This window comes from Chanodichthys erythropterus, chromosome 11 (genome assembly GCF_024489055.1).
Source record: "Chanodichthys erythropterus isolate Z2021 chromosome 11, ASM2448905v1, whole genome shotgun sequence".
Lineage (NCBI taxonomy): Eukaryota > Metazoa > Chordata > Actinopteri > Cypriniformes > Xenocyprididae > Chanodichthys > Chanodichthys erythropterus.
The window spans coordinates 22,778,521-22,922,699 of NC_090231.1; the positions used below are offsets into that span (position 1 = coordinate 22,778,521).

General features: G+C 37.5%; 4 protein-coding genes across 8 annotated transcripts; 3 read left to right on the top strand and 1 right to left on the bottom strand.

Annotated features, from left to right (window-relative positions):
- Nucleotides 1-32,313: 32,313 nt before the first annotated feature.
- ciao2b (cytosolic iron-sulfur assembly component 2B) lies at nucleotides 32,314-36,010 on the top strand. The gene is made up of 5 exons (XM_067400591.1): nucleotides 32,314-32,547; nucleotides 32,848-32,927; nucleotides 33,034-33,159; nucleotides 33,248-33,293; nucleotides 35,761-36,010. The coding sequence occupies exons 1-5, from the start codon at nucleotides 32,421-32,423 to the stop codon at nucleotides 35,859-35,861; spliced, it is 480 nt and encodes a 159-aa protein (XP_067256692.1). The 5' UTR covers nucleotides 32,314-32,420; the 3' UTR covers nucleotides 35,862-36,010.
- Nucleotides 36,011-39,601: 3,591 nt separating this feature from the next.
- rrad (Ras-related associated with diabetes) lies at nucleotides 39,602-42,086 on the top strand. 4 transcript variants are annotated; one of them, XM_067400597.1, is made up of 5 exons: nucleotides 39,602-39,739; nucleotides 39,887-40,255; nucleotides 40,451-40,524; nucleotides 40,666-40,870; nucleotides 41,083-42,085. In XM_067400597.1, the coding sequence occupies exons 2-5, from the start codon at nucleotides 39,901-39,903 to the stop codon at nucleotides 41,358-41,360; spliced, it is 912 nt and encodes a 303-aa protein (XP_067256698.1). In that variant the 5' UTR covers nucleotides 39,602-39,739; nucleotides 39,887-39,900; the 3' UTR covers nucleotides 41,361-42,085. The 4 variants fall into 4 exon arrangements, with proteins under 4 accessions (XP_067256698.1, XP_067256696.1, XP_067256700.1 ...); XM_067400595.1 differs by having other exon boundaries at nucleotides 39,603-39,739; nucleotides 39,891-40,255; XM_067400599.1 differs by having other exon boundaries at nucleotides 39,623-39,739; nucleotides 39,979-40,255; nucleotides 41,083-42,086.
- Nucleotides 40,882-95,120, top strand: cdh16 (cadherin 16, KSP-cadherin). 2 transcript variants are annotated; one of them, XM_067400594.1, is made up of 18 exons: nucleotides 40,882-41,034; nucleotides 43,570-43,628; nucleotides 43,719-43,814; nucleotides 49,002-49,136; nucleotides 49,583-49,712; nucleotides 50,683-50,841; nucleotides 55,916-56,112; nucleotides 62,615-62,740; nucleotides 64,627-64,777; nucleotides 64,873-65,085; nucleotides 65,519-65,595; nucleotides 67,820-68,011; nucleotides 72,617-72,858; nucleotides 73,455-73,585; nucleotides 84,757-84,996; nucleotides 93,385-93,501; nucleotides 94,407-94,523; nucleotides 94,631-95,120. In XM_067400594.1, the coding sequence occupies exons 2-18, from the start codon at nucleotides 43,572-43,574 to the stop codon at nucleotides 94,729-94,731; spliced, it is 2,481 nt and encodes an 826-aa protein (XP_067256695.1). In that variant the 5' UTR covers nucleotides 40,882-41,034; nucleotides 43,570-43,571; the 3' UTR covers nucleotides 94,732-95,120. The 2 variants fall into 2 exon arrangements, with proteins under 2 accessions (XP_067256695.1, XP_067256694.1); XM_067400593.1 differs by lacking the exon at nucleotides 40,882-41,034 and adding an exon at nucleotides 42,358-42,372.
- Nucleotides 95,121-122,942: 27,822 nt separating this feature from the next.
- ca7 (carbonic anhydrase VII) lies at nucleotides 122,943-134,070 on the bottom strand. Its single transcript, XM_067400600.1, has 7 exons — nucleotides 134,009-134,070; nucleotides 131,724-131,921; nucleotides 129,125-129,243; nucleotides 128,929-129,024; nucleotides 126,291-126,353; nucleotides 125,513-125,668; nucleotides 122,943-124,128 (listed from the first exon to the last, which is right to left on the bottom strand). Exons 1-7 carry the CDS (start codon nucleotides 134,043-134,045, stop codon nucleotides 124,006-124,008), a joined length of 792 nt encoding a protein of 263 aa, XP_067256701.1. The 5' UTR covers nucleotides 134,046-134,070; the 3' UTR covers nucleotides 122,943-124,005.
- Between the last annotated feature and the right edge of the window lie 10,109 nt (nucleotides 134,071-144,179).

Genomic DNA, 144,179 nt, shown 5'->3' on the forward strand with positions numbered 1-144,179 from the left:
AGTCGAACATCATTTGTGCCGACAAATTCTTACTATCCTCGATTAAAGTTTGGATGCGTGTCTCTAATTCTGAGATTCTCTCTGTCAGCCTGACTATTTCCCTACATTTATGACATGTAAATCCCTCGTCGCTGACAGAGAGAGCTACACTGAACATGTGACAAACTGAACAGGAGATAACAGTGGGAAAGGATGACATGACTCACCATGTTTGTAGACTGATCCGAGTTACCACTGTAGACTGATCCGAGTTACCACAGCTGTTTGATGAACGCGTTGAAAAGGAGCGCGCAACGTCAGATTAATGTGGTAGGCAATAATAATAATAATATAAGCAACAATGAATAAAAGTAAGAGATTCAATAAAAGTAAGAGAAAATGAAGCTATACGGAGACGCAAACACCAGCAGCGAGGCAGAGGCAGCGAGGCAGACAGTTTTATACTATTGCGACAGTTAGAGATCCGTGTTAGATATAGATCCAGGTTGCAAAAGACCCGAATATGTTATAACGATTGGCGAAACATTCATGCCTTAAAGAGTTGAATGGAATTGTTACATGTGCACTGGGTCTGTGTTCATCAACTTGGTTATATGGACTCCATTTCCCACAATTACTAGGAACTAATCACACACTCACATCTGTTTCCCATCAGTGAAACTTTATAAGCTGCACTCTAACACACACACATTGCTTAGTATTGTTTAGCGTTTTGTTTGCATTCTGTCTGTTCCTTGTCCTGCCTAGCCTTTCCTGTGTTTTTGACCCTGGACTGATTCCTTGTTTGATCGTTTGCTGCCTGCCTTGACCGTTGCCTGTGTATTGGACTTCTCCTTTGCCTTGCCTTTCGGTTTTCTGGTTTGACCTACTGCCTGTACTATATGCTCTCCTGTAAATAAAGCCTGCATGTGGATCTCCAACTCCGTTGCCCTGCTCCCTTCCGTTACGTGAATATAGCTAGCACCTAGAAATGGTAATTTTGTTCAGTTTCTCTTCCATCTAAATACAATTAATTTTGTCATTGCAACAAATAGGCCTACATAGTGTATTTGCTGCTGTATGAATAAACATGCAAAACAATGTTTTAATGAATGTAAAAATGCAGAAAGGTTTGTGTGAGGATTAGGTTTTGGCAATAGAAAATTTTATTTAGTCACAGGGATTGTCTCTTCCATCTGGACATTGTACACTTCTCTGAAACACTTTAGAATACTGTTCTGTCATATGAATAATGAACAAAAGAGTAAAGCTCTGTTAACATACTACTTTTACAGTTTTTTTGCGATTTCTTACACACTAAAAGTAACACACAGTTACTGAAACATTACACTCCAGGAGCAAAACCTTAGCCCAGAACTGCACAACTATAAGCACATTCTCAGCCTCACACTTTTTGCAAAAAACTACACACATTGTTTTGCACAACACTAAACACACTTCTCTACATTAGACACAGAAATCTAACATAATGTCACTTTTTTGCCATTTCAAGACACTGCTTTCCAAAATACCACCCCTATAAACCAATTGATCAAACATGTCCGTCAGGTGTGTAGACACTTAGGTGCTTAACTGTAAACTCAACAATCGATTGCAAGTATAAAAAGGCAAAAGGTGAGTTTATGTGTCCTCAACAAAAATGAAAGGCAATGTTGCAGTAAGAGGGAGAGGGAGAAACATCATTTTGAATGTCCTGGGCCAACGTGGTGTTAACATCACAATATATGTTGCAATCATGCAGAAGTGGTCCTCCAGCACTTAGGCCCTTACAACACGGCTCACATATTCACATTTTAGACAGACTACACAAACTCATCACAGCAGAAGACCAAATGGATGCAGAGCAGATGAGATACATTGTCATATGAGACAATGTAAATTTCCAACTATCTGCTCTGTTCCAAAACTACAGTTTTTTATGATTACTTACAGTTTTTTCCAATTGCTAACACACTAAAATGACATTCACAGCACAATTATTTAAACTGACACACAGAGAGCAAAACTTCTTCTCAAGTTTCCAAAAGTCTAAACACCTTTTCTGTTTTACACACATTTTGCATTTCAAAATAGCACTTTTTAAATTCACTAAATACAGTTCTCTGCATAAGACACAACAATCTGACATAAAGTCACATGTTTGCCATTTCAAAACACTGCCATTCAAAATGACACTACATGAGCTAATTGGCCAATTACATGTGCCACCTGGCCAAACACCTCAGTGGTTAATTGTTAACACTTCAATCAGGATGTAAGCACTATGAAAAGACCACAGGTGAGAACCTTCAACAATGGAAGACATTGCAGAGAGAGGAAGAGGAAGAGGAAGAGGGAGAGGGAGGTTGAGAATAAGAGGGGGAGGAAGAGTAAGAGGTAGGGGTAGAGCAGGTAGAGGAGTTCATGGCCAAAGAAGACAAACACTTTCAAATGAAATCAGAGCAACCTTAGTAGATCATGTCATCAACCATGGGTTGACAATGCGTGAGGCTGGACAGAGAGTGCAGCCAAACTTGAGCCATTTTACTGTCGCCTCTGTCATCCGGACCTTTAGACTGGAGAACAGGTATGTAACCAAAATTTCATGTAGTACACATGTAGTATACCCCATGTCATAGTGTATCAGTTGGGTGACACCTGTTTACTTAGTGTATGACATCAGCCATTCATGAACTGTACAAGTTTCCTGTACAATGTACTCTACTGTGGGGGAAAATATTTAGGCTGCATTGTCCAAGCCCTATATATATTTTTATTTTATTTTTTCCAAAGGACTGAGAGACGACACCATGGTGGAGGAAGGGGCCAAATGTTCACCAGGGTACAGGAAGCTGCCATTGTAAACTTGGTTTTGGAAAATAATGAAATCAGATTACGAGAAATTCAAAGCCACATCATCCAAGACAACACCTTATTCAACAACATTCAACGAGTTAGTCTGTCCACATTGGCTCGCATTCTCAAGCGAAACCAAATCAGAATGAAACAACTTTATAAGGTGCCGTTTGAGAGAAACTCTCAAAGAAACAAAGAGTTCAGACGAGCATATGTGGATGTAAGTACTATATTGACTGCAGTACACTACACACAACATTGTTTCCCAGTGTACTGGATAACACCATATTGAGTGATTTTTGTTCTTTGTTTTCAGGGAGTACTGGAAATGGATGCTCATGCAATCCCACATGAGTTCATCTTTATAGATGAGGCTGGGTTCAACCTAGCAAAGACCAGAAGAACAGGGAGAAACCTCATTGGCCACAGAGCCATTATAGATGTTCCTGGCCAACGTGGTGGGAACATCACAATGTGCGCTGCCATCTCCAATATGCATGGTGTCCTCCACCGTCATGCCAAACTTGGACCATACAACACAGCCCATATTCTCACATTTCTGGACAGACTTCACAACATTCTCATACCACCAGAGCGTATGAATGATGCAGACCATCAAAGAAACCGGTACGTTGTAGTATGGGACAACGTGAGCTTTCATCGTGCAGCCCCAGTCCAAAACTGGTTTGCTGACCACCCAACATTTCTCGTGCAATACCTCCCACCATACTCACCATTTCTGAACCCCATAGAAGAATTCTTTTCGGCATGGCGGTGGAAGGTATACGACCGGCAGCCCTTTGTGCGCATGCCTCTTGTGCAGGCCATGGAAGAGGCATGTGATGAGATTGATGTGGGTGCAATTCAGGGATGGATAAGGCACTCAAGGCGCTTCTTCCCTCGATGTCTGGCAAGGGAAGATATTGCCTGTGATGTTGACGAGGCGTTGTGGCCAGACCCAGCTGTGCGGCAAGATGCTGCCTAATTTATTTTTCTTGCCTTTTTTTTGTTTTTGTTTTTTTTACTGTAATATATTTTTTTCAGAAATTTTCTTTTTCAGTTTACTTTTTTTGTAAGAATATTTTTGTTCAGTCCCATGTAAATATATCTGCTGTGCTTATGTTGTACTGACTTGTTTACTGTAGTGAAGGAAAAAAAATAAAAATGTTGCAACAGCATGTGTGTGTATCTGCAAATATTTCTGTGCATGTGAACAATCTGATACATATTTTAGTATTATGGCAAAGCATACTAAAGATGGGGGTGCTTTTCATTATGCCCAACAGTGTGTAGGTGGTTAGGCAAAAATCTGGTAATATGAATGAAGTGTGTGCCATTTCATGCAAAAGTTTGATTTTGATAATGCTCTGTGTAGTTTCGGTTGCAGTGCTTCATTTTGCAGGATATATGAGGTATTTTGCAGTTTGGGTGTGTGGTTTTGTGAATTGTGTTAAGTGTTTTGATAAAACCAGACTAGTTTGAAAAAGTGTGTGTTAGCAATTGGAAAAAACTGTAAGCACAATTTTAAAAACAATTTTAAATACACACAATTCAACATCTCTGAAATAAAAATAAAAACCAGACTATATCATTTGAAAAGTATAAAAGTTACAAGTGTTTAAGATTGAGCACAGCAGTGTGTAAATGAATCAAACAGAATCAGAATGTTTGAACCATGTGTGTTCATTACGGTGTCAAAGTTGGGTTTTGTTAAATGAATGTAAAGTTTTGAATTAAGTGTTTCATTTTGCAAAATAACTGAGGTGTTCTGCTACTTGTGTGTGTGGATCTGTGAATTGTGTGTAGTGTTTTGACAAAATGAGCCTTGTTTTTAAAATTGTGCTTAAGCAATCGTAAAAAACTGTAACTAACAAGAAACTCTAATTAATGTGGTTCACTATTAGCTAATCAGTAACTAAGAACTACTATATACAGATTCATAATTAATTTGAATAATGCATAATGTATAATTAATTCTAGAGTAAAAGCCTAGGTAACCCACTAGTAATGACTGAAGTATTACTAAATCCATCAGAAGGAATTACTATCCAAAACCTCACAAGGTTACAATGACTTATCGTGCTGTTCACTTTAGAATACTGATCCAAATAATTAGTAGTTCCTTCTGAAAGATTCAGTAACACATGAGTCATATCCAATACTTTTCAGTCATTAGAGAGTTATCATGTTTTTCGTTTCAGAATACAGATTCAAATAATTTGTAATTCCTTCTGAAGGATTTGTTAACACTTAAATCATTGCTAGTAGGTTGCATGATCTTAACTTTAGAATTCATTTTACATTATTAATTATTCACATTAATTATGAACCTGTATATAGTAGTTCTCTGAGAGGTATGAAAAAATAGTAGTTATTGATTACAGCTAATAGTGAACTACCACATTCAACTGAGCACTTACTTATTAATTCATTAATCAGAGTTTCTTGTTAGTTAGTTTTTTTTTTTCATGTTGTTTTCACACAAAATGCAGTCAATTACAGTTTTTTTCAATTGCTAACAAGCGTTTACCAATACTTAAAGTACTTTTTCTAAACTCTTAACACAGCAACACACCTACATCACATAATTAGCCAAATAGTTAATTTTCTGCCCAAACCCACATTTTGTTAAAGGAACACTCCACTTTTTTTGAAAATAGGCTCATTTTCCAACTCCCCTACAGTTAAACAGTTGAGTTTTAACGTTTTCGAATCCATTCAGCTGATCTCCAGTTCTGGCGGTACCACTTTTAGCATAGCTTAGCATAGTTCATTGAATCTGATTAGACCGTTAGCATCGCACTTAAAAATGACCAAAGAGTTTTGATATTTTTCCTATTTAAAACTTGACTCTTCTGTAGTTAAATCGTGTACTAAGACCGACGGAAAATAAAAAGTTGTGATTTTCTAGGCTGATATGGCTAGGAACTATACTCTCATTCCGGCGTAATAATCAAGGAACTTTGCTGCCGTACCATGGGTGCAGCAGGCGCAATGATATTACGCAGCATCTCTCACAAACGTCTCCATGGTTGCAAGGCATGTTCCCTGTGCAAGCAGGGGCTCACGGGCGCTGCGTAATATCATTGCACTGCTGCAGCCATGGAACGGCAGCAAAGTTCCTTGATTATTACGCCTGAATGAGAGTATAGTTCCTAGCCATATCAGCCTAGAAAATCACAACTTTTTATTTTCCGTCGGTCTTAGTACACGATTTAACTACAGAAGAGTCAAGTTTTAAATAGGAAAAATATCAAAACTCTTTGGTCATTTTTAAGCGCGATGCTAACGGTCTAATCAGATTCAATGAACTATGCTAAGCTATGCTAAAAGTGGTACCGCCAGACCCGGAGATCGGCTGAATGGATTCGAAAACGTTAAAACTCAACTGTTTAACTCTAGGGGAGTTGGAAAATGAGCCTATTTTCAAAAAAAGTGGAGTGTTCCTTTAAATAAACACAAACTCTACATTTCAAAATGCTAAAAACCTTTTTCAACACATACTAACTCTATCAAAACACAGCAAACCTGATTCAAAATCGAGTCGTTCTGTCAAACACCAACACTAGTTTTCTATCCAACATAAACATAAAGTCAAAGCGCAATGAGTGTCAAAATACTAACAGTTGATGGCATTATGAAAACTGCATTACTTGTCATGTTTCGGTTCTAACTGGGAAAAATATGAAATCCATAGTTTTTAAAATTCAGTTTCATTTTACTGCAGTAATAGTATAATGCATGTAAGCCATTCTACTGGTTGAGTGTTGAATGTGTGTATTCTTGGCAACAGAAGAGAGTCATTATTTTATAGAATGTACAGTAGAAAAAGAGAAGCAGAAGAAGAAGAAGAAGAAGAAGAAGAAGAAGAAGAAGAAAGTAACAGAATTGCTCAGGGCAGCTACTGGTCAGATGAGTCCCATATGCAGAACTTCAGTGTCCCTGTCATGAATGGGAAGCTCAGGCTGGAGATCCAAGTGCAGCGTTTTATTTACAGTGAGAATGGTCGTACAGGCAGAGTCAATCAGGAACAAACAGGAGCAGCAAAGGACAGGCAGGGTCGTAGTCAGGGTACAGGCGGTAGGTCAAAAGGCAGGCAGATATTACTCACAGAACAGTATACAAGGCAAGGATCAGGACAGGCAGCAACGGATCAATAAACAGGAACAGACAAGGTCGAGAACAGACAGGCAAACAGGGAATAAACGCTCGGAAATTGCAACAGGATGTTAACAATACTTTGCGGTGAGGTGGTGTGAGTGGAAGTCCTTTATAGTCCTGTTAATGAGCAGCAGCTGGGTGTGGTGATCAGTGTGGTGTGCTAGGGTGGATGTGGCAACAGGTGATTGGTGTGATGTGAACATGTGACTGACGGAGGATTGTGGGAAGTGTAGTCCGGGAACTGAAAGGAGCAGACGGTGATCATGACATAATGCCCCCCTCCCGGAAGGCGCGTCCTCGCGGCGTAAACAGAACAGCTAGGGAGAGGGGGTGGGTGCATTGGAGATCTAATGGTAGCCGGGAACGGATCTCCAATGCAGGTTCCAGGAACTTGGGCAACCACGGAGGGTCAGGAGCCTCGGGCAGCCACGGCGGGTCAGGAGCCTCGGGCAGCCACGGCGGGTCAGGAGCCTCGGGCAGCCACGGCGGGTCCAGTGGCTTGGGCTGCCACGACAGGTCATATGGCTCGGGCAGCCACAGCAGGTCAGGGGTGTCAGGGAGCCACGGTGGGTCCGGTGGCTCAGGCGGCCATGGTGGGTCCGGTGGCTCAGGCGGCCACGGCGGGTCCGGTGGCTCAGGCGGCCACGGCAGGTCAGGTGGCTCAGGTATACCCCTAGGTATACTGCCCCCCCCAAAAAAAGTTCTTGGGGAAATCAACAGAGGCATTGGCGGGTTCATGGGCAAGGAGCTCGGGTGGCGCCAGCAAGACAGATGGCCTGAGTGGCAGCAGCAGGACAAATGGCCTGGGCGGTGGTGGCAGGGCCGACCAGGGGTGCTCTGTGGCTGTATCAGGGAGAGCGGGCAGCTCGGTGACGGCCTCCGTGGCCGTATCAGGGAGAGCGGGCAGCTCGGTGACGGCCTCCGTGGCCGTGTCAGGGAGAGTGGACAGCTCCGGGACGGCCTCCGTGGCCGTGTCAGGGAGAGTGGACAGCTCCGGAACGGCAGCGGGCTGGGGCTGCTCCGGGACGGCAGCGGGCTGGGGCTGCTCCGGGACGGCAGCGGGCTGGGGCTGCTCCGGGACGGCAGCGGGCTCGAGCTGCTCCGGGACGGCAGCGGGCTCGAGCTGCTCCGAGACGGCAGCGAGCTGGCAGACTGGTCCATGGTCAAAGGAGCCTGAGTGCATTCTCCAGGCCCGCAAAACAGCCAGAACATAGAACGCGAACACAGTCCTTCTGGCCATGACAGGACTGACAGGAAGCGCATGCGGGACTGGAGCAGACTCACTGACTGGAGCGGATTCTGGAGCGGACTTACTGGCTGGAGCGGGTTCTGAATTTACAGACACCGAAGGGGCGACCATCACTGGCAAAGCAGCCATTTCGTCCATCGCGTCGAGGGCGCTTAAGTCCATTGCAATCGGCGAACAAGAGTCCATAGCAATCGGCGAGCTTGAGAGCGTTGCAACCGGCGAGCTTGAGAGCGTTGCAACCGGCGAGCTTGAGAGCGTTGCAACCGGCGAGCTTGAGAGCGTTGCAACCGGCGAGCTTGAGAGCGAAGCGGCCGGCAGACTTGAGAGCGAAGCGGCCACCGGGCTTGAGTGCGAAGCGGCCACCGGGCTTGAGAGCGTAGCGGTCGGTGGGCTGGAGAGCGAAGCGGCCACCGGGCTTGAGTGCGAAGCGACCGCCGGGCTTGAGTGCGAATCGACCGCCGGGCTTGAGAGCGTAGCGGTCGGTGGGCTGGAGAGCGAAGCGGCCACCGGGCTTGAGTGCGAAGCGACCGCCGGGCTTGAGTGCGAATCGACCGCCGGGCTTGAGTGCGAATCGACCGCCGGGCTTGAGTGCGAATCGACCGCCGGGCTTGAGTGCGAATCGACTGCCGGGCTTGAGAGCGAAGCGACCGCCAGGCTTGAGAGCGAAGCGACCGCCGGGCTTGAGTGCGAAGCGACCTGCGGAGGCTTAGGAATGCCAGCCGCTCGTGCTGAAATCAGCGGTGGATCAGTCACACTGGAACGTAGTCCTCTGCACCCTTGGACAGATCCAGAGATGTGACGTGGCTCTGGGCGATCGGCGGAGATGTGACGTGACTCTGGGCGATCAGCGGAGACGTGACGTGACTCTGGGCGATCATCGGAGACGTGACGTGACTCTGGGCGATCAGCGGAGACGTGACGTGACTCTGGGCGATCAGCGGAGACGTGACGTGACTCTGGGCGATCAGCGGAGACGTGACGTGACTCTGGGCGATCAGCGGAGACGTGACGTTACTCTGGGCGATCAGCGGAGACGTGACGTGACTCTGGGCGATCAGCGGAGACGTGACGTTACTCTGGGCGATCAGCGGAGACGTGACGTGACTCTGGGCGATCAGCGGAGACGTGAGGTGACTCTGGGCAACTCAACGGAGACGTGAGGTGACTCTGGGCAACTCAACGGAGACGTGAGGTGACTCTGGGCAACTCAACGGAGACGTGAGGTGACTCTGGGCAATTCAGCGGAGATGTGAGGTGACTCTGGGCGATCAGCGGAGACGTGACGTTACTCTGGGCGATCAGCGGAGACGTGACGTGACTCTGGGCGATCAGCGGAGACGTGACGTGACTCTGGGCAATTCAGCGGAGACGTGACGTGACTCTGGGCGATCAGCGGAGACGTGACGTGACTCTGGGCGATCAGCGGAGACGTTGCCGCATCCGCCATTTTATGTGCGCAGTCTGTAGTGGCCGCCATTATGTGATTCAGCGTGGTGTCGCGTTCCTCCGCGACCCCCACAGTAAAAGCTGAACCAACTGTGAGCAGGGCAAAGTCCAAGAACTCCACGAACGACCCTCGTGGACCATTGGTGAGTAAATAGTCCTTAAGTGGTTCGTTTAATCCATAAGTGAAAAAGTCAATGAGGGCACAGTCAGGTAGATCAGATAGGTGGGCAATATCCAGAAACTTCTGAATATGTGCCTCCAGGGTACAGTTACCTTGACGAAGGCTGACCAGACATATTGCTGGGTCCATGCTGAGGCTGGACACACTCGTAGAAGCTGCTGGATCGTAGTTGGCGAAGTATTCTGTCATGAATGGGAAGCTCAGGCTGGAGATCTAAGTGCAGCGTTTTATTTACAGTGAGAATGGTCGTACAGGCAGAGTCAATCAGGAACAAACAGGAGCAGCAAAGGACAGGCAGGGTCGTAGTCAGGGTACAGGCGGTAGGTCAAAAGGCAGGCAGATATTACTCACAGAACAGTATACAAGGCAAGGATCAGGACAGGCAGTAACGGATCAATAAACAGGAACAGACAAGGTCGAGAACAGACAGGCAAACAGGGAATAAATGCTCGGAAATTGCAACAGGATGTTAACAATACTTTGCGGTGAGGTGGTGTGAGTGGAAGTCCTTTATAGTCCTGTTAATGAGCAGCAGCTGGGTGTGGTGATCAGTGTGGTGTGCTAGGGTGGATGTGGCAACAGGTGATTGGTGTGATGTGAACATGTGACTGACGGAGGATTGTGGGAAGTGTAGTCCGGGAACTGAAAGGAGCAGACAGTGATCATGACAGTCCCCATGGTTGAAATCTCTTTCTGGGGGTGGGTGGGTGGTGTTGATGATGGTGCCCTCATAGAGGGTGGGATGGTGTCCCCTTGGTAGCTAGTGCCCTACGCAGACCACATATTCTGCATATATGGAACAGTGGTAGTGGAATCGTTGTAGTAAAAGATTTACATGAAGCTTTTATTGAAATGAAAACATGAAATTGCTGCCAATGTGATCAACAACAAATCCAACATACATGGCCTTTGGTTACTTTTTTTTTGGTAAAAAAAAAAAAAAGAAAAAAAAAAGTATATAAGGTAATTGTGACTTTTTATCAAACAATTCTATTTTTTATTTATTTATTTATTTATTTATTTTGTAATTGTGAGTTTACATCTCATTCTGATTTTCCTCAGAATTGTGACAAATAAATAGGAATTGAGTTTAAAAAGTCAGAATTGTGAGATAAAAAGACATAATTACCTTTTTTATTTTCTATTCATGGCAGAAATAAGCTTTCATTAGTTCCACATGTCAGTGAAAAAACAGAGATGCACAGTCCAGCACACATTCTTCCTTCTCTCCCATACCTCTTTTTCTCCCTTGTCCTGATATAACTTCTCCTCTCCTCCTTCATCTATTCCTCTCCCTCTCCCAGATGTTATTTTCTCTCTGCTCCTCTGTGTTGTTCTTCATCCACTGAACAAATCCGATTCAAAGATCCTATTTTACTGTGTGTGTCCATGTAATGGAAAGAAGTTCAACCCCTGACTGTGCCTCCAACTGAGATTGGAATCTGCTATTTCTCAATATTTCTGTGATCTGCTAATTAAAAATGCTCATCAATTGTTTCAGTATTTGTTTTATATATTTTTTTTTCAATACTTTTGAGCTGCTGCAAAAGTAGAGGTTTTATACTATATTTAATGATTGGAACATTAGGTCTTCATTTCTGACTTGCTGTGTTTAAGCATTTGTGTTAATGTGTTAATTGACTGCATTTTGTGTGAAAACAACATGAATTAAAGCTTTGAAAGGGCCCTCGCACCCGGGCTAACCGACACCTGTTGGCCTCAGGAAAACAGTGAAAAGTGGGAGACATGCATGTAAGCGAGTAAATAAAGGAGAATTATAGCAAAATCATGTAAAAGTGCCACACTTCCTGTTGCCAACAGGTGGCGCTATAGATAACTGAATATTGTAATATAGATGTCTTTAGGCCAGGACTTTTATCACTCATGTGAAGTTTGGGGCCAGATCAGACATAGTATGCCTGAGTTACAACAGCTTCCTCTTTCATGGCGAAACATCAGACTTTGTCAGTTCACCACGGACACGCCCTTCAACAAAAACTCAAGATCTTTGATATTTAACATCTCAAAGGCCTTTAGATTAGACTGGCCATATATGATGTTGTGGCGACCAGGGCGGGCGAGAGCCGTGAGGGAACGGCGCGAGGCCGGTGACGCAACGGCGCGAGGCCGGTGACGCAAGTGATAACATGCATCACCTGGGAAGCGCACCGACCTTGAGTCTCTCACGGAGGAGCTCCGGGAGCATAAAAGGAGGAGCGACGACCGTGGAGGACGAGAGAGGACCAGGCCTGGACTTTATTTTATGTTTTATTATGTTTGCCGGCATTACTTTCGTTTTGTTCTATGTTTATTTTGAATTAAAAGTTACGTTGAATGTTCGCCGGTTCCCGCCTCCTTCTTGGACGGCAGCCACCCCACCTCGTCCCAGGGGCACGGCCTCGAGCTCTCCGTCCCACCTTTCACTAGGCTCCAGTACCACCGCTTCGGGCAGCCTCTCGCGGTCTTCACTCCCGCGCTGCCCGAACTCCGCAGCACCGCGATCCCCCTCAGCAGCGAGGGCTCTCCGACAGCATGTCCCTCCTTCCTCCCGGGTTTCGGCACACCTTAAAAACATAAAACATAAAACACCTTACATGGCGAAACATCAGACTTTGTCGGTCACCACGGAAACGGCCTTCAACGAAAACTCAAGATCTTTGCAATTTAACGTATCAAAGGCCTTTAGATTAGACTGACCAAATATGACATTGATCTGATAAAAGCTCTAGGAGGAGTTTGTTGAAGTACAACATGTGGAAATGGCAAAAAAAATTCAAAATATCTCACTTCCTGTTGGGTTTACAAACTTTGCACCCGGGGCTTTTTTGTAGGTATTGGGCTGTTACATCTGTCTACCGAATTTCATAACTGTACGTGAAAAAAATGTGATTAATTTTGGAGAAGAAGAATAATTGGCTGAGCAATTCCAATAGGGTCCTCACACCATCGGTGCTCGGGCCCTAATTATATCAATAGTATGGCCACAACAGACAGATGTTCTGCTAAATGTGTTTAGAGTTTTGAAAATGTGACTACAGAATGGACAAAAGTATGTTAGCAATTGAAAATTTTTTTTAACATGTATCTAAAATGCTTACTGTTACGTGTGCCCTGGGTCTGTGTTAGAGCCCTGGAGGGCTTTCCTGAGCTCCCTGCCTGTCCTCTTATGGCCCTAGTGGCCAACTCTAACCTCTCTGTGCTTCCTGTTTCAGTTTCATCTGATCAGCCTTGGTGGTTCCCAGTGTTACCAGATCTGGGCGTCTTCTAGTCCACCATGAAGATCTCCAAGCCCGTCTGAGCTGCAGTGGTGGTCGTCTGTTCCGCCGTGGGGGTCTTCAAGAACGTCTAAACTGCTTTGGTGGCTATCTGCTCTGCCATGGTGGTCTTCAAGCCTGTCTCCCTGGATGTCTGCCCTGCCTCAGTCTCCAGGCCACCTTCCTCTCCATGGACCTGGCCCTCCGTCCCATCCCCTGGTCCCTCCGGGACTGTTAAGGAGTGTCTGGAAGCCACTCCTTTGAGGGGGGACTCTGTTACGTGTGCCCTGGGTCTGTGTTAATGTACTTGGTTATATGGACTCCATTTCTCACAATCCCCCACCTAGGAACCAATCATGCACTCACACCTGTTTCCCATCAGTGACACTTTATAAGCTGCACTCTAACACACACACATGGCTTGTTTAGCCTTTGTTTAACATTGTCTCCGTGTTAAACAAGCCTGTGTTTTTGACCCTGGACTGTTTCCTTGTTTATGATCATTTGCTGCCTGCCTAGACCTGCCTGTGTTTGGATTACTCTTTTGCCTTGCCTTCCTATATCTGTTTGCTGGTGTTTGACCCTCTGCCTGTACGACCACACTTATCCGATTAATAAAGCCTGCACGTGGATCTCCAACTCCGTTGTCCCGTCCCATACGTTACACTTACATTTTCTTTTCATATAAGCTTACCCAATACAAAATCATGGATCATTCTGATCTCATTTCCAAATGCTTAAACACAGCAAGTCAGAAATGAAGACCTAATGTTCCAATCATTAAATATAGTATAAAACCTCTGCTTTTGCAGCAGCCCAAAAGTATTGAAAAAAATATATAAAACAAATACTGAAACAATTGATAAGTAGTTGGCAGATCACTGAAATATTGAGAAATAGCAGATTCTCAGTTGGAGGCATAGTCAGGTGTTGAAGTTTTTTTTCATTACATGGACATACAGTAAAATAGGACTCTTTGAATTGGATTTGTTCAGTGTGGATGAAAAACAACACAGAGGAGCACAGAGAGAGAAAAATATCTGGGTGAGGGAGAGGAGTAGATGAAGGAAGAGAGGAGAAGTTGGATCAGGACAAGGGAGAAGAAGAGAGGAGTAAGAATGTGTGCTGGACTGTGCATCTATATGGTTCCTTCCTTAACATGTGGAACCTATAAAAGCTTATTTCTGCCATGAATAGAAAATGAAAAAGTAATTGTGTCTTTTTATCTCACAATTCTGACTTTTTTTCTCATAATTCTGAGAAAACAAAGTCAGAATTGTGAGATGTAAACTCACAATTGCAAAATAAAAAAAATAGAATTGTGAGATAAAAAGTCACAATTTCCTTTTATACTTTTTATTCTGTGGCAGAAAAAAAAAAAGCTTCCATAATAAACAATGGCCATGTATGTTGGATTTGTTGTTGATTAATGGCAGCAATTTCATATTTTCATTTCAGTAAAAGCTTAATGTAAAGCTTGACAGAACGACTCGATTTTGAATCAGGTTTGCTGTGTTTTGATAGAGTTAGTATATGCTGAAAAAGGTTTTTAGCATTTAAAAAAAAAAGTTTGTGTTTATTTAACAAAATATGGTTTTGGGCAGAAAATTAAAGTACACATGAAATCAAAATTGACCTTATTTATTTTGTTAGCTCAAATTGCTAGTTTTGTGGTGAACAATTCATCCGTGCAAGTCAATCCACACATCGTAATATTTAATCAAAATCTGAAAATGCTCCTCCCCTCTGCAACGGTGCCCCTTTTCTGATGACATCAGTTTGATGGCTTGGGTTGTAAACACTTAAATCACTCCCCTCCAACTGTTAGTCTGCTATGAGCGAGAGATGGAGAGGAGGAGCGCTAAAGTAAAACTCTGCCCTCTATTCAATATTCCGTTTCACTTGGAAATATGACACAACACTGGAGAAAAGTCGTTCACGCGGACTTTAACTATTTAGCTAATTGTGTGATATAGGTGTGTTGCTTTATTAAGAGTTTAGAAAAAGTACTTTAAGTATTGGTAAACGCTTGTTAGCAATTGAAAAAAACTGTAATATTCTGTTACTCATTTGTTCCTGTGTAGTTATTTATTAGTTTTTTACAATTGCTAAAATAGCACTGGTTTTCTATTCAACATGAATATATAGTCAACCATAAATGACTGTCAAAATACTAACAGTTGATGGCATTGTGAAAACTGCATTACTTGTCATGTTTCGGTTCTACCTGTAGAAAATATGAAATTTTTAAAATTCAGTTTCCTTACATGTAAGCCATTCTCTGTGCATTCTTGGCAACATACTATCTAAAATGAATGAGTCATTACTTTGATTGCGCTCCCGTAGAGGGTGGGATGGTATCCCCTTGGTAGCTAGTGCCCTACGCAGACCGCATATTCTGCATATGGAACAGTGGTAGTAAAATCATTGTATAAAGCTTTTACTGAAATGATAACATGAAATTGCTGCCATTGATCAACAACAAATCCAACACACATGGCCTTTGGTTATTATGGAAGCTTTTTTTCCCACCACAAAATAAATTAAGCATAAAAGTAACTGTGACTTTTTATCTCATAATTCTATTTATTTGTTTATTTATTTATTTTAATTTTTTCTAATTGTGAGTTTATCTCACAATTCTGACTTTTTTTTTCTAAGAATTGTGAAATATAAACTATAGGAATTGAGAGAAAAAAGTCAGACTTGTGAGATAAAGACACAATTACCTTTTTTTATTTTCTATTGGCACAAATAAGCTTTCATAGGTTCCACATGTGTAAGGGGGAAAACCATAGAGATGCACAATCCAGCACACATTTTTATTCCTCGCCCATATACCTCTTCTTCTCCCTTGTCCTCTTCCAACTACTCCTCTTCTCCTTCATCTGTTCCTCTCCCTTACTCAGACATTTTTTTTTCTCTCTCTACTCCTCTGTGTTGTTCATCATCCACACTGAACAAACCCAATTCAAAGAGTCCTATTTTACTGTATGTCCATGTAATGAAAAGAACTTCAACACCTGACTGTGCCTCCAACTGAATATCAGTGATCTGCTAATTAAAAATGCTTATCAATTGTTTCAGTATTCGTTTGATACATTTTTTCAATACTTTTGAGCTGCTGTTGTTGCAAAAGTTGCATTAAATATCATTATATTTAATGATTGGAACATTGGGTCTTCATTTTTTTTTTTCTGACTTGCTGTGTTTAAGCATTTGCAAATAAGATGAGAAAGATCCATGATTTTGGTATGAAAAGAAAATTTAAGCATTTTAGAAACATGTTAATTGACTGCATTTTGTGTGAAAACGACATGAATTGTGTTAATGGTATGGTCACAACAGACGGATGTTCTGTTAAATGTGTTTAGAGTTTTGAAAATGTGACTACAGATTGGACAAAAGTATGTTAGCAACTGAAAAAAAACTGTAACGACAGAACAGTATTCTAAAGTGTTACCAACTTCTCAAACACCACTTCTCCTGCCTACCCTTCTTCCTCCACACAAGCTGGCCTGTGCCACTTGCTGCTCTATTTAATTGGGAAAATCACCCAGAGAGCTGGTCCTCTGACAGCCGATCAAAGCTCATCTTTCTCTAATACGCTAATAGAGCATGCTAAGCTATGGTTGTTTCTTCAGACCCTGTGCATGAGGGATTGCGTGTACGCTGCATGCACAGTGGACTAATGATAGAACTTCTTTAATTTAAGCTTGCTGTCTCAGGCTGCTCTGGGTAAGTGATATTTCAGTGGGTTATTTCTCTTCATTAGGGCACAGTGTGCACAGCTGCACAGGCACAAAGAGCATGAGGTACAACACAGCCTTTGATGGGATCTTATCTAGTCTCTGTGCTGTGACAGGCATTGGGGCAGCATTAGTGTGACTGTAGCTATCGTAGTATTGCACATTCCCAAGTCTATAATTGGTCTGTCAGTCCTGCAAGGAAAAGCCCTCCAAGGACTTCATAGCAGTCATTGATTTTATGATGGCAGAAATTTCCAGTCATTAAAAAAGCCTTTTCTTTCCGAAGCCTTGCATCAGGCACAAGAGCTTAATTCTCACTTTAGTTGATCTGTCTGGCTGATAATAAAACCCAGAGAAGTGTTGCACATAATAACAAACCTATAATTGGCACACATAATGTTTTCACCAACATGTGCAGTAAGCAATAAAGTATATACATCATAAGTTATATTTTACAGCTATAGACACGTCTAATATGAAATACTGAATTAGAGTGCACCAGAGCCATGGGCAACTTTCAACAAATATGCAAAATGTGAATGGGAAAATGTCCCCGATGGCCATGTTCTGTTGCAAAGGTTCAGGAGGTCTTGTGCCAGTCATTTCAAGTGAAATTGCTGTCTACTTTAAATCATATCCTGCCCCCAGGCCTGCTCAATAAAAGGAAATGAGGAAAATGGCCTTACCTCATCCCCAGTTCAACAAAAACAATGGCTGTCGCCAAATGGACAGTGAATTCTTGTCTCTGTTAACTGATCACTTAGATACATATCTATATGAGATTTCTCACAGTGATTTTGTTTAATAATGAAGGGACTTATACAGCTTATTTCATTATCCATAATACTAGACAATTTCAAGTATGAAAGTACTGTATTTGTTTTCAGTCACTGTCTATTCCGTGGAACACATCACCATGTTTCACTGGCAAGGAACAAGTTGGGAAATTCTTAAAAAACATGTCCTCTATCCATTTTGACATTGTTCTATGGTAGGTGTGTGAACAAAAGTGCTTCATTATTTAAGATCCCCTCCGGTTGTTACATATCTTTTCTGCTGATTATGTTCATGCATCGTGCTTTTGAAAATGATCTATGCGAAATTAATCTGAAATATATAACACATATAAAAGAGCAAAACATTTTATCTTTAATCATTTAGAATTCCCTTTTTTCCATTATATGTGAATATGTTTTTTCCCTAATAGAAGTAAACCACCCAGTATGTACAGAGACCACAGTGAGAAGAGCAGTAATCCCATTTTCCCTCTGTCTTCACTCTTTGGCTGTCTGAAGTCCTAATCCTTTTACATCCTTTTATCAACCTGATCTGTTCTTCAAGGCTAGGAAGCACCCTGATGAACAGCCATCAACAGGCTAATGGATTCACAGAGATAGAGAGAGAGAGAGGGGGGGGGGGGGGGGGGGGGCTACAGGACTCTGTCAGAACAACAGATAGACGCACTGGTAGTTTATGATTATCCTTAAAGTCACCATGAAATCAAAATTGACACTTCTTATTTTTACGGAATATTGTGCACATCATTATTTTTATTCATGTGCCCTCTTAATCTTTAATCAAAACTAGAAAATAATAATTAACTTCACCCATGAATAAGTAAACGGAAAGAAAAACAGTTCGCATGTGTACACAATAACAATGAACAGGAGTGATGTTAGCATAAAACATAGCAAGGATGCCTGAGGCGCTCTTGTGTAAATAAATATGCGTGCACACACACACACACACACACACACATTTTACGGGGTTTGCGGGGACTCTCCATTTTTATACTGTACAAAATGTATATTCTATCCCCCTACACTATACCCCTACTCCTAAACCTACCCATCACAGGAAACTGTCTGCATTTTTTGAATTTCAAAAAAAAAGTTTAGTATGTTTTTTAAGTCATTTGGTTTACGAGGACACAGGAGGTGTCCTCATAAACCATGTTTATGTTGTAATACCCATGTCATTATACACATTTGTATCCTCATCAAGCATGTATACAAGAACAAGCACACACATACATGCATACATAAATTCAGACATATATAGAATCAGGAAGCAATTAATGGAAAGAGGAGAAGATGACTCAAATTTCAGAGCTTATCTCATGCATTCATTGTATCCACTTTATTTCTCAACATATCAGTTTAAAGTTCACCCAAAAATAAAAATTTCTGTTCCAAACCTGTAAGAATTTTGTTCATCTTCGGAACACAAATGAAGATCTTTTGATGAAATCTGAGAGCTTTCTGTCCCTCCATAGACAGCTACACAACTGAAATTTTGAGGCTTCAAAAAGTTCTAAAGAGATCGTAAAACTAATCCATATGAAATGAGCGGTTTAGTCTAAATTTTCTGAAGAGAAACGATCGCTTTTTATGAGGAACAGATTAAATTTAGGCTTATATTCACATATAAACATTGTTCACATATAAACGTTAATGTTTGCATTCTTTATATATTACTCTGAGACTGAAAACAATGGACCACAACACATGAGTAGTCATAATGAAACTCTGGCAGACAGGGATTTGTGTCTTGATGAGGGACACAGTGATGACAAAGGATACGTAAAAATGGTAGCAATAAAGCCAATACATAGCATTGTTACCTGACCACTCAAGGATAGTATTACTCTGTAAATCACATTGTGTTTTTTAATGTGTTCTGTTAATTTGTCAATAAAACCATGCCTTTGACACATTCATTAGATGGTATTACTTAATGTTCCTTCATTATAATTATAATTATGAAATTCCATGAAAAATGATAACAGTCTTATAATGCAAAACACCTTTTCAAATACACACAAGTTAAATAGATTTTGGATGAACTACATCAGAAAAGCATTATGCATTTTTCATTCTTATATGCAGTGAAATGAGAATCTGAAGGGCATTGCATCAAGGAGAAGAAGAAAGAAGGAGAGCGAAGACTGCAAAAAATACTTTTAATTTGATCTCAGTGTAAAGACACGCCTCCAATTCCTTTCCCACCTGACTTTGGAGCTGAGTCATTTCCATCACCTCCCTAAAGTGGCCCTGTGAAAATTCATTTAGCCTTCACTATTAGATTGATCTAATCAGTTTGCTCCAATTTTTGTCATGCATTTAACAGCGGCAGAGGGAAATCAGGCCCATAGTCTAGGGGGTTTTGAAAGCCCTTTGCTACTAATGGCAGCTTTGTTCCACAAAAAGTGATTTCCTGGCTGAAGAATCATTGTGTTTTGTCCCCAGTTGTGCTGTATGCAACTTTCTCCATATGCTTCTCACACCAGCTAATATGCCCATGATGCAACTGATAGTCCGCCTAACAATTAGTCACTCTCATACTTATTTCTTGGGACCAACTGGCCCATTTTCCCAAAAGCCATCAGCAATAGGCCCAACTAACACATCCAGTCATTGTTTTTGTTCTCAGCTGGAGTGTTCAGGCTTCAGTTTTCAGTTCAAAGAATGTGGCGAGTCGCCCGCCGCCCTGTGCAATTTAATCAACGTCACCCGAGTCATATACAGTGGAAGGGTTTTCCAAAAGGTGCAGGACAGATGGTGTGCAAATGGGCGAATAATGGCAACCATAGAGGAGCATGTTGGTTGTTGCATTCTGCACACGCACCAGTGATAAGACGTTTGCACCCATGCTTTACAAGAGCACCTGTTATTGGTATTTCTCAAGGCAACATCAACAGAGCAAATTAACTCAAACACATTTTGAGATGAAAGAAAATTGGTTCAGACGTTTGAAAAGAATGCTTGTGGGATTTTTTTTCCCCCCTTTCAACCATATTGAGAGCATCAGCAATGGCAATAAGACATTGAGAGTTTATTACCTTCTCATGTGAATGTAGGTTTGTCATTAGCTGAAGCCCGCTTTCATTATTCATCATTAACATCAGAAACTCTCCTTCTATTTGTTTCATTTTTTTGTAGCACAGTGGTCTCACTCTGAGTTGACAGCTGCCCTTGTGTAATTTTACTGCTAATGAGGTCACTCGTCCGTTTTTCCTTTTGAAAGGTGAAATTCAATTAAATAAATGAAAACTATAGGACATTCTTTGATTGGGCAGTTCCACACTTTTCAAGGTTACTCATCTATTTCTGTTGTATACATTTTGGGATTCTGATTTTAAACCTTATTGGTAAGTGCACTGAAATGCACATCTTTAATGCTGTTTACATCACCTCTGTCAGTATAATCTTCTTCACAACCAGTCATGCACAGTACAAAACATTAATGCCTGTCTGAAATCAGGAATATTTGGTGACAGTTTCTGTTTCTGTCAAATGAAGTTCCAAGTCTGATGCATATGTCTATGGGGAACTGAAATATAAATAACACCCTTTTGGTCTGACAAAAAGCATTACTGATAAGTCAAAATCAGTAAGGCTCATATTTAAACTTAAACAGGCACCTTGAAAAAAAAAAATAAATAAAAAAAAAAAAATATATATATATATATATATATATATATATATATATATATATATATATATATATATATATATATATATATATATATATATATATATATATATATATATATATATATATATATATATATATATATATATATATATACATATATATATATTATTTTTTTTTATTACTGTTTACTATTATAGTAGGAAATATAGACATAGAGAATATGTCCAAACATGTCCAAACATTTGACTGTTAGTGTAAATAAAACACTGTTTCAGATTTGCAAAGTCAACAGATAGAAATTCAGCCAACTGAGAAGTGGATCTTTCTGCAGAAATTGCATAATCATTTTCAGTTTTTGCAAAAATGAGATTATAATAAGATACTCTTTACTTTTGCACTTTCCATTTGTGAAAAAACATGACATTTCAATCAGTGAAGTCATAAACTTTTTTTTTCTTTTCTTTTTTTTTTTTTTTTTCCAAAAAATATGTGTGGGTAAGTGAAACTGAAAAGTCTAGTCAGCTTAGCCAAAAGTAAAATGCCTCTTGACAGTGTGTTTATACACAAAAGCAGCCTGACTGGCACAAACCCACTGTCATCTCTATGTGTCCATTTGACCGAAAATGACTCATAACCAATAAAGTCATATTTTTGCTGTTTTTTTTTTTGTTTTTTTTTAGTCAGCTTCAGTGGTGGAAAATAATGATTTTACTTCATTATTGTAGGCCTACTTAAGTAGCTTACGTTTTTAAGAATCTATACTGGGTAAGGGCCAATCTCCAAGCTCGGAGCCCTCTCCTCGGACAGCATGCCAAATATGCCATTTTTTATACAATGTCTGATTATATTAAGTGTGAACTCATGAAAGAATGTTAGCGTACTTTTTACTCCACCACATTTCATAAAAAAAACAAAGTTTATATTGTATGCTAGTAATAAAAATGTAAAAGCTGCTCCAGGAAATAATGACATATTAATATTAATGGATTACTCACTGCTCGTGTAAAGACATATAAAGTCAAATTAGGTTAGGCATGCATTATTAATTATTGTTTTTATATTTTATCTGATAAACATATTTAATGAAGCAGACACAGAAAGTCAGCCATGCTTGCTTTTATCTTGCAACAATGGTGAAAATACAGTTTTCATATATCAGAATACAGATTTCAGATCAGATTTTATGCACATACAGTAAGGACAAATTCCATGTATTCTTTATAAAAGGAAATAATACATACACACACATACATACACAAACATTATGACCAGTCTCAGGTGAACCAAATGTCATTGATCATCTCCTAACAAAGCCACATATTAAGGTCTGGTAAGCAAACAAGCAGTTCTGGTAACCTAATCAACTTGTTGGATGTGGAAGAAATGGGCAGGAATAAAGATCTGAGCGACAATGACAAGGGCCAAATTGTTAAGGCAAGGCAACAAGGTCAGAAAATCTCTGAAACAGCAAGGTATCCTGGTTTCTCTCGGTCAGCAGTGGTAAGAATTTGCCAACAGTGGTCAAACCACAAATTGGTGACAGGGTGTTGGGCGCCTAAGGCTCATTGATGCATGAGGGTAACAAAGGCTATCCCACCAACAGCCTAGTTTGTTCCCTGGTGCTGTGTTGGTTTTGTGTTCATGTTGTGATTACTGTGAACAGTTTGTAGCACAAGGCATGAGGGAAGTCCTCACTCATATAGCAGCGGAGCTTTTTGATTCAATCTAATTAATCTTAATGGTTATGAAAGAAGTGTTTTCCATGTTTGTGTTTATCCACATAATATTATGTATAAATATACATTTATACATCTTTATGCCCATTAAAATCAAATGCTGCTATTAGCTGCTATTAGAAGAGATTCTCCTTATTTTATTTTTAGGCCAATTTTAAAAGTTATGATAGCTTAAGTATGAGAAATAGTGAGAGCAAAATATTACAGTTTGGTCTGACGCTGAAAATATGAAAACAAGACAGAAAGCAATGACTGCTCTCTTCACCCTTCTGTGCACAGTCAGCTGAACTGCTGAAGAAACTGGCTGCAGCTGCTTCAACCCAGCGATTCAGCCTGTCAACCCCGCTGGAGAAAGAACCAAAAACAAAGTGACATCCCCAATGCCAACACCCTCAGCATTTTCACTGTCCCTAAGAACCCTTACATTAAACACATCTCAGTCCAAAGTCTGCCTGGCAGTCAGCATATCTTGCACATAATTGTCAAAAAGTGCACAATTCAAGTTTTAAGTATATATATTTTAGTCTGTACGTATATAACCACTGCTACTTTTCATATTTCTTATCACTTTCTTGTTTAATACATCTTAATTGTTGATTGTAAAATGATCTCAGAGACGTCTGTTTTAATATTACTTCTATTGCAGTTTATTTGTTTATTTATTTGGATCCCCATAGCTATGCCCAAGAGCACTGCTCTCCTGGGTCATCGCTTAAAAACATACATTATTTGTTACATCTGTGAATGTACAAAAAATGTCTAATCAACACCAGGTCTAACACTTCTAATGCATCCAACTAACTTCTGTTGCATAACCTCCTATAATCCAAGCTGTGCCTTTACCTGCCTTTTAAAATGTAATTTCTGTGATATTTTAATTAATGACAATGGTAGAGAATTCAATGGTTTTATTGTCCTTATATACTTTGCATTTAAGGAAATTAGTTTTTGCTTTGGGGAGTGAAAATCTGCCTTCTTTTGCCTGTCCAGTGGCATATGTAGATGACTCTAAATTGCATTTTAATTGATTGTACCAATCCAATGGAATTTTAAACTGTAAAACCTTCCATGTTGCTAATAAAATTGCCTCAATCTGGTCTTCCACTCTCAACCAATTAAGATGGAGATGCATGCTGTTAATATTTGTGCCATACGGACACTAGAGAGCCAAGGCCGGACTTACCATTGGGCTTGACTGGGCTCAAGCCCATGGGCCCCGCCCAATAGGGGGCCCCGCCCATTTACGTTAGATTTTTTCAATAATATGTCAGTCTTTTAATTTTTCATTTAAAGTTTGTTGATTGGACTAGCATTGTTACCTGGTCCTGCCCCTGCAATGAAAATTTTAATTTAATAGACCCTTTTCACAATGACGTCAGTTAACTTCCGCCTATCCGCAAAGCAGTGTATCAGTTGTTACCTTCGCGCCGGCGACTTCTCGGGAAAATGCTTTAATAACTTTAAATGCGAACGGTTTATATCAAGGATTTACACAGTCGGCTTCTTCTGGTAATGATATTTATTATTTACTTTCTGAAACTGCCTTGGTTAGGGTTTCCACGAGCAGAAACTTTTGCAATGTTGTCATTGAATTGAGTTTTATCACAACGATTGTGTGTCCACACAAATCTGTTAGCCTATTTGGAATAAAAGGAATATTGTCTTTAAAAAAATCTTTATTTTTAGAAATTGGTAGGCTATATGATAATGTTCTTGTGAGATTTATTTACAAATAATGGACATCTGGAAGTGTACGTCCATAATAGTCCGAAGAATTAATAGTGTGAAGATTTGAGATAATTTTACATCATACCAGTTTAAACTGAACTGCTGCAATATATTAAGATTGTATAATTTGTAAGAAGTGTATTGAAAATACAAAACGGAAGTAGCCTATGTGTTCATTTAATGTTATTCCCTGGAGAAATAATTTGATTTTGTTCATTTGCTGCTATAACAATGAGTACTGTTGTAAATCCTCTGTATATTTTTGTATGCGACGATCTTGTTCTGCAATAAAGAGACGAATGACAATGTTTTTTTACTATGGTAAAAATGCCATGTACATGAGTCAGTTTTTACAACATTAACAGTTTTCATGTAGAAATAGTATTATATTAAACACAATTTGTATTATTATGTATGCCATATTTATCGAAATAAAAGTATAAAAATAGACTTTGATATTTAAAAAGAATAAGCTTATGTTGATCTTCATTGTACATAGGCCTGTAGGCGCTGAAATAAGTAGTGCATTAAGGTTTGAATGAATAGTTTTTTACTGCACGTAAATGTTGGAAACATGCGTTTATTTCACAAATATATATAAACAGCTTCATCTGCAATAAAGACAGCAAAGTGCATGTATGGCTTCAGTACGTATTCAACTCCTCCGACTTTAAGCAGCAAATCGCACCGATCGGTAAGGTTTTTTTTTTGAGATCTGCGGCTGCTAAATACCTCACCTTGAATTTACATGAAATTGGCCGACTACAGCCATCCTTTAACCACATTTGTGGCATATGTACAAATGTTGAGTGCACTTCATTCGAGTCGCGCTAGTATTCCACTATGCTGACAGAAGGCACTTCCTATATTAAAATTGCTATCTTATATTAGCCTACCACTAAATTTGAACAAAGTTAGGCATGTTCTATGAAGTTCTATTTATGTATTTTTGCTAGAGTACTAAATTACATCTAATGATCTTTAAAATGCCATGGTAATGAGAAAATGCTTATTTAATTTTGTTATATATTATTCTCTAAGATTGTAATTTATGTGATGTAGTAGACATACTGTAGGTCAAAGTCAGCCTAACACTGCCTATATGTATACTGGAGATGTATATAATCTATACAATATGTCAGTACTTACCAAGAACAGATTTATACACTCATAGATTTAGCTATTTATATGTAATACAAATGATTTGTAATGATTGCAACCTTACAAGGTATTTGTTTGTTTTTCAGTATGTTTTCCAGGTAAATAAGTGTTTTATTCTCATTCTGACCAAGATATTTGTGCATTGCAATAAACACCATGATCACTTTGAACTTTTTTAATCATTATTTATTTATTAGAAAACCTTTTTTTAATAATTGATCATATAAATAAATTATAACGGTCTTTTTTTTAAACATGTAACTCTGTATACTGTACTAGTCACCTTTTGAAAGTAGCTTTGCACTTCAAATAACGATTGGATCGATTATATTGTTACGCCACCAGATGGCGACAAATTACTTAAAAAAACATTTGTCATTGAATCGTTCATTCAGGAGATTCGTTCAAAATGCTGATTCATCTATGAAACAAGTGTATTTGATTGAGGAATTTAATCATTCATTCAAACCAAAGTTTTTTTTTAAATAAATGATTCAGATTAACAATTAACATTTTTATAGACTTAACAAAATAACATAATTTATGTTTATTGCTGAAGTTGTTTGTTCAGAATCGTGATCTCTATTTTTATTCTCAGTTTATCCAGAATTGTGTAGCTCTAATACATAGCTTGTGTATGTATCATTTTGTTCTATTTAAAGTAATGTATAGAAGGTAGGGCCCGAAAGTGACTCAAGCCCAGGGGCCCCCACCACCCTAAGTCCTGCCCTGTAGAGAGCAAGTCATGCCCTTTTGTTCTGTACTAGCTGAAGTTTACTTAAATCATTTTTGGTGGCATTGCCCAAATCATCTGGCAATAGTCTAGCTGTGAAATGAATAGAGAACCTAATACTGTTTTATCAATGTGTTTTGACCAAGACAATTTATTATCAAGGGAGACCCAATAGCTTAATTTTCTTTACTTGTTGAATAAGTGTTTTCTTTGAATTGAACCAAATACTATACCCTTTGTTTAAGATGTATTAAGTACCAGTTTGTTTTCTAAAATCTACTTTCCTATAATATTAAACTCCCCTTTCAAAATGGCAGTCAATTCAGCAGATGTTGGTGCAGACACATATACTGTATTATCATCTGTGCATACATTGTTAGTTTTGCACTTTTTAGAAAGAGAAGTAAATCCTTTGTAAAAAATGGAATAAATAAGTGGCCGACAGCTCCCTTGACAACTCCACATTCCACTGACATTCTATCTGAATAGCTTCTATTAAAAATACTCTCTGTGATCCGTTTACTAAATAACTTTCCATTTAAGCAACTGCTGAACATGACACTCCATCTTTTCCAGAAGACGCTTATGATCAATAAGATCACATGCTGCTGTGAAATGTAATAAGATTGCTCCAGATATCATTTTATTATCCAAATCCCTATTCCAGTCATCTGTCACTTGCACTGTGCAGAGAGTCCCTTTCTGTTAGCATACTGAACATTTGTTATCAGATTGTTTTCTAAGAATCTTGTATTTGATCAAATACTGCCTTCTCAATGATCTTACTGGACGACTATTAGGGCCATTAAATGGTATTGTCCCATCTTTGGGCAATGGAATCACTTTTGCTTCTTTTCAGTCCTGTGGAAATGTTAAGTGGCCTTCAGTCTGTGTCTATGTCCTGATCACCCTTTATGGGTTTATTTTGTCATAATGACCAACCACATTATCCCTTTCTTAAACTGTTTATTTGTATTCTGCATCATTACTTCTTCAAGTATACAAGTGTATCAGATACATAGGCCTACTGTGTTCCAAAGAGTATATCAAGTTGGATTTCCACCAGCCATCTGAGTCTTTAATCAGCAGTGTGGCTGAAATCCAGAGTACACAAATGAATCTACTGCAAGACTGAATATCTGTAATAGCCTCCACAAAACCTGTGGTTAACCCTGGCACTCTGAGGGAGCATGGCCAGCCAAATATTGTCTAAAATCTCTGTCAAAGTCATCTGTAAAAACATAAATACCAGACGAAACTGTGAATTTGTGAACAGCTGTGACTTTAGTTAAGAGGCATTTGACTTTCTGACAAAATAGGAGAAAGACACTATGAGAAAGACATTATGGCAGCGTTCACACTAAATAGGTCAGTGAGTATATCTGTGTGGCACACATTTCTACACTAATATACCTCCCCCTCATGCTCACCAACCCTGACAATGATATTGTAATCTATGATTTGTTTCCTACCTAGTTATGCTCCACTTACTCTGTTGGTTATTGTGCCTCACATGTCAAATCATAATGTTCATTCCTTATTCAGTTTTCACATCTCTCCCTGTAAACTTTTGAACTACTTCTGTTGAAAATGTCAAAATCATTCAGCAGGACCAAGACAAGGCCAGATTCAAGTTTCATTCATTCAAGTTCATATATATATATATATATATATATATATATATATAAGTCCAGTCCAAAAGTTTGGAACCACTAAGATTTGTAATGTTTTTAAAAGAAGTTTCATCTGCTCACCAAGGCTACATTTATTTAATTAAAAATACAGTAAAAAACAGTAATATTGTGAAATATTATTAAAATTTAAAATAACTGTGTACTATTTAAATATATTTGACGAAGTAATTTATTCCTGTGATCAAAGCTGAATTTTCAGTCTTCAGTGTCACATGATCCTTCAAAAATCACTCTAATATGATGATTTGCTGTTCAATAAACATTTATGATTATTTTCAATGTTGAAAACAGTTGTGTACTTTTTTTTTCAGGATTCCTTGATGAATAGAAAGTTCAAAAGAACAGCATTTATCTGAAATACAAAGCTTCTGTAGCATTATACACTACCGTTCAAAAATTTGGGGTCAGTAAGAATTTTTATTTTTATTTTTTTTTTTAAAGAAATTAAAGAAATTAATACTTTTATTCAGCAAGGATGCATTAAATCAACCAAAAGTGGCAGTAAAGACATTTATAATGTTACAAAAGATATACAAATATTTTGTACAATTGTACACATTAAATGTTTCTTGAGCAGCAGATCAGCATATCAGAATGATTTCTGAAGGATCATGTGACACTGAAGACTGGAGTAATGATGCTGAAAATTCAGCTTTGCATCAATAAATTACTTTGTGAAATATATTCAAATAGAAAACAGTTATTTTAAATTGTAATAATATTTCACAATATTACTGTTTTTACTGTATTTTTAATTAAATAAATGTAGCCTTGGTGAGCAGACGAAACTTCTTTTAAAAACATTAAAAATCTTAGAGGTTCCAAACTTTTGGACTGTACTGTATATATATATATATATATATATATATATATATATATATATATATATATATATATATATATATATATATATATATATATATATATATATATATATATTCTTTATCTCTCTCTCTTTCTCTCTTTCCAGGAAAACATTGGATCTAATACTGGAATTGTGGAAAGAAAATGAGTTTGTTTTCACAGCACCTTAAATAATCCTCTTATTTGTGTTCAACCAATGAGGGAAGAAAGAAAGAACGATGTCAGAGATTATCTGCTGTCCCTATCAACTGGCATTAACCCAGTGCAGATTACTGCAGTCTTTTTCATTATGAATAAATGTCAGATGTTAGCATGTGGTAACACTGTCCCCTTGTGGCAGCAGAATCATTTATTTTCTCGCTTTGACTTGAGATAAAACGATAATACGAGATGCTGAGATAAAATTTAAATCAGCTCAAAAGGCTTCTTTTTTTACATCTTCACTCAGATATTTTTGAGATGCAGGGCATTTTTAAGAGGGGCCGTTTGGTTTAATCATTTAGTTTGGAGAAACTGTGTCATTTGCTATTTAGAGACAGCTAAAGTTCTTCAGACATACTGGCAGACCTTCTACTATTTATTTAATTATTTAATTATTTATTCATTTATTGATTGGTTTATTTGATAAGGACCATGCATATTCATGAACATTGTTATGTAATAACTACTTTTCATCTGCAGTCCCTAGGCAGTTAACATAAGACTAACATAAAGATAGCCAAACAATCATACAACATTCATTCACTATAAATGAAAAGTTACACATAATAGTGATGTATACATTGACAAAACAAACAACAAAACGAAAAAAATACATAATGGCAACTACATTGTTCATCCACCTCTATACTGCATGCAATTCAGGGAAAGGAGAGCACTGAATTGAGATTTTAATGAAAATGTGCAGCTTATATATATGGGCCATTCTACAGAATTGGTGGAAACTTCAACCAAAAAACACATTCAAAAAGCATTTATGTATTCAAATTTTAGATTTTTACTAAGATCCTTCTATAATAAAATCCTAATATATATATATATATATATATATATATATATATATATATATATATATATATATATATATATATATATATATATATATATATATATATATATATATATATATTTCCCACTCTGACTTTGCACCAATTCCAAAGAATGGCCATATGTATAAAGTAAATTAAGTAGTGTTTTTGAGACAAGTGGGAGAATCTCAAAGAGTGATAAGAGGAATGTGGTGGCAATTTAGTTATTTTAACTTCTTAACTTGTTTGGTTGGAATATTAATTAAGGTGAACAGATCAATGATTTATAAATAGTGTTCTTACTAAAAGTTAAGGGGGAAGTAATGAAAATATAAGTAGGTGCACATATCAGGCAAATACATGGGAAACCATTACTGACCCATTAACATTTCAACCAGCAGGCTTTGATCAATAGGCTACCAGCACCTCTGTAATTTTAAAAATGCACAAATATCCTACTGGAAAGGAAACAGATGTTGTGGCACATAAATAAATGTATTTGTTACTTTTCTTCAGTTAACCATTAAACCTTTCCATAAGAACATAGAAGCAGTCAGCTGATGAATGGTAATCTCTTAACAGGCCAGTGCAGAGCAGTGATGCCAGATTTATAGCCTCATTGGTTGGAAAAGAGCCTGCAATAAAAGCACTTGTCCATTAAATATAACATGTGACTCTTGATAATCTCTTTTGTCTATAAATCCTTTGTCTGAGTCTCAGGAAGAGACTCATCATGAACTGAACACTGAATAAGTAGCCATCATTGTGTAATTTAATAAAGCACACATTATCAAAATGCCAGAGCTTTTAAGAAGAAAGCAAATGTCATGAATGCTTTATGCAAATGTTTATCAAGACGCTATAAGAGACGGAGCAAATGTGAAACACTAACATATGAATTCTCTATTGCAGCTAATGCATATATTTTAATCTCAGAATGGTAAATAACACCAGTATGTATAACTAATGTGACACAGCACAATACTTTTAATGAGAGCAAAAACAAATAGCAAGGCTTGTGTGAGCAAACATAGCCACATTCTGGGGTTTTTTAATTGATTGAAATATATATATATATATATATATATATATATATATATATATATATATATATATATATATATATATATATATATATATTAATATATATATTATTCCACCCATAAACTCAGCCAGCTGATTTCACTGATTAATTCTACCTCCTGGCTGAAAAACTGTGCTAATTAGCAAATCCATGTAATTGGAAAAAAATACTGAGGGAGACTTTTACTTTCTGAACCTGGACTCATTGAGTGTGGTCTGTGGTACTGAAGATCTATGCATTCAGATGCCTAACAATTAGGTCAAAGGACTCTTTATAACTGGAATAAGCATTGATTGGCTCACAAATAGCCTGAACTCACTGTTAAATCAAGGTCATGCTTTCAAGGTTGATGAACTGCTTTGTGAGCATAAGCTTAACCTGAAAAACTAACTATTTTTGTTCAGGGAAGACAGAGCTTTGCTTTCTCCTGTCTGTTATGTAATGCTGGAGTGTACTGATGACAGTGCTGGTCATCTCAGCACCAATAGATGTTTTGGAATTTTTTTGCCTCGTGTGTAAAACTGCTTCAAATTTACATTCACCCCTCTTAGTTAAAGATAATAATGGGTTTTAACGAAATCACTTTGTACTGGAAAATTGTCCTGATCCATGAGGTCATTCTGTGCAATGACAATAGATTAAATCTGAGGTAATAGCTGCAATAAATCTGAGTTAAATGTTGCAGAAGTAGAAATGCTGAAAATATAACATATATTTGTGTTGATGAAGTTGAGCAAGAACAAACGTTTTCAGCATCTGCTGAACAAGTAAAAGGAAAGCATTTGGGGTTAGCATTTATAGCTAAAACCACTGCATGGAAATCTATCTTCTTCTTCTTTGTTATTATTATTATTATTATTATTATTATTATTATCTCTAAAAAGTGAACATTTGCAAGAAAACTTCCTGACTTTTATAAATAAAGCTTTTATTCTAAAAAGCGTTTATGCTGTTTCCGGGTTTTATAGTATAACTTCCGGCTAGCTTGTTTTGGCTTTGCAGATCTGACGTCTGACTGCGTAGTGTGTTGGTTATCGTTTTATCGTTATATCGTTTTATCGTTGAGCAGGTAACTTAATAATGTCGGGGGGAACTCGACTAGAAAACGCCAATCCTCTGATCTTTCAGCGATCAGGAGAAAGACTCCTCACTGCCACTGATGAAGATGAGGATGTGGCGGACCCCATCGATGACAGGGAAATCTTCGATATCCTTTCAGTGTAACTGTTACATCATTTGGCTCTCGCTACACAAAAGTTGTTAAGTCAGTCTTGTTGCTTTGAATTATCTGCCATGACGACAGCTAGATGAAGGTCATGCTTTCAAGATTGATGAACTCTGTTTTGTGAGCATAAGCTTAACCTGAAAAACTAACCATTTTAATTCAGCTTTGCTTTATCCTGCCTGTTATGTAATGCTGGAGTGTAGCAAACTGCTATAATTCAGAAGCCCCAATTTAATGCATTTTGGATACTTACTTTGAGTCAGACCTTAACTAAATGAATACATCTGATCAGATCGATCAATGACCCCGAGCACCCACTGTCCCTCGAAGAACTGAATGTCGTGGAACAAGTGCGCGTCAATGTGAGTCTGATCTGCGAGCAGTTTAAATCAAAAACTTAAGTTTGAAAACAATACAAATTAATAAAATATTCTACTATCTATCTATCATGTTTTTCTCTCTGGGTAGGTGAATGATCAGGATAGCACAGTGTCTGTGGAGTTCACTCCGACCATCCCACACTGCAGTATGGCCACACTCATTGGCCTGTCTATCAAAGTCAAGCTTCTGCGCTCCCTGCCTGACAGATTTAAGGTCAATTTAGTAAGCAGCCAAACACTTACAGTAGGCTTTGGTTTTCCCATATAAGTCATTTGATTTTGCCTTTTTGCCGTTTTGTTAGATTGACGTTCACATCACACCCGGCACACATGCCTCAGAGGATGCAGGTAAACGTTTATTATAAAACGTAGAACAATCTTAACCCTGTAAAGTCTGACATATGAATTAATGGTCTGAAAATGTTAGTTGCAATGTTAGTAGACAAAATAATAATCATAATTTGCATATGTGTTGCATGTTATTTTGATACATCAGGATTTTATGGCCCATTTAGTATAATATAGTGAGAATATGGAGCTCACTCAGAAAAGAAAAACATACATCAATTTTATTCAGTCCACTGAGCAAAAATATATTTTATGATCAAAGTTCTGTAGTTTTAGTTGTGGAGGGCAAAACATATAATGCAGTACACTGCAACGATGATTTAGAAATGAACAAATAAACATTCCCTGTAGGCCTGTTATGTGCTATTTTATACATACATATTTTTCTAAAAAATGATGCATGGGTAATCAAATAAACCTAAGTTCCTTCAGTCCAGGAAATGTTCATGGCTGGATTTCCCGAAACCTTCTCAACTCTACGTTGTTCTTAAATTATACCTTAAGCTGTACCTTAACGTTAATACGTGTTTCCCAAAACGTTCTTAGTTAATTATACCTTTTGTAAGTCATACTTTTGTAAGGTTGGTCTGGACCACTCTTAGTGATACCTTATCACTGTTTTCAGTCAATAATTCTGAAGCTGTAATACACCCAGTGTTCGATTAGGATAAATGGCAAAGAATAAAATGCAAAGTTTCACTGCTAAATCCAAATGTGCTTTGGCACTGATCCAGAGACAGACGCGCTCACTATTCAGTGTTTACAACTACATCAGGTTTATTTTAGGTTCCAGGTATTTAAATGCATATTTAAATAAAGAACTACGCTATTTAAAAAAGACATTTATGGTTTGTTAAAATCAAATTCCATACACTAATGTCTATGGAAGCTGCAATAACAACCCTTTCAGTTATATAATTTGACAAAGTGTTTTATTCATATCATATACACATTGTTTATGAAACAATAAACTTTATTCTTTTCCCGGTTCACCGGCCACATACTTCTATGTATTTAGGAGGAAAATTTGTAAATGCGACAGCTCTGATTTGCCGTGCAAACTCACTGCACGACAAAAATTCACTTCCACCTAATATCTATATATCTTCTTACGTGCAACGTTACCAGGTGCTGTCCATGGCGGCGGTGAATTGGTTGATATCGATGGCTCAAGAATCGATAATTCACTGTATACAGGGGCTGCTGTCCAAATTGCAAACTAAATCTATAGGCCTATTGTAATTTATCTATATTCTCAGGGCTCTATATTCTAGCAGAGCCCACAGAGTGAGTTTAAGACGACCGTGATTTTAGAACATTATTTTAGAATGTATTAATTCCTTGGAGATGCATCACGCAGCTGACAGATATGTAGGTATTGGGTTTTTCCTTTTTTATTCAAAATATTCACAAACTTGTTAACTATATCATAAATGTTATGATATAATTCGATTGTAAAATATGTGGAAGTGAATTTTTGTCGTTTGCACCGCAATTCAGAGCTGTCGGATTTATGAATTTTCCCCTGAAATACATAAAAGTATGTGGCCGGTGAACTGGGAGAAGAATAGAGTAAAGTTTGTTTCATACACAATGTGTATCTGATATTAATAAAACACTTTGTCAAATAATATAAATGAAAGGCTTATTATTACAGTTTCCATAGACATTAGTGTATGGAATTTGATTTTAACAAACTATAAATGTCTTTAAATAGCCTAGTTCTTTATTTAAATGTGTATTTAAATGTCTGAAACCTAAAATAAACCTGATGTAGTTGTAAACACCGAATAGCTGTGATACATGACAAGCACAGAGTGTGCATCTGTCTCTGGTTCAGCGCCAAAGCACATTTGAATTTAGCAGTGAATCTTTGCATTTTATTCTTTGCCATTAGTCTAACTGAACACTGGGTGTATTACAGCTTCAGAATCATATTCATATATAGACTGTTAACAGTGATAAGGTATTGATAAGAGTGGTCCAGACCAACCTTACGAACGAATGACTAACAGAAGGTATACTTAAGCTACCTCCTAAAGTATAGTTGCCTAAAAAAGATAGATATTCAGTTAAGGTCTACTTTTAGAGTCTTCGTATCGCACTAAGAGACAGTGTCATCGGGAAATCCAGCCCATATCATTTTTAAATATTACTAACAAAACGTTATTCTCATGTTTACATGTGTACTGCAACTTAAAGGTGGACCTTTTGAGAATCATACTAAAGGCCTTACTTGAACCATCAATCAGATGGCATTACATAAGGCATGTAGTAGATTGTGTGCAATGGATTTTTCAGCAAAGTTTTGACTATTTTCAATTTATAGATATCTTTAGATCTATATCAAATATGGTACAGTAGGCTTTGTGTGTTAATGTTACATCATTTTTTCTGTTACACAGCACCATTTCTGTTTTAAACTAAAACTTCAGTTTGATAATATGTTGTGTTTTTTCTACTCCAGTCAATAAGCAGCTTGCTGACAAAGAAAGAGTGGCGGCAGCTCTGGAGAACTCTCAGCTGCTGGAGGTGGTCAACCAGTGTCTGTCCACCAAAAGCATGTGATCTGAAGAGTCGCATGCTCCTTTGACACATCATCATGATTGAACTCCTACAGCCAAGCTAGAGTTGTGTGAATAATAATAATGTAATCTTCATTATCATTATTTTTTTTTATTTTTATAATTCTAGTGCTATACTCAAACAGTACCAGATCAGGGAGACTGCCTGGTTAGTACTTATTAAGTGAGATATGCATCCAAGTTGAGTTAAAAAGTCATCAGAAAAGGAAACAACAGTAATGGAGACTGTATATGGAAACAGAATTAGTTTTTCTGTTTGAGAGTATGTGGATACAAAAAGAAAAATTATATTTGTGAATGTACAGAAGACTTTTAACAGTATTCTCATTTTGACATGGCATCGTTTTAGAAAGTTGTTTTCAAAGAAATTTCTTATTGATCAAACTGAAGAATGTGTACAACAGAGAAAATTTGCACTGCTTTGTTTTTTACCTCTTGTTTTTGCCAATAAAAGAAATCAATTTTGTGATTTTAAGAAAACGTTCATGAACTTACCCAATAGCAAACAATATTTTCCCAAGGTCAGTTGTATCAGAGGATTGCTTTGAAGTTATACAGCTATTTAGAGTAATGAGATTTTTCTTGCATAAGCTTGATTGAAAGGTAACAACTTATAAAAAGCTATAAAAAATTTAAATAAATGTAGGCCTAATTTGTATGCTGTGATATAAATATTTTATTTCTACAGATAAATCAAATATGTATTTAGTGGTACATGAATATGGCATTATACATCAGTTACTTTCCACTAGATCCTTCACAATAGAGGCAGGGTAACTTGCGTAGAATTACTTTTAGAAATACCTTTATCACAGACCATTGAACTTACACTACATGTTATTGTCACTGACCTGTGTTATAAATAAGTTATAATTAAAAATTATTTTGTCTTCTAAAAGTTGGAAGAGAATCCATAATCTGTCTAAGATAAAAGCAGAAGACATACAGATACTATAATAAGCACAATAGGTTGCAGAGTGTATTTAGATTACGCTTGCTTGGCTTTCAAGTCATAAAAAGTGCTTTCACTGGCACACATTAAAAATGCATGAAAGATACTATTTCATGTAATAGAACTCTTATTCAATAGTCTTTTTTTTTTTTTTTTATAAATTACCAGACTAGCAAACTTTGCAAGTTTTTTTTTGGTCCAGTCATAAAATACCGAACTTTCAAATATTAATTTTTGTTTTGTGCATCTATAAGTAGAAATGACATACGTCAGGACACATCAGCACAAAACAGAATGCATATATTGTCTTGAGTTAAAACAGTACAGTAAATGATGCAGTACATCAAGTAACTGTGATCTAATACATTTATTCTGGTTATGCTCAGGTGTCCAAGACTTGGTTATATGCCTTTGTGACTTATTGTTCTGTAAAGTGTTTCTTCATGGTTTAGCAGTTAGGCCTTGACATAATAGGTGAATTTTAGCAGCTAGAGCAAGCTATAAAAAATCCCATAACTTTGGCAAGTCATTGCAATGAATAAACCCAAAATTATTTAGAGTCAGTGAGTCTTTTTTTTCCCCCCAAAGAAAAAACAAACAAATCAGGGGCCATATTCACAAAACATCTTAAGGTTAAAAGTAGCTCCTAAATTGCCGATTTAGGAGAAACTCTTAAAAATAATGGGCGTGTCAGTCCTAATTTTAGGAGTCCTAAATTTTTGCTCTAAGAGTATTTCACAAAGCATTTTAGCGCTAAAAGTAGCTCCTAAATCTATGAAACATTAGGAGTAGTCAAGAGGACTCCTAAGTCACTAAGACCAAATCAAAAACAGTCCTAATCCACCCAAAGATACTGAACACCATTGAGACAGTAGCGATAGAGCCTTGGGTGCTGAACCTTTTCTTCATAAATGCAATACAATTTGATTTATAGATTTGAATCTACGATGAGACGCCAAAAAACGGTAAAAACTGGTTTTCATGAGTTCACACTTACAAATGATTGAATAGAGTAAAAAAATAAATAAATATATATATATATATATATATATATATATATATATATATATATATATATATATATATATATATATATATATATATATATATATATAATTTGTCGCTTGAATTCTGCATTCCCTTGAGATGAAGACATCCAAGAGGTGGACAATTAACTGTATATACTAGTTTAATTAGTGACAGTCTACATTTTAAAACCTTTATGGCAAAATTATGGCATTATTGACTATGGCAACATTTTTATTAAAAAATATTTATTTAAATAATAACATTTGTATTTTAAAACCTTTATTTTAATTTGGAAACATGACACCTCATTCTACAATATTTCTATGATTAAATCACTGACTCTTCCCCAATCAGCCAATCACTGTGTGTATACTCCATAGGGTCAACCCCGCCCTCACTCTTAGCTTAAGACTTCAGTCTATTCCTTAATAAAAGTTTGTCTCAGCAGCTTTGTGAATAGGTTTTAAGAGAAAACTCTTAGCTAAGAACATTAACTGCTATTTAGGAGAACTCTTAGTGGTAAGATAAAATGTTTTGTGAATACGGCCCCAGATCTAATAAAACATACAGAAATTGTCATATGCCATACCTAAGACTAACCACTAGATGGCAACATTTAACTACCTCTAAATGCACTCCATCGGTGTGATGAAAGGGTAGTTTTGCCCTTGAGAATTACAGGATGTCAAAAAAAAAAAAAAGGGGGGGTTGTTGATTATGTGATGACATTTTGGTGACGTTTTAATTTGTAACTGTATGTCATGAATTCATATAATGGTAATGTACCAACCTGTCTGAGCCATTTAATTGTGTTAATGTAAATGATGTTAATAAATAGGTGGTACAATTAAAAGCATTATGATGACTTAAAAATGTACCTTTCCAGCAGCTGTAACCAATAATAACAATATAGAGCACAGTTAGCCACACAAACAAGAAAACATCAGGATAACACACATAACACTAAAATAATACTACTAAATAACATAAAATGAAAAAAGCAGAGAGATTTAATCAAATCTAAACAAATATTTTCTTTTCATGAATCTAAACAAATGTTTACATTTAAAAAAAAAAATCTGGGAAAACCTGTAAATTTTAAGGTGATTAATATCCTACTTAAAAAAAAAACATACATAATTTGAATTTGCTGTGAAGGTATTAATAGGTCTAGCCTATATATTCTTGTATTGTTGTTAAATATAGCCTACATTTTCTCTGTAATTCATAATTTTACGTCTACCTTTACTTCTTGCAATGTCTATTGAAATATACCATATATGGTAAAGCATCTTACAGTACACCAATTTACAGCATTTTCACATTGTTTTGCCTATAAAATTACGATTTTTACAGTCCAACTGTTGCTCTGGCTGGGAGACCAGCTTAAAACAATAAAAACCAGCAAGATGTCTGTTTCAGCAGTAGAATGAAAAAAAAAAAAAAATGTTTGTACCGCGATTGGTTTTCATGAAGCTTTGATGACTGACCAGGTTATACGCCTTTACTAGTAGCCTACAGACGATGAAGAACGCATTTCATGCCTGTACTAGTAAAGGCGGAACCTGATTCAGCCCATTGTCCATGCATTACACGCGCGTGCAGGGGAGGGAAGTCCCTCTCTGCTGGACGCCCTCGCAAAATTGTGAATCACACGCGCTGGGTTTCGCCCCTCCCTCAAAGTGATGTTATTACTATAAGAGAGACGAGTGATTCTCCGAGGCAATCCCTCCCTCGGGCTGACGTCACTCACTCGCATAAATAAAGGATCCGTCTCATCAGAGAGCACAAGCGAAACCCTCAGCGGAAGACTAACAGAGATAAAACGGAATAACTGGAATTTTGACATTGAACGGAAAACGTTGTAGCCGCACTCAAATGTAAGTAACATTCCGACGTTTTCATATCTTATAACTACTCTCGGAGTTATATTATTAGCTATTGTTACCTCCAGGTAGCCAATAGTGTATTGAACGTGTCATTATAAAGTAGCCTAGGTACAGTTGTTATAATATAGTTCTACACAGACAGGTTTGGAGTCATGACTTTGAACAAAGGAGACAAATTGAGGAACATGGATAAGAGGAGAGGTAGCATGCCGTTTCCCCTCCACCTGCAGAACTTGCACAGAAGGAGCATGCCGGTGGACGACCGAGAGCTGCGCTCTATGCCCGAGGCTCAGCCCACCGAGCTGTCCAGCCTCATGCGCTTCAGTCCGGGAGAGCAGCACAGGAACAGCTGCGTGTCCGACTCCTCCGACTCGGTCATCTCCTCCGGCAGCGATTCCGACTGCCAGGTCTACAAGGTGGTCCTCCTGGGCGAGCACGGCGTTGGGAAGTCGAGTTTGGCGAGAATATTTGGTGGAGTTGAAGACAGTAACGAGAGCGAGGAAACAGGTAAATGTCTTGATTTTATCTGCTTGAATTAAGATTTACCCTTCAGACTAATCATTTCAGAAGATTTTAGTGCAGACTTCAGGCAGGATCTGTCTGAAGTGATGTGGTGCTTTTGTTTTACAAACCTGTGTAATAATTACAGATATTATTGAGTATAATATTAATGTGTAATTATGTATTGCTCTTTCATTTCAGGAAACACATATGACAGATCCCTTGTGGTTGATGATGAGGAGACGTCAATCCTTCTGTATGACATATGGGAACAGGTAAGGAATAAGAGTAATATTTATTCACTTATTTAGTTTAAATGAATTAAAATAAATACTAAAATATTAAAAAAATATATTAAAATACAATGTCAGTACTTATGATCTCCAACTGTATAACCATTCAATTTATTCCTACAGGATAACAGCCAATGGCTGAAAGATCAGTGCATGCGTATGGGAGACGCCTATATCATCGTGTACTCTGTGACAGACAAGTCCAGCTTTGAGAAAGCTTCAGAGCTACGAATCCAGCTGCGCAGAGCTCGGCAGTCGGAAAACATCCCCATCATCCTGGTGGGAAACAAGAGCGACTTGGTGCGTTCCAGAGAAGTTTCTGTAGATGGTAAGATTTCACCCATATTCTTCTCTATTTTAAATATGGCATGTAGATGGCACACAGCCTTATGTTGTAAATGTTTTGGATAAAGTACTCTCCTGAGCTCCTGAGCTTTGAGGAACAGCCAGGAGGCATATAGTAATGATGACACTGTAGCCTCCGTCTCTCTGGTAATGGAGTTATTGCTCACCTGCATGTCTTTTTCCTCAACTCTCTAGAGGGCAGTGCCTGTGCCGTTGTGTTCGACTGCAAGTTCATAGAGACCTCAGCCTCCCTGCATCACAATGTGCGTGACCTCTTCGAGGGCATCGTACGGCAAATTCGCCTTCGCAAGGACAGCAAGGAAGAGAACGCCCGCCGTATGGCCAACTGCAAGCGCCGCGAGAGCATCAGCAAAAAGGCCAAACGTTTCCTGGGCCGTATGGTGGCCCGGAAGAACAAGAAGATGGCCTTTAGACAGAAGTCCAAATCATGTCATGACCTGTCAGTGCTCTGAAAAACTGGACTTATATGCCCTCTGAGACCCATGACCAGAAACTGTGTGTTTTTAATGCTAATATAAGGACTATATAGCTGTACAGTTAAATATGAACTTGTTTTGTAAACAGAAAAAGAGATTATATATGAAACAAAACTGACAAAATCATGTTGATTCTGTTGACCGGTATGAAGCTTTTTATTGTTATGTTACTTTTTTTTGTTTTGTTGCCTTAATATGTATAGTTGTCAAATTCTACACATGTAAATAGAAGGTAAATCCACAAATCACAATATTCCCTTCAAAGAGCTATTGTTACATTTGCACGAAGGCAAAAGAAATAGGTTCTTTTCCTTATGTGTAATACAGCTGTATCAGATGTGGAATGCATATGTGTGCATATGAGCACAAGTCGTTTTTCTTGTTGAAATAACATATGAAATCAAATGTTACTTGAAACTGAGTGCGCAGGTTCGTAACTCAGCCAAGACACTGAACTAGAAGGTTTGGGTTTTTGAGGAGTGGGGTGGGGTAGGGCAAGAGGCAATATAAAGAAGTTTCAATATAAGAAGTCTGACACGTCTACTTCGACATCTATGCTCCATGTGCTAATGATTGACATAGAAGCAATAAATTATGTGTTGTGAGCTGTTTTTAAAACGTTTGATTTGCACTTAATGTCATTTAATATTATTGAGTTGTTAATTTTGTTACATGTTTACAGTTGGTTTTATAATAAAATAAATTTAAAAAAAAAATCTTAGTTTACAAGTCTACTACTTCTGTCTACTACAAACAAAATACAGATTCAAACGTGAGGCTATAATAGCCTACCATGTAATTTATTCCCCCATACATATGCAAGCCAAGGGCTTGTTAGTCAGATGTATAATTGGAGGAAACAAGGTAGTTAAAGGTTTTCTCGGGCAAATTAAGAAAGCTAATCATTAATCAGACACAAAGCAGATGCAATGCTCTTCTAAAGCTTAAAGCCATTCTCAATTTGACTCACGGGAAGTGTGGACGGGAGGTAAGAGCTGCTTTTATTAAACAACATATGATTAGATATACAGAAAAAAACGCGTAAGATTTTGCTGCATCTGTTACAGTTCTCCCTGACGTTAATTTATATATATATATATATTTTGTTGTTAGTTTATAGATTTTCTTTGTTAATTTATAGATTGTTTGCGTTGTTTTTGGTAGGCTACACGCAGGCCTATAGACTATTCCGGCATAAACAACCGCGTTTTACTTATGGCAGTAGCTGTCGTGACTTCATTTATATACATATTTGTTTTTTTTAAGTGCGAGTAGATCTAGTTCTGTGTGCGTATATATAAGCTATTTTTTCTTTCTTCGCCGACATAAGCTATTAGTACATATTTTTATTTATTTGTTTGTTTTGATGTATTCCTTATACTTTTGTGAAACGGGTACGTGCCGGATGTTCTTGTTTTATGATGTCTTGTATTAAAATAAGTTATTGTAAGTAACGTTAATTGTCCCTGAAAAAACGCGCACAGAAGTAACTCGACACTTACGTGAAGTTACATTAATGAGGTGTACTCGAGTTGAACATTAACTGGAGGAAAAGTTGTCTGATGGCACGCTTGATTCTTTCACTCAGCCCATTACTTTCTCTTAAAGGGATAGTTCACCCAAAAATTACAATTCTGTCATCATTGCACCCTCAAGTTGTTCCAAACCTGTATGAGTTTCTTCTGCTGAACCCAAAAGAAGATATTTTCAAGTATGTTTGTATTCAAACAGTTGATGCGCCCCTATTGACGTCCATAGTAAAAAAAAAAAAAAATAGCTATGGAAGTCAGTGACTACCATCAACTGTTTTAATCATTTTAATCAGCATTCTTCAAAATATCTTCTTTTGTGTTCAGCAGGAGAAACTCATAGCCTACAGGTTTGGAACAACTTGAGGTAACAGAATTTTAATTGTTGGGTGAACTATCCCTTTAAGGGAGAAATGTACATACATTATGTAGCCTACATGAGATTCTAAGTGTTCGGGAACCTACATTATGGCTTGTGGAAAAAAAGAATCTTCTCAAACTTTCAAACTTAGGCAGCTACTGAGTGCACCTTAAAACCAAATCCTGTAGAGTCAATTTCTATCTTAATCTCTTCTGTCTTGGAAAAACTGAAGAAAACTTTAGCTTGAACTTAAAAACTAAATAATTTTAGCATTTACACATTTTTTTTGTCTTAGGCATGAAGGCTGCTGTTGGCTCGATGGAATCTCGGAGTGCTTGCTTTATTGCACTGAGCGTACGTTTTCTTTGCTTTTTTGTCTGGAATACATAAATGTTTATCATTCCGCATGCTTTAACTTCTGCAATTAATTGCTTTCTATTTTAGGTGCTGACTCAAAACATTTTGCTTTCTGAGGCCGCTCATCTTAAAATTGGTGTTCCAGAAAACTATGATGGTATTTTCCCATGGTACCTTACCAAGGTGAGAGCTTTCTTTAAGGAGGACAAAATGTCTTTGGAAAGTTTACATATTAGTTGAATATTTAGCTCAGCTTATATTGGGCATATTTGTTAAAATAAGTATATAAAATATTAATAAGTATTAATATTAACATAATATTAATTGCCTGTGCAGGTGTGCATAGACTGAATGTAGCTCAGATAGATGAAGAGTTGGAGGGCATGAGGAGCTGTAAAGGTTAAGAGGTGTTTTTTTGCACTTAATACAGGATAATACAGGTTGCCAATTTGTCTATCAATGGTTTTGTTGACTAGGCTGATGAAAAGGGCATTGCAGTAATCAAGAAGGGAGATTATGAAAGCAAGTAGAATGTCAGACTCTTTCATATTACGTATGGAGCAGAGGTGTGCCGTTTTACAGTCTAGACCAGAGAACTGATGTAATCTTCAAATGTGAGAATATGTGACACCAAAGTTCTGAACATTTTGGTAGGCTAAGAATTTAAATTAGCAGTTCTGACATTCTAGGCAACATATTGTCAGATCTGGTGACTAAAATGCCACAGAGATTACTGAGTGATAGAAATTAGGCTATTTTTATGTTATTTATAAACTGGATTTAGTTGGTTAAAACGGACTGTCCTTATATGCTGTGTTACGAATGACTAAAGAGTTCTGAGAATGTATTAATGACTGCTTCTAGGAGCAATGTAGAGAAAGGACTGAAAAAGCAGATCATTGAACATTGCATTCAATAAACCCCACATCCCACTCCCCAGAGCACTCAGAACTCAAGGTGTAATTATGAGCAGGCATTCACGTACCAACCAGACGTCACCAAACTAAATATGGATCTCCTTTATAATGCCTTACTTCAATCCATGTGACAGACATTTTTACCAGATGTAGGTTAGTAATAGCCCCGGTTGCTCTCTAAAAAGCTTTTCGCTTAGACACTGTAATTGGCAGCATTTCTGACTGTTTGGGTCCTAGTGCTTCTTGCTCACCATTTTCTGCGTTTGATGCCATGCTATCAAAACAGTCTCTGTGTGGTGTCCAAATTAAGTATAATGGCCTACATGTGAGTGGGTGGATAATTACCCACACCCTGTGTGATCGCTGAAAGGACAAAATGATGGCTACATAATATTTGTTTAGGCTTTAAAAATAAGTGACAAATGACGCATTCATGTATTGCTTGTACAGCTTGTTTTCTGGCTGCAAGGACCCCAGACACAATTGATCAATTTTTTGCAAGCATGGGTTTAAAAGACTGTTCCCTGGATATCTTGTGCAGGTGCGTAGGCAGCATATCAGATTCACCGGGCAGGGGAAGAGCGAGCTACAAAGTGCCACGCGAGTCATGCTGTGTGCAATTAGCGCTTCAATCAATCTTTACCTTTCCTAATAAACACTCACTGACATGCTATTCTAAATGTGTAGGGCAAGCATGGAAAAACGAGTTACATTCCAGGAACTAAACAAAAGAATTACAATTCGCTGCCCAGGCAGAGGGGTATTGTTGGTATGACACGGACTATTTAGGTTTGTGTGCTATTTAGGACATGTGATCACACTGTACCTAGTATGGGATGTGTCAATATTGTACACAAAGCATTTACAATATGTAGCCTCATGCTCAGCTGATTTCAGAATCTCTGTGCTAATTGGTGTCAACCACTGAGAAACATACCTGCTGTCAGCAGCAGCCATGTTCTTTCACATACATTTAGAGAAGGGTTCAGCCAAACATCAGTCTCACTGACCTCTCCTATTACACAACCAGAGATGTTGTCACAACCATGTTTGAGTGAGATATATTGAGTTTGGAGCTCATGAATGACCAAGCAGAGTTGTTGTTTTTTTCTCGAGTGGGAAACTCTGAATTCTTGATGATACATGAGTTGCCAAGTTGTGATGTTGGAAGGAGCATGTCAACTTGAAACACTGATGAATCAAAAAAGTTAATCAAAGTTGTCCTAAGACAAGAACAGGTATTGCATTTTGGTTTTAGGACAACTTTGATGAATGGTTTTGATCCACTTCAAATGTTGACTAGTATATATTTATAGAGAGATCAGCAGTGTTAGGTAAAGTTACTTCTTAAAAGTAATGCGTTACAATATTGCATTGCTCCCTAAAAAGTAACTAATTACATCACTTAGTTACTTTTTATGGACAGTAATGTGTTACACTACATTTATGTTACTTTTTCTCACCTGGGCTGGACTTGGTTGTTTGTTTAAATTAATTTTTTGTTAAAAATGAAGGCCCTTTCGCAGCAAAAGTTAAATGACTTAGGGGAAGAAAGTTCAACGTGAATCACAAATGTGATGTTTAAAGTAATTTTTGCTTATTGGTTGAATTTGGATCATTGAAGGTCAACAGCAAAAACCATCATGTTTACACCAGCGGCGAGGCCAGAAATTTTAAAGTGAGTGGAACTTGGTGAAATAAGGTGGACCAATGCCTACAGTCAAATTACATCATTTTATAATACATGGAATAAATGTTACTTTTAAAAGTAATGCATTACAATATTACTCCCAAAAAAAGTAACTAATTGCATTACTTAGTTACTTTTTATGCACTTTTTAGATCATTGAAGGTCAGCAGCAAAGACATATACATAAAGTATATTTGTGAAATTTAATATATATAATTATTACAGGCGTAAAATTTGAGTATTACAGTCAGCGTTTGTTGCCGTAAAATTCTGAGATTGCATTTCACCCTTTTTATTCATTTTGAGGAATACTGAATATTTTCGTGCAAGTGAGATGAGTAAATGCATGTTCACATTTAGTCTAGAACTACAATAACCATCATGTTCACACAGACAGGAGAGCTGTCAGTCAATAAATATAAAAAACAAAGTAACTTATGTTACTTATTTGAAAAAGCAACTCAGATATTTTGTTGTAAATTTAAAAGTAATGCGACTTTTCTCATTGCTTGAAAAAAGTAATCTGATTACGTAACTCAAGTTACTTGTAATGTGTTACCCCCATCACTGGAGATCAGTGATTAGAAAGCAAGTCTGTAGTGAATTATAATGAAAGATTTAGAAAGGTAATAACTCTATGTTAGACATTAAGTTTTGATACTACTATAAATAAGTGATAGATTTGAATCATTTTCATCTTTTTGAGTTCTGATGTAGTTATTTGGGTTTATTGTTCACAATATAGTATCTTATTTTGTATAGGCTACTTCCGTTTTATGTTTCCAACTTGAATGTGTGTCTTATTGTAAAAAAAGAATACGAAGTTACGAGTTTCACAGGTGCAATTTTGCACCATACCAGACACCTCGGAACTCAGATTTTTCCCACCTCTTGCTTGAAAAATGCCACTCAATAACTTCTAGACAGATAGAGACAGCTATCTAGCAGTAACATCTGGAATAATGTACCATTATATTTGACATTAGTTTCAAAGTTTTGAATAATAAATGACAATGACAATAAATGACAAATGTTTGGGACTGTCTGAATTTGCTTTAATTTATGATTTTGCCATAACTGGCAGAACATGAAATGTTCTTGTTGAGTTATGGAGTCATCTTGTGGGACCACTGACTTTGATTACGGTTACCACAGTAACTGTTAAAAGTGATGATTACACCAGCATTTTCTTTAATAGTAGTACCAATGCAGCTGAACATTATAACCAATTACAGAGCGTAATGGCCAGTCAGAAACATTTGAATGCCACCTGCTCAAAATGCCAGAGTTTTGTTTAGCGGGACTGCTTTCACTAATCTACAAAGTATAGACACAATGTATATAAGATATTTCTTGTTTAGTGCAGACAGCTTATGGAATTTTTCATGTGATTGACAGCTTCTGTGATTATGATGGGAGCTTTTTTTGCTTTCATTGTGTATAATCTATTAACTATTTAAAAAAAAAAAAAAAAAAGTTTTCATGCTGCTAAGAAGACATGAGGCCATCTACACACTGAAAAGTTTCAACTGCACAAATGACATCAAAGCAAAGCAGTATTCATGTGATTCTTCTAAAAACAAATTGTGTGGTGGTGGAATGGGCAGGGTTTGTCTGATTTGAATGCAGATATGATGACTAGATAGATTACACTGAAATCCGATCCCCGACTTTCTCAATATATCAAGCAGTTACCGGTAACAAAAGCTTTTACACTTGTGTTTATAGTGCTTGCAACCTCCATATGCATTTTAATGCCAAGTGTAAACTGAGCCAGTTCCCAGAGCCATGTCTCAAACGGCACATAATGCTGTCTGTTAAAACAAACTGGTTATAAAAAATAAATAAAGCAATAGATGTTAAAGGAACACTCCACTTTTTTTGAAAATAGGCTCATTGTCCAACTCCCCTAGAGTTAAACAGTTGAGTTTTACCGTTTTCGAATCCATTCAGCCGATCTCCGGTTCTGGCGGTACCACTTTTAGCATAGCTTAGCATAGTTCATTGAATCTGATTAGACCGTTAGCATCGCGCTTAAAAATGACCAAAGAGTTTATATTTAAAACTTGACTCTTCTGTAGTTAAATCGTGTACTAAGACCGACAGAAAATGAAAATTTGCGATTTTCTTGGCTGATATGGCTAGGAACTATACTCTCGTTCAGGCGTAATAATCAAGGAACTTTGCTGCCGTATCATGGCTGCAGCAGTGCAATGATATTACGCAGCGTCTCTCACAAACGTCTCCATGGTTGCAAGGCACGTTCCCTGTGCAAGCAGGGGCTCACGGGCGCTGCGTAATATCATTGCACTGCTGCAGCCATGGAACGGCAGCAAAGTTCCTTGATTATTACGCCTGAATGAGAGTATAGTTCCTAGCCATATCAGCCTAGAAAATCGCAACTTTTTATTTTCCGTCGGTCTTAGTACACGATTTAACTACAGAAGAGTCAAGTTTTAAATAGGAAAAATATCAAAACTCTTTGGTAATTTTTAAGTGCGATGCTAACGGTCTAATCAGATTAAATGAACTATGCTAAGCTATGCTAAAAGTGGTACCGCCAGAACCGGAGATCAGCTGAATGGATTCGAAAACGGTAAAACTCAACTGTTTAACTCTAGGGGAGTTGGAAAATGAGCCTATTTTCAAAAAAAGTGGAGTGTTCCTTTTAAGCCTTTCAGAGCAACTTTTTACAAATACGAACATACAATTTCCCATTATAGATATGTGTTTTTATATATTTACCATATTTTGATTTTACAGTTGCTGGATCTCCCCCTGACCTATTCTGATCTGACTGTGAGTGGTGATGATGAAGGGATTTTTGGGGTGGAGTCAGGTTTCCTGTATGCTCTTAAACCTCTGGACAGAGAGAAGCAGCCGTCCTACTCCTTGCAGGTGCAGAATCATAAAGGAATTTCCTTTTTCTTAAAAATCATTCAATAATAATGTTCCTTTGTCTTCAGCCTATGTCAGTTTTTCAAGATACATTGATGAAATAAAGAGACACTTACATATGTATCAATTCCATTTCAAGAAGATTTGTTTTTAACATTCATTGTTACATTCAAGTTCTTTGTAGAATGCATGTTACTTCGAGATTTATGTAAATTCGCTACTGCTGCATGACTTCTTGACTCCCTAATGTTCAAATGAAACCTACACCTCTCAGATCATTTGATACAGTTATTTTAGCATGTAAAAATCCATGTTCAATATTGAGGCAGCCCAAAATAACAAATGCTGACGAAAATGACTGGCCAATAAAATGTTAAGCAAAAAAGGTTCAAGCTCTAATAAAGACATGCTGCTTTGAGTGCTTTGACCTCAGTGCTTTTTCCCAGGTGTCCTTCACAAAGTCCATGCACACTCAGAGCTTTACTGTCGAGGTGTGCGTCATCGATAAGAACGACAATGTGCCGGTGTTCTTGGAAGACAGCATGAGAGGCAGCGTGCAGCTGGGGCTTCTCAAAGGTGGGCGGAGAGAGCGCTCAGCGGGTCTACATCAGGAAACATTATTTGCTTGATGCTTATTCTAATTGCCTTGACTTTTTCTTAAACTCTACAGCCGTGAGATGCTCACACATCACACATTTCCTACACCACACCATAAAATATTAGCATAGCAGCGCAGTTAGAAAAAGCGCATTGTGCTGTAATTGAATAGTAGCTTTTTTTTTTCTCCTTTTACTTTCTATAATGACAAGCTGTTTTACCTGTGATGGTAGATTAAATGTACTTGAAGTGCTTGTATGTTGAATTTCTTAATTGTTTTCTCAGAAATTCTTGTTTGCTAGTAGAAACTGGAGTGAATAACAAAACCAAAATGAAGAATGCTTTTATTCATCAATGTTCAGAGATTACTCATCTCTCTTATTATAAGAAGATAATAATAAAAAAGAGAGACTCATGTACTCTGACCTTATAGGCTTCGTACTGAGGAAGAAAATAAACATACTTGAGAAACAAACGAATAAACTGATTAAATGTTGAATGCACATTGACAATTATTTGAATATAGAACATCAGTAAAGACCTGTGATGAATGTCAGGCTTGTTGTGAGATTGTAAGCTGTTTCACAATCACTTGATTGCAATCAAACATAGCTATTAAATTAAGCTCAGTAGACAGCTGTTAATAATTATTTTGTCTAATACCCCATTTAGTAAAAACCTGTAAGAATAATTTTCTGTGGTACTCAACAACTTTGCTTTGAGATGTTGCCTTATGGCCAATCCAGTTCCTCTCTCTTCTCCATATAATTTTCTGTCTCCTGTCACTCTGTTAATATAATGGCCAAAAATATAATTGTGAGAAACAGCTATTTTTGCAATTCCATTCTGTTAATATGCAAATAACCACCATTTGCTCATCAATCAAATGCATCAGTTCAGTCAGTTCATGTAGATTGTGATAAATAATTCTGATGTGTCATTGTCACAGGAATTCCGTTCATGCAGGTGGAAGCGCTGGACCGAGACGACCGAAACACTGCCCACGCGGACCTGCGCTTCAGTCTTCTGGACCAGATACCACGCATCCCTGCCAGCCACATGTTCTCCATCGATTCCATCACCGGAGAAGTGTCTCTTACAGAGGATGGTAATAAACTACTGATGCTCGTCTATGACTAAAATTAGGATTAGTTGAATGAATAGTCTGACTTGATATATTTGGTAAAGAATAAGTCAGTACATGTTCTATCACAATGCCATTGCACTGACCAATCAAATCTTGAAAAGGTATAGAATAATACCTCTTTTCTTGTGAATTCTGGACTAGTGAACTCACTGCCTTCCTCATCTGTCGCTCACCCCAATTCCACCATGAAATCAGCTAATAACTCTTTCTTTCACTCAGCCAGTCCAACATGCTCTGCTTATTGCATTGTTAACTCAGCTGTTAACAACATTGCCCCTTTTTTTTTTTTTTTTTTTTTTGTAAACCATGGCCACTAAATGAAAATAAATGAAACAGTGCCAGAAAGAGCCAGAAAATCAAGATGGTTAATTTGAATGAGTCATCAAGACCCCAAGCCCATCAGGTCAGCTCAGACAATTCTGGTTCAAAAGCAACAAGAGCAGCCTGGCATGAACTCAAAGAGATAAAAACAAAGGCTTAATACGCTCTCAGTTTGTACACTGTGTTTTCATGTGGCAGTGCAGACAGTAGATGGTTTTGCAGTGTTTGCAGTGTTTGTGTAAATGTACTTAGGGTTTAGAGAATTTATTTTGTTCTACATTAATTTCACACATGTCTGGTACAAATATGTGGCTTTTTTTCATTAATACAGTGTATACTTTTTTCTTTACTTACCCTGAAAGAAGGGAAGGGAAATGCGACAACATGCTCCATAGGTTGGGCACATTGTAACATGTGATGGGGCACGTTGTAACATGACCATTTGACAGCTAAAAATGTTATGTGATTGAATTAAAAAAAATATACATGACAAAATAAAATATTTTGTCAATAAAAGACAATAATTATTTTTTTTATATAAAATAATAGCTTTTTTTTAGAAATTTAAATAATTTTGTAGTTTGACAATGAAAACACCGCTATACAGCACTGATCAAAACAATACAGGCAAACAGATGAAGAAATATATCCAGACATTCAGAAAAACACAGAGCTGAACAAAAACACTCCCCTCCCTCCAATCACAGCTCTCACAGAACATGGGATAAATAGACGAGACAGTACAAATGCTGAACATTTCTTGAAATAATATTTTCTGGATGTTCAGGTTCTTCCTCTCAGTCTTTATTCACCTTTTTACCATAGTTTATCAACAGAAATTCACAAAAGTTTATTATGCCAGTTGTATCGTAATTGTATAGAATAATATAGTTCTAATAGTGGGGCGCATTGTAACGCAGTGTTACAACGAACCCTATCTGCGCAACTGGAATTTAAACCTGGTTAGTGTCTTCTGATAGTTAGTGAAGCATTAAAGAACTACCCAAACTGCTAAACAAGAGATTGGAGATTAAAATAATATCAGATTTGTCTAATTTTAAATAAACACAAAAAAATTTGATAAATTTGCTTAAGTAATAAATTGACTTTTGCTATTGTTAAATAAATGTTCAGTGATATCTCCCAAAGATTTCTGAATTTTGGCGCACTTTTTTCTCTATATATTGTCGATATGGCAACTAGCAAATACGCTAAGTTTCTTCATGCTAGCGTGTGTAGAAGTATATAAACCATGTGTGTTACAACTAACCCTGCATTAGTTTGTGCCCCGCGCTCCCCTACCTTGTGTTAAAGGGGACATCGGATGCCAATTTTCCATAAGTTAGTATGATTCTTCAGGGTCTTCATGAAAAGTCTATAACATACTTTATAGAGTTAATGGTTGTGTAAAAACACCCTTTTTACCTTGTCAAAAACAGCTCTGTTCACAGCGAGCCGTTTCGGTGCTTGTCCCTTTAAATGATAATGAGCTACTTTTTCTTCCGCAGGCGGGCTGTAAACACTATTTGGCAGGTATTGCATTGAACTCACCATTCTTATTTATGCAGTTATAAATGCTCAAAAATGATTAAAATACATTTGAAAATTACTTGTTGTTAGTCATTAACACCTTTATAAACCTTATTGTAGTGTTACAATGTTATCTTTACATAAAATGTACACAGTTTGTAATAAGACAATCACCTTAATGCATTGTTCATTATGAACCTGCAGTTATGAATTACAGTGAGAAGGTTCTAAATAGAAATTATGACATATATGTTTGTTCGACTGTATTATTTTGATAATGAACAAGCTGCGATGTCGGCGTGATCAAACAGCAGTCTTTGATAGGGACTTGCTCATCGTCATGGCCACGGTTCGTGGCCAGGTCAGATTACGTCAGAATTTGTTGTTGTTTGCTGAAAATCATACCACACTGCTCAGACATTCCCCGACCCAACAAACGCTGATTAAACATGTTCAATCGGGTGAAAACAAACTCCGACCAACGGCAACAGACGCAGACAGGGGTATCGCACTAGCTACGTCTAATTCCGAAGGCTGCATCCTGATCCAACAAACTCCAACAGACGTGTAGATGTCTTTAGGCCAGGGCACTATAGAAACAAGTGAAGTTTGAGGCAGATTGGACATTGTATGGTACAACAACTTCCTATTTCATGACGATAATAGCATGCTTTAACGCTCAGCTAAGTGTTGCTAACATATTTTAGAATGTTTGTAGCATGTTTAGCACTAAATTGCATATTTTAGTATGTTGCTAGTAGTGCATCACAGTGTTAAACGCATCACTTCCTGTTGCCAACAGGTGGTGCTATGACAATATAACTGATATTGATGTACAAACCCGATTTCAAAAAAGTTGGGACACTGTACAAATTGTGAATAAAAACAGAATGCAATGATGTGGAAGTTTCAAATTTCAGTATTTTATTCAGAATACAACATAGATGACATATCAAATGTTTAAATCCTTCTACGCAGCCATGATGTTGTAATTGATGCAGTATGTGGTCTGGCATTGTCATGTTGGAAAATGCAAGGTCTTCCCTGAAAGAGATGATGTCTAGATGGGAGCATATGTTGTTCTAGAACTTGGATATACCTTTCAGCATTGATGGTGCCTTTCCAGATGTGTAAGCTGCCCATGCCACACGCACTCATGCAACCCCATACCATCAGAGATGCAGGCATCTGAACTGAGCGCTGATAACAACTTGTATTGTCCTCTTTAGTCCGGATGACATGGCGTCCCAGTTTTCCAAAAAGAACTTCAAATTTTGATTTGTCTGACCACAGAACAGTTTTCCACTTTGCCACAGTCCATTTTAAATGAGCCTTGGTCCAGAGAAAACGTCTGGATCATGTTTAGATATGCCTTTTTTTAGTTTTGAGTTTTAGCCGGCAACAGTGAATGGCACAGTGGATTGTGTTCACCGACAATGTTTTCTGGAAGTATTCCTGAGCCCATGTTGTGATTTCCATTACAGTAGCATTCCTGTATGTGATGCAGTGCCATCTAAGGGCCCGAAGATCACGGGCATCCAGTATGGTTTTCCGGCCTTGATCCTTACGCACAGAGATTGTTCCAGATTCTCTGAATCTTTGGATGATATTATGCACTGTAGATGATGATGATAACTTCAAACTCTTTGCAATTTTTTCTCTGAGAAACTCCTTTCTGATATTGCTCCACTATTTTTGGCCGCAGCATTGGGGGAATTGGTGATCCTATGCCCATCTTGACTTCTGAAAGACACTGCCACTCTGAGAGGCTCTTTTATACCCAATCATGTTGCCAATTGACCTAATAAGTTGCAAATTGGTCCTCCAGCTGTTCCTTATATGTACATTTAACTTTTCCGGCCTCTTATTGCTACCTGTCCCAAGTTTTTTGGAATGTGTAGCTTTCATGAAATCCAAAATGAGCCAATATTTGTCATGACATTTCAAAATGTCTCACTTTCAACATTTGTTATGTTATCTATATTCTATTGTGAATAAAATATAAGTTTATGAGATTTGTAAATTATTACATTCCTTTTTTATTCACAATTTGTAGTGTCCCAACTTTTTTGGAATCGGGTTTGTAGCTATCTTCAGGCCAGGACTCTTATCACATGTGAAGTTTGGGGCAGTTTGGACTCTGTATGCCTGACTTACAAAAGCTTCCTGTTTCATGGCGAAACATCAGACTTTGTCAGTCGCCGCGAACATGCCGTCCACCGAAAACTTAAGATCTTTGCAATTTAACATCGCTAATGCCTTAAGATTAGACTGACCAAATATGATGTTGTTCTAGTTTAATCTCAACGAGGAGTTAATCACAGTGCAAAACATGAATTTTCCTGTTACCCGCAGGTGGCGCTATGACTGTGACTGAATATTGCCATGTAGACATCTTCAGGCCAGGATTCTAATAAAACATGTGAAGTTTGGGGCAGATTGGACATTGTATGCCCGAGTTACAACAACTTCCTGTTTCATGGCGAAACATCAAACTTTGTCAGGCCACCAAGGAGACGCCCTTCAGCAAAAACTCAAGATCTTCGTAATTTAACATCGCAAAGGCCTTTAGATTAGACTGACCAAATTTGATGTTGATCTAATTAAAGCTCTAGGAGGAGTTCCTTAAAATACAATGTCTGGAAATGGCAAAAACTGCAAAAAATTTGCAGAGAAAATTCAAAATATCTCACTTCCTGTTAGGTTTTCAGATTTTACACCCAGGGACTTTTTTGTAGGTATTGGGCTGTTACATGTGTCTACCGATTTTCACACCTGTACCTCACACCATTGGTTCTCGGGCCCTAATTACATGTAGCAGATCTATACAGGTGGAACTAGGGAAGGTGGAGGGTTTCAGAGGAACTCTGAAAGCACGCTGCAAACTGGTACAGCAAACACTGACCAACTATTTAAATGTTGAGCAGCAAACTCGTTGGCTGCAGATGCAGCAGGAACCAATCAGCTTGTGCCATGTAGTTAACGATGTAATTGTCAGCAGGTTGCATTAAGGACCTATCAGCCTGCACCATCTAGAGTCTCATGACAGAACTTGGTATTTAATTTAGATTTTACATATAAGATACTTTTGCTAAATAGTTTCCCCTTTGTAGCCGTTGTTAGTGTGATGATGATTTTATGTTTTATGTTGTGGGTTTTTTCTTAAATGTGTCCATCCATCCAGGTGCCTCCACGCTAGATCCAGAGATGTGTGGCCGCTACAAGCTCTCTGTGATGGTACAGGACATGGCTGGCAAGGCCAACGCTTTCTTCTCGACTGGAACTGTGTTGGTGGAGGTGACTGGGAACGCATGGGCCTCACCTGATCCTGTGAGACTTCAGGAGAATCTGCCTGGACCATATCCTATCCCAATTTCACAGGTAAGATGAAATCAAGGGCTTTAGATGCATTAGCGGCATGAGATAGACATCCTGTGTGTATAAATTTATCATAGTTGAGTCTATATTGCATTCATCCTCTTCAAAGGCAAGTGCGGCAGCATTCCACAATTGCATATGGCTTTCATCATGACATGACCTTTTGCTTGATGTTCAGATTTTATGATATTAATCATGACTCACTGCCATCTTAACATAGAGTCTCTGTTTCTGAAACTCCTGATATAGTGATAGTTGATATGGGGCATATACTTTTGACCTCTTAGCACTTATCTTTAGTTTTTTATTAGGGATGTCCAGATCTGATCATGTGATCGGAAATCGGGCCCGATCACGTGGTTTCAGACTCGATCGGAATCGGACGTTACCTCCCGATCAGGACTCGATATATGTATTAGGGGTGCAACGGTTCTCGGTAAAAAAATCGAACCGTACCGTATGGTTTGTTTAAAATAGCAACGTGGAAAACAGACAGAGTTCAAATAATGTATGTTTCAGTCGATGGATGCGCAAAACGTTACAAAAAACGATAATCAAAAAGCGTGGACAAAACAGTCACTCTCTGTAAACTGTTAACTGCGAGTGCCGTCTGCTGTAATGTCCAGTTATTTACGCAGTCATCACCCTAATGTGGGACACTGAAAATTCTATGATAAAAGGCCAAAATCTATGATGATGATGATAATAAGAATAATGATAATAATAATGATAATGATGATAATGATAATAATAATAATCATAATAATAAAAGGTCTATGAAAAGGCCAAAGTCTAAAGGCCAAAATCATTTGATTCATGCAAAATAGTAAAAATCTTAAGTTAGTAATTCTCTTGGTTATGGATGGATTGATTGATAATTGAACATCATCAGAAAAATACAATATGATAGTTTTTATGTATTTATTGTAAAGACATTAGGCAACTATTTTCATAGGCTATGTAATGTTATATATAAAAAAAGAGTTAAATGCACAGTCAGAATTCTTCACTGTTCTCTTCAACAGGCATAGCCTAGGCTTATTTGAAGGCAAAATATAAAATCTTGCAACCTGCAAAAAATAAATTAAAAAAACCTTGAACAAACTTTAGGCTAGATTTAACCTTGAGTCAAATATGAAAAAATGCAGTGAACTGCATAAATGTTTATTTGGCCTAATGTTTTCTATTTCACTAAACAACAAACACACACACAATCATTCTATTATTGCATAGCAACACTAAAACACTGTAAATAACCATTTTTGTCTAACAAACCATCCCCCACCACACATTTTTGACTGACTGAAGTACTGTCCCACATTAGGCAATCATACTGTCCCACTTTTTGAAACCACATTTCCTAAAATGGGACACTAGGAAATTTGATAAAAATATAAAATATATAGTTTACACATACAATGTTATAGTATTTTTTGATGGACATACATTCCATAAGCACATTAGGCCAAAAGATATGATTTTTTTTGTTTAAAATTAATTTATACTCCTTAATGTCAAGTTTGTCAAAACTCTGTGTCATTGACCTTTGGGTGGCTTTCACACAAGGTCCTTCCTTTTTGATGATTGCTACAGTCTCATATATGACTGGACATTTGAGAAGCTATGTGATTTTGATCACATGGCACCACAGCTTTAGATAACCTATAGTTTCACTGACATTCATGTATTCATGCGGGACCTACAAACATTAAACCTTAGGTGTCCCACATTAGGCAGTGTCCCACTTTAGGGCAATTCACCCTATTTTATACAGTAAAGATAATATGCAGTGATATTTTATATTTGATTACTTTATCCATTTTCTGTACGTGAAAACGACTGTTAGATACCTGAAAAACCTGAAAAGCACTGTTCCTGGATCTGTTTTTTCGCTCTTCTTTATTCTTTTTCATGTATTATAGAAGTATCGGATCGGGACTCGGTATCAGTAGATACTCAAAATCAAATGACTCGGACTTGGACTCGAGGGCAAAAAAACGTGATCGGGACATCCCTATTTTTTATATTTAACTCCACAGCAAAGGTGAAATCTAGGTAGACCATTAACATGTAACATCAGAAAATGCATGAATACAGCCAGCGATATCAGAGTACAATTGTGCAATGTGTAGTGGAAAGTATGTAAGGTGTGTTTACAGAATAATCTTTATTACCATCACAAGTTGTTTGTGGGTTTGTGACAAAAGATCCTCTGCTCTCTCCTTCATGGATGCCTCCTACACACACCAGCGCATTTCCACCCACTAAAATTCATGGATCACAAAGATGCTTTTCTTTCCTAACCAAGGCTACTCAAGTAGGGGTACTAGAGTAGTGTGGAAGGATTGTTATGTTACTTTTTAATCCTAAAACAGAAAATATTAAAAAAATATTAGGGCTCCAGGAACGTGGTTGAGAACCACTGATCTACACACATAAGCCTTTCAGCTACACTGTAAATAGTGACTTATTTGAGTAAGTTTTACTAGAAAATACTAGTCTTTCTACTCAATTTCTGATTTTTATTTAATTTAATTGGAAAATTGTTTCAAAGTTATTTTTTTCAGTGTATGGAGCCACAAAAGACAGAAATGGTTGAGACACTGTGCTGTATTACAGTATTACTTTTGATGTAAGCAATTGAATTTTAATATATTAACTTAATATATAATATATTAACTTAATTTTTAAGATTAAATTGCTCATATTTTGTATTACAATAATATGCTATAATATAGTATTGCATTGGTATTGCATTGTATTATATTTAAATTAATTTAAAACTCTTGATGCAAGGGAGTCAGATAAGAAACAATAAGATGTGTACTGTGTCTGTCTGGATTTTCTTTTCTTTTTTTTAATGGGAAAAGCCTTTCCCCACCCACTTATGTGTGCTGTGATGGGCATGTGGGTGGCTGGAGTTACACTGGTTATGAAACAGATTAGTGGTCATCAAGGACTCTGTGTCGTGCATTTCTCTCTGTCTTTCATAGCAACACTGCAGTACAGCGTTGGCTGTGCTCTCATTTCATCCTTCTCAAATTTTCTATTTTTAAAATAGTACAGAAATAAAAAATTCTCAATCCTCTTAACTCCATGTGTTCCTACAAAACACTTTTGGTATTTCAGATAAAGAGCTTTATTTGATCATAATGCTTAGTGGATGACTTGAGCTTGGGATGTCAGCTTTGTTTGTTTGCTCTAACGTAAATCCATCAAGTACAGGGGTGCCACAATTCAGGAGAGCAGCTAAATTCGGCAGTTGCCCATTCTTCATCCCCATTTCATCCACATTTAGATGCCACAATAGTGCAATCAAATTTTCCTCTCCTCTTTGTTATTGTTCAAATTGACCCTAGATGAGAAATCACAGCTCAAGAGTCACAATTTGCTGTTTGTGAATAAGTGTGTGTAAGATAGATAGAATGACAACCCAGATGAAAAAAAGTACATTTCTATAATATACTTAAAGTGCTCTATTTTCGTGCACTAATTTTGTACTTAATATACTAAAAATTCTTCTTTAATTCTGCTTAAGATAATCTTAAGAACATCTAAGTGTACTCAACTGTGCTATTTTGAGACACCATGGAATATGAACTAAAATGTACTTTTAATATACTATCTCTGTATTTAAAAAATATATTTAGTTACCACTTGTAGTACACTATGGGTTCAAATGTACTATAAGTGGTATAGTGTATATTGCAAGATGCTGGTGTGCTTTTAATTAAAATTGTCTTGCTTAAACAGGAAATGCTCTACAGGTTCTTGGTTTTCACTCCTCTAAAGCCAGGTACACACTTAACGACTAGCTAAAATATTCTAAGACTGAACTCAACACACAAAGATTGTTCGACTCAAGCAGATTTAAATACTTACACATGGAATTTAAACACCGACTGTAAACACCAACTGGCTCTGACTCGGTGCATTTGGGCATGATCGGTTGTAAGTATCAAATTACATTCATAATCGGCCTTACAATCATTAAGTGTGTCCCCGGCTTAAGCCTGATTATTCTGTCCTGTTCTGGCCTTGTTCATTCTGTCTGTTCTGGACTTTTCACAAAGTTTTGAGCCCATTCCAATTTAATGTATTTCTATTTCGTTGTGAAATTGCTTTTTTAGCTTTGTGAGCTAGACGGACATGTTTGATCATTGTGCCAATTTTCTTTTTTAAGATGCCATATCATGTTAAATTAAGTAAAACTCATCTAGAGATCCTGCATTCATTTCCTGTATTGAAAACAGTGGCACTCATGGGTAAGATGCTGAACAGGCAGTGAGATGCGGCACACTTGGCAAAACAGTCAAAGATGTCCATCTAGCTCATGTTTACATAGTAAATACTCATGGCATCCAGTGTAGACAGTGTTTTTTACAGTCTACAGTGAAGACAATATCACTGATTATTATTATAATGGGTTCTATTATCTTTTGACGTGTCGTCTCGCTCTCGTTCAGTGTGGACAACTCTTCCGCTTCCATATGTTGCGCCACATGGCCTCGCCCACTTTGTTGCGTGTTCCCGGGGGCGAGTTTTGCAGGGTTTATGATGTCACCAACCTGAGAATAAGCTTATTGTAGTCCAAACTGGTTGATTTTGTAGGCAATAAACTGCCATAACTTTAAAAGACAATAACTCAGTTTGCATTGAATTTTCAGCGCTGTAACTTTGCAGATACTGTTTATGCTCAAGCAGCAACATTACACACTAACTAAAGTTAAAAAAGTGAAATCGAAATGAACCACCCCTTTAAAAATTATATATTTCCTATAGTAAATTGCCTTTATTTGCTGTAAATGGTCTTTTCCATCTATGATCGAGATGGTGACAGACTTGCTAATTAAAACATAATACCTTTTTACACATGTGCTTAAAGACCTTAAAGGGTTAGTTCACCCTTAAATGAAAATTCTGTCATTTATTATTTACCCTCATGTCGTTCCACACCCGTAAGACCTTCGTTAATCTTCAGAACACAAATTAAGATATTTTAGTTGAAATCCGATTCATAGGGAGCAATGACATTTCCTCTCTCAAGATCCATTAAGGTACTAAAAACATATTTAAATCAGTTCATGTGAGTACAGTGGTTCAATATTAATATTATAAAGCGACGAGAATATTTTTGGTGCACCAAAAAAAATTAAATAACGACTTATTTAGTGATGGCCGATTTCAAAACACTGCTTCAGGAAGCTTCGGAGCATAATGAATCAGTGTATCGAATCATGATTCAGATTGCGTGTCAAACTAAAGAGCTTGAACCTCGATAATTGGTGCCCACAGCTATATTACAGCTATATATTTACAGTTATCGTCCTTGTTTGTTTGTTTGTTTTGGGGGGGTTGCCTTTTTTTGTGATGGAAAAAAATTGGTTGTCTCACAATCGCAATACAACTCATGTTTTTTTTTTTTTTCATTTTATAAGCACAGCAAATATAAAAGGGTCCATTATGGTGAGCAAATTATCTTTTTACTTTGATTAGAGATTCACACCAATGACTCCTATGAGTGATGGAGCATTTCCAAATCAGTATACTTAAGGATGAGGCTATAACTTTATCTAATAGTTACACTAAAGTGACTCTAAACATGGTGTCAGTTTTATTGCCAGCCAGCTTGAGGACCGACATCTGCTGAAATTAAATGAGATTTTTCTTTTGTGATAACAAGAAAACAAAACTGAATGAAAATAATTGTGCCCTCTCCTGTATTAACCTGCATCTCCTCAGTGAAACTTGAGCATGGGTGCACTGCCAAAGCATCATTCTCCTTATCGCAAGAATACATTTTCATCATCAAACTGTTAACACTCTCTCTTGTCAATCCACAGCACTTAAGCATCAAAGGCATGAACTGACTCGTCCTAAGAGGATTCTATCACTTCTATCAAAAACAGACCATGGAAACTAAATAGATGACATCACCTTAGTTGGTGCTCACCATTTTTAGAACAGCAGGACAACACTAATCTCTTCAAAGCTCTGCTCCCTTGACGGTTCATAACAGTGTGGGCAGGTCATCTTTAGAGAGGCCCACTGATGTATACAAAGTGCTTGAGTTTGGAGAGCCATCTCCATAACAAACGGCTGGAGGGCGAGGTATTGAGGAGATACACATGTCCCCCTCGCTCTCCCCTCTACAAGGTCCTTTCCTTCTTCGGTGCGTTTCCACACCCTTTCCAGGACCGTTTGCATTATTTGTGGCAGCGGAGTGGAAAATCCCTCCATCGCAAGGGCAGCTGGTTTGTTTTGGCAGGTGCCGGCCTCACTACACTTATCAGCTAACTCTCAGCAGTGCCTAAACATGCAGAGTTTTCCTCAAACACTGTATCTCATCGTTGTTTAAATCTGATGTCCTGATGTGAACATTGTATAAGAAAACGGTCTTGATTTTAAGATTATCCTTTGGGTATACACTTTCACTCAAGTTAACTACTGTTAATGTCTTCAGTAATATTGATTGCTTATGTTGTGTTTGTGTGTGTCTTTACAGGTGAAGTGGAGTGGCAGTCCAGTTGAATATAGTCTTGAGGGAGAGTTTCCAGAAATGTTGTTCACTATCAACAGGGAAGGAATCATTTACCTGAATGCTCCTCTGGACAGAGAAACGCAGGACCAGGTGAAAGATAAACAACTCTGTCATAATTTTTTTTTACATCAGTGTTTAATGTGGTAAATCCTGTCTGAATTTCATTAAAACAGAATAAACAGTTTTTCTGTTGAATATTTTAAAAAAATCAGAGAACAAAAGTGAGAACTGTAAAAACTCACTCTGGAGTACCTCCTACTCCATTTTTAACCCCAATATAATTTATTGCTGCTATTTTTCTATCTATATTTCTTTCTTTAATCAAGTAGTCCAGCAGGGATCAAGCTTGAGCCAAGATTTGCACTCAAGCCCGTTTTGGACACCGCTTCAAATCAGTTTACCTATGTCATATGTAACCCCTCTGGGTCTACTCGCCCCACTCTGATTTGAACCAGCATGGGAGGAGGGTGCACTAACAAGGACGCTAAAGACCACAGCCTCTAGACTCAGTCACTAGCTGGCCTCTGTTACACATGCTTGAGGACTGTGAACTAATATATATACACTACCATTCAAAAGTTTGGGATTGATATGATATTTTAAATGTTTTTGAAAAGAGATATATGCTTACCAAGGCTGCATTTAACTTATCAAAAATCCAGTAATTATTGTGAAATATTAGTCAAATTTAAAATATGTGTTTTCTATTTTTATACATTTCAAAATGTAATTTATTCCTGTGACGGCTAAGTGGAATTTTCAGTAGCAACTGCAGTCACATGAATAATTCTACTATACTGATATGGTGCTTAAATAACAATTCTTATTATAAATTTTATAAAAACAGCTGTTGCTTACATTTTTTTGTGGAAATGTTTGATGAATAGAAAATGTTTGATGAATAGAAAGTTCAAAAGAACAGTATTAATTTGAAATACATTTATTTTAAATAGAATTAAAAATGTATTTACTTTTAATCAATTAAATCAATGCATCCTTTCAGAATAAAAGTATTATTTTTTTAAAACAAAAACTTACTAACTCCAAACTTTTGAATGGTAGTGAAAAAAAAAAAAAAATGAAAAAAAAGTCGCTGTTTGGATTTTAATAGGCAAATACTTAAGTCTATGGTTGGATCATTATTACAGCGATTATTATTTTTCTAGCATGTTATATGTTTGACAACAGTTCTTTTAACCCTAAAAGATGGATTTTTTTTTTTCTTTTTCTTTTTTTTTTTGCCCGGGCAGTGTATAATCAGCAAGTTGTGCCCACAAAAAATCCACTTCAGTTCCATTTAAATTATTTGTTGGGTGAAATACTCAATGAAAAGTCCTAAATAAATAGCCCAATGGATCAAAGAATAATGAAACTTTCTCAACATTCTCAATCAATAGCCAAATATCAACAACTCCATGGATGAATTGGCTCAATAGGAATGGTTTAGAGAAACTTTATCTGTCCTCATCAGTAGTACAGGGAAATCTCAATCATTTTTTTTTTCTAATCACACAATGAAGTTAGAGACTTCACTACTCCAGCTACATTATGTAACTTGCATAGCATCAAATGTCCCATGATGTTGCAGTGTAACTAGGTATATGTACTTACTTCTCTGCCATCAGAGAGATTCAAACACCAAACTAGCCACTTTGACAGAACATCTTCAAATTTATAACTAAGTTCAGTTGCCTGTGAATTTTAGCCAACAGATGTCCTAACATGTGACAGGTGTTAAAATAAACACATTTTATTCTAATAGACTGTTCTAATTTTATTTTTAATACATTTCTATAGTCAATCTGTAATACATATTGGAATTTAAGTGAGCCTAACTTATTTTCATCATGAAGTACTCCAGGCCACACACTATTATACATCAATGGGCAGATGACATACAGTTCTAATTTCTTTGCAAATGAGAATTCACAAGAATGATTTACATTACTCAACCTTTCTTTGTCCCCCCCTTTTAGTTTCATATTGACATAGTGGTGGAAAGGCCAGATGGCAGAGAGATTGCTAAGCCTGTGGAGCTGAGAGTGATGGTGGGGGATGCCAATGACAATAGGCCCACATTCCCACAGATGCAGTACCACACTGTGGTCAAGGAGCTTGCGACTAAAGGTTACACAGACATACATGCACAATATAAACACTAAATCCTATGTAAACACTAAAACAAAGCAAATTTAACAAGTGATATGATCTTCTGCTCACAGGTACAGAGATTCTCACAGTCCAAGCAGCCGATAACGATGATCCGAAAACCGACAACGTGCGGATCTTTTATCGGCTGGTGGGCCAGATGCCCGAGACTCCTCGAAATTTGTTCCGTGTGGACCGGGACTCAGGAGTGATCACAGTACAGGCAGACAGCATGGAGGGCACCGCTCCACAGTACACACTTACCATCACAGCAGAGGATGCTAAAGGTCGACATATTCTCAACACTGATCAATGCAAAAATAGTCTAGTTAGAATGGCACCATGTAATTTAACCAGTGTCATTTTGTGCAATTTTCTCTGATTGGTTTGCATGATTACAGACCTTTTTTTTTCTTCTTTTTTTTCAGATTTCACATTGTGATGCTCAAAAATAATTTCCTATAACACCTGAGGTAGTTAGTGTAGTTATGGAGCACAATCTCTGTCATTTTATTGCCCCGACTAATGGCTCTCAAAATGTCACTTCTTTCCACATACAAAGTACGACTACTCCGTCAGCCGACATAAATAATATGCCTAATTTGCTGTCAGACGGCAACATGAGATCTTTTAAGACATTTTATGAACCTTAAATGGCAGTCACTAATGCTGTGATATTGTTAAAATAGATAATTAAAATGTTTTTGACTTGTTCCTCAGGGCTGAACAGCTCCTGCACTGTCATAGTCAAAGTTCTGGATGAAAATAACAACCCACCTATCTTCTCCCATCATGAGGTAAGGGCTGGTTTCAATTTTGTAAATGATATCAATTCTCTTTAGACACTTGATGTTGTTGCTGTCATCCCAGCTTCTCTCTCATACTTTCTTTCTTTTTATCTCTGTGTGTGAGAGTGTATGTACAAGACCTGTGTTCTAGAAAATGTGATTTACAGAGACAGAGGAGATAAAGAGCTTTCAGGGGGAATCCATGCTTTAATCTTGGGCTTATGGACATGTAATAATTTAGCTGTGAGTGTTTCCTTTTTTAGTTTTGAGAACTACAAATGGGCAGTGTTGTGCTATAATAGGATGACACCAATAAGGACAGTTTATTCACATTAATTCTGAATTTCACCAATAATGATCTCAGATCTTCGATTGCTTGCCAGTTAAATGCATTTTTTCAGTCACTTTATTGTGACTTACACATTTGAAATTGAAAAGCAGAGCATAATTTCTAATTATTTTGCTATATTCAAGGTGCCAAATCTCTACCACCACCAAAAAAAAAAATTATATATTATATTATATTATATTATATTATATTATATTATATTATATTATATTATATTATATTATATTATATTATATTATATTATATTATATTATATTATATTATATTATATTATATTATATTATATTATATTGTGAAGCCTAACTCATAGCATTTAAAGGATTGATTTTAGTTTCTCTCTTTTTTTTGCATATGGAATTGACAAATGCATATGGAATTGTAATATGAGCCATTTTTCAGCTGTCAACCAGAACATTAAAGTAATTATCACCTTATCTGTATGGGCCAGAGTGTAATCTCAGTGCATCCATTATTACATTCAGTGAGCAAAAGTAATATACTTTTCTGTGATCTTAATGTAAAGCATTTTTTACAGAACATGTCTGATTCTGCTATTTTTGGAAGAATTTCTTATCCTGAGGTGATGTTCTAAATATGACCGCTTACTAATTTGTAGCGCCGTCTATTTACGGTACATGAGCGCATTCACTTATGCGGAACAGCCTTGAGCACCTTTCTTATGGCATCATCTTTGTTCATTGATGTGGCTGAGTTGAATAATAAACAGTTAGATGGCTGACTAAAATGACTGGAAGAGAGGAGCAAAAGGGGGGATGGAGAGCAGATACAGAACAAAGCGGATGCAGAATGGAGGCAGGCATTGGTCCCTGATTTCTGGAAAACACCCTGCGTGTTTACGCCTACGTGTTGTGAATAATACAGGAGATGTACGTGGGTGCAGACAGAGTGCTGGTGTAAAGATGGAGGGCAGCTGCAGTGGAGGGGTAAAAAAGCGGTCCTGGCTTGAATCCAAGAGGTATATATAGATCCTCTTTGAAAGAATAGGAAGACATGCTCTGTTCTGCATTCTGAAAACATCCATAACTCTTACCTCACTGACTATCTGCCTTTCATTTTCAATATGTATCACATAATTTTGTTGACAATGAAGTTTTTGGTCACCATGATGCAGCCAGAAATTCTTAGATGGATGATGTGAAAGATAAATTGTGCTGAACAGCATCATTTGCAGAAATGAACACGTACGTTTTCTTCTCTGCTGCACTATGTCATGCTGACACATTCAGCTAATATTCGGGTTCCTCTCTTCCTCTGTCTCCTATTTTTCTCTCTCTCTCTCTCTCTCTCTCTCTCTCTCTCTCTCTCTCTCTCTGTGTGTAGGTAGAAACATTTTTGAGAGGGTCATGTCTGTATGTCAGGAGTTTAGTGGTGAACTTCTGGGGGGGTGTTGACAGTCCTTGGTTTGGAGATCAGTGAAAGAGTGACTAACATCTGAATTCAGCACTTCTGAAGACTCTGAAGTTCTTAAAGTCAACAACAATAATGCAAGCGGTCAAGGTTGTCTGGTTAGCATGGTGTCTACCAGCTTCAACTAGATGTTGTAACTATGCCATCTGACTTCAGAAAACATCTTTCTCCATTGACAACATCAAACTAAATGTACACTGATGAGATCGGACAACTGAACACTTTAAACACAGGAAGTTAAGTACTAAGTCAAACAAGGTAATTAATGAAGCACAGCTGAACAGAATGACACAATCAAATCAGGAACCATGACAACAAATACGTACTCAGGCAGGGAGATACTGGAAACAAAGTCCAAAACAAAGTCCAAACACAAAGGAACTGCGACACAGTGCCAATAAAGAACCTTTATTTTGAAGTATCTTAGAAATCTTTCATTTCTTTCTGTCTCTCTAGTATGGACCCTTCCACCTGGCTGAGGACTCTTCAGTGGGCACCACAGTAACTGTAGTGTCAGCATGGGACGCGGATGAGTGGGGTGGAGACAGCTGGCAGGTGGACTACAGACTTGAATCTGGGAATGAAGAGGAGGTTTTTACTCTAGTGACAGACAGACAAACCAATGAAGCTGCCCTCATCCTTGATAAGGTATCATCTCTGCCTGACTAAACTACTGCCATTCATAATGTAGATAAACTTCAAACCAAGTTGCACTTGTTTTGAAGAATGTGCTTTAAAGTACAATCATACTTTTCAACAGTGTTTGAAATGAGGGTTGAGAGTAGCTAATGACTTTTTTTTTTTTTTTTATCTTTCATTGGTCTGTTCTTTTTCACTGAATTAGGGAAAAAATGTTGAGTTATCACCCTGACATAATGTGATTTGTTTTTTGTTTATCCAACTTTTATTCTGAAATTGATGTTCCATTGGAAAGTTCTAAACCCATTCAAGTGAACCACATGCAGAATGGGACTGACACTGGAGATGCTCATTGTCAAATTGTCAAAATGTATGATTGTTCATACTCTTGAGTTACTATAATTATCTCTGTGTTTACCTTCGCTGAACAGTTTCATTTATACACGCTGATATTTTTATAGGTACTGTTAAGTGCATAGATGAGGTTTAAGTGTTAAGTTGTTCCCCATTTAACCCCCAAGAGTTCAAACACTTTTCAAGCAACCTATTTCATGAAAATAAGTTTTTGTTTTTCATTTGTTTCCAAATGCCACTTGGTTAGATCTAGCACAATAAATTTCTTACATTTTTAAATGGGGTTTAGGTTTTCAAATACTTTTTGAGGCCATTGTATAAAAACAATCAGTTAAGTCATTCTTTAGCTGGCCATTCAGCCGGGGCTCAAGGCCTGATCCTCACCATGACCTACATTCCCTCCAGGTGATGCAGTTGTTCCACTGCAGGGTCACCACAAGCGTATGATTAGTGTCACCGATTCCCTTGATCTTAAACTCTGTACACCCTGTCTGTGACATACAACCAGTTTGATCCATTTCTTTTATTCATGTTCTAATAGCTTTACATCAGATTGCAAGCTGGGAGGCGGTGACATTTCAACTGATATACTTGTATGTCAAGGAGCTAAGCCAGTTGTTTACATTGCGTTTATCTGTGTTCTCTTTTACTTTACTCAACTCTCTCATATGTTGTTCTGTCACAGTAATTAAGTAATTGTATTCTTAGTTAGTGCTAATTAGAGTGTGTCATGTTTGCAGCATGGACAGTCAATGCTGGAAACCACATATTTTCTGTATTTTTTTTTTCAGTAGAAGGCATTTTTTTTAAAGAAAACAACATCAGTAACAATTGTAATTTGTTGTTGCCTTGAAGCATGTTAGAGTAGTGGGCTGATGTTTTTACAGTTGTCAGGAGCTATAAACGAGTATAAACAAAGTTTTTTTGTGTTTGACTTTATTGGCTCATTTCTTGCCCATGGTGACAGGTGTGCTGAACTCTCTCATGTATTCTGTGTGCAGCAAAAGGATAACTCATTATTGCAAGGGAAGGGCATAAAGCTTTGTGTAACAATTTTAGAAAATTCATTATTGTAAATTAAAATGATAGAGTTTCTTAAACTGATTTAAAAAAAAAAAAAAAGTGACATTATGACATTTAGACACATCATGACATTGTCAACACTTCAGGCCGGGTGTCCAACAAACTTTTCCAATTGTTTTCAATGGGAGCGCCGTGTTTTTTAAACGCCAGGAGTGTAACGAGGTGCTGAGCGTGTTTTTCACGCTCAAGTTCTGAGCGCTCAGCGTTTTTTTTTTTTTTTTTTTTAACCAGTCGCCTCAAGTTGAAGAATGTTCCAACTTCGAGTAAAATGCTGCGCCTCATCACGGTCACTTTTTAGCTAAAAAAGTCTCGCAGCTTTCATTGGCCAAGGACCACCCAAGAGGACGTTTGACTGACACGTTACGCAACCAATCACAGTTTTTGTCCGCGTTGTGCAAGTTTACTTCAGCCATGGACCCGCAAACTTCACATACTTTTGAAAATCCAGCGTTTAGTTGATCCTGGTAAGCGCTCATTGTCACAGTTGTAAGCATGATGCCATTCTTCTTCCATGAGGGGGTCACGTTATTTGTTTCCAGGCGGACCATTAAAGAATGTGACACAAACGTCTCCCGGACATCCTAGAATTAAACCAACCAGATGACGACTTTGAAATTCCTGAAGCGTTTCCAGTTAAAGGGATAGTTCACCCAAAAATGAAAATTTGATGTTTATCTGCTTACCCCCAGGGCATCCAAGATGTAGAGGACTTTTTTTCTTCAGTCGAACGCAAATTGATTTTTAATTGCAACCGCTGCCGTCTGTCAGTCAAATAATAGCAGTGATTGGGAACTTGAACAATAAGAGTCGAAAAAACTTCCATAGACAAATCCAAATTAAACCCTGCGGCTCGTGACGGCACATTGATGTCCTAAGACACGAAACGATCGGTTTGTGCGAGAAACCGAACAGTATTTATATAATTTTTTTTACCTCTAATACACCACTGTCCAACTTCGTTCAGCTTCCGGCTAGTAAGGTCTGATCGCGCTCTGACAACGGAAGTGATGTCTCGCGCTCATTGAAGTATATGGGCAAGACATCACTTCCGTCATCACAACGCGTTTTTTGACCTCACTAACAGGAAGCTGAACGAAGTTGGACATAGTGGTGTATTAGAGGTAAAAAATATATAAATAATGTTCGGTTTCTCGCACAAACCGATCGTTTCGTGTCTTAGGACATCAATGTGTCGTCACGAGCCGCAGGTTTTAATTTTGATTTGTCTAAGCAAGTTTTATTTACTGTTATAGTTGAAGTTCCCATCTACTGCTGTTATTTGACTGACAGACGGCAGCGGTTGCAGTTAAAAATCATAATTTGCATTCGATTGAAGAAAAAAATGTCACCTACATATTGGATGCACTGGGGGTAAGCAGATAAACATCAAATTTTCATTTTTGGGTGAACTATCCCTTTAAGTATGCCATATGCATTATATATTCAGCCAGCAGTCCGTGGGCGTGACATCTGAGGCTGATACTACTTTTTAGCCATCTGTCCAATCAGAGTGGAGGAGGGCGGGACAAATACAACACTGACCGACCGCCACATTCTGCTTGTACATTGTCAACAGATGACGACAACAACAAGCATAATAACGGAATAAATTAATTTAAAACAAGAACCAGAGCAAATACTTTACTGTTTCTATATAAAAAAAGTCAATACAATGTACAGAAACAAACTATCTGTGAAATGAGGATACTATTGGGATATTCCGTATCATAGCAAGCAAAGCGTTTAAAAGAAAAACCCGGCTGCACTGCCGTAGTGTTCTCAAGCGCTCACAGATGGGTGTTTTCAGCTGGCTAAAAACACTTTGGTGGACATGCGGCCTCACAGTACCACAATGCAAAGTTTCAGATGTATAAATTAGAAGCAGAAAAAGAAGCAGACATGCAGAAAAGCTGAGAAAATAGACAATAATAAGAGTTTGTTTCATGAAGATTGTGATGAGTAGCTTGGGTGGAGGTTGGAAACTCGTTCCACTACAAAAGAACAAGGTTTCTAGAAAGTTTTTGTATTTATTATATAACTTTTTATATCTTTGTTGATTTTTGTGATTTGCAAATACTTTATTCAGAAAGGAAGGGTCTGATTTTTCTGATTTCATAAAGCATGAACCAGCAAGACTGTGTCTTTGTCGAGAAGTGGCCAATGGACTGGTCATCGAACACTTCCACCAGGTTCCTGGCTGTCCTGGTTGCGTTTGTTTTGTAAATCCTAGTTGTTCACTGGCCAGATGATGGGTTGGCATGGGATGACAACTGTAATATTGGCAAAGAATGACAGAACAGCAGGGTCTGGTCAGAATGCTGTCTGCTCTTTAAAATACAAGTGGATAAAGTGGCCTAATGAATTAAATTAAGTGAAATTTGGATTTAATATTACTAGTGGGGAAAACAGCTGTGCTGTTCACTTCCAGTCAATAGCATTAGTCTTTTTTCCTCTCAGTCTGTCTTTCTCGCTCTTTTTTTTCTGGTAACATTAGAACAGATTTAACATTTGCATCACTGACATCGACATTTGTTCTCAATTAAAGTAAGGATTATTTTTGTTGTTGATTTTTCAACAAACACACATTGAAGTGGAAGGGTTGAGAATTAAGTTAATGAGAAATTAAAATGGAAAAGATCAAAACTACTGGTAGGGATAAAAACAACAACAACAACAAAAAAAACAGTATTTTGACATCAGTAATGACATGTCATTACCACCCACTTCCAAATCGACATTTTTTTGCACTCTATTACCTTTTGTATTACAGCTATGTTTTTCTGGAAGACAGCCCAGTGTATGACATGCAGTCAGTGACATCAGCATGTTGTGCGCATCCAGAAAAATGTCTGACCTTCAGTCTGATGAATGACATCACAGCATACAATGGATTACTCAGAACCTGATTTGAACACATTTTACCTTCAGAAATACAGTTTGACACATTGTGATGACTAGTGAGACACTCTCTGATTTTGTGATTTTGTCCTGGTCTACAGTGTGCTAGTACAGATTAAGGGAGCTGCTTGTGAAAATCAGAGCACTGCTTTTTGTTCTTTATTTTTATTTTCATAATTACAGAGTGGCAGTATTTTCTCTTGAAACCATCCTTCAAGCATGGCAAATAAATAAATATGTGATGTACTAACAGTGTGTTTATTGGTCACTTGTGTGTAGGTGCTGGACTTTGAGCGGGAGAATGAGTACATACTGGTACTGAGCGCTCAGAACCCAGTTGCTCTGGTGCGAGGCAGATACGGACCAGCATCCACAGCCACTGTTACCATTTTTATTGATGACATCAACGAAGGTCCCGTTTTATCTCAAAGCCACTATGAAGTCACTGTCAGAGAGGGGGAAGAGCCAGGACGTGTTATTGCCACAATCAGAGGTTATGACCCTGACTCTCATCCAATCAGGTAAAGTGACATTTCACTAATTTAAATAAGTAGTAAATATAACCACCAGTCATAATTCACATGGTATCTATACTTCAATTCATGCCCTGAAACAATTTGTCTCACTAATAAATTCAATGCTTAATCTAGATATTTCCACTTGCTTTCAGTTTATTAGGGACAAAGGATAATATTAATTCATAAACGGTGTTAATGTATTCATAGTAAACAGATTTTATTTGGGAAAATTGGAGGACTGTTATTCTTATTTCCTTTTTTCTTTTTTCTTTTTTTTTCTTTTTTTTGGTTACACAGGTTTCACAGAATTATATACCCATTTCCAAATCATATAATTATCTACATAAATCTGTTACCACAAATGCCACATTTTCAAAATCTAAAATGCAGAGAAGTTTTTTTTTGTTTGTTTGTTTGTTTTTTAGTTAAGGAATTTATACTGATCCACATCCCATGTAATCACATGACATTGGCTAAATTCATAAAACCCTGCATGTCTTACCATGTCGTATTTTTTGTATTATATTCCATAATGTTATAATTGTTAGATTAGTAAAGAGAATTATATGACATTCAAACTCTGCCTGTTCTTTCCTCAGGTATTCGCTGAGAGGAGATACTAAGAAATATTTCTCCATTGGCAAGTACTCAGGAGAGCTCAAGACGGTCCAGGCATTAGACAGAGAGGAGAACAGCACCTACACCATGGAGGTGGTGGCTGAAGATGGGCGTAAGATATTTTTCTCCCTCCTCATGCTGTGCATTCACTGTGGAGGGCTGTCAATTCATGTTGTTTGTTTGAATAAACATGTCCATCAAACTGAAGTTATTATACAGAGCAAGTGCAAGAAAAAGAGGCTATCAATGCAAGACATCTGGGAAAATCAACATCCCTCAGCTTTCTCTTTTTTAAAATCATCAGTGCTGCCGAGACACTTGACATTTCAAAACGCTGTGACAGGCTCTTTTCAGTATCAAACCTCATAGAAAATTCTGGACCACATCCACATGCTGTGAGAGAAATCTCAGACACTGTAAGTAGCGGTGAATGAGTCACCAGTTGAGATGTTGCAGCATGTGTGTGGGGTACATAATTCCACATTCGCACCTGAACTGAGGGAGCAGATCAAAGACTATAAGGTGTGAAGGTCACACAGATCACCCTCTAATTACCTTCTTCCCCATCACTGCTCTCAGATGAGAAATCAGTCCAGTCCAAAATGCTCAGTCACAAATGTTTATGGGGGAGAAAGAAAGGAGAGAGATGAGATTAGATGAGATGAGAACAAGAGATATGACTCACTCCTGGTCCTGTGTTGTCATAAGAGGAGAGAGAAATTAAGAAACTATAAATTAAAGGCAAAAACAATACACATACCTCGGTATAAGCGAGCTTCTGACCTTCAAGAAATTTACTGTATTGTACTATATATTTTTTTTCTTGTAATTTAGTGTTGTTGTTGTTGTTGTTGTGTATTTATTTATTTTTTAAAGCATACCAAAACATTTTGCAATACTATAAAGAAAAACCTATTAGACCACTATTACCCTCATAACCCTTCCCTCACCCAGGTCATTGCACTCTACAGGACAGATAAACATAATACAAGATAGACATAAATAAAAAGGGAAAAAGTAAATACATAAAAATAACCGATAGATAAATAAAGCTGCAAGTAGCAATGAAAGGGCCCTCGCACCCAGGGGCCACCACCACCACCCTGTGGCCTTAGGAAAACTGTGAATAGTGGGTGACATGCATGTAAGCGAGTAAATACAGTTGAAATATGGTCATTTCGATGTGCCACACTTCCTGTTGCCAACAGGTGGCACTGTGACTATTACTGAATATTGCCATATAGATGTCTTCTGGCTAAGACTATTATTAATCATGTGAAGTTTGGAGCAGATCGGACATCGTTTGCCTGAGTTACAACAACTTTCCTGTTAATCGCAAATATTAGCACTTAGCCAAGAGTTGCATGATTTAACGTGTTTCTAGTATGGTACTTCATGGTTTCTAGTTTGGTACTTCATGGCATATTTAAATGTGTTTCTGGGAGTGAATTATTGTGCAAAGCATGCCATTTCCTGTTGTCAGCAGGTGGCGCTATAACTAACCGAATATTGGCATAGAGATGTCTTCAGGCCAGGACTCATGTGAAACAGGTGAAGTTTGGGGCAGATCGAACACTGCATTCCTGAGTTACAACAACTCCCTGTTTCATGGCGAAACATCGAAATTTGTCAGGCCGCTACAGACACGCCTTTCAGTGAAAAACTCAAGATCTTCGCAAAATAACGTTGTCAAGGCCTTTAATTAGATTAGACTAACAAACTCCTCCTAGAGCTTTAATCAGAAAAATGTCATATTTGGTCAAAGTACAACATCTGGAAATGGCAAAAATTTTGCAGAGAAAATTCTAAATATCTCACTTCCTGTTGGGTTTTCAGGTTTTGCCCCCAGGGACTTGTTTGCAGGTGTTGGGCTGGTACATGTGTCTACAGAATATCATACCTGTACGTGAAACTTAGTGCGAAGGGTGCTTTATTGAAATTTTGTAGGTGGTGTTATTGAGCCATTTTGCCACACCTAATTCAGAAACTGATATCTAACGTACATTTTGACCTCTTCTGATGTGTGTGCAAAGTTTCATGAGTTTTCGAGCATGTTTAAGCCCTCAAAAATACGATTCATTTCGGAGAAGAAGAATTGACTGAGCAATTACAATAGGGTCCTCGCACCACCGGTGCTTGGGCCATAAAAATATAAAATATTAACGATAATATTATACGATAATACAGCAGAAGCAGTAACTGCAAATTAAGTTTCCAAAATTTCTTTGTCTTGGTGGAAGAATTGGATATCTATAGTCAAAGACACAGGTTTAGCGTGATTAGTCCTCTCAGATGACAGTTCCAGATATAGTATTTCCAATAAAGAATGTAGCCAGTGTTTAGAACAGTGTTTCTCAAACTTTTTCTGCCATTCCCCACTTTGGAGGTGGGGAAGGGTTCCGAGCCCCACCTGTCCCCAATTGCCCCAACAAAATGTTAATAAAATAGGCTTCAAGTTTAACTGTTAAAATGTTTTAACATTTATTTTACTAACATCACATTTTAAAAACATAACATCAAATAACTGCATTTAAAACTTTCAAATAGAGAAATTAAAAGTGCAATTATATTATCACTTTGCATTATTAATTTATAATAATTAATAATTTATTATTATTTTAAAATTATAAATTAAATTCTTTTTTTTTACGTGACCATTATTTTAGAATGTTTCCATGGCGACGTGTCATGCTCACGTCACGTGACACACCGCAGCCACAACTGTATGACAGATTTAACGCTTTTATTTTGTTTCTCCTTTTATATTCAAAATATTTACAAACTGGCTTTACCATGTCATCAACTATCTGATATTCCGATTCTCAAATATGTGTAAGTGAGAGTGTTTTGTCCTTTAAATACATTAATAAATTATCTTGATCTATAACGCGAGATGGGCACCACCATGTTTGTTTGCGCAGCTGTTCGCTGAGCCCTGTCAGTCGGATTAGCACGTAAATTCATCAGTTTCTCCCGAAATCCATGTAAGTAAGTGGCCGGTGATCTAGGAGAAAAATAGTGTAAACTGTATAGTTACTTACACTATGCGTGTCTGATATGAATAAAACACGTCGGCAAATTATATTTGAACTGATTGTTACTGCTGCTTCCATAGACATCAGTGTGTATTTTACAAAATCTAAATGTATTGTTTTACTAGTACTTATGTATATTTAAATGTCTGAAACCTAAAATAACCATTATGTTGTTGAAAACACTGCATAGTTGTGATAAATAACAAGCGCTGAGCGCATCAGTCTCTGGCTCAGCAGAGTGGCCTCTGGATGAGCGAGGGAGTCACCTCTGGACTCTGGACGAGCGAGGGAGTCACCTCTGGACTCTGGACGAGCGAGGGATTCACCTCTGGACTCTGGACGAGCAAGGGAGTGGCCTGTGGCCTCTGGACGAGCGAGGGAGTGGCCTCTGGACTCTGGACCAGGGAGGGAGTCGCCTCTGGACTCTGGTCAGGGGCTGGATTCGGTTCTGGCCAGAAGTCTATCAGCCATAGGTCCTCCATACTCTCTGGAGAGGCATGGCGGCCATCTTGACTGAGGGCTCATGCATGGCGGCAGCCATTTTGGCTGTGGGCTCAGCCGTGGCAGTGGCCATCTTGACTGAGGGCTCATGCGTGGCGGTGGCCATCTTGGGACAAGACTCTTGGGCTGGGTAAAACTGGTTACTTTAATAAGCTGATATTAGTCAGCTTACTGGTGTGCATGTAAACATGCTCAATGATACCATTTAAAATTAGGGCAAATATATTTTATCAGTAAAGAATCTAGCTTTTTCCAATAGTTTACTGGTGGGGAGAGAGAAAGCATTGAGCTAATAAAATTAATGCGGTGCAGAAAATTCATTTTTTTTTATTGTAGATATTTGGGCAGATGGCGATGAAGGCAGACACATCCATCTTATCAGACCCAACTTTGCCAAAATTGACATGTAATTAACTTCTGAAATGAGGGGTGAAGCTCAATCCCTAAATATTTGACTTGTGTTGATATCTGAATATTATTTGGAATAGAGAAATTAAAACCATTCGAATTGAGAGGATTCAAAATAGTTTTAGAATGATTCATTTTAAAACTAGATAGTTTGCCAAATTCATCTATGATTTGGAGGGCAATAGGAAGTGAGTGTTGTAGATCAAATAAAAACAATAAAGTATCATCTGCATATAAAGAGATAGAATGGATTGATGAACCTAACTGAATTGGAGTAATACGTTTACACCGTCTAACGAACTGCGGCAGAGGTTCTATTGATAAGTCGAACATGAGGGGAGAAAGCAGGCACCCCTGTCTCATGCCTCTGCAAATATTAAAAGTGTCTGAGATGAGTCCTGGCCATGGGATTAGTGTATAGTGTTTGTATCATTCTAATGAACTGGTCACCGAAATTGAACTTTTTCAACGGATGCCATAAATAGCTCCATTATAGCTGATCAAATGCTTTTTCGCCATCAATAAATTGGAGGCCACTGGCTGTTTGTAATTTCCTGGATTCGGCAATGATATGTAACACTCGGCGAATGTTATCTGAAGCCTGTTACAGATAATCATGTTTCCGTTTTCCCCTGTGACCTAGTTTCCCCATTCTGTTCATTATTTCATTTGCTGCACCTGTGTCTAATTATCCCATCACCTTGTTAAGTTCCCTTTGTTTGATACTTGTATTTAAGCCCTGTGTTCACCCTCATTCCTGGTCCGTTTTCGTCTGTGTAAGGTTGTTTATTCTACATGTTATCATTAAAGCCTGTATTCTTCAACTCTCCTTTGTTTAACCTGGTGTTTATCAACTGTGACAGAAGAACGGACCAATACCGATTATAGACTTACACCAAAAGGTTTCTAGATCTGGCGTGCCGTACCAACATCCCAGACGAAACGCTGAGTGTTTTTTTTTTTTTCTATATGAGCCTCAGCAGAACGTCAAGAGCTCGTCTGCCTGGTGTGGGTCCTCGGGGGAATTTCGCAGAGTACGTGGAGTGGGTGCTGGTGAACTGTGACTCTCCATTCACCATCGCCATCGCTGAAGAAGTCACCAGTCCCACTCCCCATCCAGAGTTCAGCCTGCCTTCACCCAGCAACACGGGTCAGCCAGAGCCCACCGCAGATGGAGGTAATCAGCCTGCCGCAAGAAACGAGCCGGAGCTGACAAATGGGACCGAGTTTCACTTCACCCCAGAGCTGGAGTCCTGAGGACAGACGTCTGATCAGGTGTGTGAGCCGGCAACAACGTGCGCCAACGTGAGAGTCCTCGTGGAGTTCGAGGGGATGGAGTGGAGCTCCGCCCACACTCCCACCACAGAGGGTGAGCAAGTGCTGGACAATTTTTCTTTTTATGAGGACTGTAGTGAAGAGGAAGATCCCCTGTGTCTCCTACCCCCACTGGTCCCGTCCAGCCTAGAACTGTCCGTCTCCCCGCTGGTCCCGTCCAGCCTAGAACTGTCCGTCTCCCCGCTGGTCCCGTCCAGCCCTGCGTCTTCTTTGGTCCCTCCCAGCCTCCCTCTCCCGCCTCCCTCTCCCGCCTCATCTCCAGATACCATCAAGCTCCTCTGCCCAGTCGCCGCTGTATCATGCCGGTACCTCAGTGTCTCCTTCACCACCCCTCTGTGGTGTGCAGTAACTTCGGGCCAGCCATTCTACAGCGCCGTCTGGACGCCTGGGCCCCTTGGCTCCGCCTCCTGCCTCGGATCCAGTTTCTCCACCTCGGCCCATCGTCCAGACTCCTCCGCCATGGCTCCTTCTCCATCGGCTTCGTCTCCATCAGTCCTACCCACGGTTTCGTAGAGGAATTCTACACCATGGCTCCTCCCTCCCTCGACTCCGCCGTGGATCACCATCCTGGCTGGACTCTGGAGTCTCCATCTACTCATCCTGCTCCTGGTCTCCCCCTGGCTCGTCCCACCCTCCACGCCCCCTTGGACTATAGTTTCTGTTACATGAAGTGTGTTCGACATCGGCTCAGCAGGATGTAACCGATCGGTGAGATTAGCCGCGTGCAGGCAGGGAGGAGCTTAAAACGGAGACGTGAAGTCGGACACATTCTGCTTCCCGTAGTGACGCTCACGCTGCGTTTGCATCGGTTTGCATACTTTATCATAGCTGAAGTGAAATAAATGCAATATTTGACTAATACACTGTTTCAGAGACCTTTTCATTCAAAACTTTATGTACTGCTTACAGCGTCTGTTTCTACAAGAATGAAGTTCAACATAAGCATATGTTATTTAAATACCAATGTAGTGGGGTCTTTGTTTTTTATCAGTTTTATTTTGATAAACATGACACAATACAACATCGCGACTACATGAAAAGAGCTTTAACTGTTATAAAAACACAGATTTTTGAGCATTAGTGGAGCTGAAGGCATGACAATAAACACAAGTGATCGTTGTCATGCGGTGAATCCGGCCAATCATGAAACAGCTGTGTGTCGTCATTAGCGCTCGCGCAGCTCCTCAAGAAACTGCGCTGGCTAACTCATGCAGCTGATCTCGAATCGCTCTCACAGTACTTTAAAGCCATACGTCATAGTCACATGACTTCAGCGCTGTCTCAAGTCAGACAACATTTCTTACTGGCATGCACTGCTTCAAGTCAGCCGCTGATCAGTCTTTGCGGCACTGCATCAAGTTGAACAAGCCTATGGACTCTTTTCTTTTGTGTCTTTATTTTACTCCGCCCTCTTCCAGAACCCCCTCCCTCCATCCCTCCTCTGGACTCTTACGGCGCGAGGACGCTCCTATCCGGGAGGGGGCGAACTGTTACAGATCCTCATGTTTCCGTTTTCCCCTGTGACCTAGTTTCCTCATTCTGTTCATTTGCTGCACCTGTGTCTAATCATCCCCTCACCTTGTTAAAGGGATAGTTCACCCAAAAATGAAAATTTGTGCGAGAAACCGAACAGTATTTATATAATTTTTTTAACTCTAATACACCACTATGTCCAACCGCGTGCAGCACTCGTTAGTAAGGTCTGATCACGCTCTGACAACGGCAGTGATGTCTCGCTCTCATTGAAGTATATGTGCAAGACTTGTATTTAAGCCCTGTATTCACCCTCATTCCTGGTCCGTTCTCGTCTGTGTAAGGTTGTGTTTATTCTAAGTGTTATCATTAAAGCCTGTATTCTTCAACTCTCCTTCGTTTAACCTGGTGTTTGTTACCAACTGTGACAAAGCCAGACGTCCTGTAATAAATCCTGATTGATCTGGGTCAACTAATTTAAGTATTACTGACTGTAGATGTTTGGCAATAACTTTAGCATAAATCTTAACATCGTCATTAATCAAGGAGATGGGCCTGTATTTAGAACAGTCCGAATGGTTTTTGCCAGGTTTAGGTAGAACCGAAATTAGAGCTGTATTGAGGTCTTTGTAAAAAAATTGGCCTTTGAATATGGTTTAATTTATAATGTAACCAAATGTGGCCAAGTAGATCCCACAGCACCACTTATAAATCTATCAGAAGGCCATTGATTCCCAGGGACTTTTCTTTATTTGAACATAACACTGTATTATGTAGTTCTTCTAAAGTAATTTCAGAGTCAAGGCTGTCAGCTTCCTCCTTTTGAAAGTATGTTTAATTTCAACTTATTTAACTGGTCATTACTGGGTTGCCATTCTGAGGTATATAATTTGAATGTTTTATTGATATCTGTGGGATGTAAGGTGAGACCATTTTTTGAACTTTTGATTGCTTGGATGTTAAAGGGGACCTATTATGCAAAATTCACTTATGCATGGTGTTTGGAAATAAATGTGTGTTGGCAGTGTGTGTACAGAACCACCCTATAGTGATAAAAATCCACCCACTCCTTTTTTTTTTTTTTTTTTTTTTAAATCCCCATAAATCATAAGCAGTGTCTCAGAACAAGCCGTTTCCAGATCCCTGGCAGTATGATGTCACAAAAGCCACAGGCCCCACCCACGAATAATGACAGACACTGACGTTTGAATGTCTCCCAAGCGTTTTGTGTTTGGTGTTCTGTAGCTGGATGGATTAATCCACATAGCTCTCTTCATTTACTACCTAAATCTGAGCTGCTGAAAATTAGGTGGATTAAAGGGATAGTTCACCCAAAAATTTAAATTTGATGTTTATCTACTTACCCCCAGCGCATCCAAGATGTAGGTGAATTTTTTTCTTCAGTAGAACACAAATGATGATTTTTAACTGCAACCGTTGCCATCTGTCAGTCAAATAATGCGTGTCAATGGGAACTCGATCAATAAGAGTCGAAAAACATGCACAGACAAATCCAAATTAAACCCTGCGGCTCATGACGACACATTGATGTCCTAAGACACGAAAAGATCGGTTTGTGCGAGAAACCGAACTCGCTTAGTGAGGTCTGATCGCGCTCTGATTACGGTAGTGATGTCTCGCGCTTATACTTCAATGAGCGCTAGACATCACTGCCATTGTCAGAGCGCGATCAGACCTCACAAAACGAGTGCTGAACGCAGTGTGTATATATATATATATATATATATATATATATATATATATATATATATATATATATATATATTTTATATATATGTATAATATATATAGAGAGAGAGAGAGAGAGAGTTCGGTTTCCCTTTCTAATTCCCCACATCTTCTCTCTAATACAGATAGTTGTTTAAGATAGTTCTTTTTAAGTCTAGTGGAAAAGGAGATAGCATTGTTCCTTAAAAACCCTTTGATGGACGGCCATAACATTTCTTGATTGGAAACAGAGTCCTGGTTTAATTTGATAAATTCAATCAGTCCTGCTCTGTTACGTAAGAAAGTCTTCATTTTGCAGCAAAAACATATTAAATCTTCATCTGGATGGTTTACAGGTTGTATTTATCTAAAAATGTGCTAATACAGCATTATGATCCGAAACACTTTGGTAGAAATTCAACATTGATTAGACCTGAAAGTAGTGATTATGAAATGAAAATATAATCAATTCTTGAGAATGATTTGTTGTTTGGGGAAAATAGGTGTAATCCTTAGCTGCTGGATTATGTAGTGAACAATCTCAACACTGTAGAAGACTGCTATTGCACTACTGAAACTGAAGGATTGGAACGGTCCAAACAAAAAACAAAACAAAGATAGTCCTGAGTGCTTTATGTCCCTAAGTGCCCCCTCCCTTTCCCTCTCCTATATCCCTCCTTTAGCAAATGTCTGTGGTGGTGGCAAGGCAATGTCTAAACACTATTCACCTTATTAGCCCCCTATGAATTTAACAATTAAGGAAATTAAATTTATAGAATGAATATTTCCAAACTAAGAAAAATGCAACAATTTTTAAAACTTGATTATGGCAACCATATCCATAACAACCATAACAAACTGCACATGAAAATTGTTTAAAATAGATTTTGAAACAAAATTCAATTATATGGAAATAAGAGTAGTTACCATTTCACTTTGGTGAACTGAAACACAAGTGTACACTGAAAAAGTCTTTGATCCATGTATTGCACAGGTTTATCTGCAAAGACATTACAAGTTTCTTTAGTCAGCCTCCTCCATTTCCTCCTGAAGCAGGAAGTTTAAAGATCTTCCAGCAGTAGGTACCGTTGCTGCATCAAGACCCTTGAGATATTTTTCAGGGTCCTCCGGAGATTCAAATAAGTATTTCTGACCCTTATGGGTGACCTGCAGCGATGCTGGGTAGATCAGGAAAGTTTCAGCGCCTTTCTGGTGAAGCTTGAATCTTACGGCCAAAAACGCCTTCCTCTTTTGCGGCGTCTCATGACTGTAATCAGCATAGAATTCCAGGCGCGCTCCTCCGGGTTTTGCTTTCCGGGCTCCTTGAAGGATGGCTTGCCTGTCAGGATAGGGAAGGAGCCAGAATATTAAGGTGAGTTGAAGTTTGAGTAACATATACTCGATGAGCTCTATCGATCTGGATCAGGCTTGAGCCATATGGTCGGGGATCCATTCCTGTTGGTAGATTAACCAGGCGGACATTGTTGCATTGTGACTGGTCTTCGAGGTCGTTGCATTTCTGTTGCTTCGTTCGAGCTGTGTTCGGTTTGTGAAAACTGCCTTGAAGATCATCCACTTTTGTTGTGATCAACGTCATACCTTTAATCAGTGAATCCAGAGAGACATGGATTTTGAAGTTGTAAAACAATGACGTTATCTTTCCTCATTGTGAAAAATTCCTTCAATTAGGAGGTTTTAGTCTGGAGCCTAGTGCTGTGCAGCCATCTTGCAGCGCGTGCCACCGGAAGTCTGCCCAGGCTGAGGGTTTCAAAGCTGTAGGAAGGAATTTACATGCTTTTCAGAAATGTATATGTATGAATATTTAAAAAAAACAAAACAATGAAAGTAATTATTTACAATTATTTATTCAGAAAATAATGCATAATTATATAAAGATGCTGAATATTAAAATCTGTTTACAAAGTAGGCTTAAAATGCAAAAACTCATTAAAAAATACATGGCCTAATTAAACCAGTATTTCCACTTGCCATTGTGCAGTGTTTACTACAGTAAAGTTGACCAAGTGGATCTCTGAGCTGGTGTGACTGAGTTGAGGCAAGGCTAATTTGAATATTCATGGTTTTGCATATACTAAATAAAGCAAGGGTGTAGAGTTAGCTATTTTAAGGCATGAATAAAAAAAATAAAAATTAAAAAAAAAAATCAACCAAACCAAATAATGTCATTTGGTGATCATAGATGAGTTAGAAATCCCTTTTCAAATTAGTTTTTGTTTTATAATAATAGCTCGCTCTTGGTAAAACATGACTGGTGCCATTGAGCTTTGTAGAACTAATCTCAATCTGCACAGCCTTTAATGTATCCCCTGACCAATATTTAGCATCAGGTTAATGCCAGCTTTAAATGTGTACTGCAGTGAAGAAACAGCATCTTTGTCATACCAACAGCTTAAATCCACTAAACACTGACTGGAGTTGCATCTCTCTTTATAGATTAATAATGCATGGCTTGATCCACTGTATAATGGAGCTTTTGTGGTGTAGTGTGTGAAACTTGTGTGGATTTTTAGTATAGTATATTTTTAGTATACAGTTTGTCATCATTTACTCCATGTCGTTCCAAACATGCGTGACTTTCTTTTTTCCGTGTAACATAAAAGATGATATTATTTTGTTATATTTTGATATATTGATATCTTTTGTTGTCCATACAATGGTCATTTTTGGGTGAACTATAAGAGTTTTTGACACAGTAAAATACTAAAATAAACAGACTAAATACACACTATACATAGTTCGAGATTAAAATTATTCATATTTTGTCACCTATTCTGTCCTTCAGGTAATTCCTCCTTGTCTGCCTCCACGCTAGTGACAGTACACATTCTGGATGTAAATGACAACAGCCCAGTTCTGGTGGGTGATTACTCCTGGAAGTACCTGTGCACACCTCGCTGGGAGGATCAGGCTCTGGTTCTAGCCTCTCGAGACAGCGATGGGCCCCAGCATGGAGGAAGGCTCAACTTCTCCCTCCGCAGTGACACCACTGTTCGTCGCAACTGGAAGCTCACTCCCATCAATGGTTTGTCTATTCCTCTCACCCACTTCCATCCACTCGATCTATTGAGTAATACTAAGATTGAATGTGAAGTGACAAATCGTCCCTGTCACCCAAGAACTACGTGACCCATCTCTGAATATCTATTTGTCTGTCAGTCATTACAAAAATACATGTCAGATGAGATTCACTCACTTTTAGTTCCCTTAAAGGGGTCATGAATTGAGAAATAAAATTTTCCTTGATCTTTTGACATGTAAGAGGTCATTGTACTACAAAAAATCTTCCTGTAAGTTTTAGAACTAAAAACTTCCTCACTAGTCTAAGGCCCTGTCCACACGGAGACGCGTTTCTGTGAATACACACAAATTTTATATCGGATATTTCGTCCACACGGATCCCACGTTTTCGAAAGGTGAAACTGGTATTTTTTGAAACCGGGTCCCAGAGTGGATAAATTTGAAAACGCCGTCTTTGCATTTTCGGGTGGACGGGGCAATCCGTATATTTTCTGAAACGATGATGTCATCATCCCATGTGTCGACCCTAGTCAGACGGCGCTACAAAACAGCAATAGCAGACTCTAGATGCTTGTGTTCATGCTGTAGACGATACTGAGCCAAAATAAAGCATTATTTATAAGCTTTACTATAGTTTGTATTCAGCGCGCAAGGTTTATGCGCATGCTCCAAGTCTTCTTCGCTGCTTTAAGTGCATTTCTGTGACAGAATTACAGCGCCACATAATGGTCTGGCATGTATACCACATCATTTTGAGTCGTTTCAGTGGTTTTGTGTGGATACAGATATTTTTTGAGACGAGGAAAAAAAAAAAGATCGGTTTAGGGTAAGCTTCAGCTTCGTGTGGATGTAGCCTAAAAGTATTTTTTTATTGAATCCAAGCTCAGAAATGACCTGGGCCCTCATTTATCAACAGTGCGTAGAAAAGGTTCTATATTTTGTCCAACTAATGAAATTTAGAATGTGCCTAAGTACAAGAAAATCCGCATTTATCAAACGTGCGCACGCAGTTCTTACGCACATGAGTAAGCAATCATTGTTGTTAAAGGTACAATATGTAAAATTTTTGCAGTAAAATATCCAAAAACCACTAGGCTAGTGTTATATATTTTGTCCAGCTGATTACAAACAATATCTCTAATGTTTTCAACTACTTGTAAATCATAAGAAAATCCCCATTCTAAACAGTGACACGGGGCAGTGCAGTCGCCTGTCAATGACGTCAGTTACCTTTGTTACCGCCTTTACTGACGTAGAAACCACATGACAACAGTGCCGTGGACAAATGCGGAAGTAGTGTCTAGCGTCCTGCAAACCACTAGCTCGCTTCAAGCAGTTCCTTATTTACTTCTTGCACGTTTTATGGTGGATTGTGTTACTTATTTATGGAACATAATTACTGTTTACCATCTGCCGCTGGTTCTGTCGACAAGGACAGCTCCCGTAAACTCATGACCGGAAAAGCGGAAGCGGCGCCGGCGACTGTATCATAATAAAAGTCCCGCTGCTCGTGAGGCGTGTGTTGATCAATCGCTCCAGCTCCTCGTTCAGCTCCCGCAACACTCGGTCCTGCTCTGCTTCATACTACAGTAACGTTAATAATCGCATCCACGAACATGAGTTCTTCCAGACTCCAATCCCTATTCTTTTGCACCGTCCGTTGAGATGGAGACCACATGTCCCAAGTTTCCGCTCTAAAACTTGGCGTCATCAAACTACGCCTTTGTTGTGAATAGGCTTCTAGCGACCTCTAGTGGAAAAAAATATCACAAATTGTACCTTTAAATCCCACATGTGCGTAAGTGCCATGCTCGTTCACGTTCACGGTCATTAGCATTCGGAAACGCCTCCAATGAACCATATATGGTGACAAAACTTCCCTTTAAAAATCACGTGATTGTGTTTTTTCCACACCGCAATAATAGCAAAGAGAGCTCTTGCCAAGCAGATCAGCATGATCTTGGAAAATGTGCTCTCTGGAGCGCATTGTTTGCAAAGTCTTCCAATAATGCAATATAAAATAAAGATAAAGTTAATTTTTACTTAAGTTTTTGCACACTTAAACTATTTAAGTAAATTTCAAATATGGGTTTAAGTTACTCTACTTAGCTAAGATAAGTAAAATTATAAGTAACTTTACCTTTTATCAGTAAAATGTTGAGTAATTTCTATTTAGTTTAAAACTCTCTTGCAATACATTTTACACAAAACAATATAACACTGAATGAAACCATGTTGTTGAAGTGTGCTTTTACTTGGAAACATCTAAGCAGATAATATGAAAGAAATTGTATAGACATCATATCTACATATTAAAAGTAATGCTATTGTTGAACACAGAGACTTCAATACTTAGTACACAACACACAATGGCGGTAACATTCGATGGAACATTTTTGAGCGTGATTGTGGCATTGTGAGTAGAAAATGAGCTCCAAATGTTACAAAATGTTAAGTTACTAAACCTAACCACAAAAGCAATGATAAAAGCTGGAAAACAGCAAAATATTGACCTCATTAATTATTCAAGGCCCAGTGCATGATGGGAACACCAGTATCAAAAAAGTGGAGTAGTTTTACTTAATTTTATAATGTTGATGTTTTCACTGTAATTTCTACAAGCTTAAATTGACTACTACTAAATAACTTGCATTGGTTTTGTTTTGGGTTTTTTGTTTTTGTTTTTCTGTATTGTTTACTTAACCATCATTTTTTTTTTTTTTTTTTTTTTTTTTTTACAGTGACACCAATTACGCACTGTGTGTAAAACTAGACAATTGATAAATTGAGTGTTTTATAAATAAAGGAAACCCAGGACATGTGGATTGCTTAATGCATACTGAGACACTCTTAAATGATTTTTGTGTGTAGTGTCACTATTCTACCACTAGATTATCTGCGTAAGCATGCTCAGAGGTGTGCTTATATTTACACACATTTCTACGTTTAAGTACAAGTTGGTGAATCCCACACTTTGCGTGAAACTGTTCTTACGCACTCACTACGCACAAATCTGTCTGTACGCACCATTGATAAATGAGGGCCCAGGAATTTTGTCACATTATGATGTTATAATGCAATGAAAGACCGCCTCTGCAGATCAGATCAATGCCTACTTCTAAATCATCGCATATTTGGCCACACCCACAGCCGAGTAAGTGAGATGAGGACAGAGAAGAGTGATACAGGATCACTGGACTAAAAATAACATTAGCTTCCAATGGATTTAAATGCTAGGAAAATGGTAATTTATTTTCACCTTTCTCAGTAGAGATTATTAGTTTGTTCGGTACATTTCGTTGTGGATTATTTGATAAAGCAGTCACATTTCAGCACAGGGTTTGCAAACAGACTTTTACTGTAAGATATGGACCCAACAGTAATTGCCACAACATGTAAGTAACCATTTTAATTCTAATGCCTGGTCTTTGATCAGTGATTTCTAATATGTAGTGATTTATGTACAGTCAGACGTCTGACTGTCTCAAAATTGTTTATTGCTGTTTATGCATCAGTAAATCAAGCTAGTGACTAAACAATCAACTTCATATTTTTTCTCTTGGTAACATGAATTTTTTTTTTTTTTTAAATTGTGATTAAATTATATACAGAAAGCATTAAAGAACCCTCCCTTTATAATCACTGGAGCTGTCAATCACACTGCAATTGTTTATCAGTGACTGAATTCTTGACTGGCAAAACTTCCATTATAATCATTAACACTATCTACACTCTTATTAGGGGCCAAGCACCAAAGGTGCGGAGGCACCTATTGTATCTGTTGGCGTTCTTTTTATTTTTATTTCCGATTATTAGGCACCTATTGAAATCGTTACTTTTCTTCTTATTATTCTTCCGCTCTGGGAGTCTATGGCAGCCCATTACAACCGTATGGTAAAAAGTTGTGAAATTTGGCACACAATTAGAGGACAGTCTGAGCTGTCTCCATAGCAAATTTGGAGTCTCTAACTCAATCCCTCTAGCACCACCAGCTGTCCAAATTTGCGCTCATGTTTATGTTAATAACTTTTGAATTCTCTGATTCCTTGGCTCAAGATGAATCGATTGCACCCTATGACGTCATTTTAGGTCATGAATTTTCTGAAAAAAATACTTTTTCTAACCCCTCCTAGGCCGTTACTCTGATTTTAATGAAAATTGAACCAGATCATCTTCAGACCATGCCGACAAAAAGTTATTGAATTCAAGTCGATTCCTCAAACTGTTTTCGGAAAACACGCGAACGAATTGTACATAGTGCTTGCGAAAATAGACATAAGGCTGTATCTCTGTAACACTTTATCGTATTCAGACCAAACTTGGTACATGTCATCACAAACATGACCTGAGGCAACATGCAGCGTTTCTGCGCAGCGCCACCTACTGGTCCGGAGATATGAAAAATGCTTTGCAATGAAAAACGTATTGTTACGAAACTCGGTATGCGTCATCAGGACAATGCACTGAAGGTGCCTGAGAAGTTTCAGACCAGCGCCACCTTGTGGTCAAAAGTTAGAACAAAATTTACAAAAATGCTAATAACTTTTGACTAGATTAACCAATTGTGATGAAACTGGTCTCAGTTGATTCCTTGGGTCATATCGAGAACACAGATATCAAATTTGCCATAGTCGGCTGAACTTCCTGTCCGACATATTATTTTTCTATAAAAACCTACTTTTTCGAACTCCTCCTAGAACATTGCTCCGATTTTCACCAAAATCGAACCGTATCATCTTCAGACCATGCCGACAAAAAGTTATGGATTTCACGTTGTTATGTCAAACCGTTTTCGTATACTGGAGCAACGAATTTGAGGCATGATGCAAAACCCACTCTTAAAGCTGTATCTCTGCAATGCTTTGACATATTGACACCAAACTTTGCAAGTGTCATTGTCACTTCACTCTGACCATACCACAACAATTTGGACACAGCGCCACCTAATGGTCGAAAGTGATGAACCTTTTGCCAAAAATGATCTTAATAGGTCTTTAATTGCTCACTGTTACAGTTGGTCTGATGCTCACAGCCATGTTGGCTGGCTTAGTGTGCCGTTTTTGTGCTTGGCCCCATAATTGCTGCTTGCAGCTATATTTCACATTGTGTTTGAACTATTAGTTATGATGAAAACATTCATGACGAGATCACTGCATTCATGTGCTCAGTAGACATGACTGTAATTGACTACAATGCTCATCGCTGCAGCCTTTCATGCCACAGGAGTAGATCTAAATATAATGTTAATAATGTTAGTTAATCTAAACAGCTGTAATGGTAAAAACGAAGTAAAAGATTTCTAAAAAAATTCCATATGTAATACTTATTCATATGCAAAGATGTGGCTGTTTACATTCAAGCAGACATGCCCCTTCCAACAGAGTGTTCAAATCAGATGGCTAAAATCAGGGTAGAAAATGGCCTTTTATTTCTAAATTATGACAATTTTTGATGTAAAAATCCTACATTATAAGTGCACCTCAGGAAACATTATAAAATAATTTGAAAAAAAATGCAGTTCATGATCCCTTTAATTTTCTAAAACGTTCTATAATCACAATAGCATTGACTTGCCTGGTTACATTGACTTCCTCTAACAATGACATCAATGTGGATAAAATTAGGGATTTAAAATGAAAGAAAGGGTCTGAAGGGTCTATGCAGTCAGATTGAGACGTCATCTGAATTGGGTACAATGCTTACCACCTGCTGAATCACACACAGTGCAGGTCTGGGGAAAAGAGTGTACAAAGAAGCAAATTGCCCTCCAAGTCTAGTGTCTTCAGATGAATCTGTCCTGGATGTAATAAGCGTAATGGCTCTCTTCCTGATAGCTTTAGGCGTCATTAATGTGCCAAGCTGATGCCGGTGAGCAGGTTGACTTAGTTGCAGCATCTGAGTCATGAACCAGAATCAAATAGATGTAGTTTTTTTTTTTTGCACACACGCTCTATTTTTATTTTATTTTTTTCTTGGTCCGTGTCTCAGTATTTCTCAGAGTTATTTATTTTTTTTTTTTTTTCATTCTAATTATGTTGCCTTTATATGATCTCGCAGCTAGGGTCAGTTGGTTGAGTAGGTAAATGTGTACTTCCATTGACTTTTCATCTAATTGATCTTTTGACACACAACAGATAGCTTATTATTATCCACTCACCTCTCTCTCTCTCTCTCTCTCTCTCTCTCTCTCTCTCTCTCTCTCTCTCTCTCTCTCTCTGTCCTTTTCACTCATAAAGCTTTACCTGCTCTATAATGAAAGTCTGACGAGAATGATGAATGAGCGTGTCGAGGATGACGTAGTATAGCATCTGTAACATTAGGTCCCAACTGTGCTGCATATCCACTCATGATACACAAATACATCCTTTTTAATGGCTAATGGAGATATATAACCTTGTTGTGCACCATTCTGAATTGAAAATATCTTTTAAATTCCAATTCCAGGACTTAGAATTATCCTAAGAATTTAAATTTAAGGAAGTATAATTAAAATGAATTAGAACTCAAAGAAATCCATAAATTCAATTCTACATTTTAAATAGAACAGCAAGTTTGTCAGTAGTCAAACTTTGAATGTTGGCTTGACTGAAATGTATTTGAAAGCATTTAAGTTGAGTTGACATTTGGAACGTCCTTTTTTTTTTTTTTAAACCAGGTTTGTACTAAGTACTAAGACTGTGATATTAAAATACCAAATTCAGTATACACCCTGTTGATAATGCATACTGTATACAGGAATACTCAGAATATGAACGCAACAGGCTAAATTGCATGTGAAGCGTTCTCTCATAGAAAACCATTATAAAGAAATTGCATGTGGCTTAATGTACTCCGTGATATTGAAGGACCAAAAACATAGCCTACAACTATATATAGCCTACTGTATTTACAGGCAAGCAGATGAAACCAAAATATGAATACAAATGCAATGTACAAAGTTTAACATTAAGCATTTTCCCATCAAAAACAATTAATGTACAATTTAGTAAATTGCGATCATATTCTGGGCTCATCTTAATATAGTATGCATCATCAATAAAATGTAGCTACACTGAATTTGATCTTTTAAAAATCACTGTCTTCTTTGTACATTAAGCCATATGAACCATTTTTAAGTGTACAAAATATGAAGTTTGGTCATATATCTTTGTTTTTCATCTTTTGAGAGGGATCTAAATATTCATGGCTTAAAACAGTTGAAATTGACAGGCCTGTGTTGCATTTCTGTGGATGTTTTGCCATCCAGATTTGTGTGTCAGTCATGTGACTATAAACTATGAATAGGCCCGAGAGATAGTTGTGTTGAACTGTCTACTGTGTAGAATTAACTATACATTTCTTTAGGTTGTTCCAACAGTATGCTTTTGACATGGAGGCCATGGGCAACATATTGGTCACCTCTGACAAGAAAGATAATCCTGTATTAGTTTACTGGTGACCCTGTTGACTAGCACATTAAAGGACTCTGGTGTCAAAGGGCACAAGTGGGGCTTCTTGGACCATTGATAAGAGTAAGCAGAGACTGATAACACCCCCTTGTTTACTGGACTGAGTTCTTGCTTCTGTGTCACACGGCCAAATCCTGATTAGGTCCAGTCAGGAGTTTTTCCATAAGATTTACTCAGCAGCATTACTCAACCACTTGACTTAATGTTGGGTCACCTAATAATTTTTTTAATATCAAGAGTAAATATAACTTATTTTAATAACTAGAGAAATTAAGTTTGTCAGGACAAACTTTGATGCTGGATTGACAAAGCCTTATCTGAAAGTTTAAAGTTCGATGCCTATAAAGGTGGTTATACAACTAGCTAGCTAGGCATTGATAACATAATTTAACACAATGCTAGCATGTTTTATAAATTACTAGAATGTTTTATCATAACGTTGGTATATTTTAGAATGTAGTTAATATGCTAGGAACATGCTAGCAACATGCTTAACATGTTTTAGTTTGTTGTTAGCATTTTTAGCATGCTGACAACATGTTTTAGCACATTGCTAATGCTATTATGTAGTATAGTGGTAAGAGCAATAACATTGTTCTTTATGACTAATCTTGGTTACACGTTATTTTGATAGTCCACTTTAGACAAGTAACTTTGCAACTACATGTCAACTAACTCTCATTAGAGTATAAGTAGACTTTTAGGATCAGGTTAATAGAATAAATTGACAAGTAGGCTTCTTGCAAAGTTACTTATAGTCAGTATAATTTCTGTTGGGGGAGCATCAAAATAAAGTGGTAACAGATATTAAGCAGACAGTCTACTAATACTCTGATGACTGGTAGTTGACATGTGGTCGCAAAGTTACTTATAGCTGGTACTGCAGAATGTCTGAAGTGGACTATTGAAATAAAGTGTCACCTTAATCTTTCATGTCTCCACAGACACTCACACCAACCTGTCTTTAAATGTCCCGTACCTGCCTCCAGAGGTTTATATCGTACCTTTTACCATCTCAGACAGCAGCTCTCCTCCCAGAAGCACATTCATCAATCTGCCAGGTAACACACATGTACTAACATAAAACTAAACGATTGAAGAGAGCATGTTTACATTCATGCGTTGCATTCATTAGCTGTTAAATGGGCTTACTGGAGACTGTAATATTCATTGGAGGTCATAAATGGAATGTTTAATTTTAGATCTTTCATCGACAGATAAAAACGCATTTCAGACATGTCAATGATAAACAAGCTATGTCACATCATTTGTGTTATTAAAAGGTATAAATAAGCTTAATGAATGTTCAGTCAGAGGATTTTTGTGTAACAATTTAGGTCTAATGTAATTTGTATCTGTAATAAAGCTCCAATATCACTTATAATTGTCTACAGCTCATGTTGCCTGGAGTATTTTGTCTGCTGAAATTTCTTAGAAATATATTTTTGCATCGTTTCGTCAGCAGAACAATCCAAAAACTCATTCAATAATAGTACAATCCACTGAAGAGATGTATGTCTGTCCCTCACAGCCTCGCTTTTGTTCCAGTTAAAAAATCAAAGATGGTACTGCTGTGAATAAGGTCTATGTTGTGGCTTTTTGTGTCTGCAATGTTATGCATTCACATCCATTGGTTTAATAGATTCTCTCCTGAAACATCTTGTTCACACAGTCTCCAGTGATGCATGGCATGGCCACAGGTGCATGATACCTCTCTCTCTCTCTCTCTCTCTCTCTCTCTCTCTCTCTCTCTCTCTCTCTCTCTCTCTCTCTCTCTCTCTCTCTCTCATTCTCTCTCTCTCTCATGCTCTCATCTTGTCTGACTCTCATTCTAGTTTCCCCCGAGACCTCACCAATGCAATCACCCTCACCTAGTGCTCCATAAATATGTCCTATTTCTCTGTGTGCAACCATTGCCCTTTTAATGCATTTAAAAAGAGCTCAGTGTTCATTGTCTCTCTCACAGTGACAGTTTGCCCATGCAACGTGAGGGGGAACTGTAGAACTGCACCAAAACAGCTTCAGGGCATGCCCACTATTCAGTCAACAGTGGGCATCTTGCTTGGGACTCTGGGATTTATAGGTGAGACACGTACACAGCTCATTCAAAACATCCTGAAATGATTGGCAACGGAAGAGGTTAACACAGTTTGTGGTTCATGCAATCACATTTTATGTTCTTGTTTACAGGCATTATACTTATTGTTATATTTGTGAGGCTGTCCTACCAGAATTCAACACCACCAAACAAAGGCTGCCAGGAACGAGTGCCACTTAAAGTCTCTCTGTAACTACTGAGCTTTTGAGACCATTCTGTCATTTTGTCACTAATGTCTTGAAACTAATATCAGCTCATTGAGGGATTTCTCTGTTTTAAAGTCCAGTTTGCTTACTTTTGATACAGTACCTTTGTTTTAGGTTTTTATTATTATTTTTTTTTTTGTTTGTTTTAGCAAAAAGTAAAATATTAGACAAAAAAATATTACTATTGTGAAGCATTCAAAACAGTCTACATGAGATATTTCTATGTTATTTATTTGTTTTTATGCTATCTAGTTACATTATCTTTTTTGCAATCATAATCTATTATAATTAGTAAGTAGTAAGTGATTATATATTTTGGATTGATCAATTAAATATTAATTTTGCTTCCCCTCTGAGTTGTGATCAATAAACTGAAATAAAGACAATTAAAAAACAAGCTCTGTTTGGTCACTTGTATACATAAAGAAAAAAGATTCTGTTTCATGAAATTTGAAAAAAAAAAAAAAAGGTTTTTTTAATGTAATCCAGTTAGAATGTCTTGTTTGCAATCATAAATACGGTAGTGATGATTAAAACATTTGGATTTATATATTTATTTATTTTTTTCCCTGAGCTGTATGATTGATTTTGTTCAACTGAAATAAACAAGCTTTGTTGGATACTCATATAAGTAGAGAAGAAGATAGAACAACATCAAGAAAGCAAAGAGAGAGCTTAACCTCATTCATGTTTTTTTTCAGGCCATCTTAAGGCCAAACAGTTTTAGAGATGGAGAATAATAATCCCATCCCTTGGGATAACAACCATCCTAAAACAGTTTCACATTTAGTGAGACAGGAAAGATTACCCACAATCCCTTTTAGCCAGCCATCTCCTGTTTATGGTGAGACGACACTGGCGAACGTGACCCAGATGACCTTACAAGTATGCTATATATAGACATTCATTGCGCCACAAATAGACATGCCTCTGAGTGACTCCAAATATCAGCCTTCCCGCTATGACTGTAAACGAAGCCTGTTTGGCATTGAATGTATAGCACCCACCGTTGTTGTGTCCCCAGCATTAGCAGCTTTTTCAAAATATCGGTAAGCGCATCACATTGCCCCATGCAATTCATGTTGTTGCTAATACGTGCCATGAGCCAATAATTCACTGGCAGCAGATGAACAGTGTATTATCCCAAGATCTCTTTTATGAGTATTTGGCTAAAGACTTGGATCATAATATCACATCCAAGGTTGTTCATCCTGTGAGAAAGAAAGAAAGACAAGAAAGAAGTATCCAAAAATAACATGCTGATTATTTACCTTCAAGCAGAGTTCCCGATACAGACATTTTCAAGACGTTCCCTAATGTAATCTTAAAATAAAGCATGTGCGCAAATATTACAAAACATGAATTGCTTTTGGAACTGTCAACACATTTCGCTACGAGAAACCCCATGAGGGATATGAATGGTCATGATTGTGTTTTTCAATGGCAACAGCCCAAAAGAATATTTACAAAAAGCCCCGGTCATTCGTAGGTCAAGTCTAAAAATACTGTGAGAGGCAGGAACTATATTTAGATTCTCTGGCCTTGTTTTAGTTCTCTTAGGATCAGATCGGTACAGCTGGCTAAAAGGCCAGATTAAACTATCAACCAGCTGTAACTGTGAGCTTTTGCTTTTTACCTCTATTGATGTTCTCTACATTTTGTACTATAGAAGAGAAAATATATGCTCATTGGAAAAACGTAGTGTACATACAATTCACTGCAGTTTCCAACTGAAATGACCACTAGTGGCAGTAAATCACCAACAGCTTTAATTCCTGTTCACTTTTTACCATAGTGCATGATTTGTAAACTTATATTTTGATATTTGGATCACATCAATCTGCTCCAGTAAACTTGCTTGGTAGCTAACCTTCAAAACCATTGCACTTGCATTGAGGAGCGCACGGAAATGTTATGACACAGAGGGGTCGGACACAGATGTACAAACGGTAAGTAGTCTTTATTGATAAACCAGTGAGCAGATATGGTAAGCAGAGTTAAGCAGATGATCAATGGTAAAGTCTGGTGATATTTACGGTCCTTTTGTGATTGCAGATGGTGGAGACTTGGAACTGGATGGAGCTGGAGAACGTAGGAGCACTCACACACAGACGAGGAACACACTGGGTGAGCAGGTAGCACAGGAGACAGGTAGGTAGCGAGCGAGGGAGTCTTTGAGGTAAGCATATGGGTAAGTGAAGCTCAACGAGACCGGACAGTGAGTGCAGGGTGTGAGTGCTCTATATACTGGTGGTGATGAAGGGGATAATGATGTGCAGGTGACAGTGATTAGTATTCCGGTGATTGGGAGCGTTGTAATTGGTGCATGGCGGAGCCTGACGTGTCTGTGACAGTACCCCTCCCTCCACGGCCCGCTCCTGAGGGCCGAGGACCCTGACGTCGTGGTGGCCGTCCTCTTCCACGCGGGGCAGGTCTGTAAGGGTGGTTACTGAGGAAGTCTTGGAGTAGGTTGGGATCGAGGATGATCGAGGAGCATGGAGACGGGAGAGGGCGTCAGCTTTCACATTTTTAGATCCAGGGCGGTAGGAGATTGTGAAGTGGAAGCGAGAGAAAAACATGGCCAAACGGGCTTGTCTAGGCATAAGTCTCTTGGCAGCACGGAGATATTTGAGGTTCTTATGGTCAGTTAGTACAAGGAAAGGGTGGTTTGCTCCCTCCAACCAATGCCTCCACTCTTCCAGGACTAGCTTTACAGCGAGAAGTTCTCTGTCACCGATGTTGTAGTTGACTTCCACTGGGTTGAGCTTGCGGGAGAAGGCACATGGATGGAGTTTGCTGGGGGTCCCCTGCTGCTGGGACAGCACCGCTCCCACTCCGGTGGTGGAGGCATCCACCTCCACGATGAAGGGCAGTTCTGGATCAGGGTGGACGAGGAGGGGAGCGGTGGTGAAGGCTTCCTTTAAGCGGTTGAAGCCGTCGGTGGCAGCTGGTGACCAGGACAGAGACTTGGGCTGATGGCGTAGGAGATTGGTGAGAAGATGAGTGATGGAGCTGTAATTCTTGATGAAGCGGCGATTAAAAGTTGGCAAATCCCAGGAATCTTTGAAGTTCTTTAACCCTTAGGGGACTAAGCCCTTTTTGGTCCGTTTTCTCTATTTTTACATTTCGGCTTATAAACCATATGTAATGATGATGGACCACCATGTATTTGGTATCAATGGATTCAGAAGACCCTAAGCTACAATAACCATGCATGCAATATGTTTATAAAGGAAGTATGAGTGAAAAATTGTACAATAAACTAGAGAATTTCAAAAACGAAAATGAGATTTTTCGCATTTATTACTGAAAATCCTACCTCACACAACAATAGTGAAAAGTTTTTGACCCAAAAATATATTTTTCAAACCCTTTGCTTGACAGAAATGGGTTAATGTTCAATCAAATGTGTAAAGAACGGTTAAATAATTAACTTTATTTACAAACAGTCCTAGGCGTTTTTTTATTTTTGGGACTAAGCCCTTTTTGTTCTGTTTTCTCTATTTTTATATTTGGGCTTATAAATCATATGTAAAGGAGATGGAACACCCTGTGTTTGGTATATATGGATTCAGAAGACCCTAAGCTACCAAAAGCATGCATGTAATGTGTTTAGAAAGGAAGTATGAGTGAAAGAAAATGTACAATAAACTAGAGAATTTCAAAAATGAAAATTTGATTTTTGTCATTTATTACTGAAAATCACACATCACAGAATATAGAACAAAAAAATATATATTTTGCTTGACATAAATGTGTTATTGTTTAATCAAATGTGTAAAGAACAATTAAATAATTAACTTTTTTTTACAAACAGTCCTAGGCATGCCAGTGAGCAAAGCAAGGCCTCTCCATCTGTGTAAAAGCTGTCTGCTCCAGATTTCTCCTCGTCACTTTCCAGTAATTGTTCCAGAGCTTGTTCTGCCGTAAATCTTTTACTGCTTGCCATTTTGATAAAACAATTTTGTAATAATGCTATATCTCTCTCGAATTTATCTCTTTGTGCTCGCTAATACTCAGATCGCTCTCTGTAACACTCCGATCGCTTTCTGCTTTCTCCACCTGATGCTGATTCTCCGATCTCTTATTGATTACACCCGGCTGCCGGTCTTTTACTATAGGCCAGCGAGCTTTTACAAGGCTACAGCAGAGCTACAGAATCCTCTGAATGGCTAGAATACATCATGGTAACCTTCCTCTGATTGGGTTAGAAAAATATTCCTCCCGGCGGCAATTTTTACATTGGTTGTTGCGTGTTGAATCTGCCTAACATAATCGTTTTCATTGGCCTGTTTACGCAGTGGTATTGCGAAATAACGGAAGCAAACTGGATACCGCTGTTTTCAGTGGAATCTGAGGAAGACAGCAAAAAAGCATCTCTCTAGCATTAATAGTTTTTGAGATAACTACACATTTGTAAAAGTATGCCATTTTGGGCGGTACCGCCCAATCCGTCCCTCAAGGGTTAATGGTGGTTGGTTCTGGCCAGTTGGTGATGGATTCCACCTTCCTCTCGTCCATCTGGATGCCACTGTGATCGATGATGTAACCAAGGAAGTGTACAGATGGCTGATGGAATGAGCATTTTTCAGCTTTCAGGAAGAGATGGAACTGTTGAAGACGGGTGAGGACCTCCGCCACGTGTTGGCGATGTTCAGCCAGGCTCCGGGAGTATATGAGGATATCATCGATGTACACCAGAACGAATCAGTTGAGGAACTCCCGGAGCACCTCATGAATGAAGTCCTGGAATACGGAGGGGGCGCTGACCAGGCCATACGGCATGACGAGGGACTCGTAGTGGCCGGTGGGCGTGATGAAGGCAGTCTTCCACTCGTCCCCCTCTCGTATCCGGATGAGGTTGTACGCACTGCGGAGGGTCCAGCTTTGTGAACACAGTGGCACCACGGAGATGTTCCAGGGCCGCCGGGATGAGAGGAAGGGGATAGCGGAACTTGACTGTGATTTTATTGAGGGATCGGTAATCGATGCAGGGCCTCAAGCCTCCGTCCTTTTTGGCCACGAAAAAGAAGCTGGATGCAGCAGGGGACATAGATGGACGAATATAACCTTGGTCGAGGGCCTCCTTGATGTACTCCTCCATGGCCTTCTCCTCCGGGATGGAAAGAGGGTATATCTTACCCTTAGGCACTGGTTCAACCAGGCACAGTCCCATGGCCGGTGTGGAGGCAGCTTAGAGTCTCTCTGGGGGCAGAAGACGTCGCTGAAGGGGGCGTAGCACTCAGGGATGTCGATGGAGCGTTTCTCGACTGGACTCTTGATGGATGTTGTACAGACTGGAAGTTCTTTGGAAGGAGCTTGTGGAACGGGAAGCGTAGAGATGCAGTGAGAGAAACAGGCCTCGCCCCACTTCAGGATTTCGCCGGTCTTCCAGGAGATGGTTGGGTTGTGCTGCTCCAACCAGGGATGCCCTAGAACCATGTCAGCGGTGGAATCCTCCAGAACCAGCAGATGAATGGTCTCCACGTGAAGAAGTGGGAAATGAAGGCTGAATATGACTGAGTTACCGCGCCATGTTGTGACCAGATAGACTGCAGGAAACCGCTGCAGTCCTCCGCCGATCCTGAGTAGGGCGCTGGTTTGGCCATGGGACTGGCGTACACAGGTGGAGAAGAAGATGGGGCTGTGTTGATGGTGGTGACTGCAGGTGCTGGTGAAGGAGAGGTGATTGTGGATGGTATTGGTGGATTGATGGTCAGAGTGCGGCGTAGCGCATCCACAAGTGCTTGGAAGGGATCCTGTTGGCTCATACTGGTTTAGCGGTTATGGTCCGGTCTTCTGTTATGACACAGAGGGGTCGGACACAGATGTACAAACGGTAAGTAGTCTTTATTGATAAACCAGTGAGCAGATATGGTAAGCAGAGTTAAGCAGATGATCAATGGTAAAGTCTGGTGATATTTACGGTCCTTTTGTGATTGCAGATGGTGGAGACTTGGAACTGGATGGAGCTGGAGAACGTAGGAGACGTAGGAGCACTCACACACAGACGAGGAACACACTGGGAGATCAGGTAGCACAGGAGACAGGTAGATAGCGAGCGAGGGAGTCCTTGAGGTAAGCATACGGGTAAGTGTAGCTCAACGAGACCGGACAGTGAGTGCAGGGTGTGAGTGCTCTATATACTGGTGGTGATGAAGGGGATAATGATGTGCAGGTGACGGTGATTAGTATTCCGGTGATTGGGAGCGTTGTGATTGGTGCATGGTGGAGCCTGACGTGTCTGTAAAAAGGAAACAGGTCCTGTAAAACGATTAAAACAAAAACAAAAACTCTTTTAAAAACTAAAAGCAAACTAAAATGGCATTGTTGCTTTAACTAATGGGTTATTTTCTCTTGTTTGCTTTTAACTATTGATTAGATTTAGTGTAGGGTTTAGTGTAGGCGGTATTTATTTTCAAACGTGATATAGCATATGTACAGTACATGTGTTGTATAGTATGTGTTTTGTTTTGTATTGCTGGTTTGGTCAAAGAGAAATTTCAACCCAGGTGAAAAAAGTACACTTCTATAATGTACTTAAAGTGCTCTATTTTTGCACACTCATTTTGTACTTAATATACTAAAAATTCTTTAGTACTTTCTAAAATAATCTTAAGATAAGTGTACTGTGCTATTTGAGACACCATGAAATATGAACTAAAATGTGCTTTTAATATACTATCTCTGCATTTAAAAAAATGTAGTTACCACTTATAGTAGTGTACTAAAAGTGGTAACTAAATAATGTTAGCATATTAAGTACAACATTAGTATGTGGAAATAGAGCACTTTAAGTACATTATAGAAGTGTAATTGGCCGAACATAAATTTGTATTGTATTGTATAATCCTGCAGAAATGTCCACAGGCATATTTTTCTAATGAGCCTGGGTTGAAAATATACAAAAAAGAACATCTGTCTGTCTGTATGAGTCCTGTGGTGATTTGCCAAATGTCTCAGTCAGATCTAAGTCCTGTTTCTATTCTTGGCCAGGAAGAGTGCAGCCGTGAACTCTATGTGAGACGTATAAACATGTTTCAGGTTGATGAAGTACCCATGATGCTGTTGGTTTGGTAAAAATGACTTTGTGGAAAATATTCGTCATTTCCAGAACTGGACACTGTCCTCTTTCTGTTAACTGTCTCTTCACTCTTCGCTGCTTTTTAAGAGAACATAATGTTGGGAGTACATCAGTAGCTCTTATCGTTTACTGTTTACACATGTGGAGGCAGGGACTGGTGACCTGAAAGTGATGCCACAGTGGGCAGGCCAGAATCAAGATTGGCCATCCTTGCTCCTACCAGTTTCAGCAACCACACAGGCCGTGTGTTCACACTTGGGCAGGATTCAACATCAGCAATGCTCTGGATCCTTCTATTTATAATCCTGTTTAATCTATCCAAAATGAGCCAAGTGTTCGCCTGCCTGATTAATTTAATAGGGCCTCGGCCACTTAGCCTCTCTCCACTTCTTCCTGTTGACCCATCTTGTTTACCGCAGCTGAGATTGGAAAAGGTGAGTGAAGGTTAGCCATCTAAATCGAAGAGGTCTTTTTTAACCAGAAAAACCTGTAATTTTCTTTATCTGATGCATATTTAATCTCACCACATTGACTGATGCAATCTCCAGTGGAGCTTTTTGAAGAGGGACAAGCATGAAATCCAATTTATTCAGTGATTCAGAATCAGATCACTCGACCCTCTAGCACAGCCTCATGCGGCATATTCATTCAGTTGTCCTCTTCAACATTTACATTTTCATTACTCAATAATAGGGTTATTCTTTGGGAACACTTTGTGTGCTTACACCTTTTCCATACACTCTCAAACATACTGTTTGTGAGGTGCCCTTTTTTGCATGACTGTTGTTGGCAGGACCTGAGACTTCATGTCACTTTTTGTTACTGTTTTTAGTATTTACAGGTATGCATAAGTAGCTATATAACTGCACAGTAAAAAAAAAAAAAAATCCCCGTAAAATTTACGGTAAAAAAAAATGGCAGCTGTGGTTGCCAGAACTTTACCGTAAAAAAAATAAGGTAGCAATGTAAAAAAAAAATATTCTGTTAAATTTGTGGTAAAAAAATATATATATTTCATCAACTGATATAATGCTAATTTACCAACTAATACCTTTTTTGTAGCTTTGTAATACACTGACAGCCACCAAACACAGTGGTGATAAGAGTCACATGATGAATCAAAGCTCTTCACATAAGCAGCTTTTCCACAAGCTGAGAAGAACAATACCAATACATAGAAGGTACACACAGTGTCATGCACACAAACACTAAACACCATCATGGTAACACACATAAAATTTTAAAAATGCAATAAACATTAATTTAACATCATTAGATGTAACAGAAAACCCTAATGTACATAACTGATTAGAAAAAAATAAGAAGAAACAGAAATATTTCAACGAAAATACATCAAATGTTAAGTGTCATGCAGGGAATTGTGGGAATGTGAATTTACGGTTGTTCACTGTAAATTATACAATGACTTGTTATTTTTCACTTCCAAAAACTGTAAATTTAATGGTATTTTACTGTAAAATTACATTATATGTACCGTTAGATCTATTACAGTTATTCTCCGTATATAGTACGGAAACTTCACCCTAGCATTTTTACAGTTTTTTACCGTTAAAATCACAGTCATTTTTTTTACAGTGTGAGCTGTACATATTAAGTTTTTTCAACTGAAACTGTAGCATTTCTATTTCAGTAGTCAAGATATTAAAATTTCTAATGTTATTATCAATGATTTTAAAAAGTCAGGACAATTACGACTTTCTGTATTTTGACCATCGTCAAGTATAATGATGTGAAAAACTATATTATACCGTTAGGGTTTTTTTTTTCAGCATCTCACGCCATGAGCGCCACATTTTAAGGCAGAAAAAAAGTTAAGAATAAACAGCACACAACACATGACAATGATATCTGATAAATCCATTGTGTTCAACCTGGTCCAGTTTTCAATGGCATAACTAGTCTAGTGTGAACAAGTAATTAGTACAGTTAGAAAAATGATAGCACATTTATGGCGCCTTCTGTTGGTCCAAACAAACGGCTATAATCTCTGTTTAAAGACTCCTTTTTGGCACATTTCACTTTGCAGGTTGTTTTGAAATGCACGTTTAACTAAAGTAAGTAAATAAATAAATACATATTAATACATATTACAACAAATTGCAATAAACATTTCTGAGGACAGTCCCAGAACAGATGGATGTCTTGCCATTCTAAAATAAACATTTATTTTCATTGTAAAAGTCCAATCCAGTTTTCTTAGTACAAACTGGTACAAACAGGTCATTTTAGTGTAATTCTGATTTTCTCACAGAATCATGTTCTCTGTTCTGCATAGTCAGTTCTGCATCAGTCAGGCACATGAGATATTTACTCTGCGACATGCTGTGAGGCATGTACCTTTGAGTTTCCAGACTGTTAGACCTCGCAACTACGTGAATGCCAGATCTAAATTTAACTACCTGACTGTGGGCAGCAGTGATACAACTAGAGATTACTGGCATTTGCTCACTGTAAGGGTTGTGGGTCCTAATCATAAATATGGGTCAAACTGTACTGTGTTACACTACAGCTAAACTACACACAATACAGACTCTAACCTTGCACTGAATAATCATTGACATTTCGTGACAACTACAGAAATGTGACCGTTTTTAATACAAGATCGTCAGTAGCCTACATGTGGTGTGAGGGCAACTTCAGGCAGTCTATGAGATGCACAGTTCAAACACTACATACACATTCATTCTGTATTTTGGTATACAAATCCGGACAAAGCCTCTCTTTATAAGCGAGTCATTGAATCATTCACTTAACTGATTTGCTCAGAATTATTCATTCATACAAAAAAAAACACAGCTGTGGCATTTTTCATTCTGCTGTGGCATTGCTTGGAACTATTATTGTTGACTGAGCAACAATACACACACTAACTTAAATGTGTCTAAATTTACTCAAAATTAGCATCATATTTATTAAACTTCTTGTATCCACCTAATTTTTAATGTATGAGCGGATGCAGCCATTTGTAAATTGAATGTGTTCTGCTTTCGGTGTCTATAATTTGTGTGTACTGTCATAATTATAAACACTGGTTTAATAGTTTTACCATTTACTGCACTTTGTTATTCTTAGTTATTAGTGGCAAATGAATCAGAAGTATTGCACATTCACAGAAAATAGTTTACTTCCATATTGCAATATAAGGTGTTATAAAGTAATTGTGCTAAACAGCTCTATATATCAGCAATACTGATCGCCTGCCTGATATTGATTCAGTGTCACTATTTACAAATGTTCATTCCCAAATACACAGCATGTGTTTGAAGGGAGAGAGAAATGGTTGTATGTATATGTATACTCCAGGTAGATTGATTTTGCAGCTATCGGGTGTTGACTAACTTCTGGCATTGTATTCGGTTGTTAAGTCTGACGTCATGCGGCAGTGCTTCCGGTTCCAAACGTTCTATCTCATACCGCAAGAAAAACAACAAATGGTGCTAATATACACACACAATGTGGTGTAATACTACAAAAAAATTATAATCATAACCTTTATCTCCATACCAAAATTCCAGATGGCCAGACAGTGATTCATCTTTTATAAATCGTTAAAATATTAATGTCTGTGACTCTGTGAGCACTGAGACTGTTGTGTAGACTGTAAGTATTTAAAATGTTTAACTTTTTTAAATGTTTGATGTTTAATATGAATAAATAGCGCTCACAGACGGCCGTCGATGGCATTTGCAAGTGAAACGAGTCGAGGCTTGGACCCAGAAACAGCATTCCTTACGTCACGACTTAACAAGCGGATAGAGGTCCGTAAAAAGACTCCAGAGCCACTTCAGCCATTATTTATTAAGCCACAGGTGCAAATGCTTAGAATGAGGGTTTGAGGGACATTATAGGACAAGAGCTATGACTATGAACCTCTGCATTGGTTTGTAATTTCCTTTTTCCATACATGACATTTTATTGTCTAATCAGCCAGATCTTCAGTATGTGCACCTCTATTATTATGTGTCATAACAACACTGCAGACTTTGTCATTAAAATGAAAAGATTGTAGATGGCATTTACTGTAATTTATGTGGCCAAGTGATTTGCTATTTTCAGAAAGAGGTCCTAAAAATGCCTGCCAGCTAATGGCCCTAGTTATCTCTCAAAGAAAGCTACAGACTTGGGGCTAATAGAATAGACCTTTCTGTTATTGCATTATGATGTCAGATAGTTGCTGCTCAGTGAAAATGGTGCCTGGCCATGCTAACTACATTAAAGTGAGTTTTACTCTGTGGAGAATGCAACATGCTTTACATATCAGATGGTCTGTCTTTGTCAAGATCTCTAAATGCCAGCATGTTGAACAGAAGGGTTGACTGTATAACAGTACCGCCTGTGCAGCAACAGCACCTAACGTTACAGTCCTACTTTCAAAGAAAGTTGCTGTTTATATTTATTACACGGCTCTCTTGAATACTTGATTTTGACTGGTCAGTTTTGAAGTAATATTGTTGTAGTGTTTGTCTTGTTGGTGTGTACATTAGCAGAAGCTTTAAAATAATATACAAGTAAAATTACAGTTATTCAAACTCAAATTATTTACTAGTATAATGCTTTAAAGTAAAACATAACTATTAGATGAAAAACTGAAACTTACTAAAAGTACTAAAATTACTAAAACTGGAAGTGAAAAAAATAGAAATATAAAAATGAAAAAAGTACATAAAATTGCAAAAATTAAAATATAAAAATATAAGCTAATAATTCTAAATACTATATGTAAATAATACTAAAATAACACTGCTGATCACCCTGTCTGTCTTTGTTTTGCATTACTGACAAGCTGACTTTCCATTGCCCCATTACTTAATAAGTACTTTCTAAATCCCATATCAACCAGTGTTGTGTAGTCTGCAGTTTTCCCGCAGAATTTGGCTACTTTAACACTATTGCCGTGGGTTGATTTTTGTATCCACAGGTTGAAGCGACCCTAAATAACATGATATTTAGCCCCTGGAATGTGAGTTTTACCAGGGGAACCCCACTAAAAACACAGATTTTACCCCAAGGAAAGTGATTTTTACCAGGGGACTAGTTTTGGGCTAGTTTTGAGTAGCAGTTGGGCAGGTTTTGTTGTGAAAATCATCCTCCATCAGTTGAACAACAGGAAAACAGTAAGACATAAAACTGCTTTTTTTAATTCTTTAAAATCAATCATATAAACCTGCATAAGTTGTTCTTAAACTGACCAAAGTATTTAAAGGGAGAAGGTTACATTATAAACATACATTTTATCATTAGACATTAATGTTTTTATGTTAAATCCACTATTGTTTTATATAGGATTGTTATATCTATACAGTACTTAATGCAATTAGCCTACATCATAGGTAACTAATTAAAATGAATAGTAATCCCTTACTTTACTTTTTTAGTAATTAAATGACAGTAATTAATTACTTAGTAATGCATTACACCAACACTGCTAATGCATCATCAAAATATGTCAGAGCTTTAATGGATAACCAAAGTAAAAATCATTCACTCAACAAAAGGTCTTCATATTTTTAACTCAGTGATGTTCAGCTTTGGTGAAAAGCATAGAGTTTATTTTCTTTCTTTCAATACTGATGACATAAGTGCCAAAGACAGTGTGGCTGTTGTGAATGGCTTGATTCTAACATAGAGACGTGATCACACAGCTGGAGAAATAGTTTGTCGTGATTCATAGCCAGATTGAAAACAGTGAATCAAGGAAATATGTGAGAGCACAACACTGCCCAATCATAATTGCCTCATTGCATGGTGTGTTCCACATTAGGAGGCAGACATTATTTTAGTTTCAAGCTTTTTATAGGCAGTTCTGCACAGTGAATGCCCCTACTCAAGGGGTGATTTTAATGTTCTAAAAGTAAAATTATGCTATTCTTCTGTACCTTGAATAGGAAGTTTGATTTTTCTGTGGGCACATCCGCTGCATTGTCTCGGTTGTCATAGAAACAGCCCAATTCTGAGGCTTTAATTCAGATTGATTCTTTCTTTTCCCTTTTGAGCAACACACAATTTTGTATGTCATTCTCTTTTGTGCTGACGATATCCTGCTGAGCAAAACTAGCACTTAAATCACTGCGTTTATCCACACCTTTGACAGTGCGCTCACAAAGTGTCCTTCTGCAAAATGGAAAGATTCAAGATGAGGCCAGACATGAAGAGCTACAGCTCAATTGTTACATCCACCATGTGACAGAAAATGTTCAGTACAAATACAGCTCTGTGCTCAGATTAATAAGTGTATTTTTCACTTCATGTCTCTTTTTTTAAATCACTCTTTCCTGAGCGAGCCAGATTGTAGAAAGTGACAGCATATATAACCCACCTACACACACTGGCCGCTCTGTCTTGCTGGTGGTAGTAAAGCTCTCTGAGCTCAGTCTTACTACAGTCATATGCCCAGTCGCCCACACAAGCCGCCCACTGTCTGAGTCTTTACTAGGTGGTGTGAACGCAGGCCATCACGAGCAGACTTATAGGCATTATGTGTGGGATTACATCCACTACTCTGAATGCTTGTGGACCATGTGCATTATCATTGTGATATTTTCCACACTGACTACTGCGTGCCAACACTCAGTGATTCACTCTTTATTATTCGGTATGATTTGGCTTTCTAGATGATTCAAAATGGAGCAATATAAAGGTGTCCATTTACAGTTAATTATGTAATACTGCATACATTTAAATGTCTTATATAAAAAATAAAGGGACAGTTCACCCAAAACTGTATACTCACCCTCGTGTCTCCCTCCACAATGAAAGTCAGTGGGGACCATTGTTGTTTTGGATCCCACAGACTTTCTTTGTATGGACAAAAACAGTTTATTCTTCATATATATCTTCTTTTGTGTTCCAAAGAAGTAATAAAGTTAGTATTGAAATGACGTAATTATGAGTAATGAGAGAATGTATAATTTTTTGGTGAACTATTACTTTATAATCCAAAAACTTAAAGGATTAGTTCACCCAAATATGAAAATTCTGTCATTTCTTACTCACCCTCTATACCGTTCCACACCCGTCACACCTTCGTTAATCTTCGGAACACAAATTAAGATATTTTAGTTGAAATCCGATGGCTCCGTGAGGCCTGCATAGGGAGCAATGACATTTCCTCTCTCAAGATTCATAAAGGTACTAAAAACATATTTAAATCAGTTAATGTGAGTACAGTGGTTCAATATTAATATTATAAAGTGATGAGAATATTTTTGATGCGCCAAAAAAACAAAATAACGACTTATTTAGTGATTGCCGATTTCAAAACACTGCTTCAGGAAGATTTGGGGCATTATCAATCAGCTGTTTGGAGCGCCAAAGTCAAAAACTGATTTCAGCAGTTTAGTGGTTTGACACGCGATCCAAATCATGATTAGACACACACGAATCATAACACTCCGAAGCTTCCTGAAGCAGTGTTTTGAAATCAGCCATCACTATATAAGTCATTATTTTGTTTTTTTTGGTGCACCAAAAATATTTTCATCACTTAATAATATTAATATTGAACCACTGTACTCACATGAACTGATTTAAATATGTTTTTAGTAGATTTATGGATAGAGGAAATGTCATTGCTCCCTATCGAGGCCTCACGGAGCCATCGGATTTCAACAAAAATATCTTAATTTGTGTTCCGAAGATTAACGAAGGTCTTACAGATGTGGAACGGCATGAATAAACTAACCCTTTAAACTTAAAAACAAGGAAAAAACAAGGATAGGTTTAATAAAATCTAATTTAAAAATATTTAAGATAATATAAATGACAAAAGCACATTACAAAATTACTAAAACCTAAATTAAAATTAAAACGGATATTATAAAAATAAAAGCTATTTCCAAATTTTAATAAATACTATAATAGCATATAAATAATACTAAAGAACACTATAAACCCGAATAAGTTGGCAAAACTCAAAAAATTGAGGTAATCGGTTAAATCAAAATTAAGTTAAGAAATTCAAAGTTTAAGCAGAGCAGATTTTATTTTGTACTCATACATTTTAATTGTTATTAAATTGAAATATTTGTGTAAACTAGTTCATAAATTTAACTTAAAATTATAATGTCATGTAAACGCAAACATTTTTATTAGTGGAAACTTAGCTAGCTATAACAAGCTAATTCAGAAAATGCTAACTTGCTAATTTGTTAAAATGTTAGCAACAGCATGGTATAGCACTTGCTGAATGAGTACAACAATATAAAACATTTAACATACCTGCTCTCAAACCAAGACGCATGTACCATTTGTCATCATGATGGTAACTCTCTAAAAACCCACATGAACAGAAACTCTTATAAATTAGCATAAAGAAAAAATAATCACAAATTTCCCAATTAACATTAATCTTGCACAAATAAATAAATAAATAAATATATATATATATATATATATATATATATATATATATATATATATATATATATATATATATATATAATATTAACATTTACTCTCCCTTTTGAGTGCCATGGGCAAATAGAAATCCCAGCCCAGTTTCAGCTAAACCTAAGTTCGTCTAAATGAAAATAAATGAGTTCATAAAACTCAAGACAATGAAACAGTTTGATTTACTTAAAATATATCAGTTCTGTGAACTGATACTCATAAAAGTTAATGTTTGTCCTCAAAAAAACAATGAATTATTTTGAGCATTAGGGTTTACAGTGTAACACTGGTCTGCAAAACCATTCAACATTTCTCTGTCCCTGACGAGAGGCCTTGAACCTTATGGCTCTTAAATGTGACAAGTAGAGGGCTTGAAGTTTTTCCATTTGCTCAGTCCCTCCCATTACACAGTTGACCTTCGACCCTTTCTTTTATGAGCAGGCAGGCAGAGAGCCCAACTTGAAAGTTTCATTTTGTCTCCCACTGTGAGGGAACTATCAGTGGTTTTAATCGTGCTGTGCTCTTCCAGGAACAACAGCCCCGATATGGCTGCATTAAAGTTTAGACAGGCCAGTGGGACAGCTGCTCAGCTTAGATCTCCTGTAAAGCCTGCCCGACCCCTGCCTTCCCCCCAAACCCTGGAGGCCAGCAGACGTCCTGCTGACATCTCAGTACATGGAGACTGCTCGTCCACATGGAAATTTTCAACACAAGAACTTCAGGGACTGCATTGTGTATTGTGTAAATCCCTTTAAGATTATACAATATTTAATAAACAGTGGTTGCTGAATCCAAACTATGAAGTTTAATCAATCATGTAACTTCCACTGTAAATAAGTTAATTTCATAAATTCATAAAATAAAAAGGTAAAAGGCATCTGTCTATAAACCACAAAAATATCTCTGTTATAAGTTATAAAGAATAAAGTTATATCAGAAGTTATATGGACTATTGTAATAATTTGTCCTTTTTGGAGCTTAACAGTAGTGTTGTTGAACTGTTGTATGGAAAGAGCCTTTTGTATTCCACAGCACTTGACATAAAGTTAATAAAATGTAACTAGGATAAAGGTTGTTCATATTACATTATTTGATAATGAACACTTTTTCTTAGACTATACTAAATTATTCTCAAAAAGCATGAATTAAACAGTGTTGTTGACTAATCAGAGCTTCTCTAAAAAATGAATGACTGCAGATTGAGTGCCACCTCCTGGTTAGAAAATCAATAATAGGGTCAAAAAAATGTAATTTTTCAAAATATAATATTGAGGTTCTAGTATTATTTTGTTATTAAATTCAGGTATTATCTCAACTTCATATATATTTAAAAACAACAATAACAGAATCAGAATATGAAATCAATGTTCTGTTTCATAACAAAAAGTCATATGTCCTCTGTAGGACACCAAGACACAACAAGTGAATAGGCAAAGAAATTATATAAATTATATATTTATATATAAATGATATATCAATATTCCTATGAAATATGAGATATTCTTTAAAAAATTATCAGGAACTGACTTTTTTCTGTACTGTTAGACCTTGCTAGAAAAATAGCCAAATTCTGACAGTAACAAACCATTTTCCATTAAAACAGTAATATACTGTAGAAAACACTGCATTCTGGGTAATATTTGTCATCTTCAAGAAAATAGCCTACAGGAATATACTGTGAGTTAAAATCGCTCAAAGTCGACACTCAGAGGCTGTGTTCTAAATCACACCCTATACCCTCATTCACTATTCCCTACATCAGTTCACTAATATAGTCCACTTGACAGAGTGAGTGAATGAAAAGAAGTGAGTGAATTCAGAAACTTTATGAACACCTGATAAGCTGAATCACTGAAGGACAGAGAAACAAGACCAGAAAAATGACATGAGCAGAAACACAAGAACTACAACAGACTTCAGTGTCAAATCAGTTTGACATTATTTTTTTCATACATATAGAACTTCTTGTTGAGAATTAACAGATATAAATTTGTTTTATTGAAAATAAAAATGTATTGAAGTCACCATCGTGGTGACAAGTGTCTCCTTTAGTTGGGCTCTTGACACTTTTACATTAGCTTTCTCTGGTTGCTGTAACTGAGTGTTTATAAAACACGTTTGTTATGGCAGGAAAAAGCCAACATAAAGTTGATCAGGTGTTTGGCTGTTGTGATGATTCTGTCATCATCTTGGACTTGTCTAATTCACTGATCTATTTCTGTGTGTAGTCTTTGATTTAACGGGGAATTTATCTTTATTGATTGTACTATATCCATGATTCAACAGCGTATGAACAAGCAACGTTTCAGTAATCAGTTATTTAGGAAAATATATAAGTCCTCATAATGCATAAAATATTTTGAGCTCCTGCTTAACTTGCACAGCAGAGACATCAACAATCAGAATATGAATCTCAACAATGGTGACGTCCAAAAGTTTAATGTTGCAATGCATGCTGGATGCCAGCATAGTACAAAACTCCCAGTATGCACTGCAGAATGAATGGATTATGCAGCTTTATTGCCACCATTGTTGAGATTGAAGTGCTGATTTTTTTATATCTGTGTGTCTAATGCTGCAGTTGTTTTTAGTGCATGGCATTTAAAAATAAACTCTTTTTAGCCGATTGTTGTTGGAACTCTCGCTGTAGTTTCACAGTGTCAATAATGAAAAATATTAGTCTGTTAATAATGTAACAATGGATAGAACAGTATGAATTCAGTGAATCAAGAGACTATGTGATGGTTAGGTCTTCACCAACACATAACTATCCGCACTCAACATTTTTTTTCTCTATATTTGTTTCTGCCATAAATATATGAATAGTTTAAGCAGCCATAAAAAAAAAAAAAAAAAAAAAAGATTTATTAAAAGGTCATGGGTAAAGAGCTCAACTAAAACAAACGTTGATCTCCTCAATGGTAACATCAAACCAAACATTTTCACCAAAATATCAACATCTAAACTTCTGTTAATTCTCAATAAGATTTCTTTTGTAGAAATAAAGTTAATCTGGTCAGTAATAAGTGTAATAATTTGTAATGGCTGGAAGACAGTTGTAGTTCTGCTCGTAGTTGTAATTTCTGCTCGTATTTATTCCGTTCTTGTTCCTCTTTTCAGTGGTTCTGCTTGTTAACAGCAGGTGTTCATCATTAATGCTCAATCATCACTTAAATAACTTAATTATCTCACTGCAACACAGCGTCAATGTTACTTTTACTCTGTAGTGTGGACACTAGAGGATGTTCCTGTGGGGTTGAAAGGGTTAAAGGTGTAAGATAAAAAGACACACCCACAAAATGTAATTTAACAGTTACAAACACTGTTGCCAGTAGTTTACTGTAAAATTGAGTTTTGCAGGTCACCACTGTGCTGAAGAGTAGAGCCTGTGCTTAGGTTCAGGAGAAGATCAATAGACATTGGTGATATGCTGCATGTTGTTTTATTTAACAGATGATGACTGTGTAGTTGCTGGTGCAGTAAAAGTCTTTTTGTTTAAAATGTTTGTATTGAACTCATTGAAATAAGTTCATAGTAATGATATGCTCATATTATTAGCATATAATAAAAATTAGTTTGTAAATTTAAATGGCACTCTGACAATGTGAGGCAGTTGGTTTCTGCAAACGAGGCAACACGAGTTTTAATTTAGTGCATGGTATCTTTACAGTTACCTTCTGTACAATCAACAGTAAATTACTGTATTTTACTGTAAAAAAACTGGTTTAAACATAGGCTGTGTCTGTCTTCGATGAGATCAGCTGTTTTTCAAATAAACCTGTTTAATACCTTTGATTAGCCACCCTGGATCCCATGAATGGTTTAAGGTCTCCTGTTTATTTCAGCCATTGCCAGGAAAACCCTGGAGTTTATAAACAGAATAAGAGCCAGGAGTAACATCAGTCCCCTTGATTTTATCTGGTGAAAAATGCCTGAACAATAGAGGACATGTATAATGATTTTTTATTTTATTTTATTTTATTTTATTTTATTTTATTTTATTTTATTTTATTTTATTTTATTTTATTTTATTTTATTTTATTTTATTTTATTTTATTTTAATTATTTATTTTAATTATTTTTGGTTTATCTTCATAGATCTCTCTCATTCTACCCTGTGAACTGGAATTCATTTTTAAGTGATGTATTTTTATTCATATTTTTTATTATTTTACTCTAAACCACATCACTCAGAATGAGTGATTGCTAATATTAGCTATTGCTAATATTTGCCATTATTTATTTTAACAATACAAAGGTGCTTTTGTATCCACATTGCATTTTTAAGTAAGCAATATTTGAATGGAAAGAATGTGAGCAGCTGATTTGTCGTTAAGTTTAAAAATGGTGTTGTTACGGTTACGACTGTTGGTGAAACACACGTGCAAAGGCTTTTCTCGCAAGGTGGTGCTTTCCAGCAACCTGGCAGACATGTGACCTATTGAATGGTGACTGGAAAGCCTGCAAGTGCTACTGTCAACACCAGTGCATAAATAAAGCTAAAGATAGGGCTGCACCACCATCGCCACCAACCAGCTACGCTTTTTATAGGGATGCTTTGATTTATAAAAGGCAGAGGGGTCTATTTTTTGACTAACCGGTCTTCTGGTGGAAACTTGTGATGGTTGCATGACTGACCCCCATGGCCTGAGTGTGGCTGGGGTTTTGGGAGATAGTGCTTAGTGCAGAGTGAGTGACACAGCAGTCAAAGTCTGTATATCCTGGAGGCCATCCAGAAAGAAATGGTAATGGACTCCTGCGGTGGAGTTCCTCAAGGAAAACCTCACAGTGCTCAGTATGTGAAGTAAGATGACAGTGACAAGCATGCGTTTCCTTTCTACTGAGTTCTTGGGAAAAAATATATACACAAATATTTAGTTTCAATACAGAATGACTTTCACCCTTGTAAGGCAGTGTTATTTTAGCATTATTTAGAGAATATTATTTTTAATGAATAGTTAAATTTTTAGTTTTTTTTTTTTGTTTGTTTTTAACACTTTCTTTTTCAGTTTTAGTTTATTTTAGTATATCATATGAACCTAAATATGTGAAATGTTACATGAAATGTATATTTTATTTCAAGTAACCTATTTTTATGGCCTTTTAGATAACTAACCCAGGGGCAGTGTATACTTACTGTATTGTCTTTTGGATTTCTAATATGAGATGGATGAATAACAACAGCACAAAGCTTTACTGAACAGTGTCCAAAACAGGTGAGCCGAAGACGAAGTGTGGGACTTATAGATTTAACAGACAAAATATCATTAAATTTGCTCAGTAATTAGTTATTCATAAAATAAAAATGGACCCCTTTCCTTAGTTGAAAAGTATTGAATTACATAAAACCACTAAAATAAAACAAACCTCTATGAATTTACAGTATTTCTTTGATTAACTGTAATGATAACAACTACTTGATAATAAATGAATAACTACTTCATTAACTGTAATTACTTGCCCAGCCACTTAATTGATTTTTTTTAATAATATAATATAAAATTAATTTTTAATTTACATTGGCAGACACTTCCAAAGCATTCAATGTATATATTTTATCAGTTTTTTCTTGGGAATTAAACCAATGACCTTGGTGTTGCTCTTCTGTTTCATCTACAGGAACACACTATATATCTCACACACAAAAGGTGAACTTCTTAGTGACCTCTGAAACATCTAAACACGTTTAATTAGCAGTTGAGACCATGAGCACAGAGTGTAATGGACAAGTGACCTGTGCGGTGGGAGACTGACGATTCTGATACATCTGAGTGCTGTTCTTTGGGAGAAAGGTTAATGTGATGGCATGTTCAAGAGGGCGGCTTTTCAACTGAGTGAAAGCAGACACGGTGGCCACTTTGTTCTTCCCATCATTGGGTCAGTATGAGTGAATTATAGAAATCTATCTCAGTGTATGAATGTATGTACAGATATTTTTGAATGTGTGGGGGAGAGAAAATCATATATATAAATGTAGTCAGTGGGTTTAAAAGTGAGATGACACTGCCTGTCTAATGATCAGAGAAGGGCGGATGGTGAGAAGGCTTTGAATCATTTCTGGTGAGTGCTGGTATTAGAATATTAGGATGGTCCCAAAGGAATGCACATTTGCATTCTAAAATCTTTCCAAATTTATAAATGTCCCGCTAAGGTTTGGGGAACACCCTGGTTGTGTCAATTCCAAAATAGTGTCATGACGGTACAGCCTTGAATATCCTTTACACCTTGCCAGTAATGCATCTACGCCGCAATACATGGGATATGACCGCCTTTGCTGTTCAGAGTTGCTATGACAATGCTGATTCAAATGACTCGACCATGAATCAACAAATCAGTAGCATTTGGTCTACGTGCCAGCAGAGCGCAGCCAGGCCATGTCACCATCCTCCTCATCATCACTGGGAAAAACACCAGACTGACAGAATCTTGTGACCGACGATGGCTTCCAGGACTGTAATAAAGCAATTCTCATCAATGAAAATTGTGTGGGAATCAACAATCCCTCTTAACACCCCTGCCAATGTTACTGGCACATATAGTACATGAAACAGGCGTGTCTGTGGTTCTGCTGAGATTCTCACTTCTCAGCATTGCTATTTCAGCAGGACAGACTGGCAGTAACCCCGCCAAACCTGTAACCGTACCCTTCTGGTAACTGACCCAGTCAGTCATGTCAGAGTGGATACGTGGACCGTCCCTGACCCCAACACAGAGAGCACGATGATGAGTTATTGATAGCGAGATCAGTAATCATGCTTCTTGCGTGTATAGCTTCACTGGTGTGACTAATGGTGACTGAACTCTGATTTGACAGGCTATGACTGTTCAAGATCGAGGTTGAGAAGATTGAGAATTTCAATGCAGTCTCTCCATGACGTATATACCTGGCAAAAAATAAATAAAAAATGTGTGGCAGCATCACATCACAGAAACGCAGAAAATATTTCTGTGTCCTTTTATTTTCTGGTGTGCCAAGACAAAAGATTGCTTGTTCAGAGGTATATAGAAGTGAAGTGGCGGGATTGTTTGTTTGTAACCATGGCAACATCAGCCTGGGAAGAGATGTGACATGGTGCATTTAATCTTACCTACACGCTGCCCCCTGCAGTTTAAGACTCAAACTTACCATCTCCTCACTGTAGTCTGCAATAAGATGGATGGAAAATAAGATATCTCAGTATCTTACAGTTTATATTTGTTTGTTTGTTTGTTTGTTTAAACACACATTTTAAACACAGGTTTTAGATTAAATATATAGCAGACTTTTGTTGGATTTTCAACAAAGTTTTTCAGAATATGTCCTTTTGTATGAGGACATAGTTCTATCTTAATAATGATTACAAAATTGAAATTATCTATCTATCTATCTATCTATAGAAGAAAGTCACAAAGGTTTGACATGAGGGTGAGTAAATTAATTTTCATTTTGACAGAATTTTCATTTTTGGGTGAACTGTCCCTTTAAAGGATTAGTTCACTTTCAAATTAAAATTTCCTGATAATTTACTCACCCCCATGTTATCCAAGATGTTCATGTCTTTCTTTCTTCAGTCGAAAAGAAATTAAGGTTTTTGATGAAAACATTCCAGGATTATTCTCCATTATAGTGGACTTCAATGGACCCCAAACGGTTGAAGGTCAAAATTACAGTTTTAAGGGGCTTTAAATGATACCAGACGAGGAATAAGGGTCTTATCTCGAAAAATCATTGCTCATTTAAAAAAAATTATTAATTAATTAAAAATATATATTTTATATATATATATGTTTTAACCAAAAATGCTCATCTTGAACTAGCTCTCTTCTTCTTCTCTATTTTAATTCCAGCAGTGTAGACACTGCTAAGTGTATTACTGCCCTCCTCAGGTCAAAGTTTGAACCAAATTGTCATATACAATATGCTAGTGCAAGTATATAACAATTAGTTCAAACTTTGACCTGTGGAGGGCAGTAATACACTTAGTGCCTACACTGCTGGAATTCTAATAGAGAAGAAGAAGAGAGCTAGTTCAAGATGAGCATTTATGGTTAAAAAGTATATATTTTTTAAATTTATTTTTTATTTTTTTAAATTGATTTCTCTAGATAAGACCCTTATTCCTCGTCTGGGATCGTGTAGAACGCTTTGAAGCTGCACTGAAACTGTAATTTTGACCATTTGGAGTCCATTGAAGTCCACTATAAGGAGAATAATCTGCTTTCATCAAAAACCTTAATTTCTTTTCGACTGAAGAAAGAAAGACATGAACATCTTGGATGACATGGGGGTGAGTAAATTATCAGGAAATTTTACTGTGAAAGTGAACTAATCCTTTCAAGGGTTACTTCACACAAAGAAATGAAAATTAGGCCTATGTCATTATTTACTCACCCTCATGTTGTTCCACGCCTGTAAGACCTTCGTTTATCTTCAGAACACTTTTTTACATCACCCACTGCAGATACTGGTATCACAGTCTTGAATAATCATTATATTGCAGCTGAATAAAGCGTTGTAAATAGCTGTGAATTAAAAACAAAATGTGCTATTATATGACTAACTGTCCGTGTATGGTTGTCCGATGGTGTATTCTTAGCCTGTGAAATAAACAGGATCAGAAGCACGAGGCTGCATCTAAAACACCATAACATTTCATTAAATTTTCTGTCTCTGACTAACAAAGGAACAACAGCATGGGTTTGTGATTCTATCTGCTTTGCTTTCCCTTGGGCGATATTGGTTATTTCTCAGATTGAGACAGTGGTTGATATCCATGCTTCCAAAAATATCAGCTTGCTGCTATTTTTATGACATCCAGATGCAGTTTACATTTCATGCTAAATTGATTGCAGCCATACATTTTGTGCTTGCTCAGGTATCATCGATCTTTACAGCGACACAGTGACTATTCTGGGAATCCTATCTCTGCAAATATGTTAAATATATACTAGACATCCAGCCCATTAATTGTTAATGAAGCTACAAACAGTAAAATTTCCATGAATCAGACTGCTCAAATGACAGATAACAGACAACGGAGACAAGAGATATGACTCCATCTGGGATTACTTAGCAACCAAAAGCATGATATCATCACTTCATGTGAAGAAGAATCAGATACTATGATGTCATCAGGAAACGCATGACCTTGGAGAAAGGAATGATATTCCTATATTGGTGTTATATATATATAGACAATCTATACATGTAGCCTATATTCGTTGTTTAATAGTGTAATTTATTATTACATAGTACATTAGTATATGACAGAGATCATTTGATTGATTTTATTGACTGATGAAAAAAGTCTCCAGTTGTAAAAATGACGTGCACTGAGGGCTTCTCGCTATGTATATGCTGCCATCTGCTGGTTAATGCTAATTAGACACCCTTTAGAAATAGGACGTGTTGTGCAAATTTGTTTTTAACCAAGTTTTCAAAAGCACAAAACTCAAGTAATGTAGTCGTTTACCTTACAGTTGTGATTGCAGTACGGCAGTTCCATACAAAGCAAGTAAAAATAAATGGAAGCGCAAAACTCCCTCATTATTATCATCGCCCTTTTATTATTATTTCTTTCCCCGTGTAATGAGCCTTACCCTGATTACTTGATGGAACAAGTCTGTGCTATTGAATATTCCTAAGACACTTACTGCTGCTCCCTGCAGGAAAACAGTGACTCATAGATCGACAAGGTTAAACATTTCCCAGCCTTAGTCAATTCTGAAGGCTGCAAACAGAGGTTGAATCGTGAGCTGATCTTAAAAACTGCAAAAGCGTTCTAGAGGCTTTTTAAATTGATAAATCAGTAATATTTAGACAATTGAGACTTTTCAATAATTTCTAGTAATTTTATTTTATTTTTTACAATAATTGTTATGAATTTATATGATAGTCTGTATACTAAATATAGGCTACATATTTAAAATATTAAAAAGGAATAAATTAGCCAAAATGTTTTAAAATAGAAAACATTTATAATTAATTTTGAATTAGGCTACTGCAGCTTGTGAAAACAATTCATTGCAGATTTACTGTTTAGTTCATTTTCATCAGATGGTAACTGCAATGGCACAGTGGGTTTAAAGGATTAGTTCACTTTCAAATGAAAATGACCCCAAGCTTTACTCACCCTCAAGCCATCATAGGTGTATATGACTCTATTCTTTCTGATGAACACAATCAGAGAAATATGAATAAATATCCTGACGCGTCCGAGCTTTATAATGGCAGTGAGCGAGGGTCAACGAGTAGACTATGAAGCTGAAGAAAATGCTTCCATCCACATCCATCCATCATAAACGTGTAACTCCGGGGGTTAATAAGGCCTTCTGAAGTGAAGTGAAGAGAAGTGATGCGTTTGTGTAAAAAAATATCCATATTTAATAAGTTATAAAGTAAAGTAAAGTTAAAAAAAAAAAAAAAAAAAAAAAAAAACAGTTCAAAAAGCTTATGCAGTCTGGCAGAAGCTAGATATTTTACTTCATGACTTGTTGTATAAATTGTTTTTTTTTTTTATTATTACACAAATGCATCGCTTCGCTTCAGAAGGACGTTATTAACCCTTCAGAGCCGTGAGGAGTACATATGATGGATGGAGATACTTTCTTCAGAAATGGATATGGATGGAGACACTTTCTTCAGAAAGAAGGATGACTTATTGGGTGACTTCTAGGATGACTTGAGGGTGAGTAAAGCTTGGGCTAATTTTCATTAGACCTGCTAACAAGAATTGCCTCTTATATATATATATATATATATATATATTATATATATATATATATATATATATATATATATATATATATATATATATATATATATATATAAAAAAAAATGAAGCAACCACTATGATAGTGTTTTGGATCAAACCAGTATCATTTCTAGACTGCCAATACTGATTATCACAAGTGTAAATAGTTACATTTAGTTTGTTGCTATATAAAGAACAAAACAAAAGCATTAATAATCATATGATTATTATATAGAATTCATCTATTCATCTATGATTATTATATAGAATTCATCTATTTAAAAATAATTCATTACAAACAGATTTCGAGGCATTTCTTGTTTTTCACAGCTGATGTATTTTGCTTGCTTTAAAATAAATGTCTCTTGTTTAGTTGAGATTTTATATTGGAGGCTTTTTCTGCTGCCATTGTTTTCCTTGGATTTGCTTCTCAGTTCCATGCAATTTTAAGTTTTTCTTGGTTCATTCCATCTTTTACAGGCAACCTCTCTCATGCTAATTCAGATTAGCACAATTGGTTTTAAATTAATCTAGTTTATTTTAATTCAGGACTCCATAGTCCAGGTTTTAATCTGTGTTTCAGAATGCCATTTTTTAAACCACAATTAACTATTCTAGTTTAAGGCCCATCCTGGCTTAATTTAAACCCTGTCTGGGAAACCGCCCCTAAATAATTAGTTTTCCAAGTACAAACTAACATGAATATAGTTTAAAGGAACAACAACCTGCTTTTATAAAATATTTTAGAGCTACAGTAGGCCTACCATGAAACTTTTTATATGGTTTAAAGTTTAATTTTAGGTCAGGGTCTCCATGTATTGGTCCTGCAAAAATATTCATTGCATATGCCTATTGGATCAAAATACTACGATTCAATTTCATCCAGCTATTTTAAACCAAAGATATTTGTCAACTTCTAAAATGTTCAATACCACCATTGATCCCATCTAAACTAATTGCAAGTTATTGTTAATCCACCTATCACCAAATGAGGGCGCCAGACTAGTCATAAAGAATCGGTAGAGGTCAGTGCTCCTTTTTAAATGAATCGCTAATACGTGACAACTGACTGATTAAAAGAAACTAATGGGTCTTTAGCGGGAACAGTAGTGTTTTATTGTGCTGTAGATTTGCTTGGAAGCATTTTAAAAGTACTTTCAATGCATTCTTCAACAGTGGTCATGAGGATCAATTAGGATATGTGTGCTGGCTGAAGTAGATAAATACAAAAATTCAGAATGCCTCAAGCCACTACTTGCTTCCTCTTTTCATTCCTTTGAATTTTGAAGCAAGCGACAGGACTAAAATGTCGAGATTGGTGACAACAGGACTGTGGTAATGCAGAAATACGACCCCATTGAGAATACAAGGGACAAATCACTTCTGTGGAGAAAGAACAGTCTAGAAAGAATCACAATAATTGTAACTTTCTGTCTGCATCCAGAAGGCCTCTAATTTGTTGCAGTGGGCAAAAGTTTAAGAAAGTAAAAACAAAGTGTGGACCCAAAGAGGATTTATTTGGTCATTTAAGCTACACTGAAATTAATTGTATATCATTGCATAATATAACAAAACACCCAACCATGTCAAAAAGAACTTTTTAAAGCAAATGTTTGAAGTCTTTGACCCTCAAGTTCACACAGGTGCAGTTCATCATAGCATCCAGCAGTTTCTAAATGTGGTTTGTCTTCATGTTGAACTTTGTTGTTTGTAATTTAAAAAAAAAAAAAAAAAAAAAAAAAAAAAAAATTTTGACCTTTGCTTTGAAATGTGTGCTTGTGCTGTCTTTTAAAAAAAAAAAAAAAAAAAAAAAAAAAATTAATAAATACCATATGAATTGATGTTACGAAATAAAATAGTTTGAAGTATCTCCAAATACTAATATTTTTGTGAAGTAAAATATTGCATATGAACATATTTATGGCATAAATCTTGCTACTGCAATTACTTCTTATAAGTAGCTACCATTTAATGCACAAATATAATGACAATGTCAAAAAAACAATATCAGAAACAATGACAAATAGATTATTAAAACAGTTTTATTTTTGCACATACTTAAAGAATAAATACAATATAAAATATACATTAAATCCTGCCAGCCACCAAATACACCCAAAGGAAAATCCCTGTCTTTTCAACTGGATGTTATCCAGAAGTTAAGTCTAAATACGGAACTGACCTTATAGAGATCTTCCGTAACTCTCCTACAGCTATGCCAGAGATTCCATTAGGAATTACATAGGAACTGTTTTTTAAAGTGTAAGCAGCGTAATCAATCATTCATTTCAACCTCCACACATCAGCCTCCTATTACTGTAAAAGCGTTCATAAGGCTTCACTTAAAGCACAGGAACATTCACTACAGTGACTGCATTGCAGTGTTAATAAAAGAGTGTGTAAAGAATTCAAAGTATCACAACAATCGGCTAAACAGAAATGCTATCTGCGTATATTCGTGAGACATTTCAGTATAATATTGCAACTTTCAGTGTTAATGAAGTGCCATCCTGCCACCATCAGGTCTGCCTTCCTTGAAGCACCATCTGCCTTATATATAAATATACACACACACTATAAACAGCTTAAATGACACATGCCTTATCAAAAGTTAACAAGAGCTTCTGATGTAGACTAACGGGTTAAATTTCAGGCTCCTGGATTACAGACACTTTCCTATAGCAGTGAGAAAGCAGACAACAGCCGGTTTATCAGACCCCATCTCAGCTTGGACCCTTTGGAAGCACAAATATCTCCTGCAACAAGAATCTGCTTGCACAAGCCTGATCAAGGTGGATGAGAAGGGATCTAAAAATGTAGAGCCTCGGATTCAAAGAGCTCAATGTCAAAGTCAAACTGTGTTCGAGGTCATCGGCCAAAACACTGTTAAGCAGCAGACAGAAAGTGACATGACTGAACACCCCCCAAACCCTTATTAATCATGCTTCAACCACAGAAGTGATTCTAGAACAGTGTCTTGAAGTATAGTTGATCACAATTGGTGATGTAGTCTTGTTCACCAATAAGCAAACAGGCTACTTAAAAGATGCCCGCACTGTCCTGCCCTTCAGTGGCTGTGGTGGTCGGAAGTTGTTCTCCATGCGCTTTCGGTCTTCTTCCTCTTCTCCGTTAAACAGCAGCGTCCGGAACTTTCCCATCTAAGTCCAGAAAACACGAAAAACAGCATGCAAGACAGAACCTGGCAAAGTGACAAGCTGCACTGCAAAAGAAATCAACTACATCTTATGTAAGAGGCTTGGTCCTCCATGCTGTGGATCTCCTGAGCTTTTTCCACTTATAGCTCATCAAACATTTTAATAAGCTGTACAAGATCAAAGTCTTGTGGCCTCACGCCAGACGCGCCAGGCTGCTGTCATGACTATGCCGCCAACATGCCAACCTGCTCATGCTTATTTAATGCAATTTCCTAGCAAAGTCTGAGGGACTAGACAAGAGCCGGAGACCAAATCCACAGCAGTCTTTTAGATGGACATAGATCTGTATCTGAAATGTCAAACTAGTAATATGACACTTCATATAGCAAAGGACATACATTACCATTCAAAAAGTTTTTGAAAGAAATCCCTTATGTTCACCAAGGCTGCATTTTTTTGATTTAAACAATAATAAAAACGGATATACTGTGAGATATTATTACATTTTAAAATAACTGTTTTCTACTTTAATATATTTTAAAATGCAAGACATTTCTGTGATGGCAAAGCTGACATTACTCCAGTCTTCAGTGTAATATGATCCTTCAGAAATAATTGTAATATGCTGATTTGCTGCTCAAGAAAAGTTCTTACTATTACCAATGCTGACAACGTTTTGTCACACCAGGATACATTTTTCAAAAGAACAGCATTTAGATATCGTTTTGAAATAGAAATCTTTTGTAACATTATTTGTGTCTTTACTATGACTTTTAATCAGTCTAGTCAAGTCTGCATCCTTGCCGAATAAAAGTCTTGTGTTAAAATGACCTTGATAGCATGTTGAATCAGCTGTTAGGATTTCAACTGTGTTTAATGCCAGAACATGCATTTTTTGTCTGAATGAAACTTACACTCTGACCTGAACCCTCCTATTGCAAGAGATTCATTCACACTCATTCAGACTTTTGCTCACTCTTTAAAACATGCATACCTAGACCATCGAAATCCATACAGTATATACCAGAATACTGTATGGGGAAATAAGAACAGTCCTTTATAGCTATTGGGCATGTTAATGTGTCGCCTTGACAGAGCAGGGCGACAGAAAAGATGAGATCATTTCTGACCAGATTCACTGTCATCACCAACATACTGGGATGTTGTGGATTATCCTAAATTTACATCACTACCAATGATTTTGATTCAGCGGGAGTGCTTCCCACATCCATCTCCCTCCACAACCATTCATTTTCATAAACCGATATCTGCCAGTAGGCCAGATGATGGTCATGACAAAATACTAGCAATACAGTTTATAAGTAAGGTTCATCAAGTTTATCGTGTGAGCCAACTAAAGAAAATGTCAATCGCAAAAGCAACCCACCTGCTTCTCCGATACATAAATAGGTTCTTTCAGCACAATCCATGTGACACTCTCATACAGTGGAGGAGTGGTGAGAGAGCCTGGGTACGTCCAGTATTCTAGACTGTTCGGCAAGAGGCACTTTGGGTTAAAGCCCTTGAAATCAACAACACTTCCCTACAAGAGAAACAAATAAGCATAAAACATCTGTACTGCAGAACTAAAGATGCTCTGAACTCTGAACAGGGGTGTATTGGGGCTCTGAACATGCCCCAATATTTTCATTAGTGGTCAACTAATATGGGTTTTGCAATGGGCAGTTACATTTAGCATTCTACAATAGTGGATATTTTGTGTAAATTTAACTGTCAAGCAAATGCAAGAAAATTAATAATAATAAAAAAATGTGACTCATACTTGAAAGAATGAATGTGAATGTTCAAAATTAGCTGAATAATCAGATTTCATTGATGTCAAATACTCTACCACAGATTAGTGGTCCTGGCCACTGTATTTAGTGTCAGCCACTGAGAGGGGCTCATTTGAATTCTTAGAAACGGATTAACATCTTTCAAGACATACATTTCCAAATGAAATCACATGCAAAGAGGCATCTGGGTGTTTCCAAATTCAATTAGATCCAAAAATGGGGATTAAAGTACCTCATCTGTTTGGCAAACTACCTGAAGACCTCTATTGTTTTAATATGTTCATTCATGCTTTCTCTCCAAAATAGCCAAAAGAAATTAATTTATTCCCCAGTTTTTATACATTTACTATATAAATACAGATACTGTACCTTGAATCTAACCATATACAAGGCATCTGTTATCTGATGAAGAGCTCTGTGTTCATCACCGGTCTAAAAAACAAAACAAAAACTCAAATCAAAAGTGATTTTTTTTTTTGGGTACAAAATAAAAATAATTAAAAAAAATCTGCAAGGGTTGCAGTGTGTAAAACATCTGTAAACGTCCCATTTCTGCATTTCAATATTTGCACTTTGTATTTTTGCTCTTTACTTTGGACGTTGCTACCTTTCTGAACCTGAAATTTGGTTACACTATATTGAAAGTCCACTTTAGACATTCTACTAACTATAAGTAACAATGTCAACTAACTCTCAATAATTTGTAAGTACTTGCCAAAAAACTTTTATTAGAGTATTAGTAGATTGTTAGGTTATGGTTAGGGTTAGTAGCAAAGTTGTGAAGTTACTTAAAAGGATAGTTCACCCAAAAATTAAGAGATTATTGAGTAAAGTCGTTATATTTGTTTTGTTTTTGCACACAAAAAATATTCTCAACACTTAATAAAATTTACCTGTTAGCCAGCACCCCCGCTTTTGGAAAATCCCAAAAAATGACATACCCAAACTAAAACGGATACAGTTCATGAACCTTTTGCACTGAAAGCATAAGTAAGGTCTCATTTGAAAGCAGACACTTTGCAGTTTATGGTAAACTCATAATTAATTATTGTCACAAAGAAGAAAATAGTTTAAAATAGCTTTGAAATTTTGAAAAGTTATTAGAAATTTATTTTTATGAAATATATTTATGAAAGTGAAAGTGAAGTTGGCCTTGTGGCAATCTAGAAATGCACTGCAGCTAAAGCCACATGTCTGACCATGTTATATTTCAAATCTGAAGATGATAAAGTTTAAAACTCTGAGTTTTATTAAATGTTTTTCAAGACCATGTCATGAGACTTTATTTAGAAAGAACTCTAAAATGTTAACTGATGTTTATTGTCATCTATTCAAGGGTACTGTCGATATGGTGTTTGTGGTGCTAAGTGCCCCATTCAGTTTCAGTCTCCCCTGAACACATTCACACCTCTACAGCCATCTTATAGCTCTAATTATTCTTTTCTTTTGTCTCTATTATAATTACTGATGTTATATTCAAGATTGAATCTCTCATTTCATTCACCAAACTTCTCACTTCACCTTCTTTCAAACTGTATCTAATGCCCTTCTTGGAAAAAAAAAAAAAAAAAAAAAAAAAGAGAAAAAAAAGTGAGCTTTACTATTAAAAATTATTTATTTGCATTAGCTTTAGATTAGAACAGGTGCTCTGGGCTCGTTAGCATATTAGCTTAGCACACCAACAAAACACGACAATTTATAAGATTAAAACCACGTTTTTTCTCCAAACTTACTAGTCGATTGTTTTAAATAACCTTCTTTGATGTGATGTGGCTTTGGATCAAAAATCAGACAGAAAATATATCATTTTAGGCTATTCTGCACAATGAGAAAAGCTATCTCGATTAGCATTGCATAATCTACTATTATGAATACCTGACATGGCGTGAAGAACACAGATAAATCACATATCGTCACAATCGTGTATTTATTACTTTCAAAAGTGACGTTCTGTATGTTTATATCAATGATTATAGCGATGTCTGGTAGCCTCTGTTAGTTCTGTGTATGTCACATGACTGCCTCTTGTTCATGATGTATAATTTGTGGACTACAGGTGCACAGAGCGCCCTCCGGCTACTGGTATGTGTTGGACACATAGTAGTCAGTGTATACAGCGCTCATATAACAACAACAGCGCGTTTTGGGTAAAAAATTAATATGACTCCTCTGTATAGAAAATTGACATAAACGTATGACAGTCCATCAATATTTCTCCAAATGTGCATGCTTTTAAGCTAAAAGCCCCGAGGGATGTTATTTTGTTGAGTTTTTTCATGATGATCGTACAGAGTTTTTTTCTCAGTGGCTGAAGCTGACGCTCATATTTCAATGAAAAGGTAACGACTCCGTTTCTCATATTCATAACTCCCGACGCATATTAACAAATAACGGTCACTATACGATGTTGAGTGTAAAATAAAGATTAAAAATTGAAGCTCGAGACTTAGATCTTTTTAATGATGTAGTTTGTCAAGGTAATTATATTAAATCTAACAGTAAATTTGAGCTAATTTAAACAAAGAAGCTTCGGTGCGTCGGCGTGACAGTGCTGGTTAACAGGTTGGTTGAACCACTGCAGTCAAGTCGACTGTTTTAACAATGTCTTAAATTTGATGAAATCTGACAGGTATATCACTCGTCCAAAGTATCTTAATTTGTGTTCTGAAGATGAATGAAGGTCTTAAAGATGTGAAACGGCATGAGGGAGAGTAATAAATGACAGAATTTTCATTTTTAAGTGAACTAACCCTTTAGTAGTCAGTAAAATATCTGTTGGGAGACCATCAAAAAGTGTTAGCAGACAGTCTATTGATACTCTAAAGTGGACTATCAAAAAAACTGACATTTTTTGTCTTTGACAAGAAAATAAGTAAAATATACAAATATAAGTTAAAAAGATATTTTATGGATCCTAAATTGAATTAAGTGATTCTAATATAGATCACATGCTTTTGAACCAATGCTGTATTTTTTGGTTCTTAAATGAGTGCTGATTCACACTAACTTCCAGAAAGATCCCAAGGACAGCCAGACCATCAGGGGCTACTGCTGCCTCACCAAAGGACTTGTACTTAATGGCGTTCCAGTGAACCAGATGAAGCTGGAGAGAGACAGAGGTCACGCCAAAAGATTGTGATAAAGCACAGAAAGAGAGAACATACACACCGAGCAGACAGAGTGTCCCTGTTCTGCACCCTCACCTCAGACACATAGGTTTTCCCACCAACCGTATGCTCAGAGCCACTGCAACCCTTGCCTCCCCAGTGGAAGTGAAACTGTTTAAGTCTGTACATGTTTTCCAGAGGACCTCCTCGGATCACTGCCGCAAGAAAAGATTAGTTTAAGGGGTCATTCACATTTCGGTGTTTCAAAACATGTGAATCAGAGCATTAAAAAGAAAAAAAAGCCAAGGTCTAGAGATGCTTTTTTTTTTTAAAAAAGTTAAACTTATTTTAAATTGAGCGCAGCGTTTTTAGAACACACTGCGTCATGTGTGAAACACTGCAAAAGGCGCAAGCGCAACAGTCAAACACGTCTGTCCGACACATTTACATAGAAAAACAATAGAAAAGCAGTGCAGTGAAATGCAAAAGCACGCTCTGCCCCTAACTTGCATGTAAAGTGAATGTTGCCTTTTTTCTCAGACTCACTCAAAGTGCAATAAAGGGTAAAGACAACAAGAATCTACACTACCATTGTAACCCATGATTTCCCTCTTTATGTCTCCGTACATTTACGCAGTTGAATTGCACTTAGCACAATGACATTCATGTGGTTGGTTTTTGCACACCCAATGTCTAACACTCCAGTTCAGTGAGAAAAATTACATCTGTCTGACACCACTGGAGCCAAGAGTCTGCCTCCAGCCTCACTTTCTTTTTCTTACTCCTTTTATACCTCTCTCTCTCTCTCTCTCTCTCTCTCTTTCCTATTGTTTTGTTTCATTCCTAGATCTCCTTCTCAAAGAGAGGGATGCTTCATAAGAGACACTTTAAACATTTCAACAATTTGACAATGACAACTTGTTTCTCAGACCTTTGTGCTGGCTCAGAAATGCAGACAATTTATTCAAGAGCTTCTCTTTGGATAGACTGCTGAGTGAACAGAGGTAGAACTACTTTTGATGTGTGCAATTTCACATAACAGTCATTACATTCCAGAGCTCAAACGGTGAGGTGGAACGAGAACTGAAATGACAGGGTCATTTGTGCAGAAAAAGCTGAATTTTAGACTTTCATTTGTGAGTGACAGCATGGCCCAGGCAGTGTTACTTAACATTAAAAGGCACAATATGTACGATTTTTATATTAAAATATCCAAAAACCACTTGCACAGTGTTATATATTTCGTTCAGCTGTGTACTTTCATTATCCTAAATGTTTCCAAGAATTTGTAAATTCAGAGAAATTCACAATTTTAAATAGTGCCCGTCCCTCCCTTGTCACTTGTCGCCTGTCAATGACGTAATATCCGCCTTATCCCTGGATTCCTTGTGCACAGTAACCATGGCAACAGACACGGACAGCTGCATAACGTCTAGCGGCACGCTGTTGTTGTTTCGTTCAAACATTATGGATCATGGCAAGCAAACTTTGGGACAAAAAGAGAAATAAAACTAGGATCAATATTGGTGTGGCGTTTCCGAGAAGGTGAGAGCTTTGCGACAACTTTATCTTGAAAGAGACGCCGCTCTTGCACGTTATTAGACAAGGTAAACAAATGTAGGCTACATAAGACTTATCAATGTTATATCATGATGATGTGTTAGAATATCATCAGTATGATATTCTAATATTGATTTAGCTTACTGTTAGTCTCATACAGCCAACAAACTAATACATAGAACATTACAGTTTCAATGCAGTTGTATAGTGTAACGTTAGGCCAAGTGAAACAGTGCTGCCTTACCGCACAATTTTAATTCGTCAAATAAACTGACCTGTATTAGTAGTATTTCAGCACATGTGAGTAGTTCGGTAGAATGAAATGTCTGGACTCGCGTTGCACTGATATCTGTCTCTCATTAGCAACCGCGCCCGCGATTCTCGGCCACGCCCTGCTTCATACCACAGTCATGTTAAAGACATTAATGTATTCACTCATCCATAAACATTAGATCCATTAGAATGACGACAAGTTCCATGATTCCACGCTCATTCACTGCGTCATCAATCTACGCCTTTGTTACAGTTTTGAAGACTTTACTGCATACTGCGCCTTTAATACTAAAATAGCATTATTTACATTTTCAGTTTTTATTTTAATTTTAAATGTTTTAGTAATTTTGTTATATTGTCATTTTTATTAGTTTTTTTAAAAAAATAAAATAGAATTCTTTTTAGCTTTAATTTATTTTTTAGTACTTCAACGGAAATTAAAAATGTTGCCTCTGCAACTAACTGAAATAAGTTTAAGTTTTTCATTTAATATTTTATTTTATTTTAGCTTTATTGCAATTACCGAACGCATTTTTGATAGTTTTAATTAACAATACCAAAATTGGTACGGCCTTATTCAAAAACACACTACAATCAGTCATTCATCTTTTGACATAACATCTAATTTTCAGCTGGTTACTGTTCTTCTAAAGAAACCTTTCTATAGCATACAACAATCTCACAGTGGACTTGCACAACATGAGAGCTATAAGAAGAGGAAGAGGAAACTAGCTGTGTGTAAAAACCCAAACATGCAGAAACAAAACTAAACATGGCCAGCTCAAAGCTGTGTTCTTCTCCATCCATCATTCTGTGACAGTAACATTTCTAAAACAGTAATAATGTTGTCACTGATACCAACCTGATCTCTCATCTGTGTCAACAAACTCCACTACTACAGAATGGCCATTGTTTGATATGTTGAGAGAGGTGCAGTTGTTGTAAGACAGAGAGATCGGAGACAGTCTGGCATCAAATACAGCTTCTGCAGGGACTATATCAATAGGTGATTGGCGGTTACCCTCGGCAATGGGATAGTCTTTGTGCCATGCTGATGGACCTAGAAAACAATATTTAAAAACCAACCAGAAATTACTAAACAAACCAACACAGTGATTTTTTTAAAATGTAATTTTAAGGATATAAACATGTACCTTACTGTACTGGTTTTTGCCTCATCTAAATTGGATTAGATGTTATTTGTGTGTGTGTGTGTGTGTGTGTGTGTGTGTGTGTGTGTGTGTGTGTGTGTGTGTGTGTGTGTGTGTGTGTGTGTGTGTGTGTGTGTGTGTGTGTGTGTGTGTGTGTGTGTGTGTGTGTGTGTGAAATAGATGGATTTTTCAGTTTAACAACTTTTTTGTTGAATTTTAGACTCTCAGACAAATAATATGCATTTCATAATAAGTCTTCATAAATTGCATCATACCATTTCAAGCTAAATGTTAAACATTTTAAAGGTGCTCTAAGTGATGTCACGCGTTTTTAGGCCAAAACATTTTGTGTCACATACAGCAAACATCTCCTCACTATCCGATAGCTGCCTGTCCCCTGAACACACTGTAAAAAAATGCGGTCTCTGTAGTCGCCACAAACTCCAAAAACAGCAACAAAAACAAACTGGTGCAGCCTGGACCATGAAACATAATAAACACTCTCCAGCCAATAACCGACAAGAATGATTTTAAATGCGCGTTCATGACTGTTTCAGGAAGCACGGAGGGGAGGGGGAGGAGGAGGAGGAGGGAGGGTCTAGCTAAGACTGTAGAATAACACTTTGGGTCTAGCTAGCCTCGGTTTTGTTTGACGAACGTCAACAGGAAGTTACTCCAGCCAGGATCGCTTAGAGAACCTTTAATATATGCTGAGAATATAATTATACCTTCACAAAGGTAACGTGTGGTTGATAGTTGTGCAGTTCATTTTGACAGTAGCTTGTGTCAAACTGAGAATCTATCACTTATTTATGATACAAAATCATGATAACAGAAATGACAATCTAAAATGGGTCCCTTCTGGAAAACCTATCAAAAAGTGTTTATCTTTATGGCTTATTATTTTATTTTTTTACATTTATTTATGGAAACATCTGATGGCAATACATTTATGTAAAGCCTGGGGACACAAATTCATGTATTATTAATAATGCGGTAACACTTTCCAATACGGTTCTTTGTGCATAATTTCAACTAAAATCTAAAAATAAACAACGATCATAAAGAAACGCTTTCATTTCCATATATGTTTTCATCACAATTTGCATATTACATTAAAATTTGCTAATAAAGGAAAACAGCAGTGTGGTCAGGCGAATTCAGGCTTCCTTATGACAAAGGAAAAAATTAACAAAAATAAGATGATGATGATGATGATGATGATAAATTCAGACAATTTATCCAACAAAATTTTTTTTAATGCACAGGCCTACAGTGACATTTTTGGTGTGAGTGTGCAACTTTCCAAAGTCTTTCAATGTTTGTCTGTCTCAACTGTAGCAGGACGCCAGTCTTGACATTGCAAAGGCCTACAGCCTAGTTGTTTAAGCAGCAACTATCCCTTTAAAAGATAACTGGGCTAATCTCGCATTAACAGTAGATTGGGCAGCAAAATGTACTACACTAAATCTAACGACAGATGACAGGACATATTAATGAATGAATGAGAACAAACACAAAAACTGTTGGCTATTGATCCACATAAGTCTGTAAAACAGACATTTAGAAAATGTCTTTAAGACATTTATGATTTAGAATGTATGAAAAAGAATGCATGTATGTTTTTTTATAAAGATGTTTATCAGAACACAACATATGCTTTCAAGATGAATCGCGACTCTTGGAGACCATGGCTACATGTGCTAATAATAATAATTTTATTGCATACATGTTGCTGTTATAATAATAATGTCCCATTTTAAAAGTTGAACAACTTTTCCTGTAGAACGTTTCCTTTTTTCTTAACAGCTTCCACTCACTGTGGAGCGGTGATGTGATGCTATTTTTGCAACAGTTTACAGAATTTGAGAAATAAAGTCTATTTTAATACATAGCCTACTCATTACCCCGAAGCACAACAGTTACCGTACGGTGCTTGGCAGTGGTCAAACTGCATACAAAACGACTTTGGATTGATACTTTCTTGTAAACTTACCGTTGTCCTCTCCATATCCCCAGTGATGTCCAGTCATTGCTCCCTCTTTTTTGAGCAGCAGATGTTGGATGTGTGCAGTCGGCGAGTGTCCTGAGTCGTGCGGTGGAGAGGTGTGTGTGCGTGTGTGTGTTTCTGTGGATCGACTCTAATGACAGCGGTAACAGGTGAATGAAGCGCGCTGTGATTGATTGACAGATGAGCTGATCCGCTCAGGCCCCGCCTCCTCCAAAGCAGATATCACCAAGGACCGACAACTTCTGTTCTGTTGTGTACATTTTAGTTGCATTTAATTGAATTAATTGAACTCTGAAGGGAGCATGGCATTACCGCAAATTATTATTGCAAATAACCTACTGTATTATAGGCCTACAAAGTATTTCAAAAACAAACTAAATACATGTAAGGAATATTTCCTGTTAAGTATGAATAACAACTGCAGTGACAGAACTAATTGTAGTATAAATAGGCCTAGCTAGATAAACCTACATGATCGTCCTGTCTTGGTTCTGTCAAATGTAAAAGAAAACCAAGCTTTTATTATTAGACTTACATCACTGAAAGACTTCAACCATCTATGACATATTCTTGAAAAATACTAATGTTTTTTTAATTATTAAGAATTTGTTTGATATTTTTTATTGTTTGATGCTGAAAAGGAAAAAAAATGAAAGACAGCAGTGTATTGTTTTACAGTTAACATTTGACTATTATCAGTGACTATTATAATATTAACAAATCAAAATACATTTTAAGCATGTAATTAATTACACATAAAACCATTTTTTTGTTTTGTATATGTAGGTTCCAGTTCTCTGGTGCATAAGCTATAGGTTTGCATAAATCAAAAGCAATTAACAGACAATTACCTCACAAATGACTTCTACCTGTGAATCATTAACTTGAGTATGCATTGCCTGAATAAAACCTCACAGCTATTATGATCATTAAGTGGCTCAGGGTGAATGCACCCATTCTGATCACTGTCTACTTGAGAAAGTAAAATTTAAAGTGCATAACACCAAACCTGTACAACATGGGGCAGATTATACTGGAAGAAAATCATAAGTGAACAGTGCATAAAGCTATAACCAGTGTATTGAGTATAGTTTTGTCATGGAGTCCATATATACATTCAGGCTATCCTAGAATATTTATTTTTTGTAAACAATACCCGTATATTATTTGTTATATGATTTATTATATAATGTGTGGTAACTATTAAAGTTACAAAAATGTTTTAAATGCACAAACACTACTAAGCAACAGTAACATGAGGCTGATGATTATATGTGAGTTAAAAGCAATAGACTTCACTCTGACTTGTAAAGCAATGCCTGCAGTTTTATTAATCTCTCTTTAATTAATCACAAAGTATGCAACAACAGTTTAAGCCACTATTTGACACTCTGAACCTTTTTAAGGCTCTTCAGTGACTTTTCAATTTATATTGTCTTTATAAAAAACAGTTAATATACAGTGTATATCTACACCTCTACACCTATAAGTTCTTGATATACTGCAACAACTCAGTTAAATAACAGATTCTAGTGAGAGATGAGGACATGTATGTCAAAATAGTAAGTTAGCCACATGTGAAAACAGCTGTAACAGCAACAAAAATTTCAACACCAGCAAAACGTGCACTTTGATGAGACATTTACACTTTGCTTTAACAGCATGCTAGTGTTACTACAAAACAATGACTGAATTTGATGCAATATGTGTTTGAGTCAGAGCTGCTGTCTGAGAGACTTAGCTTGACTCTAGAACTGTAATTTCCAAAATTAATAACACCAAAATAGCTATACTTAAAACCTTGGCATGGCACAGGTACATTACAGAGTTGTACAAGAACAACAAAACAGTGCAACAAGAAATATTATGAATAGGAATAACAGAGCAGTCAGTGAAGCTGCAGATGTTATAAGTTCTACATGATTAAATAATGTTTGTTATAACAGTATGGTATTGCTCTATGACTCATTTGGCAGCTTTAATCCAAAGTAACTTACATTGCATTAAAGCCAATGTGTTCATGCAATGTGAGAAACAAATTTACTGCTGTATGATAAATTAAATTATTAATTGAGATATAATTAATATATATATATACATGCCAGTCTGATGTTTTTTGTCATCAGGTACAAAGCTGTCATGATGATGTGAGGACTTGAAGTGGAGAGAAGATGGCCAGGATGAGACTGTTTTTCTTCTCTCCATATATATTTTTGGCTCTCTCAGGGTTGTTAGATCGAGTGTCCACATCAGAAATATTAGACCCAACCCAAGACGCCAGATGCTGTAAGAAGATATCGGTTTTGTCTGGTATCCAAAACCTGTCAACATGCAGCAAATCTCATCTGGTACCCAAAACCATTCCAAAATCTGTGTTTTTTTTCTGATACCCAAAACTGTATTAGCTGTCTTCTATTAGTCTAAGAGAAAGAGAAAGCCAGAGAAGAGCAATTTGTGTCAATTTGTGGACGTCCAATTGACATAAAAAAATTGACGTCAATTTGATTCTTTTTTTTCGACATCAATTGGACATCAGTGTGTGGACGTCAAATTGACATAAAAAAATTGACGTCAATTTGATTCTTTTTTTTCGACATCAATTGGACATCAGTGTGTGGACGTCAAATTGACATAAAAAAATTGACGTCAATTTGATTCTTTTTTTTCGACATCAATTGGACATCAGTGTGTGGACGTCAAATTGACATAAAAAAATTGACGTCAATTTGATTCTTTTTTTTCGACATCAATTGGACATCAGTGTGTGGACGTCAAATTGACATAAAAAATTTACGTCAATTTGATGGGTTTTTTTCTACATCAATTGGACATCAGTGTTTGGACGTCAAATTGACATAAAAAAATTGACGTCAATTTGATGGTTTATTTTTGACATCAATTGGACAGCAGTGTGTGGACGTCAAATTGACATAAAAAATGTACGTCAATTTGATGGGTTTTTTTCGACATCAATTGCACATCAGTGTGTGGACGTCAGATTGACATCAAAAAATTGACATGAATTTGATGTTTTATTTTTGACATCAATTGGACAGCAGTGTGTGGACGTCAAATTGACATAAAAAAAATTGACGTCAATTTTATGCTTTTTTTCCTACATCAATTGGACAGCAGTGTGTGGCGTCAAATTGACATAAAAAATTTACGTCAATTTGATGTTTTATTTTCGACATCAATTGGACAGCAGTGTGTGGCGTCAAATTGACATAAAAAATTTACGTCAATTTGATGTTTTATTTTCGACATCAATTGGACATCAGTGTGTGGACGTCAAATTGACATAAAAAATGTACGTCAATTTGATGGGTTTTTTTTCGACATCAATTGGACAGCAGTGTGTGAACGTCAGATTGACATAAAAAAATTGACGTCAATTTGATGTTTTATTTTCGACATCAATTAGACATCAGTGTGTGGACGTCAAATTGACATAAAAAATTTACGTCAATTTGATGGGGTTTTTTTCGACATCAATTGGACAGCAGTGTGTGAACGTCAGATTGACATAAAAAAATTGACGTCAATTTGATGTTTTATTTTCGACATCAATTGGACATCAGTGTGTGAACGTCAGATTGACATAAAAAAATTGACGTCAATTTGATGTTTTATTTTCGACATCAATTGGACATCAGTGTGTGAACGTCAGATTGATATAAAAAATTGACGTCAATTTGATGTTTTATTTTCGACATCAATTGGACATCAGTGTGTGGACGTCAAATTGACATAAAAAAATTACGTTAATTTGATGGGGTTTTTTTCGACATCAATTGGACATCAGTGTGTGGACGTCAAATTGACATAAAAAAATTGACGTCAATTTGATGCTTTTTTTTCGACATCAATTGGACATCAGTGTGTGGACGTCAAATTGACATAAAAAATTGACGTCAATTTGATGCTTTTTTTTTCAACATCAATTGGACATCAGTGTGTGAACGTCAGATTGACATAAAAAAATTTACGTCAATTTGATGTTTTATTTTCGACATCAATTGGACATCAGTGTGTGGACGTCAAATTGACATAAAAAATTTACGTCAATTTGATGGGGTTTTTTTCGACATCAATTGGACAGCAGTGTGTGAACGTCAGATTGACATAAAAAAATTGACGTCAATTTGATGTTTTATTTTCGACATCAATTGGACATCAGTGTGTGGACGTCAAATTGACATAAAAAATTTACGTCAATTTGATGGGGTTTTTTTCTACATCAATTGGACATCAGTGTGTGAACGTCAGATTGACATAAAAAAATTGACGTCAATTTGATGTTTTATTTTCGACATCAATTGGACATCAGTGTGTGGACGTCAAATTGACATAAAAAAATTGACGTCAATTTGATGTTTTATTGTCGACATCAATTGGACATCAGTGTGTGGACGTCAAATTGACATAAAAAAATTACGTTAATTTGATGGGTTTTTTTTCGACATCAATTGGACATCAGTGTGTGGACGTCAAATTGACATAAAAAAATTGACGTCAATTTGATGTTTTATTTTTGACATCAATTGGACAGCAGTGTGTGGACGTCAAATTGACATAAAAAAATTACGTCAATTTGATGGGTTTTTTTCAACATCAATTGGACATCAGTGTGTGAACGTCAGATTGACATAAAAAAATTTACGTCAATTTGATGTTTTATTTTCGACATCAATTGGACATCAGTGTGTGGACGTCAAATTGACATAAAAAATTTACGTCAATTTGATGGGGTTTTTTTTCGACATCAATTGGACATCAGTTTGTGGACATCAGATTGACATTAAAAAATTGACGTCAATTTGATGTTTTATTTTCGACATCAATTGGACAGCAGTGTGTGGACGTCAAATTGACAAAAAAAATTGACGTCAATTTGATGTTTCATTTTCGACATCAATTGGACATCAGTGTGTGGACGTCAAATTGACATAAAAAATTTACGTCAATTTGATGGGGTTTTTTTTCGACATCAATTGGACATCAGTTTGTGGACATCAGATTGACATTAAAAAATTGACGTCAATTTGATGTTTTATTTTCGACATCAATTGGACAGCAGTGTGTGGACGTCAAATTGACGTCAAAAATTGACATCAATTTGATGGGGTTTTTTTTCGACATCAATTGGTGTGTGAACATCAAAAAATTTACGTCAATTCCCAACAAACATGAGACGTCCGCCCGACGTGCAGATCAAGTCTATATTGCGTCGGTCGGTCGGGACCATATCTGTACGTCTACACGACGCGCAAATCCGGTGCGGTATCGGGACATCTTATTACGACGTCTCTCGGACGTTGATATTAAGTTCAATATTTACGTCCAGATTGGAGGTTTACTGGACATCAGTGGACGTGCAAGACTGGTACAGAAACTTGGCAGTAACGTTGTGACACACTCAACATTATATTATATTCTAAGTATATTATGCAATATTATTATAATATCATAGTATATTATATAACATTATATAATATTAAGATGACTTCATTGATTTCAATACTGCTGTCATTCTAATTTCGTACATTGTCATTTCAACTTGTACATACAAGTTAACACTTGATACAATCCACTAAAAAATTTTTTTTTAACCCCAAGTGCTGAGTTACACGTATTGGGTCACCGTGTTGAATTATTTGGGTTATTTCAGCTAACAGTAATATATCAGCCTGCCAGAGTTTTTTGGGTGGCACAAAATCAGCGGCTTATAATTATTTAAAGATATTAAGTTATATGTTTTAATTCAATATGTATTTATTTATGTAAATGCTGCATGACTTTGGCGTGATTTAATGCGCGTCCGCGTTAAGCGGAGCACGGAGTTGCCATGGAAACGGGGAAACAACAACGGACAAGCAAGCAGCAAAAACTCCTCCGTCTCTCGCTGTTTTCACTGCTTTCAGGTGAGTTTAGTCCATAAAATCACACAAATAATACATACAACTGTTCCTGACACTTTTCTTACCTGTAATTCACACGCTATATTATAATATTTTCTTTTTAAAGAAACGGTTTAGTGTCTTCGAAAAAGTCCGTTAGCATCTCAACCGTTTTCAGAGAAGGTATGCTAAGCTATCGATTGAGCTCTTGTTTATTAACATTCGGCCTTTATGTCACATCTTATGTGTAGATTAGATGTTTTGAAAGTTTTGTAAAGGTTTTGCTGGTAATTTGTCAATGGGTGATTGGAAGTATGCTAATTTATATGACCTAAAATAATGCGCTGTACTCTGTACTGTTAATCGGTGACGTCACTTAGATGAAGCGCGAAAAGACTCGTTCAAACATGTTTAATCTCTCATGGTAAACTATTAATACAAATTGTTTTGTGGTTTTAGGAACGACAGAAAAAAAAAACTCTACAACAAAGGGTGATTAAGCTCCACCCTTGCTGCTGACCTGAAGGAAACAGGTGAACTGAGAAAGCTCATTAAATAACTTCATATGCAATTTTTCACGATATACTTCACCATATCACCATGTATATGTACTTTTTTCAATAATATATTTCTATGTATTAGTTTTAAGAAGGCTGTGACATCCAAATGTAAGTGACACTGTATGAACAATACTAAATAAGTTAACCTAAAAAAATAATCTTTTTTTTTTTTGTATATTCTGTTTATTATTCTTTCTCTTTTCTGCATTTCACATATGCTCAAGCTTGTTTACAATGCCATGCAAAAGTTTGGGAAACACTTGCAGAATATGTAAAAATGTAAACATTTTAACAAAATAGCAGGTATTATACAAAATGCATATTATTTTTATTTAGTACTGTCCAGAGTAAGATATTTTACACAAAATGTGTTTACATTTAGTCCACAAGACAAAAGAAAATGGATGAATTTATTAAAATAACCCCATTCAAAAGTTTGGAAGCCATTGGTTCTCAATACTGTGTGTGATTACCTGGATGATCCAAGACTTTTTTTTGTTTTGTGATGGTTGTTTATGAGTCTCTTGTTTGTTCTGAGCAGTTAAACTGAGCTCTGTTCTTCAGAAAAAGTCCTCCAGGTCCTGTAGATTCTTCAGTTTAAGCATTTTTGGCATATTTGAACCCTTTCCAGCAGTGACTAAATGATTTTGAGATCCAACTGAGGGACTCAAACACAACTATTAACAAAAAAGGTTCAAACATTCACTGATGCTCCAGAAGAAAACACAATGCACTAAGAGTCAGGGGGTGAAGGGGGGTTTGAATTTGAAGATCAAGGAAAATTGTAAATTAATAAAATTCTGTGGCAGTACTAAATGGAAAAAAAGAAAAACCCTCAAAGAAAAATTTGGACATCATCCCATTCAAAAGTTGTCACCCCCCGACTCTTAATGCATCGTGTTTTCTTTCTGGAGCTTCACAGAATGTTTGAACCTTTTTAATAGTTGAGTTTGAGTCCCTCAATTGAAAAAAAAAAAGCATCTCAAAATCATACAGTCACTGCTGGAAAGGGTTCAAATTAACAAACAAACAGTCGTAGATCGTCCAGGTAACCACACAGTATTAAGAACCATCTAACAGGTTGCTTGCGCAGGAACACACAAACAAAGAAGTCTTTACTCAGTAATCCAACAGGAGATAATACAGGAACAGGTAAAACACAACACAAGGAATATACGAGACCAGACACTGTGGTGAGGATGGTGACTGCTTATGAAGGGAGTGCTGATGAGCAGTAATGATGGTGATGGTCTTCAGGTGCGGGTGATTGATGATCGTGTGCAGGTGAGGAACAGGAGGGATGCTGGGAAACGTAATGCCGGTGCAGGTGACTGTGACAGTACAGAGAAGGACGGTCGAGCTGGAGGATGAGCCAGGTGGTGGCCATGTCCCCAGTCAGGATGGTGGACCACAGCGGCAGCACTGGAGGGAGGAGCCATGGTGTTGACAGCTTCAGTGCCACCTTGGGGACGAGTGATGACGGAGGTTGAACCCACGGCGCATGGAGTGGATCCATGGAGTGGATCGATGGCAATGACCCAGACGATCGCTACAGAGTCGCAACGACGACCACCTGAGATGGATGCAGGGATACCGAGGGCAGAGGCAGAGGGAGGGCGGAGCTTGCTGGAGCAGTAGGGGTAGAGGGCCGTAGAGCAAGGGCTCGCCACTGAATGGGACTGCCGACTCAGACCTGTCCTCAGATGGAAACCCCTCAGGCTATGGGGTCATGCTTGACCGCTCCTTTTGATGCGGGCTCTGACGTCACGGCGGAGTCGTTCACTCCATCTGCGGTGAGTCTCTGACTGGGAACTGGGCTGGGCACATTTCTGGATCGGGGCCGTTTGCTCTCCAGACACTTCAACAAGGTTTCCCTCCAGTTCAAGCCGGTGGTGTCTGAGAGGTTGCTGGGGCCGTGGAAGTTCGCCCTGATCCAGAACAAGCTCTTCAGGGTTTAATCCTCCAGCAGGCTGGTGATTGCAAGGTGAGAAAACACAGACGAAAAAGACAGGAAATTGTGGCTCTCCTGTGCTACGGTGATGAATTTTTCCCATTCATCCATTTGGGAGGTCCGGTCTTCTGTAACAGGTTGCTTGCGCAGGAACACACAACGAAGTAAATGATTTTTAAACAAGTCTTTACTTAGTAATCCAACAGGAGATAATACAGGAACAGGTAAAACACAACACAAGGAATATACGAGACCAGACACTGTGGTGAGGATGGTGACTGCTTATGAAGGGAGTGCTGATGAGCAGTAATGATGGTGATGGTCTTCAGGTGCGGGTGATTGATGATCGTGTGCAGGTGAGGAACAGGAGGGATGCTGGGAAACGTAATGCCGGTGCAGGTGACTGTGACAGTACAGAGAAGGACGGTCGAGCTGGAGGATGAGCCAGGTGGTGGCCATGTCCCCAGTCAGGATGGTGGACCACAGCGGCAGCACTGGAGGGAGGAGCCATGGTGTTGACAGCTTCAGTGCCACCTTGGGGACGAGTGATGACGGAGGTTGAACCCACGGCGCATGGAGTGGATCCATGGAGTGGATCGATGGCAATGACCCAGACGATCGCTACAGAGTCGCAACGACGACCACCTGAGATGGATGCAGGGATACCGAGGGCAGAGGCAGAGGGAGGGCGGAGCTTGCTGGAGCAGTAGGGGTAGAGGGCCGTAGAGCAAGGGCTCGCCACTGAATGGGACTGCCGACTCAGACCTGTCCTCAGATGGAAACCCCTCAGGCTATGGGGTCATGCTTGACCGCTCCTTTTGATGCGGGCTCTGACGTCACGGCGGAGTCGTTCACTCCATCTGCGGTGAGTCTCTGACTGGGAACTGGGCTGGGCACATTTCTGGATCGGGGCCGTTTGCTCTCCAGACACTTCAACAAGGTTTCCCTCCAGTTCAAGCCGGTGGTGTCTGAGAGGTTGCTGGGGCCGTGGAAGTTCGCCCTGATCCAGAACAAGCTCTTCAGGGTTTAATCCTCCAGCAGGCTGGTGATTGCAAGGTGAGAAAACACAGACGAAAAAGACAGGAAATTGTGGCTCTCCTGTGCTACGGTGATGAATTTTTCCCATTCATCCATTTGGGAGGTCCGGTCTTCTGTAACAGGTTGCTTGCGCAGGAACACACAACGAAGTAAATGATTTTTAAACAAGTCTTTACTTAGTAATCCAACAGGAGATAATACAGGAACAGGTAAAACACAACACAAGGAATATACGAGACCAGACACTGTGGTGAGGATGGTGACTGCTTATGAAGGGAGTGCTGATGAGCAGTAATGATGGTGATGGTCTTCAGGTGCGGGTGATTGATGATCGTGTGCAGGTGAGGAACAGGAGGGATGCTGGGAAACGTAATGCCGGTGCAGGTGACTGTGACAGTACAGAGAAGGACGGTCGAGCTGGAGGATGAGCCAGGTGGTGGCCATGTCCCCAGTCAGGATGGTGGACCACAGCGGCAGCACTGGAGGGAGGAGCCATGGTGTTGACAGCTTCAGTGCCACCTTGGGGACGAGTGATGACGGAGGTTGAACCCACGGCGCATGGAGTGGATCCATGGAGTGGATCGATGGCAATGACCCAGACGATCGCTACAGAGTCGCAACGACGACCACCTGAGATGGATGCAGGGATACCGAGGGCAGAGGCAGAGGGAGGGCGGAGCTTGCTGGAGCAGTAGGGGTAGAGGGCC

Coding starts and splice junctions, on each gene's coding strand:
- rrad (XM_067400595.1), top strand. Junction 40,525..40,665: donor TGTATGACATATGGGAACAG/GTAAGGAATAAG, acceptor TTATTCCTACAG/GATAACAGCCAATGGCTGAA. Junction 40,871..41,082: donor CAGAGAAGTTTCTGTAGATG/GTAAGATTTCAC, acceptor TCAACTCTCTAG/AGGGCAGTGCCTGTGCCGTT.
- cdh16 (XM_067400594.1), top strand. CDS start 43,572: ATGAAGGCTGCTGTTGGCTCGATGGAATCTCGGAGTGCTTGCTTTATT. Junction 43,815..49,001: donor TCCCATGGTACCTTACCAAG/GTGAGAGCTTTC, acceptor TTGATTTTACAG/TTGCTGGATCTCCCCCTGAC. Junction 50,842..55,915: donor AGTGTCTCTTACAGAGGATG/GTAATAAACTAC, acceptor CCATCCATCCAG/GTGCCTCCACGCTAGATCCA.
- ciao2b (XM_067400591.1), top strand. CDS start 32,421: ATGTCGGGGGGAACTCGACTAGAAAACGCCAATCCTCTGATCTTTCAG. Junction 32,548..32,847: donor CGATGACAGGGAAATCTTCG/ATATCCTTTCAG, acceptor CTAAATGAATAC/ATCTGATCAGATCGATCAAT. Junction 32,928..33,033: donor TGGAACAAGTGCGCGTCAAT/GTGAGTCTGATC, acceptor CTCTCTGGGTAG/GTGAATGATCAGGATAGCAC.
- ca7 (XM_067400600.1), bottom strand. CDS start 134,045: ATGACTGGACATCACTGGGGATATGGAGAGGACAACG. Junction 129,244..131,723: donor TGACACAGATGAGAGATCAG/GTTGGTATCAGT, acceptor TTCTTGCGGCAG/TGATCCGAGGAGGTCCTCTG. Junction 125,669..126,290: donor TGTATATGGTTAGATTCAAG/GTACAGTATCTG, acceptor TTTCTCTTGTAG/GGAAGTGTTGTTGATTTCAA.